At 35.4% G+C, this 141,783-nt stretch overlaps 3 protein-coding genes, 2 non-coding genes and 1 pseudogene across 16 annotated transcripts; 4 read left to right on the forward strand and 2 right to left on the reverse strand.

The window, feature by feature from the left end:
* Positions 1–9,829: 9,829 nt before the first annotated feature.
* On the reverse strand, positions 9,830–27,660 carry XRCC2 (homolog of X-ray repair cross complementing 2 (XRCC2)). Of its 12 annotated transcripts, none has more exons than XM_089726782.1 (10): positions 27,298–27,657; positions 27,120–27,217; positions 24,441–24,511; positions 23,718–23,780; positions 23,017–23,154; positions 22,205–22,304; positions 17,832–17,868; positions 17,626–17,726; positions 12,345–12,416; positions 9,830–10,245 (listed from the first exon to the last, which is right to left on the reverse strand). In XM_089726782.1, the coding sequence occupies exons 1-9, from the start codon at positions 27,605–27,607 to the stop codon at positions 12,393–12,395; spliced, it is 942 nt and encodes a 313-aa protein (XP_089582908.1). In that variant the 5' UTR covers positions 27,608–27,657; the 3' UTR covers positions 9,830–10,245; positions 12,345–12,392. The 12 variants fall into 12 exon arrangements, 9 of the variants coding, with proteins under 9 accessions (XP_089582908.1, XP_089582914.1, XP_089582912.1 ...); XM_089726784.1 differs by lacking the exon at positions 9,830–10,245 and adding an exon at positions 11,506–11,801; XM_089726783.1 differs by lacking the exon at positions 9,830–10,245 and adding an exon at positions 11,506–11,868.
* A 7,828-nt stretch (positions 27,661–35,488) lies between these two features.
* LOC149493346 (zinc finger BED domain-containing protein RICESLEEPER 2-like) lies at positions 35,489–54,944 on the forward strand (annotated as a pseudogene).
* On the forward strand, positions 46,452–46,559 carry LOC149493347 (small nucleolar RNA R71). Its single transcript, XR_016318608.1, has one exon. It is a non-coding gene; the product is annotated as a small nucleolar RNA R71 (small nucleolar RNA).
* Positions 54,945–58,889: 3,945 nt separating the features above from the next.
* On the reverse strand, positions 58,890–63,358 carry LOC105637269 (D-3-phosphoglycerate dehydrogenase 2, chloroplastic). The gene is made up of 3 exons (XM_012220695.4): positions 62,644–63,358; positions 60,584–60,960; positions 58,890–59,907 (listed from the first exon to the last, which is right to left on the reverse strand). Exons 1-3 carry the CDS (start codon positions 63,260–63,262, stop codon positions 59,026–59,028), a joined length of 1,878 nt encoding a protein of 625 aa, XP_012076085.1. The 5' UTR covers positions 63,263–63,358; the 3' UTR covers positions 58,890–59,025.
* Positions 63,359–71,625: 8,267 nt separating this feature from the next.
* Positions 71,626–71,742, forward strand: LOC119370942 (U5 spliceosomal RNA). Its single transcript, XR_005178497.1, has one exon. It is a non-coding gene; the product is annotated as a U5 spliceosomal RNA (small nuclear RNA).
* A 17,714-nt stretch (positions 71,743–89,456) lies between these two features.
* Positions 89,457–98,847, forward strand: LOC105637280 (uncharacterized). The gene is made up of 3 exons (XM_089726562.1): positions 89,457–89,625; positions 95,463–98,291; positions 98,374–98,847. Exons 1-3 carry the CDS (start codon positions 89,496–89,498, stop codon positions 98,751–98,753), a joined length of 3,339 nt encoding a protein of 1,112 aa, XP_089582688.1. The 5' UTR covers positions 89,457–89,495; the 3' UTR covers positions 98,754–98,847.
* The last annotated feature ends 42,936 nt before the right edge of the window (positions 98,848–141,783 follow it).

Consider the following 141,783-nt stretch of genomic DNA (forward strand, 5'->3'; position numbering starts at 1 on the left):
CATTATAAACTTATTATATCCAACCTCCACAACACAATATTTATATACATGCCAAAAATCACCATTTACAAAATATCCTACCCAAAATGTGATATCTACTCTGATGCTCCTCCTCTGGTCTTGAAGAACACCCTCCGCTCCTAACCTGCGCGTGATAAAAATCAACGCGCTGAGTGTAAGACTCAGTGGTGCTAAATAACCAACAATTAAATTAACAAGAATAACCAAGGCTAATCTTAAATTACTCAACTATATAAATACCGAAATCGCATTCATTTAATTCAAAGAATTTGAAAACAATGAGAAGATTATAAATACAAATATGTCTTCATTCTTTTATAGCAACAATAAAATTTCATTTTTTCGTTAAGGCTCATACTTATGCAGAATGAACATAAGCAGATTTGATCGTGGCCTATGAAAGCACCACCCCCATCACACAATTGTGGCCTATGAAAGCACCACCCCATCACACAAATAAGCGCGTCCGCCTATTTATAAGGGCTGATAACCCTAGCATATGATCATAGCTTCACAATAACAAAATCAATCTCATCATACCACGTTTCAATCATGCATAGTAGAGCCCAAATAAAAATCATTCTTTCATAACAGCAATGATTTTTAATCAAAACCTCATCATGTCTTAATACTCATCAGTTCAAAATTTTTACTCAAAACACTATAGATATATATATACTTAATATAGTATAAAAGTACATAAATCAAGAACTTTTCAGCATTTTCATAAACTTGACCTTTGCTGGGTTTTTAACACATAATTTGAGTTATGGGTCTCCAAATTGAATGAAATCAAATTCATTAGAAAGCTAAGAAAAAATGATACAAATGTTCAGAAGGGACTACAGCCCAGATCAATGGGTAAAATAGCAAACAAAAGCTAGGAACACAGACCAACACAGCAGACCTGATTCAGTAGTACCAAGTCCAAAGTTTATTGAATTCCTCCTTAACTAAAAACTCAAATGAAACCAATCTAGAACGAGAGAAGTCTCAAGACACAGGGAAACAACTTTTATGAATAACTCAAAGCCTAATCTTGTCATTATAGGGGTCAAAATGGGCACTCAATTTAGTGATGCATGTAGCCCGTCACAACAGAGTCAGTTTGGGTGTTTCAGCCATAAGTTGAGCTATGTATCTCTAATTTGGACACCAGAGGATGGGTTGGAAAGAAAAGAAGTAAAGCTACAACTTTTATGAAGAACATAAGACGTTATTTCACCATTTGAGTGGTCAAAATGGACAATCATTTCGGATATACAGGTAAGACATCATAACAGAACCAGTTTTGGTATTTAAATCATTAGTTGAGCTAGAAGTATTGGAATTAGACATAAGAATATGTGTTGGAAAGCTGAGAAATAGAGCTATAAATTTCATGAAGAAGTCAGAAACAAATGGGAAGTATAAAGGGGTCGAAAATGAGTTCCAATCCCACTGTAGAACATAGCTAACATTAAAATTCATCAATTTAACCAAAACATATAAAGTTCCCAAAATATATTCAAAACCCTAACCATGTAAAAATAACTTAAACAAATGAAAGTATTATTGCACTAACCTTATTAACAAGCTTGAATAAGCTTGGAAAGCCTTACTCCTTGGCTTTCTCTTTACCCTTTGAGGATGGTTCTCCAACCTCTTCAAAGTATGAGAAATCAACATTAAAAGCAAAACTTGACAAAAGAAATAGTTAGAGCATGATTTAATGCATCAATAATATGTCTAAACCATGAATTCTACTTATTAATTCACAAAACTCAAAAACCACAACTTACTTGCTTCAATGGTAACTTCACTTCTCTTTGCTTTTAATCACCAATCTCAACTTCTACTTCTTAATTCTTAAGAATTAAGTACTAATCTATGGTTTAATTAGGTAGCTTTGTGGTAATTTGGAGGTAAGAAAATGAAGAAAATGAAAGAAGTGAAAGAAGAAGAAAATGGCGTGGAGAAGGAGAAGAGAAGAAAGAAAAAGTGTTGTGGTGATGAGGTGACAAAGTCAAATTTGACTTCCTAATTTCATGGCAAATGTGTGGCTAAGATCAAGTCCTAAGTAATCTCATCCAATGGCTCTAAATATTCCTCAAATAATTCTCTTCTACTTCTTATTTAACTCCACCAAGTAATTAAATTAACGCCACTAAAATAAGTCCTCATTTATTTCTTAATATACCACACTAGAAATATTATGCATTTAATACGTAAACTCTCTGTAACATCCTAGTGAGTTGAGTTGAGTCATTTCATAGAGGTAAGTTGAGTTGGGTTGAATCAAACCTTGTTGGGGTAGAATGAGAGTATAAGTGGACTTATGTGAATGTAAAGTTAGGACTTGCTTGCATTAAAACATACAGCTTGGGTATGAAGTTGTAGCCTTTGTACACTTGAGGTACCAATTAGATATGTTACACAGCCAACTCACTTCTTCTAGAGACTACCCGTTCTTATCAATTTACTTTCCTATTTTCATGTTTATCATTCTCTTCTTACTTGTCCCGCCCTTTTCCTTTCAATTTTCAACGTAGTTAAGCATTAAGTCAACTCCAAGTAAGTAGAATTCCTTGAAGTTTTATGTTATTCACTCTTTAATTCTGTTATATTGGAGATGAATTATGAGAATTCTTGTGTATAGGAGAAGAAAGTTCAAAAGTAGCAGAAAAGAGAAGCTAAAACAGAGTCCCAGCTTTTTGAAAACAAGGTTTGATATCTCTTGTTATTTCCCATGTTCTTTGCATGAAAAATTGTATGGAGTGTTGTTCATGAGATCATGAGTTGATTATTGTTGAATGAAAGAAGTGGGAAGGATGTGAAAACAGGGGATGAATATATGAAGTGGAAACAGAGTTTGCTGGAAATTTTACCAGCAACTTCATCTTGATTTTGACCTTATTAAATGATGGAATTAGGAAGTGTCATAGAAGAGTTATTTGTTCCTCTATGTGTTAGCTTTACGTGGGCTTTTGAATCACTCAATTTGGAGTTGTATATTGTGAGATATGGCCAAAAGAGTACAGACTGTGCAGGCTGGAAACCGCGCGCGCGCGAATTGCATGAATGAGGTCGCGACTTGTCACTGACTCTCATTTTGCACTCTACGTGGTCGCGACTTTCACATGCGCGGTCGCGACTTTGGCCAGAAGCTCTCTGACTCTCAGTTTGCGCATTTCGCGCTCGCGAACTCCACAAGCGCGCTCGCGACTTCATCTCGCGCTCGCGACTTGTGTTGCGCGGTCGCGACTTGAGCCAGAAACCTCTCTGACTCTCATTTGACATTCTCGCGCTCGCGACTTTCAAAAGCGTGCTCGCGACTTACCTCTTCAGTGTAACTCGCGCTCGCGACTTGGCATGTCGCGCTCGCGACTAATGCTTTGACATTCTTTTTGTCTTCATTTCCTATGCAATTAACTTCCTTTGCTCATCATGCATGCATCCAATCATTGTAAAGCAAAAATACAACATAAGAACATGGATTAAAACAACATGTAAGCATTTATATGGTGTGAAATCAAATCAACATGATGAACTATGAAGTTATGCAACCATTTATGTATTATGGTGTTATATTATTGACATGTACATAATAAGCTCCATTGAGGTTAGGGAGAAACCATGTAGATAAGGCTATGTCGCGACATAGAATAGCAGATCTGCGCCTCATACAGTTTGGAACTCCGGCTACAGGCCGTTGAGTGGATATGATTAAACCGTGCGGTGCAAATCCGGTTAGAGGCACCAAAGCGGACAGTATCTCACTAGATCATACAGTGGCATAGGCGAATCCGGTTCGGGGCCTATAGCCTACAGTATTCATACAGTTTATCTTATCACTTCGGTTTCACTATAACCTTATGGAGCCATACAGATATCTTGACATAACATTGCATGAATCATACAGTATACTATACAGCAAGAAAGATCATCAAGTGAAACATGACAGTATCATGATATGTGTGCTTACATTCCATATGCGAGTAAATGTGTATTTATTTCCACATATGTATGTGCTTATACGTTTCTTCATTCATTGTGATATTCACTGAGTTTAATCAAAGTTGCAGAGTTCATACAGCATAAAGAACATCAGGTAAGATCATGAAAGTATAATGTTATATATGCTCACAAGTTTATTTATTTAATTCTTAAGAAGCCATACAGTCATGAGTTGTTATTAATCATAACTTATATGATGTGACTAAAAGGGCATAAGTCATACAGCATAATGAATAGCAAGTAAGACAATGAACATATACTGTTATGTATTCTTACATATTTATTGATTTCATGCAGACAACACAATGAACAGCAGGTAAGACCATGATGGTACCATAATGTGTAATATAAGGTTCATGTAAAGGAGTTATGAGAGAAGTAGATTAATTATGTTTATGAGTTAGACGTTCATTCGTTGCTATAAAGAGACATTCATGTTAAAATTTACTGATTCTATGAGTATCAATGCTTTATGAAATTGGTATTTGAAGTTAGTTGCCATCGCACTTTGTTTAGTATGTGACGTATAAGAACCACTGAGTTTTATACTCAACGCGTTGATTTTTATCACGCGCAGGTTGAAGATCGTGGTTGTTACTTGAAGACTTGAGGAGTACTATCAAAGCAAAAGTGCTTAATTTGGTCATAGTAGATTGAGAGATGTAGAATGAAGATTTATGGCATGTATTAAGAGTTATGGCATGTATAATTCTTTTATTGTTAGAGCTTATGTGATTGTAAAGATAAGTGAAACATGTAATTATTTTGGTGTAAGTAGTTGGTGATAAGAATAATATTTATGAAATGATTGAAGACGAAATAGTTTACTATAGTTGGTATGATTAGGTCATGAAAACTTGATATAGATTCTGAATGAAATTAATTGTTAGATATTAAATACTTTTGAGGATTTATACAATTATGTAAAGATATTTATATAAAGGGTTATTGTGTTATGATGATTCTTGGAGATGTTGGAAGTTTAGAGTGTAATTGGGAGTGTTTATATTCATATTTTGCATACAGTATGCTATCAGCATGACAAGATATAAGTGCAACCAGATTGTAGCGTCTCGGCTCGGTTCATTCGGGTTAACGGGTGGACCGGGAAGGGGTGTTACACTCTCCAATAATATTCATGAAATATTTTCTACCAACCTAAATCATGCAAACATGCTCCAAAAATAGTAAATAAAATATTAAATATGCATAGTAATTTTTCCGGACTAAAATAATACCAAGTCCCGGACCGATGGTACTATTCACAGACCGGTAAATCACTATTACTGACACTAAAAGAAAATCAATCTGTTACAGTTCTCCCCCCTTAAAAGAAATTCGTCCTCGAATTTACCTGGTGTAAATAACTGAGGATACTGCTGTCTCATAATATCTTCACTTTCTCATGTAGCTTCCTCGGTCTTATGGTTTCTCCAAAGGACCTTTACCAAAGAAATTCTCGTATTCCTTAGTTTCTTGATTTCCTTAGCAAGTATCCTCACTGGTTCTTCCTCATAGTTAAATCTGGCTCTATAGTCACAGATTCCACTGATATCACATGTGATGGGTCGGACCGATACCTCCTCAACATAGACACATGGAAAACATTATGTATCCTATCCAGGTCTGGTGGTAAAGCTAGTCTATAGGCTAATGGACCCACACGCTCAATGATCTCATATGGACCAATGAACCTAGGACTAAGCTTACCCTTTCTTCCAAATCTCAATATCTTTTTCCACGGAGATACCTTAAGGAAAACCTTATCTCCCACTGCATACTCTATATCTTTCCTCTTCAAATTCGCATAAGATTTCTGACGATCTGAAGCTGCTTTCAATCTATCTCTGATAATTCTGACCTTATCCTCTGTGTCTCGAATCAAATCTGGATCCATAATCTTGCCCTCACTTAATTCTGACCAACATAATGGAGTCCTACATCTCCTGCCATATAGTGCTTCAAAAGGGGCCATCTGAATACTCGAATGTACTTCTCCCAACTGCCCTCAAAGCGATCCTAAGAGGGCGGGTAGAGCGAAGCTCCTGGCTGGCTTCTAGGATGGCAGGCTAGCTAGGGTAGTGTAATGCGGGACACAGAAATGAATCAAATCATATATCGAAAAGGGGGAAACTAATCATTAGAGGCGCCTTTTGGTGGAATGACTGGAGAGTTGGAAGAACTCTAGGGTTAAGCGTGCTCGCTTAATAGAAATCTCAGAATGGGTGACCTCCTGGGAAGTTTCCCATTTCACATGCGGGACAAAACCATAAGGTGTAGGTCTTGCAGGGACTACACTGTGGTGTAGGGCGTCCGTGGACTACACCAAAGCGGACAATTCCTCTGGTGATTAGAGTCGGGGCGTGACACGCACTATCTACATTGTCACCGTAATTGGCTTTAAAACGACTTGCACGTATTATACTTTCAACCTTTTCAATCAACTAATCGAATTAGGTGGTTAATACAAATTAATCCGTTGTTTGAATCCTCCATGCGACAAAGCGAGCATATATTTGTAAGCTCACATTATTTATTTTACTCAAAAAACCAATAAAATTTTAAATACTAACAACAGACTAATTTAAATTAATAATTTCGTCAAATTTAAAAAAAATGACACAAAGGAATTTATCCTAAGGCCAACCCTTCTAATCAATTGGGCAACCTGTGCATGTGTTATCGAAGCTAAGAGCCTTCATCCATTCATTTTGACCCAAACAACTAATTTATAACATTTGCTGTGGGTATTGATGAACCCTAATTGGAATAGCTCATTCGTATTATTTATCATACAAAATTGAAAGAAATATGACACCATATATATATATATATATATATATATATATATATATATATATATAATGAAAGGGAAACAATTAATAATAGTAAAACAAAAGCCTAGCATGTGCATTGAGGAATGTAACCTGCTTGCTACTTTGTTTAGGGTTATTAATAAAGAGAATACAGATTTAAAATCTATCTAAAATCTATCAATTTTCAGTTGGATATAAATTACATTTGCATGGTTATACGAGGATAAACTAGACATTTTATGTTCAATGATCCTAGATCAACTTAAGCCAACAACCATTACCCTAATAAAAATTGTACTTTCATGTTTTGTAAGATTCGGCAAACGGGAATGAAAATAATAAAAATTTTTTACTTTCATGCTTTGTATCAAGTAGATAAAGAGGATAAAAAATAATAAAAAAAATTGACTTTCATACTCTTTATTCAATACATGACAGAAAATGTTAGCAATATAAACAAAGTTACTACTTCATACTTTTGGATAACAATACGCTCGGTCAGTGTGCATAAAAAAAAAATTCTTTAACGAATGACAAAGGGTTCAATAAAGTGCGACAAAAAGTTGCTTCTTCACATTGTCTTTTAAGACATGCAAAGGTTCAGTAATCTCAAAAATAAAAAGAATAAAAAGCCATAAGATATTAGACAAGTTTGGTCATGCAAACAAAAAATGATAATTAAACTTCATCTGTCCAAAGAGTTCGGTCATATCAATTGTTTAACACATAAATAAGAAAAAGAAGGTAAAAGCAATGGGGCTTAGTTGGAGATTTGTAAATAAAGCTTGGGGTTAGGTCAATTAAAATATTTTACTATCTAAAAGTTTTAGCCATGTGACAAAATTATTTACTTTATAAAATCAATTCAGTCAAAATAATAACTAGAAAGCATAAACAGAATAAAGCATATTAAAAGAAAATGAAATACAAATGAAGAAAAGCTTTAGAGAGAGAAAATGCGATTACCTTAGAGAAAGAGAAGCCCTACCTTAAGAGGAGGATTATGGAAGCACAAATGGAATGGGGTGAAGCAATTTATAGCATTTTGAAAAAGGTTTTCCCTCTTCTTTTACTTTCTAAAATTGAAATTTGTTTTCTCTGCTTTTTACCTCCTCCTTTTGCACTCAAAATTGAAAATTGGATTTCGGCTTATATTATTGTGATTGAGATAATAATTTAAAGAGACTCACAGAATATTTAGTTTTTATAAATTAATTTCCTAATAAAATAAATTTTTTTGTAGATAACAGAACATAAATAACGTGTCTTGAAGGAACATATAATAGAATATAAATATTCACCAAAAATTTATATAGAATTTACTTATAAATCTCTTATAATTATAGTGACTAAATAGATATTTAACATATAAATCCTAAATAGGAATCGATACGCTTCGCTGCTTAGACGTTGATTTAAAGTCTAAGAAAAAAAGTCGTTTGTTTTGACTTTTTTATAAGTTGCTTATTTCAATGCCAAAGCTAAAAATTTGCTGAAAGAAAAAGCTTACTTTCTACAACTTATTCGCTCAGCTCGCTAGCTGATTTGAACAAAATGACAAAACTTCCCCCTTCAATTTAAAAAATTACAACTGTACCATTATTCCTAAACTCTCTCCCTCTGTCAGGTCTATCTTCTCTCTCCTCATGTTGCATTATAATTACTGACAAGATGAGGTATTTTCTATTCTTTATATTTATTATCTTTTAGTATAAAACTAATAAATTAATTAAAAATAATAAATTTAATTTTAAATTAATATAATAAATATAAAAAATTTTAATTAATTATAATTTAATAAATTATAATGAATTTAATTTTTAAATAATTAATTAATAAATATAATAATTAGTTTAACTAAATCAAATTTAAATAATAATTTTCTCTAGGTAGATTTTATCCTTCATTATTTAAAAGGTTAAAAATATAAAGATAAATATAGTAAGATATAGTAAGATAATCTTATTTACCAAACAATCTTAATCATTCAGCGTTCCTCGATAAAAATTCCAAATTCAGCCCAAACTTTATAATATACAAGACACGATTTTCAGCACAAATGCTTCTAACGAGAATTTTCTTCATTCACAAGAATCGAATACTCGACTTCTTACTTAAAGAATCTGAGTCATTTCTATTCATATCAACCCCTGTTAAATTTGAAAGCTTACACAGGGCACAGATTTGAAAGCTTAAACATGACAAAAATTTGAAAGTTTAAACAAGTTACTAATCCCCTCATATAAGCAGGATGACGATCCCAAAACCATCGAGTTTTACACATAAATATATTATCTTTTATTTTTTTTTTTTTAACTGAAAAAAAGAAAGCTACTAAATGTGTCAGTGACCACCCCAGTGATTCCAGACCACCAATAAAGTATTCACGTCCCAATTTAAAATACCCTCGTACAGCGCACGACCCCTCAAACACTAACGAAAAACGCTGTCCCTTCCTACAAAATCTTAGCGGCACAGCAGAGCAATAGCAAAGGCTATTAAATTATTATTATTATTTTTAATATGTAAGCTGAATGCGTCTGCACCAGACCAGACATATTCAGTGTGTGCTAAATCTTTTTGGCGACGCAAGCGGATCTGCTGTGAAATTTTTTGTTCGCTGCATAATTAGACCATACTTTTTCTGTCGATGAAGCTGCATCAAGTCCAAATAGATTTGATTTTTATGCAATAAATTAGATTACACTAAATCTACCAGGTATGTTAACAGACTTCCCACAATAACTTTCAAGCCAAAAAAAAAAAAAAAAAAATTGCATTATTCTTGTTGTTTGTACCCATGTCACATTATTTTATATTAGTCATAAACCCGAATATATGCATTTATAGCAAATAAAATATCACAATATCTTTGTAAGTATGACATTCTCTATTGAATTTCGTGAGTTTATAATTGATAAACAAGGTCTCTGTTAAGGAAAGTTAGACTCCTAGTTTGTATATAACATTCTCTTAGGGATTCTAAGATTCCTAAATAGCTTGAAATATCTTGTATATATATATATATATATTTGTCTCACTCAATGATGAAATACAACGAGATTTTTTCCTCAATCAATAACAGCCTCAAGCAAGTATAATTAAAGTCCCAAACAAAACATAACATGACAAAGTGTCAAAAAGAATTGAGCGTCACTTGACGCAGTAAGATAGATACGTGGGTAGGCCATCTCCCTCCATGCCTTCACGCGGCTAGGTCGTGTGCCTTCCCTCTCTTTCATCTAGATAGTTGCACTGTCTAACTGCGTAACTTCCTGATTCCAAACAGCCAGGTGGTGTTCTATCACTTTGCTGCCTTCCTTTAGTTTGTTTCGAGCTATACACTCCTTTATAACCAAAACAGTTCTCCCATTTGGCAAGATAAACTAGGAGTCAACAATTGTTTAAACTCCTGAAAAACACAATTTACATATCTCAAAACTCATTTCCAATTTGAAAGCTTTAACAAAGCACATACTTGTACAAATGCATATATATCACATCCAAGTCATCATAGTATCTTCAACTTCAAATAGGCTGAATATATAAATTCACCCTTTTACTTTTCACGAAAAACCTTATGGCATCCTCAACTTTTACTTTGATCTTAAATATTTTATTTAATCTATTAAACACTTCCATTTATAACATTAGATCGATTAAACATTTATTAGATAGTTAAAAAATATAAAAATTATTATTCTTAAAGTTATATTAATCACATACCAAATCAATATTTTTTCGTATAGAAGTCAAAAATTTTAAAAATTATTGTTTTTACGTTTTAGTGTAAGTAAGTGTAGAATCAGTACAAGAAATAAAGAAGTTAATGATGCTGCAAGGTCGATTTTAAAGCTCAAGGTGACATAAGATTTTATTGTCAAAATTTAGGGGTTAACTTATGAATTTAGTCATTTCAAATATAATCCTTTGCAAGGCTCCCATTTACTTAATTCACATTCTCACTTTCACATACACTTCCATTCATAGTTTCATATATATTTTTCACTTTTTTGGTTACCAAGTGAGTTAACATAGTTCAAGGCATTCCACTTAGTCACAAATAAGTATTAACATTTCACTAACACACTTTTGAATTAACATCACAATTTCATTGTATAAAATCACTTTTAATTATATCCACATTTTCACTTGTAATGGCCCACATGCATGAAACGTTTGAGATGCACAAATCACTCGGAGATGAACCCTGTAAAATAACATCCAGAGACAAGTCTGTGTGGTCACTCAGTGGCAAGCTACTGCCCCAATGATGGTTCCCCTGTTATTAAATCTTGTGGCTGGCCACGCCACCTCACTGTACTGTGGCATTAATTTGTAACAAAGCTATGTATCAGCTCATTTCACTGGTTCAAAGGCAAGCTCCTACACTTAACTAGCTCATGAACAGTCATCATAGGAGCACAATGTACTGAACTGACAAAGTCTTAGGCTTGACCTAGTCTAATTTTATTCTTAGGGCCACCAGTGAATTGCCTTTAAACTATTTGAGGAGTGTAAACAGTTAGCATGGGTAGAAGTAGGTTAAGGCTGAGGTACGGAGCTGTCATAAGGATATTGATAGAGTAAGGAACAGTTCCAATATCTGTAAATTAGATGGCTGAAACAGAACAGAAAAAAAAAAAGAAAAGAAAAGAAGATAAAGAGAGTGTAAAGAAGAAGAGAGAAATTGTATTAGATCAATAGGACTGAATCAATAATAGTGGATTGTCAATACAATAATCTCAGGAGTCTAAAATGGAGAAAAGAAATACAAGAGCTAACAGAAATCTTGATTCCAAAGAAACCAAGCCAAGAGCTACAGCTCTCCAACAGAATAATCTGTCCAAAAACTATTTGCCCCAAAGATGCTCAGCCCTCTCCTCACTTGCCTTCTTGTACTGGCGTGATACCCTCATCATAACTGATTGTGACAGGTGTTACATTCTCATTCCTTGAATTATTCCCCTGTTTTCTTGGATCACTCACCAAATTAGCAGCAGCCTTTGGCCTTCTTGAGTAAACCTTAAAGGGCCTGGGCTCATTTCTATCAGATATCCTTTTGTACTTAATCATGTGTGAACTCTCAGGCATATGAGAATTAGATTAATCAGTAAGATAGTTCTCTGAAAGTTAATATTTCCAAAACCATTTTTGTTGTGTTTGTGAGTGTTCGTACCTATTCGAAGGTTCATTTTCCAGAAACCTGTTTCTTTGTGTCGTGTTAGTTTTATCTTTGCTCGACCATTTCTCAATAGTTTCCAACTCAGATCACATTATAAATTAATTAGCCAAATTGATGCCTGTGGTGTTACTGTTAGAATCATTCTAAATTATAAATTAAAAACATAAATTATCAGATAAATATAAAATAATTTTAGAGCACGCATTTGATTTTCTTTTGGGTAAAGTATGAAATATTAGAGAAAGAAAGCGAAAATAAATAGCAGATGAAACATGATGCAACTTCAACAAACAAGGTAGTCTGCATTCATAAGAACTAACTCTCACCTGACATCATGAGGATAACACATTGCTTTAATTTTGCACAACCGCACATCATGAAACACGGAAGACACCAGCCTGCATACATTGTGAATGATAACTGTTGAAAGCTTTGTAATTAAAATCAATATTGTCTTTCCTAGTTTAGGTTTATTGTCTTTCCTAATTTAGGTTTATTCCTATTTAGATCTCTTCCTATATTGGAACAATCTTGTGTATATATATATAGTGATGTAGAGATTGAAAATATAACACACAATAAAAAAGAAATTCGAAATATTCTTTCAACATGGTATCAGAGCCATTGCCGTGAATTTTTTCGGCGACAGTTTCGATTTGAAACAGGGCTGAGATATACACAGTGCCGCCGGAGTTAGGAGTTGGCCGTCACCGCCCAGCTCAGAAGGAAGAGGGACTGCCGATCGGCCCTCCATCCAAGCCGCGTCGCTGTCCGACCACGCGCGTGTGCACACGCGCCGCCAGAAGTTTTCGGCCGTTCTTCACGCGCCGGCGCATGCGGCTGTTTCCGGCGAGATCCGTCGACGTTTTTTGTTCCGACGACCTCAATTTGTTGTGGCGTTCTTCCCTTGCTGGTTCTTCAGCACCAGTTTTGCTTTTTGCAATTTTTTCTTTTTTTTTGGTTGATTTCTGCTGTTGCCAGTTCTTCGCCATTGCCGCTTAAAAATTTTTTTCTGACAATATGGCTGACGGAAAAAAGGTAGATATGGGTTTTCACTCAGAGAGCCCCTCTCTTCAGATTAGTCTGGTGAAGTTAGATGGAACAAACTGCCTGGCTTGGTCTCGATCTTGCTTATTATTCATTGAAGCAAGAGGTTTGCAGGGATACCTTGATGGTGGCGCAACTAAACCAGGTTCGACAGATCCAGGCTTTAACAAATGGAAATCCGAGAATTCTCTTATTATGTCTTGGTTAATAAATTCCATGCAGCCAACTGTTTCCCGAGGCTATTTGCTTCATGATACAGCTAAGAAGATATGGAATGCCGCTTCACAGACGTATTCGCAAACTGGAAACTATGCTCAGAGGTATGAATTGCGACAGAAAGTTCATGAAACCAAACAGGGAGATCTGACTATCGCTCAGTATTTTGCTGAACTTAGTGGGTTATGGCAAGAACTGGATTATTACCAAGATTTTCAAGCCAAATGTACTGATGATGCGACTCAAGTTCAGAAGTTGATTGAAGTAGAACGTGTGTATGATTTTCTAGCTGGCCTAAACAACGAGTATGATCAAATTCGAGTCCAAGTTCTTGGACGAGATCCTTTTCCATCCTTGCGACAAGCATATTCTTTTGTACAGCAAGAGGAGACTCGGAGGAATGCAATGGTTCACAGATCTACAATTGATAAAGCAGGGTTGATTGCTAATTCTGCAAGTGAACATATATAGGCTGCCAAGAACGGTTCTTCAAACAGAGATCAATTATTTTGTGACTATTGTGGTAAGAACAGGCACACGAAGGAGTTCTGCTGGAAATTACATGGACGCCCAACTAAAGGGCGTGGAGGAAAGCGGGTCAGTTCTTCTAGACTGCAGGCACACATATCTGATGGTGGAGCTTTATGTGAGGAAACATCTACTACTGGTAGCTTTTCTGATAAGGAAATTCAGTCCCTGAAACGATTGTTGTCACAGCTTGATTCTTCCTCAACTCAGACTGCAGCTTCTAATTTTGTTAATTCAGGTAATGCTTTTCTTACCTTTCTTGCAAAAATTGCAAAACCCTCTTGGGTTATAGATTCAGGAGCAAATAAACATACAACAGGCTCTATAAAACATTTCCTTACATATTCTAAGTATCAAGGCACAGAAAAAATTCGCATTGCGGATGGCTCCTTAGTACCCATTGCTAGCACAGGTTCTATTAACTGTACTTCCAATATTAAACTCTCCTCTGTTCTTCATGTCCCTAGATTCCCTATTAATCTATTATCTGTTAGCTTAATCACAAAAGCGCTTAATTGCAAAGTAACCTTTTACCCTACTCATTGTATATTTCAGGAACTGAACACGGGGAGAACGATTGGCAGTGGTAGCTTGCGCGATGGACTGTATCTGTTGGATGACGTTTGTCGTTTTTCAAAGTCGGGTACCGGTCAAGCTTTGTTAGGAACTTCTAGAAATCCTTCCCATGAAGTTATTCAATGGCATAGGAGATTAGGACATCCCTCTTTTTCTGTTTTAGGACGTTTATTTCCCACTTTATTTGCTAAGTGTGATTTCGATTCATTAGTATGTGATGCTTGTGAACTTGCCAAACACACCAGGCATTCTTATTCTCAAATTAATAATAAAAGCTTGATTCCTTTTGCTACTATTCATTCTGATGTATGGGGTCCTACTAAAACTGTCTCTCTTTCTGGTTATAGGTGGTTTGTGACCTTTATTGATTGTTGTACTAGATTAACTTGGGTTTATTTGATGAAAACAAAAAATGAAGTTTTTTTGTGTTTTCAGAATTTCCATAGAATGATTTGTACTCAGTTTGATGCGCATGTTAAAATCCTAAGAACTGATAATGGTACTGAATACATGAATGCAGTTTTTCGTACCTATTTAGATTCTAATGGTATTATACATCAAACTAGTTGTGTCAATACTAGTGCTCAAAATGGAGTTGCGGAAAGAAAAAATAGGCATTTACTGGAAGTAGCTAGGTCTCTTATGTTCACTATGAATCTTCCCAAACCATATTGGGGGGATGCTATTTTGACTGCTGCTTACCTTATCAATCGTATGCCTCTTCGTACTTTAAATTTTAAAACTCCATTAGAGGTTCTTCAAGGAAAAAACTCTTATATTGTACCTCCTAAAGTCTTTGGTTGTGTTTGTTTTGTTCATCAGAATGGTCTAAGCAAATTAGATCCTAGAGCCTTGAAGTGTGTGTTTGTTGGTTACTCTGCTACTCAAAAAGGATACAAGTGTTATCATCCTCCTTCTAGAAAATATTTTGTGAGTATGGATGTTACCTTTCGGGAATTTGAGTCTTATTTTCCTTCCCAATCACCTCTTCAGGGGGAGAAATATCAGATGGAAGAGGTGATGAATGACGTTCCTTTCCAGGGGAGTTTCCTGTAGACATAGATAGTAGGAGAGAACAACCCAAACCTCTAGAAAGATTGGATAGACCTAATTTGAAAACCTACACACGACGGACTAATACAGATACAACCATGGAGCATGAGACCTCTGATCAACCGTCTTCTCCAATTTCAGGCTCTGAAAATACAGCCGAACAAGAACTTGGTGAGTCTTCTTTAATTCCTGATGATTCTGATCCTAATCTTGATTCCAGCCCTTCTGACAATGACCTTGATATTCCTATTGCTCTTAGAAAAGGAGTTAGAACATGCACTAAACATCCTATCTCCCATTTCATCTCTTATAATGCTCTGTCCCCTTCCTATAGAGCCTTTGTTTTGTCTATTTCTTCTGTTTCTATACCGCAGGATTGGCAAGAGGCATTACAGGACTCAAAATGGAAGGCTGCAATGGTTGAGGAGATGAGAGCTTTGGCAAAAAACGAGACATGGGATCTTGTAACTCCTCCATCAGGAAAGAAGCCAGTTGGATGTAAATGGGTGTTCACGGTTAAACATAAGGCAGATGGTTCCATTGAGAGGTACAAGGCCAGATTGGTAGCTAGAGGGTTCAGTCAGACCTATGGAGTTGATTACCAGGAAACTTTTGCCCCTGTAGCCAAAATGAAAACAATTAGAATTTTGCTATCTTGTGCAGCCAATCTTGACTGGGAATTACATCAGTTTGATGTTAAAAACGCTTTTCTACATGGTGATTTGAAAGAAGAGGTGTATATGGAGATTCCTCCTGGATTTGATGATGACAAGACCAGAGGAAAAGTTTGCAAGCTGAAGAAGTCATTATATGGGCTGAAGCAATCACCAAGGGCATGGTTTGAAAGGTTTAGTAAAGCTATGCTTTCTTTTGGGTACATGCAGAGCGATGCTGATCATACTTTGTTCATCAAACATCATAAAGGTAAGATCACCTTGCTTATTGTTTATGTTGATGATATAGTGATGACTAGAAATAATGAAGAAGAAATGACTCACTTGAGAAATTTGTTAGCTAGGGAGTTTGAGATTAAGGATTTGGGAAAGTTGAGATATTTCCTTGGGATAGAAGTTGCTAGATCAGAAAAAGGGATTTTTATTTCTCAAAGAAAGTACATCCTTGATCTCCTTAAAGAAACTGGTATGTTGGGATGTAAACCCGCAGAATCACCTATTGAAGCCAATCATAAGCTTCAAGCTGGAGTGGGAAGTTCAGTTGATGTTGGCAGGTATCAGAGATTGGTCGGGAGGTTGATTTACCTTGCCCATACTAGACCAGATATTGCCTATGCTGTAAGTTTAGTGAGTCAGTATATGCATGACCCTCGGGAGTCTCACTTAGAAGCTGTGCATCGGATTCTAAGATATTTAAAATCAGCTCCTGGTAGAGGACTTTTATTTTCTAAACATGGCCATTTGACAATAACAGGCTATACAGATGCGGATTGGGCTGGTTCTCTTGATGATAGGAGATCAACCTCAGGATATTGTGTTTTTGTTGGAGGAAACCTTGTCACATGGAGAAACAAGAAGCAGGCTGTTGTTGCAAGGTCCAGTGCAGAAGCAGAATATAGAGCTATGGCACAAGGAATATGTGAACTCCTATGGTTGCGCAGATTAATGGAAGAGTTAAAGTTGGTTGAAACAACAAATATATCCTTGTTTTGTGATAGTAAAGCAACCATCAGTATTATGAATAATCCAGTCCAGCATGATCGAACTAAGCACATAGAGATTGATCGTCACTTTATAAAAGAGAAGATAGTTGAAGGCCTTATAAAGGTCTCCTATATAGCTTCAAAAGAGCAACTAGTCGATGTTTTCACGAAGGGTTTGAATAGCAAACTGTTTCATCCTTTGGTTTGCAAGTTGGGCATGAGTAATATCTATGCACCAACTTGAGGGGGAGTGTTGAAAGCTTTGTAATTAAAATCAATATTGTCTTTCCTAGTTTAGGTTTATTGTCTTTCCTAATTTAGGTTTATTCCTATTTAGATCTCTTCCTATATTGGAACAATCTTGTGTATATATATAGTGATGTAGAGATTGAAAATATAACACACAATAAAAAAGAAATTCGAAATATTCTTTCAACAATAACAAAAATGACTTAGCACTGCATGAAAATAAAAACTTAGCTCTCTTGCAATTAAATTCTTTCAAACACGAGCATCATGGATTTTCTTACATCTTTCACAGTAAATTTATCCACAAAACTCAATGGTGGCATCATCCATTTTGACAAGTAGACAGACTTAATACCATTTTTATCCACAGAAACATGATCATCTGGAAAACAATAAATTGGACTTTAGAATAATGGATAAAATATGAAAAGTTTTACAATAAAAATGATAAAGAGAAATAATTTTTAGCATAAACAAAGTTATGAACCTGTGGCTTGTATAATTATTCTGAGTGTGACAAAGGACTGCATCAAATACAACATTATCAAAAGCACATAATAGATAATTTAAAAACTCAATCACCTAGTGACCTAAATTTGAAACTAACAAATCATTACATCTGGATTATTTTTCAAATTGTAATTGTCTACATTAGTCTAGACAATTAAGGATAATTACTATCTAGACCATATAGGGTAGTCAATACCTCTATTTTCAAAAATTAATTAAATGGTCCCGATATTTAATGCCTAATCAATTTAGTGTTTTTGTTAATTTTTCAATTAAATTACAATGAAATATCGACCTTACGCTCAACCCAACATCTAATTTCCCTTTTTACAACAAAATAAACTAATTTCATTTTACCCTTAAGCTATATAAAATTTTAAACATTTTAAGACAGGATTTTATCCAGCTGCCTCTAATTCAATATTCTTCAAGTTTCGATCTTCAGTTTACGCTTGCTAAAAGCACACAACGGATTCCAGTTTGTGTTAATTTTTTTAGCAAAATACCAATTGAAAAAATCAGTTACTCACATGGTGCAAATTGTAATCCCAAGTGCACTTAAGCGTGTTTGAAATCAACTTAAACCCTGTTATTACTATTCACATGCTGAAATTCTTTTCTCCCTATATCCAAGCTCCCATCATGTTAGAACCCAAACCTCCCACCAAATTCAACATATGAGAACCCAAATTTGATTTTGATAACGAATAATGAAGCTTTTGCTCCTAACAAACAAAACATGTAGGAACAAGATATTTTTGGATATCAAACAAAATACTGAAGAGAAATTTAGTTTATGAACGTAGCACCATATGTTCCTCTCCCCCACCCCCCCCCCCCCCCTTCCCCGAATTCTTGATTGGGGAAAAGTTTTTCTTGCATATAGAAGAAAAACCCAACTTTGGAGAGGTGTTTTCAGGGAAAACCCGAAAGTAGTAACCTTATCTTAATATAAGCTGTCATCTTGCAAAAGAATGATGGGTAATTTTGGGATTTTGGGTAATTTTGGAACTAAAAATCACTTTATTTCTTTTGTTGACAATTTCAGCTGACTAACGAGAAAATGTATAAAATTGGAATGGAAAGATCTTTTTAAGTAGAGCCATAAAAAAATGTAGGGATTGTATAGATAACTGTTGAAAATACAAGGCATGACTGGTGTATTTCACTATATTAGAGCGATTAAATAGTTTTCACCACAAAAAATTAAGCCAACTTAACATCCCGTTTATTTATGTTCACCAACAATAGGACTATTAATTAGGTGAATATCGTATTGGTCTTTAGGACTTCAAGTTTTTAGAGTTCACTCAGTATAAAAAAGAAATTTAGTGAAATAACTCATGTACTCACTTAAGAAACAAAAAGCAGGCATAAGAAAAAAAAGGAAAGGACACATAAGCCACCAAAAAAAAATTGTAACAAAGCTTTTGTTTGAGAAAAATAAATTAAGAAGTAAAAGAAAATTAAAAAAATTGAAAATTGATTGAGAAATAGTGGCAAACCCACATTGTATAGGAAGTGTGGAGAAAAATGAAAAGTAAAAAATGAAAATGCTTTTTTTATTAATCCAAATTACTACAGTGTTCTTTAATTTTTTATCTATGGATGAATTAATTACAAAGGTAAAATTTCACTGATTTTAACCCCCCTAAAGAATGTGGTAAGCTCAAGAGAAGAAAGTTCCCCTAAACTTTCTCCTCCTACTTTCAGTCATACTCCAAACAAGGGAGAATGAGAACATTCCCCAATTTTTCTTCAACCCCTCCTTCTCCGCTACACTTTTCAAGGTGTCATACATGTTGGTCATTCAATCTATCTACCCAACAGGTGACATATACTGACGTAAACCTCAGAACTTAACATGATATATGAATGAAGATATTTGAAATTTGGAGATCCGAATTCAATAATATTCAGTTGATTAGATAAAAAAAATATTCAGTTTTTCTTTTACACAATGGATTCATAATTTTGTGTGATATTCATGAACTTAAATAAAAATATTATTTGGGGGTGGATTTTAAACACCTACAAAATGCATCATTTCAAATCTACATAAATAATGCTTTCATCCACAGAATGAATCTATTTTTTCAATCACAAGTCTATTAATAAAGAATGTAGTTCCATTCAAACTTCGTTAAAATCTCCCATTTGAAATTCTTCAATTGAAACATAGGATAACATCAAGTTCCTTCACAAGGTACATAACGGAAAAAAATTTGTGCATAAGTGGAACTTATGAATCTATTCTATAGAAGCTAAAAGAAGTCCACTTTTGCATGCAACTACCATGAATTTTTATAATGAGATATAGCTTTTGAGATGATTGGATTTGTTTATGTGTAACTCACATGAACTTTTACTGATTTATACCATTTTCAGACTATTGGATTTTTTATTAGTGAACAATTGGATTTAATAATCTATTATTAATGTATATCATGCATATCAAATTTCAAATTGATCACAGGCATGCCTATACTTTTTCATCTAGATAACTATTTTAAACTGACATTTTATTTGATAGTAGCTCTTTTGTTAGTGCTGTTGCACCCGATCTATATAATTTTTGAATAAATGCTTTTATTTATATATGAAGTAATTAAATATGATTGATTTTCACATATCTAAGATGTAGTTTGATGGTGAAAATATAAATCAAAAGTAATTCAGTATAATAGAACAAAAGTGTTATTAATATGATATAATAACAAAGATGTTTGGTTTGTAATATATTTTTTAAAATTTTCATACCACCGCATCACTAGAATTCCGCGTCTATATTTAATTTAATTTCATAGTGAGTGGTCACTAGTTAATAGAAAGTAAAATTAAAAAAAAAAAAAAAAAAAAAAAAAAAAAAAAAAGAAAGGCCATAGAAAAACTATAATTCTACTTATGAAAAAAGTGTTACCACATATTGCTCAAAAAAATATATGATTTATAGAAAAAGAATTCAAGAATAAAATGCACAATAATGGTAAAGAAAAATTAGTTGGCTAATAGGATTTAGAATTTTTTTTTTTTAAAAAAATTTATAATCCAGATTCTATTCAAAAGTTTTACCCCTTTATAGATGATTCAATTTATCAATATGTTATCAAGTTGAATTTCAGTATATACAAGATAGGCATGGCCACCGGTTCAATTTGAACCGGAACCGTCGTTTCAGAATTTTGAACCGGAAACGGCGATTCAAGAGCCAGTTAAGGCTCATATGAATGTTAAAATCTGAACCCAATTCCGGACCGGTACGAACCGAAAATTTTTTGTTTTTAATTTTAAAATTATAATCACTTAGCATATTATACACTTCTAAAAATCTAAATAATCTTTTATTACATGATACATCGAAGATTTTTTTTTTTTTTTTTTTTTTTTGAAATACACTTTACTTAAAGGTTAAAAATCAAAAAAATAAAATGGTAAAAAAAAGTGAAATATTTAGGCTAAGATTATATTGTTTGATACAAATGGGAGTTTAACATTTTTTTTTTCCTTTAAATTGTTTACTTAGTTCAAAATTACATTGTTTGAAGCATTTTTCTAACAATTTATTTAATTAATAACATTTAGACAAAATAAAATGATAATTTATTTGATTATTTTATAAAATTAATTAATTTCATTTCTTATATGTGAATATGAGCATTCTAAAAGTTATTTAAAATAAAATTCACCAATATTTTTTAAACTCATATTAATTTTTTTGAAAGAAATATATAATCTTAGAACCAAATTATTATTTAAAAAAAATACACGTATCGCCGAAAAACATGATCGAAACCAGCCGGAACCGTAACTGGACCAGAACCGTCGGTTCAAGGGCCGGTTCAGGTTCAACATCTTAAAAATTTTGAACCGGCGGTTCAATGAACCGGCCATGCCTCAATCTTTAAATCCAACAGTCGCTTGTCAAATCATACAAAACAAATTGCACTATATGAAATACATGAAGGTTAAGCGTATGGATCCCTTCTACTAGGGTGACCATATATTGCAATAAATGACAGTCCTATAAGTTTTAGGAAAGAGTATCTTCTTCAAAAAAAACTTCTAGCCAGAGAAATGAACTTGCTGTTTCCTGTTTTATAAGATTTTTTTTCTCACAGTTATTCTCCCACCATTGACTCCAGATAGATTAATGATTACTTTTAACCAAGGAGTTGTTTTCATTTTTAATGACAATTATGCATTATAATAACAGTCAGTAAAACTTCTAACAAACAGACCATTGAACAGATGAAAACAAAAAGTTTATCAGAAGAAGAGAACACAGCTTAATTTCTCAATAAAAAACAGCATAAAACAATTCTGAACACGAAAATAATCAAGGCATATTACCTGCCAAATAGAAGGCATATACTCACGATACAGAAGTTGTTGTGTGTTATTTGTTACACTTGAAACAGCTGAATCCAGTGACCATGGCCTTTTCCGATTCCTTTCCCAATAATATTATCGTGCATCAACAAATTAAATTACATAAGCAACACTGAACAGAATACTAAAACACTACTTTATAATGCAAATTGCCAAATGAACTAAGATAACTCCTGAATTTTTATTTGAAATTGAATAAACCTAAAACATGCCATTCAAAGACTGCACATGGTATGTATTCTGGACAAGGAATCGGATATGACAATAGGCATGCAGAATCTAACAATCAGATATTTTCTGATAATGACTTTCTAACAATTATTTTACACACAATACATTGGACTACGGGTCCTAAACTGAACAAAGATTGTCAAACAAAGGAAGAGACGAGCGAGGGGGAAAAGGTTTGGTATCATAAGTTGTGCTCGTACTCATAGTTTGTAATTTGGAAAAGGAATCAAACATGACTATATGCATGCAAAAATTGACAATCAGATATTATCTGATAATGACTGACAAGTGTGGTATGAAGTACTTGGACATTGCATCATAAACTGAAAAAAAGATTGTCAAACCAAGGAAGAGATGAGCAAGGGAAAAAAATAAATTTTGGTATCATGAGTTGTGCTTGCCAGTCCACAGAAATTAATGTACTCAAGTTGATAATAGTAGCAGATACATTTTGTCCACAAACGAAAAAAATGAGTGATGCTCTCCCTGTCTTAAAACAGAATGGAACTGTGAAGCGCAACAACCTTTTCTCAGAAACTCACCATTTCACCTCATTTGATGCACATGTATTGCCGAGAATGGCTGCTTTCGAAGCTATAACAAGCATAGGATGTAGCAACAAAAGCTTTTTAATCTCCTGAACTATAGTTATTGACACATTTTGGAGAGAGAGACCTTTCCTACATGTCAAACATAATATGACTTTATTACATTGACTGAACGTGAAAGTGAATCATGAATCACAGGGTAGCTGTAGATATTACACCAAAAGAAACAAGTAAAAGACATTGAAAAGGTATAAAAATGTCAAATCCACACAAAATCATCAGCAGCTTTAGTGCTGGTGTTAAATACCAATAGTTCACAACCTAAATAATATTGAGATGGTACAGACAGAGCCAACAGGGAGATGAATAGGAAATTTAGATTATAGATAAAAAAATTTTTATTGATATTAATTAACATAACTTTAAAGTGTTAAGTTTAGGACATCTAGTGGCTCCAAATTTGCTAATTTCACAGAAACTATCAAAAAAATAAATAAATAAATAAATAAACAACAAACAAACACGAAGACTTGATTTAAATATTAAAAATTGTGTAATTAGAACTTCATTTTGAGACTTCAGGAGCTACTGTTGTTCAACCAATTTGAGGATTAATTTGATTTGTTCCTTAGAATTTGAGAAAACTGCAGAATTGAATGATAGACATTTTTATTTACAAATAAACAATATATCACCTGTTATCACCCCCAAGGGGGAACGATGTTGAAGCTCGATCTACCCAATGGAAAGCTCCAATACTGAAGAGAACAAAAGGGGGGAAAATGGAAAACTACATCATATCAGTTCTAAACTGTTTATATGATAGGAAAGTGTAAGCTGTTTCTAAAACAAGTTATTCGTAAAGTGACGACATTTTGTACATAAGTATTCCCACCGGCAAACATTGGATGTTTCAAGCACAGGCACCACTCTGAACTGTGAACATCCATTGATTATTGGAATAGCAGAAGTTCTATCCCCAAAAAGTACTTTTCTTGTGTTTCATTTGAACTTGACATATTCATAGTTTATTCTATTTACTCACATGCATGCGCAAACAGTAAAACCATCAACAAACTATCACTCAAGAGTCAAGACTAAACAACTATGATGAGAATTCTACCTTCAATTTCTATACATATGATTTGTCATAAATTCAAAGTTAACAAAAAAAAAAGAGTTTTTAAGTAGCCCATGTACTTAAAGAAACATGGTGCACACATGGACATCCAAGCAAAATAAACGTGTGTTTGCATCATATAATGACAGTATCAACCATTACCAGAGTACATGAAAGAAAACAAAGAGTGAAGAAAATGAGCATATTGAGTCAAAACAACAATAAGAGAAAAGGCAACAAATAGACAAAAGACAGGAAGAATGATGAATACATGATATTCATTATTCAAAGGGCACACCTGTCAATCATCATGAGACTAAAACTAATTCCTTGAGCCTCCTTTTCCTTTTGAAGTTTGTAATGCAATGTCTATAAACCAATATAGTAAGAGATAAAAGTCCAAAAACCATGTCAGATATAAATAACATCTAAAAAGAAATCAATTGTAAAATGTAAACAAAACATAATACTGTAATTTGAGAGGGCATAAAAAGAATAAGCATTTGCAAGATATTTTGTCTGCATTAATTTGATTCTTGTTACCTCAATTGCAAAGTTGGCTATCAAAATTATTACAGAAAAGTCAAACTAGCCAGTTTGTACCAATGATCAAGACTTTTAGCATGGACATTAGGTAGGGGCATAGTAATTAAAGGCGCAAGGCGCATTAAGGCGCAAAGGGCTGCTGGAGCCTAGGCGCTAGCCTCCAGGTGAAGGCGCGCGCCTGAGTGAAGTGAGGCGCAGAAGAAAAAAAATAAAAGAATGAAATACATAAATCTGAAAAATATATTTTAAGATATCAATCAAAAAAAAAAAAAGAAAAAAGTAGAAAACATGGAAAGAAACACACATAAATCAGAAAAAAATGGCAACATGACAAGTTATATTTTAATACATTAAAGTTGAGACAAAAAAGAGTATAATAAAAGAAATGAAAAAAAGAAAAGAAATAGAAAGCAAATATAGGAAGAAAATTGAAAGAGTTATATCTGGATGGAATGGGGCTAAAGACTAGATTGCAAGAGGTGAGTGCTAGATGAAGGAGTGGAGGTTGGATCACAAAGCACATCACCGGTTTTTGTGTTGCATTTTATTTCTTTTATATTTATTTATTTATTTTGTGTAAGCTGATGTTGGCTAGATAGCTTTAGATTGAAAAAAAACCCTAGCTGACTTGTTCTGGAATACAAAAAATAGAAGGGCGCGCCTTTCTCCAGCCTTAGACGCAAAAATGTGCAAAAAGGCACACGCCTCTACCCAAAGGCAATAGCCTGAGTGAAGTCACCCGCCTCAGGACAGTTGAGGCACAAGCCCTTGAGCCTTAAGTAAGGCATGCCTGAGGCGTGCCTTTAATAACTATGGGTAGGGGGTCAAACAAAAAGCTTCAACCTACTTCCAACTATGAGGTTCATCTTGTATAATTTATTCAAGCTCAAAATCAATCATAATGAAGTTCTGCTTATGATTTTGTGAGCTTGTAGATTCATTATTTTCTATTTCTAAACAAATAACATATTCACTTTATTATACACGTTTAACACACTCATACTGCACATAGATGGATCTGTGGATATGACTAATTACAAATATCTAACAGAAATTAGTCACCAGAAATTGAAAATTTTCAATCAGGAAAAAGGTTTCTCTAAAAACACAAAATAAGCATTGAACTAGATTGATAGAATAAGAGCACACAATCCAATCAGAAAAATCACCAATTTGAGCCCATTGAAGAAGGCTTTCTTAATTTCAAACTGAACCCAGCTTAAGTGTGTGGCTAGACCAACTGAATTAAAACTCAAGCGGGAAAGGTGGTATTCACAAAGTACAACTTAGAAAGGTCTAGTGTTCAGCAAAATCACTTGTGTCCAGTGTAACTCGTGTCATGAAGTAGCCAACTCAAAACTTAGAAGCCCCAGATGGTAAACCCATTTATATTTGCCACTTATTATTTGAACAGAAAAGCCTCAAGTGAACTGATGTTCAGGAGCCTAAGTACAGTGAGATTAGATATGATTTGCATAAAAAGAAATCTATCTGGTACAGATCCTAGTCTACTCATTGACAAATTCTGTATATGGCATATGATTATCCAGTTCATGATTTTTCAAAACATTCTCTAGCTTAGTTTAATGAGTATTTTTTTTTTTTTTTACCAAAAGCTGTCAAGCTTTTTGAGGTGCTATTTACACATTGCCATGTTGGATCATGAAGATTCCAAAAACACTGGAAAAGAAACTTTCTGATACCTTTAGAACTTAGATAACTTTTTAGGTAACAGGACAAATTTCAACACAGACTCTAACTACTAACCACTGTAGTGAGAAGCTTCACAGGTCATATGAAGAAGAATAAAAAGATGAATTCCCAGTTCAGGAGATCTACTTGATGAGCTGGTGTCAGTTGACAGTGACACAGCAGTTACCGTCCCATGTGGTTTTCTTTTCAAGTACACCTTTAATCAGACTGAATAGGATATAAGAGAAACAGCTTCTCAGAGATGAACCGGCATTCAATTTCAATAGCCAGGAAGGGTTGCAGCCTTGCAGGCGTGCTAACAGGGAAGTCTAGCTAATTTTGATAGAGGTCCTGAACTTTAAGCACAGAGAAGGGAGTTTTTCTAAACCAAAGCTAGTAGCAATTCCAACAAACAAAACCCAAAAATAATGCACTTTCAATATAAATGAAAAAAAAATTGCAACTCTTTCAAATCATTGATCAAATTAGAGAGGTAATGGTCCAACTTCCAAGTTAAATATTGTTGAGGCCATGGGGAAGAAGAAGTCAGCGGACTAGCAAAACAACAATGAATTTCTCTAGCAAATAACAAAAGCACACAGCAAACAATGATACAACTCAATATTATTGAATTGAACCAGCACACAACAGATACAAAACCCTAATCAATTGCTCCAATTCTCCCTCCTCATAAAGAACAAATGAAGAGCTCCATTGATGAAACCAATCCATAACTCACCTTGAGAGCGGCAAGAAATTCAAGAGTATCATAACAGCGAATATAGAGGAATCGTCTCATACATGCCTCAAATAACTTCTCGTCATAAGTAACATTTGCTGCAATAAATTTGCAGAAAGTGAAACTTTTTTTATAATTTATATAAAAACAAAAGAAAAGAGAAGGAATAGAGGCTTACGAGTTACTTGGATAATTCGATTTTTGAGCATTTGGGATAGTCGTAATATATCAAAACGACAATCCAAGTCAATAAACAAAACTAAACGCCCACATCCTCCGTAGTCTTTTGGAAGAATGCAATCAATTGCAGCCTGCATGAGTAAGTGGGTTTTGGCACAAGGAGAAGGGCCTATTAGCTCCACCACATTACCCACCCGTAAAGGAACTTTGTCAAAAGAAGAAAGGTGCAAGTATGGTGTCTCTGTCAGAACCCTACGCAGCATCTCTCTCCCGCTCTCGTCTCCATCAATCCACCCTCTTACTCCCATCTCCCCAAATTTGATTGCGGGAACCGCCAATGAAGTATTTTGGAGGGGAACCCATTGTTTTTCTGCTTGGCTAAATTACTATCTAGTCCATAAAATTTCATCCAATCAATAATTCGGTTCTTTTTTTTTTTTTTTTTTTTTACTGGAATAATTCGGTTCTTGTACTTGTAAAAATGAATTAAAAAAATAATAATCTCATAAACTTTATCATAATGTACTTTTTACTCATTATTGAGTTTAGAGTTTAGAGGTGGCCGACGGCAACGGTCATCCCTTAATTTTAAATTTCTTTTTGAAATTTATCTTATAAAACATAAAATAAAAAAAAATTTTACCTATAAAATATTGATTTTTTTCATATCGCTCTTTTTAAATTTAAAAAAAAAAATTTTTGCCCCTTTACTTACTTTTTTTCTTGTTTCACAACTATTTCAAGCTGAAGATAAGTTCGATTTTTTTTTTTTTAACTAGAACAAATATGTTAATCGATCACTAATTAAAAATGGATAATATTTTTCAAATAAAAAAAACTAGGTACTATTTTTTGTTATTATTTGAAATAATTTAAATTTTTAAAATTTTGTTAGTTGTGGTTGAATTAAAATCTTTCCAAATAAAACAAAGCAAACTGTCTCCTAAGTTACAATAAGTTACAATATTAAAGGGATTCTAAATTCGTCTTCATTAAAACCAAATTATTATACATTAAGATATAATCTAGTGGTAACTGTATTACGATTTGCAATAAATCTAATTTGAATCTTCTTCCTTTAATACTTAAAAAAAATTAAATGGAAGAATATTTTAAACTACTCTTTCAATATAAAATTTTCCTCTCAAAAACATTAAGGCTTATCAATTTCTCTACGGAGTTGGATATCAAATAGTACAATTAATTTGTATTTAAGAAACAGGACACAATACGTATCTAAAAGTGCCCAAATGCTCATTTTTTGACTATAAATATTTTAAATTTTTATAGTCAAATTTTAATTTTCCTCCATAATTTTTTACCATCTATTTTATTTAAATAGGCACGCTAAGTGTTTAAATACTAATTTGGGTCGATATATGGGATAGCAACTCTTCATATAATTAGCTATGATGTATAAAACTTGGTTTAGCATCTATATGCCAAATCTTAGTATTACTATGTTATGGCCTTATTAAGTGAGGTTCATAATATAGTAGTTTTTGCCATTTTATACTTAAGGCAAGTTGAAATCCTCATGCATTATGTATGTATACTCTTTTGTTGCATTCAAAAAAAAAAAAAAAAAAAAAAAAAATATATATATATATATATATATATATATATATATATATATATATATATATTTTGCTGAAAAATATTTTCTACAGAAAATACTTTTCTTAAAAATATTTTCCAAATGATTTATTTTACTTTGTTTGGTTGTAATATTAAAAATTAGTTTAAAATATTAAAGTTTTTATCTCATAAAATCATAAAAAAATATTAATAAAAATAGAAATTTAAAAATTTTATTGTTAAATATGAGAAGAATGCAAAAAACATGTAAATTATGAAAGCCGCCAGCGGTGGTAGCCGGTGATGGTGGAAGGTAGTAAATGGTGACCGGTGGTAGTGACTATAATGATTAATATTTTAAAAAAATATAGATTTATAAGATCTGTCAATGTCCAGAAAATGTTTTACTCTCTCCACAATGGGAATTATTTTTTTATATTTATAAAAAAATATAATTATTTATTATTTTATTATTTTAATCAATTCATATAAAATGATTTAAAAATGATATTTTAATTATAAAAATACTAGAGTATTATGTTTATATATACACCACGTATATATTTGTCACGACCCGTTTATATGGGCTAGACCGGTACTAGGGCCCAAGTAAGTCTAAGGTCCCCGAGGCCCGTAGTATGCCTAAACTACAAAATTCAACTATATCCATTTGAGTTTCAAATTATCAGCCCATATTGCTATACATAATAAATCACATAATTATATAATACTTTGTCCCAAATCTAGCAACTTAAACATTTTATAGCTCGGGTCCAATTATAATACGAATAATTCATAATATGGACTAATTGGTTCGTATATTCTCATAAATAAATAACTAGACATCCATCTATGTTTATCGGATACAATCCTACAACTGCGGAGTACACTAGCAGATAGATATAAACAATATCTTGTACATTTAGCTATATAGCAAAATAATTGCTGAAACTAGGAAATTTTTTTTCTAGCTATGTAGTGAAGGAAAACAGAGCTTTAACTGGGACGAAGAGGAATCTACTTCCTGGAAAAATTAAACGAAAGTAATGTGAGTTTAACAATGAATAGTAGCTATTGCATAACACAAGCATTCACACGAAATGCTCCTAAAGTACTAAAATGAACACACAATTAGTCAAGCATATGGCACAACATCTTCATCTACGAATAATTACACCTTCAAGTAATCAAACAAGTGGAAATTAGTTGCTAGCGTTACCGAAACCCCTGACCAGCCGTCCTCTCACATGGCCCGCCCTCTCATACTTGTGCACTAGGGAACCGATCCCCTATACCTGGCCTACCGGTCTAATCCATGTGTATGCATTATGGATTATTTATTATGCATTATTTATTATTCGGCTAAAGCTCCGCATTCTTCTCTGCAGGGCTGTAGAAGTAAATCTCTAATTTCAGTAATTACTTAAAACATGTAATTTTATGAAGACTTTTATTGTTTTTAATTTTTATTGACTCCGCCGTTGTAGGATTTATGTATATCTAATCTTGTATTAAAATAAGTATGCTAATCTATGAACATCCTAATTATTTATCTAAGACATATATGAACCAACAGCCCCATATTATAAATGAGGTGTATTATAAATAGGCCCGAACTATATTTTATTCGAGGTGTTTTAGATTGTGTCAAGAATGTGTGATTATTTGATATATAAAAAATAATATGGGCTTACTATTCCTAGAAGTTCGTTTGACATGTATGAATGTTTGATCTAGACTTACTATGGGTCTCAAAAACTTTAAGTTTAACTGGACCCTAGTGCCGGTCAGACCCACGATTTCGGGTCGTGACATAAGTCATATGGATAATTATCACATACACATATGTTTTATACTGCTCATGTATAAGTTCTAAGTGGTAAATGGACAAATTTATTTTGTAAAATTAAGGTATGTATGATTACAAAATATTAAATATTATTCAAATTATAAAGAGCAACCATATCTTATTAAGTTTATAAAAAAAGTTTCTAGAATTTGAAGAAATTATTTCTATGAATTAAGAGAAATTTTGCAAGAAAGTTTTTGATTATTTTCTTATAATTTGAGATTTCTATTTTAAAGATAAATTATAAGCCTTTTGAAATAAAAAATTATATAGGCACAGATGATGGAACTTATAACCATTCATGAGTAAAAAGCTTGTCAATCAATCAAAACTTGTTTGTAATTTGTTTTGTAGCTGTATTTTAATAACCTTCTTAATAACTATTAAAAAAAAAAAAAACAACAGTTAACAAAACAACTTAAATAAAATAATCTTAAAAAAAAAAAAAGAAAACTTATTTTTTTATGTTACTCAATGCAATCAATCTGGCGGCAGCAGTGAAAAATAAAATAAAAGGGACGAGGAGCAGTGACCAATTCAGGTCACCTCTTCTTCATGGACAACCACTTTGAATAGTTAAGGGACTGCTTGTTAATGAAGATGATAGAAAAAAAAAAGTTTTTTTTTTAAAAAAATTATTTATAGATTAGAGACATAAATTTATAGATGCAATAAATTATTATATATGATAATAGAGGGATGGTTGTAGAAGAGAGAGAAAAAGTTGTATAAATTAAAATGCATTGAATATTAATAATACATTGAATTTTTAAATACCATTAATTCTTTCATCTATCAAGAGAAAATTAATGGAGTATAAAATCGTCCAATTAACTAATTAATTTTTTATTGAAATATTAAAAAATTGAAATTACTATTTTACCCCTATTTGAGCAAGCTCAAGCTGTGCTATATAGTATCGTGTTAATAAACATTACATTTGATAAAAGGAATAGCTCTAATTTAAGACAACAAATTGAAAGATCAAGAATAAAACTCAAATAGCAAAACCCAATAGAGGAGATAACTAAAAATAGAATTAAAAGTAAGCATGACTAGTTCAAAATTTTTAAAATGTTTGAATTTGAATCAGCCTTTGAACTGTCGATTTTGGTTCAGTTCTGATTTCGGCGGGTTCCGTTGCGGTTCCGATCACTGTTTTCAGTGATATATTTTTATTTTTTTTAAAAAAATCGGTTATAATGTTACATCTATCTTTCGAAAATATTAGTATGAATTTAAAAAATATTGGTAAATTTTATTTTAAATAAATTTTAAAATGCTCATACTCATAAGAATAAAGTAATTAATTTTACAAAATAATCACATAAATTATCACTTTATTTTGTCTAAATATTATTAATTAAATAAGTCATCAGAAAATTTTGAAAAATGCTTCAAAAGAATGTAATTTTGAACTTAGTAAACAATTTAAAAGGGAAAAAAAGAGAGTTAAAAACAATATAAGTTTAGCCTAAATATTTCTCTTTTTTTTTTTTTACCATTTTACTTTTTAGCTTTTTAACTTTTAAAGTAAAGTGTATTTTCAAAAAAAAAAATCTTAAGTAAAGTATATCATGTAATAAAATATTATTGAGACTTTTAGAGATGTATAAAATAGGCTAAGTAATTATCATTTTGAAAATAAAAATAGAAAATTTTCGGTTCTGGTCAGTTCAAGTTCAGATTTTAACATTCATATGAACTTTAGCTAACCCTTGAACCGCTAATTTTGATTAAAAACTTTAAACAGATAATTTCGATTTAATTTCAATTCATCTGTAGTACGGTTCGATTTCAGTTCAAAATGAACCGGTAGCGGCTATAGCTAATTAAAAGAACCAAAAGTACCAACTCTGACATGAAATCAGTATTTATCCTTTTCTTTCAAAACAAAACGCACAAGTTAAAAATCAACCCTTTAAAGATAGATATATTAGATTTTAGCTAAATACAAGAAGAGGTTAGCAAGATAAAGAAATTGTCAGCATGACGCAGGATGAAAAGGGATTAGTTGAGATATGGTACGCGTAAAAGTTGTGATTGTCTGTTGCTCTATAAAAGCCGAGCTCAAACGCAGAAGGAGACCGGAATAATCAACCTCAAAAATTAAACACAAGAACAATTTAATTATAATTTCAATTTCAAGCAATTTTATTTTTTCTTTATAATTTTCAAACTTTTTCAATACAATATTTTTACTTTCAAGCAATCTCTTGCTTTTATGAAGCTTTTTAAAATTTTTATTTTTTTGCACTATTAATTAATTCTAGCAATTGATAAAGCGTTTATCGTAAATTTGAACTCATTCATTCTTTTATAACACAATTATTTTTATAACATCAGACATACTCAAATGTTAGTCAATTTGGATTATTTCACGGTACAAACAGTAAGGAACAAAATATTCCCAAAACAAAATATTTTACAAAAGAATGGGAAAAAAAGGAAAATACCCACAAACAGATACAATGAAAACGTATGCAAAGAATTCTAATAGATAAAGACAAGAAAATATATTTAACAAAAAAAATAAAAAAAGGAAAAATATCTCAATGAAGAAGAAGAAAAGATTCAACAGTCATGTGCCATGTCATTGCATGTGACTTGTCTAACTCATCAATTTAAAGCAACTCAACATTTTCAATCCATTAACTCAAAGCCAACTCAACAGTTCCACAAAAGATGAGCTACTCATTTTTTCAGTCGAGTCATGTATGAAAGAAATACTTAATTAACAAATTTTAGTTGCTCATATATTTGATTGCAAAAAATTTTCATTCAAACACCAAAATAGAAATTTTAAAAAATTTAGATACTAAATTTATAAGTATTTGTAATATTAATAATTAATAATTAAACTAAAAAGAAGATATGATTGATTTTGAAGAAAAGCTTTTGTTTCTTTAACAGAGAGAGCTGTGTTAAATAAATAATTTAAACCAAGTTGACTTATTCTAGTGGTTAAAGTGGTGATTTCAAGATCGAGTTGTGAAATCTGTGTCTTAAAGAAAACTTTTAACATAATTGCTCTCTGGCCGAACAATGATTAATCTAATTTTTTGACTTTCCATAGATTGAATCAGCTATTAATATGCAATTAAATTGGTCTAAGCAATCAATTCGCTTTGATTTTAAAAGCATTCACAAATGAGAAAAATTAATCTGGAATGGGGTCAATGGCCTCACCTATAGATCCAATCAATGCAACCTAATTTTTATTGAAACAAAATTATTTATGACTATACATTTCAAAAAAAAAAAAAATGATAAAGTTGAAATACTTTTTAAAGAATTCTTAATTTCATTTATATTAGTGTTTCAAAGAATTCTTAATTTCATTTATCTAAGAATTCTTAGTCTTACCAATGTAAAATGAGTTTGCCATGCATGAGACAATGGAACATTCAAACATGACAAATTGATGCAATTCTAACTAAGACCACTTCTTGACCCCACTTACCCTTTCATATGCATATAAACACACATAGCTATAAATGAATCAAACCATTTGTGAACTATTTGAGGTTCAGCTCAATAAAAGTTCGGTTTGGTTCGAGTTCGGTTTCTAAATGAACCAAACTTGAACAAAATTTTAAGCTTGTTTAAATAAACGAACTGAACTTGAGCATGAGGTAATTCAGCTCAGTAAGGCTCGTGAACAAGCTCGTTGAACAAACTTGCAAACAAGCTCGTTTAATAGGCTCATGAACAGGCTTGATGAACAAACTGGCAAGCAAGCTCGTAATAAGCTCGTGAACATGTTCGTTTAATAAGCTTGTGAGCGAGCTCATTTAATAAGTTCATCAACAATCACGTTTACATTTTTCTATAAATTCATTAATTTTATAATAATTATTTCAAAAATTATTATATTAATAAATACGTTTAAATTATAATATAATTTTTGTAATTTGTAAAGTTATGATTAGTCATATATCATTATCACGTTCACATACAATCGATTTTAATTATTTATTTTTAATCATGCTTATTTCTATTTTAACTAATTTAATAAAATTGTATCATTTCATATAAAAAAACTTAACACTTGATTGTTTCTTAATTAATCATTTAATTTTAATATGAATATAATAATTTATTTTGGATAAATTAGTTATATTATAAATTAATATTTTTAAGTATATTAATTTTACAATAAATTATGATATTAATGATTAGATAGTATTTTCATATATAGTTATTTTTAATATAAATTATTTTCATATAATTTTTTTTTCATATATACTTTTATTTTTAATAAGCTTTTTGCATGGAGAGAAAGGCTATAATCATATAGTGTGACCAATATGATAAGGCACTAAGATTATCCCTTCCAATTATGAAATCAGCTAAATACGTACCTTTTTTTTTTTTTTTTTTTAATTTAGTTAGTGGATTCATATAATTTATGAATTTAAATGATAAAAAATTAATTACTTAGAAAAAATATAGTGAAACTAAGGTTCTGCTCTTCTCTTACTGCTTAAAGAAAATACAAATACTTAATTAATTACTTGAAAAATCAATTATTGATTTCTGTTTAGTAAGTGGCCAAGAAAATATAATGGTATTATTTTTAACACTATTTTATTTTTTCACTATTTTCATTTCTTAATTCTTACTATTAAAATAATTTCATTTTTCTAGACTCTAATCTATTAGAATTTCATTTTTGATATTGAACATGTCAAATTCACCTTTTGCACAAGTGCCTTCCACTAATTTTCTTTTTACTCAAAATTCATCTATAAGTCCAGTCATGGATGATGCTACAACAAGCGTTGATGAAGAGAATACAAACAAAGACAAAGATAGTGCTTTGACAGATGAGGAACTAGAAAATCCATTTGCTCCAAAGAAAAGGAAGCGAACTTCTAAAGTTTGGACTGAGTTCAAAGAAATTACACTTACCGATGGAACTATGAAGGTAGAATGTGACAGTGATTTTTTGCAAGTATATGAAATCGTATCAAGTAATATAAAGTAAGTAAAGTATCGTCTCCTCAGGGATTGTCTATCAAGTACCAAAATTGTGTTAACCTATTATTATTTAAACGACAATAAGAGAGATTTGTTATAAGAAAAGTAAATTCCAAAAATAAAAACGAAATAAATCAAGCAACAATATTCAGATGAGAAGAAATCAAGGATTTTAAAAACTACTAGGGATTTTGATTTCACTTAATTCTATCCAATTTATTTTATTAGTTTATTAATCAAATTTAATTGTTCAAGTAGGGGAAACAACCCTAAAATCACTAACAAGCTCTTCCGATGTATTGCTAGCTATTTCAATCCGGTTTAATTACCTATCTTCCAATAGCGCAATCAAACATGAATTAAATCATTAAGTTCTAAGGTTTGTTTATGAATTCATAACCTAAGGTCATTAACTTATGAAAACTCCCCATGAGTTAAACAATATAGCTTCTGTATCAAGTTATTATTCTCATGTAATTTATTACCCTATTCATATCAAAAACCCTTCTCCCGATAGTGATTAATGAAATAAATCAATCCAGGGGCAAAACTCTGCCCGGAAGCATTAAGTGCAATAATAAATAATACTTTGAACAAAGAAAAATAAATCTAATATTATAAATTGGAAAAGAAATTAAGCTATATCAAATCCCTAGTATGAGGATTTAGTTCGACATAGTAATTCAATAAAACTCAATAATACTTGAATCAAACTTCATAATCAATGTGAATAATGAAAAATAAAACAAGATTAAGAGTTTAGAAATAAAAACTAGACAACAGCTACGTGGATGGCTTCCTTGAATCTTAGCACAAAACTTGGATGCTTGAAGTCTTCGAGAGAGAGAACTATGTAGAAAACTAATAGAACCAGAGATATCTCTACAATAAATGGTTTCTCTCTTTATAGACCTCCTGGAAGAAAATCTGACTCCGTTTAGGAAATAGAATCCTTATTAAGTATGAAATCTTCTTTGGAGATCATAAGCTGTTTAGGCTTGGATTTCTTCTTAATTAGGACTCTTCTTTCTTCCTAAATAGGCTTAGATCTTGTTTTGCACGTCAGGAAAATATCTGAGGTGGGCCCATGTAAGTTATAGAGACTGGCTTGCGTTTTTAATTTAAGACAGCATTACATTCGTAGCACGGGCGTGCTCCATAACACGGCTTGGGCGTGATAGAGTCTGAGTCTATGAATGATTCAACACGGGCCGTGCTCTGCAACACGCTTAGAGAAGTATTTGTGGCACGGGCGTGCGCCAAAGCACGGGCAGGGCGTGCTAGGCTGTGACTTTCCAAGATAAAATGCATCACAGGCGTGCTTAGGCAAGCACGACCTGAGGTCCTTTTAGGCACGAGCTTGCCAGATAGCACGGGCTAGCCGTGCTAGAGTCTGAGTCTCCACTTGATTTCCCTTAAGTTTAGCACGGGCGTGCTGATGTGCATAGGTTGGGCGTGCTAGAGCCTGAGTGTTTTGCTTTATAATGCTCTTTTCTGTGCCAAAAACCTGTAAATTTCTTTAAGATCAAGTGGATTATGATTCAAGGAAGCTTTGAACAAAATTAAAGTTAAAACGAAGTAAAAATTAGTTAAAGTGATAAAATTTACTAAAATTCCAAATAAAAACTATATTAAAAATGCTGTAAAAATGACACCTGTCAGAATGCATTCATTACAAGATTAAGCTTAAAGTTAATTGCACTGGTGCCACAACACATCTTCTTAGACACATGAACAATTGTATGGCAATGAAAGGAAAAATGAAGGGAAATTACAATTTAATGTTGCCACAACTTTAGCTGAGACGGAAAGTGTGACCTCTGTTCAGAATTTCAAATATGACCGAGCAAAGATAAGAGAAACACTTGCACATATGATTCTTATTTGACAGTGATTTTCGCAAGTGTATGAAATCACAACAAGTAATAAAGTGTGAGATATCCACAGGGATTGTGTATCAAGTACCAAAATTTTGTTAACCTACTATTATTTAAACGACAATAAGAGAGAATTGTGGTAATGAAATTAATTTTGAAAATAAAAACAGAGAGAGATCAAGCAATAAAATTTAGGTGAAAAGAAATCAAGGATTTAAACTACTAAGGAATTTGATTTCACTTAATTCTATCCAATTTATTTAATTAGTTTGTTAATCAATTTTAATTATTCAAGTAGGAGAAACAATCCTGAAATCACTAATAAGCTCTCCCGATGTATTGTTAGCTATTCTAATCTAGTTTAATTACCTATCTTCTAATAGTGTAATCAAACATAAATTAATCATTGAGTTTTGTGATTGTTTTGTGAATTCATAACCTAAGGTAGTTAACTTATGAAAACCTCCCTTGAGTCAAACCATATAGCTTCCGCATCAAGTTATTATCCTCAAAGTAATTTATTATCTTTTTCATATCAAAAACCCTTCTCCCGATAGTGATTAATGAAATAGTTCAATCCAGGGGAAAAATTCTGCCCGGAAGCTTTAAGCTCAATAATAAATTATAACAAGAACAATGAAAAACAAATCTAATATTATAAATTGGAATCGAATTAAGTTACATCAAATCCCTAGTATAAGAGTTTAGCTAGACATAATAATTAAATAAAACTCAGCAATACTTGAATCAATCTTCATAATCAGTAATTAATAATGAAAAGAAAAACAAGATTAAGAGTTTAGAGATAAAAACTAGGTAACAGCTTATGTGGACGGCTTCCTTGAATCTTGACACAAATCTTGATGCTTGAGACCCTTGAGAGAGAGAGAATTATGCAAGATACAACTTAAAAATGAGATCCCTTGATAATGAAAAGTTCCCCTCTTTATATAAAGCTCGTGAAGGCAAATCTGACTCCGTTTAGGAAATAGAATCCTTATTTAGTATAAAATCTTCTATAGGAGATCATGACTGTTTAGGCCTTGGATTTCTTCTTAGTTAGGACTCCTTTCTCTTCCAAAATAGGTCTAGGTCTTGTTTAGTCGTTTAGGAAACTCTCCGAGGTGGGCCCATGTGAGAAAAAGATTGATTTGCATTTTTAGTTCACGCCAGTTCTGCCTTCGAAGCACGGGCGTGCTATGATGCATGGCTTGGGCGTGCTTAAGTCTGGAATTCTGGATGGTTGAGCACGGGGTGTGCTAGGCAGGCATACACTGATGAATCTTTGTGGCACGAGTGTGCCATATGGCACAGGCTAGGCGTGCTTGTCTTTGCCCTTCCCAACTAGAATTTGTCATGGGCGTGCTAGGCTGGCACGCCCTGATTTTCTTCTGGGCACGGTCGTGCCTTCTAGCATGCCTCAGGGCGTGCTCACTCCTGACTCCCCCTTGATTTCCTTAGTTTTTAGCACGGTTGTGCTTTTTAGCACGGGCTGTGTGTGCTGGAGGCTGAGTATTTTGCCTTGTAATGCCCTCTTCTGTGCCAAAACCCTACAAATTTCTCTCAGATCAAACGGGTTATGATTCAAGGAAGCTTTGAACAAAATTATACTAAAAATGAATTTAAAAACAAATCAAAGTGATAAAATTTACTAAAATTCTAATAAAAACTATACTAAAAAAATATTATAAAACTAACGCCTATCAAAATTTCCCAAACTTAAACCATTGCTTGTTCTCAAACAACAAAACTAAATTTTAAGAGAAAAATAATTTGACAAAATTAGCTTACCATGGTTGGAGACGATTAATCGTAAACCTATAAGATATCATGATTAGTAAATAAGTGAATAAATCAATTGTTCTCTATGCTACTCATATTTAAGCTTGATTTCAATTTTTAAATAAAGCACATTCATTGAATTAAATATAAGTTTAAAGAGATTGTCAACGCTAATACTTATTCAATTTACGATAAATAGGATATGAATCATCCAAAGAATTTTCAACCTTTCAAAATAAGATAATTGATAGTACAAATTTGGCATTCCCATATGCAAAATTAGTCATCCCTTCTCCACAATTTAAAAGCATACGATTAAAAGGTCTTTATCTTGGGTTATAATGGGGCTTCCGAGGTGTAAATTTTGCTTAATCAAAGAAAAAGGATAAAAGGTCGATAAAGAGTACAAAAGAATGCATAATATCCAGAATTCTATTTTAATAAAAAATTTTACTGGTTCCAGGGAGTTTCTGTTTTGAAATTCTTTACTAGCTAGAGACATTTTGGTAAGGTCTTTCCATAATATTTTGGTATTTTCTTCCTTGCTTTTTGAATTCTTCAAACTTGAATCCTTTTGATTGCTTTTTATGTGTCTCATTTTGATTTTTCTTATTTGGTAAACTTGCTAGTATCATTGAAAACTTCTCCCTTTTTGTTGCTATGTTCTAATTAAAAGTCGAATTTTTCAATCATACAATTTTTTGTACTTAGGGTAGGAATTTGAAATTGGTTTAAAGGCTCAGTTTAATGAGGGTGAACAAGAAAATTTTACGGTTTATAGGCTTCAAAATTGGTTGCAAAGGTCATATTTTTAACTTAGGTGGTCGAGGCTAAATATGAGTTTCAACAAAAAATGCCTAAATCATTTCTTTTAAAAATGTAAGCATTTAAAATTTTTGCCTCAAAGGGAATTCTAATTTGTTCTAGGAATGCCAAGGTTTAAATAACTTTAGATTAAAACACGCCTATATATCATAAATTTCACAAAAATCAGTGTTTAGGATCTTAGAAACAGATAGTTTAAATCAATGAACATGTTTAAGTCAAAAATTCCAAATTCAGAGCTTAAGTATACTAGAATAGAGAATCAACTAAATTTATCACCTATTACTAGATCATGACAATCTTCAAGCTTGCTTGTGATCATTCCAACAATGTTAAGCAAAAACAAAATTTTAGCAAAAATTTCCTTCCCCCAATTCAATCAAACACATTGTCCCCAATGTGTACAAAATAAACCGATTCCCCAAACTTATTGCATTGACAAAAGAAAAGCATTAAGAGAGCAGAAGAAACTTTACCAACATTGTATTGAAAAATACAATAGAACGGGTGCTGGAACATGTCATAGCTAAAAGAGTAAAACAAACATTAAGAGAAAAGAAACTACTAAAAGTTATAATAGTTAAATAACAGACAAACTAAAAACACAAACAGATCAATGTATTAGAACCAAATCAACATAAGAAATAAGTGATAAGCCAAAAATCCATCAATGCTCCGGTGGTGGGGGTGGCTGTAAAAGCTGGAGCATAGTCTGAAGCTGGCCCTGCATTGTATCCATCCTAGAATCAAGGCTTCTGTGCATAATTTCGATGGACTGGAAATGGTCTGCAATCATCGTCTCCATCCCGTTAAGGCGTGTGACAAATATGTCCATTCGAGACATCATCCTTGCAAGGACTTCATCGTTGGACATGTTTGACGTACCTTGAAAGGATGGACCAGCACCGGATGTACCTTTCTTGTTGCTCGGGTGAAGCAAACTCAAATGGAGGCGCAGGCGTTGAAGGAGGTGGAGGAGCAGTGGAGGATCTTGCGATTGGCCGTTTTCTAGCGGCAATTGAGGATGCGGGTCGGCTATGTTTGTATCTAGGAGGCATGGTTGAGGCTGATGGTATGAAAATTTGATGTGGAAGGTGTTTGATTTGAGAGAAAAGGAAGAAAAAGAGAGAAAATTTGGGAGAGGAGGAGTTAACGGCTAGGGCGTGCGAGAGAGGAATGAGGCGGTTAAGGCGTGCTCTTTAAATAGAGGCGCCATTTAATGCGCATGTCTGATCGTGGCACGGCTGTGCCTAAATGCCATTTAGGCACGGCTAGGGCGTGCTTTCTTATGACCTGCAAGACAAAAGATTGGGGCGTACGTAACACGACCGTGCTGAATGGCACGCCTGGGGCGTGCTTGTCCCTGACTCTCCATGAGTTTTCTCCTTTCCTGACGCACGGGCGTGCGGATACGCACGGTGAGTGCGTGCTCTCCTCTGCCTCCTCTCAAGGCAATCTTATCTTCTGAAGCACACGGGCGTGTTGAGGGTACGCCTGGGCGTGCTGATTTCTCACTTCATGGCACGGTCGTGCTAAGTGGCACGGCCAGGGCATGCTGATCTCTGGATTTTCACTTGTTCCTAAAAATCAAGGTTTTAACTAAAACAAAAGAACAATTATGGAGAAAATTGGGAAATTTTGATATAAAAATAAAAGAAATAAATGAAACAAAATTGTAAAAAAAATAACATGGGTTGTCTCCCACAAGCGCTTTTGTTTAACGTCGTTAAGCTCAACGCACTCAACCTAGTTCAGGTTAAATAAGACTGATGGTACTCTTGATGGTATCAAAGTTGTCATTTTGATAAACCTTCAAACGTTGAGCGTTAACTTTGAAACTTCGGTTCGACTTACCATCCACTATTTCAATGGCTCCATGAGGAAAGATTTCCTTGATTGTGAATGGACCGGACCATCTAGAGTGCAACTTACCAGGGAATAGGCGGAGTCTAGAGTTATAGAGCAATACCTGCTGGCCTACCTTTAAATTCCTCATGATAATATGCTTATCGTGCCATTGTTTGGTGCGATCTTTATATATCTTGGCACTCTCATAAGCATGCAAGCTCATTTCATCCATCATATTCAGTTGAAGTAACCGTTTTTGACCAACTTCCTTTGCATTGAAGTTAAGAAATTGAATTGCCCAAAATGCCTTATGTTCTAACTCAACAGGAAGATGACAAGCCTTACCGTAAACCATGCGATATGGAGATATACCTATAGGTGTTTTGAACGCAGTTCTGTAGGCCCATAGAGCATCGTCTAGTTTTTTGGACCAACCCTTCCTTGATTGTCCAACAGTGGTTTCCAGGATCTTTTTGATTTCTCTGTTCGTGACCTCTACTTGTCCACTTGTTTGAGGATGATATGGAGTACCTACACGATGAGTAACACCATATTTTGCAAGAAGGGAATCTAGATATCTATTGCAAAAATGCTTACCTCCGTCCGTGATTATTTCCCTGGGAGTGCCATGACGTGTAAATATATTTTTCTTGATAAAGTGCATTACACTTTTGGCATCATTACTTGGAAGAGCAACAGCCTCCGCCCACTTTGACACATAGTCCACCGCCACTAGAATATATTGGTTGGAGTATGATGGTGGAAAAGGTCTTATGAAGTCCAGACCCCAAACATCGAAGATTTCGACTTCAAGGATGCTATTTAAGGGCATCTCATGTCTCTTCGAAATGTTACCTAATCTTTGACAACGATCACAAAGACGAACATAGTTAAAAGCATCTTTAAAGAGATTAGGCCAATACAAACCACTTTCTAATATACGCGCTGCTGTCTTGTTTGCTCCAAAGTGACCTCCACATTCCATTGAGTGACAGAATTTAAAGACACTCTCCATTTCACTTTCCGGTATACATCGCCGGAATAGTTGATCACTACAATATTTTAACAAAAAGGGCTCCTCCCAATAGTAGTATTTGATATCATGGAAAAACTTTTTCTTTTGTTGATAAGAAAAGTTGGGAGGAGGTATTTTACAAACAAGGTAGTTAACTATATCAGCATACCAGGGGGCTTGTGTATTTGCTAACAGTAGAAGTTGCTCATGGGGAAAGTTTTCATTAATTTGTAACTCTGTTGTATCTTCTTCCCCCAATTCTAGCCTGGAAAGGTGGTCAGCCACAAGATTTTCGGTTCCCTTTTTGTCACGAATTTCCAGATCAAAAATTCCTGCAATAAAAGAACCCAACGAATTAATCTCGGTTTTGCATCTTTCTTTTCTAGCAAATATTTGATGGCTGAGTGATCTGTGTAAACTATTGTTTTGGCTCCAATTAAATAAGCCCTGAATTTGTCAAAAGCAAAAACAATAGCTAACAATTCTTTTTCAGTAGTTGCATAATTTAATTGCGCATCATTCAATGTGCGACTAGCATAATAGATAACATGCAACTTCTTATCCTTTCTTTGCCCAAGAACTGCTCCAACAGCATGATCACTAGCATCGCACATAAGTTCAAAGGGAAGAGTCCAATCTGGTGTAGTGATGATAGGTGTTGAGATTAACTCCTTCTTTAACCTGTCAAAAGCATCTAAACACTCTTTGTCAAAATTAAAAGGAACATCTTTAACTAACAAATTACAAAGAGGTTTTGTGATTTTCGAAAAATCCTTGATAAACCTTCTGTAGAACCCTGCGTGACCAAGGAAACTCCTTATTCCTCTTACTGAATTGGGAGGAGGTAGTTTTTCAATTACCTCGATTTTGGCTTTGTCTACTTCAATCCCCTTTTGAGAGATCTTATGCCCTAAGACAATACCTTCACTAACCATGAAGTGACACTTTTCCTAATTTAAAACAAGGTTAGTGTCTTCACATCGTTGCATTACTAAGGATAAATTATGAAGACATGCATCGAAAGAAGAACCAAATACAGAAAAGTCATCCATGAATATTTCAATAAATTTTTCTACCATATCAGAAAAGGTGGACATCATGCATCTTTGGAAGGTTGCAGGGGCATTGCATAATCCAAAAGGCATTCTCCTATAGGCAAAAGTGCAATAAGGACAAGTGAAAGTAGTTTTCTCTTGATCTTCAGGGGCTATAGGTATTTGAAAATATCCTGAATAACCATCTAAGAAACAATAGAATGGATAAGCTGCAAGTCTTTCAAGCATTTGATCAATAAAAGGTAAAGGGAAATGGTCCTTACGTGTTGCTTTGTTCAATTTTCGATAATCTATGCACACACGCCAACCTGTGACTGTTCTAGTGGGAATTAATTCATTGTTTTCATTAGAGATAACAGTCATACCTCCCTTCTTTGGCACAACTTGGACAGGACTTACCCAACTACTGTCAGAAATTGGATAAATGATACCTGCATCCAGGAGTTTTATGATTTCAGCCTTGACTACCTCCTTCATGTTTGGATTCAATCGCCTTTGATGCTCGATTGAAGGTTTGTAATCTTCTTCCATCAGGATTTTATGCATACATATACTCGGGCTTATTCCTTGTAGATCTGAAATTGACCATCCTAGTGCCTTCTTATGCTTTCGAAGAACCTGCAACAACCTTTCCTCTTGATCAAGCGTTAAGTGAGAAGAAATAATAACAGGAAAAGAATGATTCTCACCTAAGAATGCATGTTTTAAATGAGGTGGGAGTTGTTTTAGTTCTTGCTTAGGAGGCTCACTTTCTTTCTCATTCATAATGTTTGATTCATTAATGTCATCTTTAGTATGCAAAGTGTTTTCCACACATTCATCAACACCATCAATTCGAAAACAATCACCATAGTCCATAGGAAGTTTACAAGATTTAAGAACGTCAAAGACAATTTCTTCCTATCCAACCCTTAGAGTTAACTTGCCTTCATAAACATCGATTAATGCTCTTGCAGTTGCAAGAAAAGGTCTTCCAAGGATTAAAGAACCTTCCCTGTCTTCATCAATGTCAAGAATAACAAAATCAACAAGAAAGATGAATGTACCTACCTTTACAAGCATGTCTTCTACAATGCCTCTTGGTATTTTATCGATCGATCCACTAATTGTAAAGACATCCTTGTTGGTTTGAGCTCTCCCATGCCTAGCATCTTGAAAACTTCATAAGACATAAGATTAATGCTAGCACCTAAATCTGCCAAAGCCTTTTCAAAATCAAGATTACCAATATTGCAAGGGATAGAAAAACTTCCTGGATCCTTTAACTTTGGAGGCAATTTGTTTTGAATAATTGCACTGCACTCCTCAGTTAACATTACCGTTCCTTGATCGTCGATTCTTCGTTTCTTGCTCAGGATTTCTTTTAGGAATTTTGCATAGCTAGGCATTTGAGCAAGAGCTTCAGCAAAAGGAATATTGATTTGAAGCTTTTTAAATACGTCCAGAAACTTGAGGAAGCTCTTGTCATCTTGTGCTTTCTTTAATCTTTGTGGAAAGGGAACAGGTGGAACATAGGGTTTTACCTTTTCTTGTTCTTCTAAGTCAATGATGGGCACCTTTGGCTGCTCTTTTTCTTCCTTTTCTTTCCTTGGTGGTTCTTCTAATTGTTTGCCACTTCTCAAGGTGATAGCCTGCACTTGTTCTTTAGGATTCTTTTCAGTATTGCTAGGTAACGTACCTTGAGGTCGAGATGCCATCATGTTTGCAAATTGTCCTAGCTGAATCTCCAAATTTCTTATTGCAGCTTGCTAGAATTTATGATTTTCTCTAGTTTCGTTCATGAAATCCATATGTGATTTAGAAAAGGCAGTGAGGAGGTCATCATGAGATTTCTTTTCCTAAGGAAGAAAACCTGGTGGTGCGTTCAAGGCATTGTTAGGATTACCATATGATAGATTAGGATGGTTCCTCAATCTATTATCATATGAGTTGGAGTAAGGGTAATTCTTCCTTCATTGATTCATCACATAATTTACTTGCTCCAAGGTTTGTGGATTCAAAGAGTCCATCATGCATTCTCCAATTCCATGTTGTCCATTGCACCTATCACAAACTTGCATAATAGAATTCACAGGGTTAGTAGTTAACATGTCCAGTTTTCTTACCATGTTATCTACCTTGGCATTAAGTGCTGTAATGGCGTCTATTTCATAGACTCCTGCAGTTCTCTTTCTTTCAGAATTGTTTTGGTAATGGCTGTTGCTTTCCATCTCCTCTATTAACTCATATGCTTCATCAATACCCTTTTTATCAAAGGATCCACCTGCAGCTGCATCTAAAGTGATTTTGGTATTAGGAGATAATGCATTATAAAAAGTTTGTACCTGTAACCACTTATGTAAACTGTGATGTGGGCACTTTCTCAACAAGTCCTTGAATCTTTCCCATGCTTCCTACAAGCTCTCTTGATCATGATGAGCAAATGTCATTATCTCATTGCGCAACTTTGTGGTTTTTGAGGATGGAAAGAGTTTTGCTAAGAACTTTTGAGCCAATTCGTCCCATGTTGTGAAACTTCCAACGGGACATGACTGTAACCATGATCTTGCTTTATCCCTAAGAGTGAAAGGGAAAAGTCTCAGTTTGATTGCGTCTTCAGAAACACCATTCTATTTGAAAGTATCACAAATTTTCAGGAAATTTGTGATATGGGCATTAGGATCTTCACTAGGCAAACCCCCATATTGGATCGAGGTGGAGAGCATTTGGAAAATTACGGGTTTAATCTCAAAATTATTAGCTTCCACCCTAGGTCTTGTAATGCTTGAGGTTTTCCCATTCAGATTAGGTGTTGTGTAATCTCGCAAGGTACGGACCGGATGTTGAAGTGGAGGTCCGATTACATTTTTGTTTAAGTTTTCGTTTTCATTAGCCATGTCTGCTTTTTGTTCGAGTTTTATTTCTCGTGCTCTTCTTGCAGCGTTGTGCCTACGACAAGTTCTTTCAATTTCTGGATCAAAGACTAGAGGTTCAGTCCTTCTCGATCTTCTTTGCATAAAACACCTGAAATAATTCTTAAGAGAAAATTAAGTAAAAATAAAAGAATGTTTAAATAAACAATAGGGTAATTATTATTGATATTGATAACGCCAATCCGAGGCAACAGCGCCAAAAACTTGACAGTGATTTCGCAAGTGTACGAAATCGTAACAAGTAATAAAGTGTGAGAAGTATCGTATCCACAGGGATTGTGTATCAAGTACCAAAATTTTGTTAACCTACTATTATTTAAACGACAATAAGAGAGAATTGTGGTAAGGAAATTAATTTTGAAAATAAAAACAGAGAGAGATCAAGCAATAAAATTTAGGTGAAAAGAAATCAAGGATTTAAACTACTAGGGAATTTGATTTCACTTAATTCTATCCAATTTATTTAATTAGTTTGTTAATCAATTTTAATTATTCAAGTAGGAGAAACAATCCTGAAATCACTAACAAGCTCTCCCGATGTATTGTTAGCTATTCTAATATAGTTTAATTACCTATCTTCTAATAGTGTAATCAAACATAAATTAATCATTGAGTTTTGTGATTGTTTTGTGAATTCATAACCTAAGGTAGTTAACTTATGAAAACCTCCCTTGAGTCAAACCATATAGCTTTCGCATCAAGTTATTATCCTCAAATAATTTATTATCTTTTTCATATCAAAAACCCTTCTCCCGATAGTGATTAATGAAATAGTTCAATCCAGGGGAAAAATTCAGCCTAGAAGCTTTAAGCTCAATAATAAATTATAACAAGCACAATGAAAAACAAATCTAATATTATAAACTGGAATCGAATTAAGTTACATCAAATCCCTAGTATAAGAGTTTAGCTAGACATAGTAATTAAATAAAACTCAGTAATACTTGAATCAATCTTCATAATCAGTAATTAATAATGAAAAGAAAAACAAGATTAAGAGTTTAGAGATAAAAACTAGGTAACAGCTTATGTGGACGGCTTCCTTGAATCTTGACACAAATCTTGATGCTTGAGACCCTTGAGAGAGAGAGAGAGAATTATGCAGGATACAACTTAAAAACGAGATCCCTTGATAATGAAAAGTTCCCCTCTTTATATAAAGCTCCTGAAGGCAAATCTGACTCCGTTTAGGAAATAGAATCCTTATTTGGTACAAAATCTTCTATAAGAGATCATGACTGTTTAGGCCTTGGATTTCTTCTTAGTTAGGACTCCTTTCTCTTCCAAAATAGGTCTAGGTCTTGTTTAGTACGTTTAGGAAACTCTCCGAGGCGGGCCCATGTGAGAAAAAGATTGATTTGTGTTTTTAGTTCACGCCAATTCTGCCTTCGAAGCACGGACGTGCTATGATGCACGGCTTGGGCATGCTTAAGTCTGGAATTCTGGATGGTTGAGCACGGGGTGTGCTAGGCAGGCACACCCTGATGAACCTTTGTGGCACGGGCGTGCCATATGGCACAGGCTAGGCGTGCTAGGCTGGCACGCCTTGAGTTTCTTCTGGGCACGGCCGTGCCTTCTAGCACTCCTCAAGGCGTGCTCACTCCTGACTCTCCCTTGATTTCCTTAGTTTTTAGCATAGTTGTGCCTTTTAGCATGGGCTGGGTGTGCTGGAGGCTGAGTATTTTGCCTTGTAATGCCCTCTTCTGTGCCAAAACCCTGTAAATTTCTCTCAGATCAAGCGGGTTATGATTCAAGGAAGTTTTGAACAAAATTATACTAAAAATGAATTTAAAAACAAATCAAAGTGATAAAATTTACTAAAATTTTAATAAAAACTATACTAAAAAAATACTATAAAACTAACGCCTATCATTATTCACGAGTTGCCATTTGCTTTTGCTGAGTATGAGATGTTTAATCTATTGATGAGAATTGCAACTCCATATTATCAGAAGATAAGTCATGCAATTGCAAAGAAAGATTGTTTCTCTGCTTATGAAATTGAGAAAGAAGAAAGTGAAGGATTTGTTAAAGGATGTTGAAAAAGTCAGTGTGACCATAGATTTATAGAAGTCAGGGCAACATATCTTGTACATGGTGGTTACCTGTCACTTTGTTGACTCAAACTTGCAATTACAAAAGCGAATCTTGAGTTTTGTTGATGTCCCACCATCTCATACTGGAGTTGCTATTTGTGATGCACTACACAAATGCTTAGTTGAATGGGGAATCGAGGATAAGGTATGTGACATGTAACGCCCCCTTTTTCCTACCAAGTCGAGTCATTTCATAGAGTCGAGTTGAGTCGGGCTGAACCAAAACCCAATTCAAGTCATTAGAATCCAGAGTGTGGTAGTATTGGATTTACTATAATCATGATAAGAAGTGGATTTATTTGCATAAAACAAAAGATCAAAGTATAAGGATTAGGACTTACTTGCACTAAAATATAAAGCTTGGGTATTAAGTTGTAACCTTTTGACAATTGAGGTACCATTTGGTAATTTTTCACACAATCAATGATATTTTGGGAGCCTACCCGTGATTTCCATGTCACTTTCCCATTTTCATCTTTATCTTCATCTTCTTCATCTCCTTCCTTTACCTTACTTTCCTTTCCTTTCTCCATCCATTTTAATGGTAGTTAAGCATTAAGTCAACCTCTATTTTCTCCAAGTAAGTAGAATTTCTTGAAGCTCTATGTTATTCAACCTTTAATTTAGTTATATTGTAGATGATTCATAAGAATTCTTATGTATAGGAGAAGTAAGCTCAAAGGTAGCAGAAAAAGGAAGCTAAGAAGAGCTCAAGCTTTTTTGGAGTGAAGGTTTGATATCTCTTTTAAGTTACGACTTTCCTTGCATGAGAACTTGTGTGGTGTGTTGATAATGAGAAAATATGTTGCTTAATGTTGAGTGAGAGGACTGGAAATGGTGAGAAAGCATGGGATGAAATGAATAAGTGAAGTAGATAGTGAGTTTATACTGAAACATGTTTTGCTGGAAAATTTACCAGTAACTTCACCTTGATTTTGACCCTATTTAACGATGGAATTAGGAAGTGGTGTAGAAGAGTTATTTGTTCCTCTATGTGTTAGCTTTCCATGGGTTTTTGAATCATCCAAATCGGAGTTATAAATTGAGAGATATGACCAAAATAGTACACACTGCGCAGGCCCGAAAACACGACGCGAGCTTGCAAATTGTGCCTGTAACCTCTCTGACTCGCGAGGGTGCTTCTCGCACTCGTGAATTTCATGGCGCACTCATGAATCTTGCCTGTAAACTCACTGACCCTCATGTGTGCTTCTCGCACTCGCGAATTTTCATGGCGCGCTGGCGACTTGTGTTTTGATGCTCTTTTGGACCTCTTTTTCTATGCAATTGTATTCCTTTGCTCAACTTGTATGCCTCCAATCATTTTAAAACAAAAAGACAACATGAGAACATGTATCAAAACAACATGCAAGCATGCAAATGATGTGAAACCAAGTAAACAATATGGTTTATAAAGTTATGAAGACGTTAATATGCTTTTGTTTTATACTATTGACATACGGACATTATGCTCCATTGAGGTTAGGTAGAAACCACATAGATAAGGCTATGTCGCGACATAGGATAGCAGATCTGCACCCCATACAGTTTGGTACTCTGGCTACAGGCCGTTGAGTGGATATGATTATATATGGGCCATAACAGCGAAGTCATACAGTATTCATCCAGTTTCATACAGTTTTTCTTATCACTTTGGTTTCATTATAACCTTATGGAGCCATACAGTTATATTGACTAAACATTGCATAAGTCATACAGCATAATAAACAGCAAGAACGATAATCAAAGTATAATGAAAGTATCATGATATGTGTGCTTACATGTTTAGTTATCCATATGTGTTTACATGTTTTTTTTTTCTACATATGTATGTGCTTACTTGTTTCTTTATAAGTTGAGATATCCACTGAGCTTTATTTGCTCAGCGAGTTACTTGTTTAACTCGTAGGTTTCGGGACTGGACCATAGAGAGTCAGCTTACAACTGCTACAGTTCATCTTTGTAAGACCCAGTCTTTAGGGTAGCTACTCATTTTGATGTTTTGGTTCTGTATATACTTATCATGGCATGTACAGGGCACATAGTTGGGCCCATTTCATTTTAGAAACTAGTGTAATGTCTTGTAAACATTAAGTACATATCTATATATTATTTATGTAGAAAGCAACAACATGATATTATATTCAGCATACAGGATGATATCAGCATGACAGGACATAGGTTCAACCAATTTGTAGCGTCTCGATTCGGTTCATTCGGGTTAACGGGTGGAACGGGAATGGATGTTACAAGGTATGGACTGTTATTGTTGATAATGCCACCTATAATGATAAGAGGTTCTAAATGGTTTGGACTTGAGTAGGTTGAAAAAAGACATACAACCTTGGCAAGAACGCCGTTCCGCAGAATATATGACCCATGCACCTTTAGGTTCGTTGAATTCTGTAGGTGGCGTAGCTACCGAGATCAATGTAGTCAATTATTAGATTGTTGAAAGTGTGACATCCTACTCTGAGTCGAGTCTTAGCATAGAGTTGAGTAGTCGAGTTGAGTCGAGTTGAACCAAACCCGGTTGGGGTAGAATGAGATTATAAGTGGACTTATTTGAGTGAGATAAAAAGATCAAGCACATGGGTGAGGAGTGATTTGCATTAAAAGATCAAGCTTGGGTATTAAGTTGTAGCCTATTAACAATTGAGGTACCATTTAGGAAGTTTTCCATAAAATCCTTTGATTTTTGATGGCCTACCCGTAATACACATTTTCACTTTCCCATTTTCATGTTTATCTTCATCTTCTTCCTTTCCTCTTCCACCTTCTTTTCAATTTTCATGGTAGTTAAGCCTTAACTTCAACTTCTCTTTTATCCAAGTAAGTAAACCTTTTTGAAGTTCATAATTGAATCATTTGGTGCTATTATTTTAGAATTCATAAGAATTCTTATTGATAGGTGAAGGGAGTTCTAAGAGTGTAGAGAAAAGAAGTTAAAGAGGAGCTCAAGCTTTTGGAGTAAAGGTTTGATATCTTTTGTTATTCTTCCTTTTCTTTGCATGAGAATTGTGTGGTGTGTTGCTATTGAGACAATATTGCTTCATGTTGAGTGGAAGGACTGGTAATGGTGAGAAAACAGGGGAAAACAGGGGAAGTATTGAATAAATGAAGTGAATATTGAGTTTTTGTTGAAACAGGTTTTGCTGGAAATTTTTCCAAGACATTCATCTTGATTTTGACCCCATTTAATGATGGAATTAGGAAGTGTCATAGAAGAGTTATTTGTTCCTCTATGTGTTAGCTTTACATGGGTTTTTGAATCATCCAAATTGGAGTTGTATATTGAGAGATATGACCAAAAGAGTACAGACAGTGCAGGCCGGAAGCGCGCGCGCGAATTGCATGATGAGTTCGCGTTGCCTTCTCGCGCTCGCGAATTTGACCTACGCGCTCGCGACTTTCACCTGAAACTCTCTGTCTCTCATTTGGCACATCTCGTGCTCGCGACTGTGAAGTGCGCGCTCGCGTACTTGGCTCTTGGCCTGTAAGCGCTCGCGACCTTCATAGCGCGCTCGCGAGTTTGGCCTGGGAACTCACTGTCTCTCATTTGGCACTTCTCGCGCTCGCGACTTTCAAGTACGCGCTTGTGACTTGTGCCCGATAACTCACTGTCTCTCATCTGGTGCATTACGCGCTCGCGACTTTGCAAGGCGTGCTCGCGACTTGTGTTTTCATGCATTTTTGGACTTCTTTTTCAATGCAATTGTATTCCTTTGCTTCACTTGTGTGCCTCCAATCATTTTAACATCAAATATAACATTTGAACATGTATCAAAACAACATTCAAGCATGCAAATGATGTGAAATCAAATCTACATTATGAATTATGAAGTTATGAACTATTAATGTGATGTTGTGTTATATTATTGACATACCAACATTTTGCTCCATTGAGGTTAGGTAGAAACCATGTAGATAAGGCTATGTAGCGAGATAGGATAGCAGATCTGCACCTCATACAGTTGGATACTCCGGCTACAGGCCGTTGAGTGGATATGATTATACAGGCCATAGCAGCCAAGCATACAGTATTCATCCAGTTTCATACAGTTTTTCTTATCACTTCGGTTTCACTATAACCTTATGGAGCCATACAGATATCTTGACATAACATTTCATGAGTTATACAGTATTATAAACAGTACAAAAGATAATTAAAGTATCATGATGTGTGTGCTTATGTGTGCCATATGTGTTTACATGGTTCTTTCTATACATGTATGTGTTTATTTGTTTCTTTATCTGTTGAGATATCCACTGAGCTTTCTTTGCTCAGCGAGTTACCTGTTTAACTCGCAGGTTTTGAGATTGGACAGTAGAGAGTCAGCTTACAACTGCTGCAGTTCATCTATAGAAGACTCAGTCTTCAGGGTAGCTACTCATACGGATGTGTATTTTTGTTTATCCTTTTTATGGCATGTACAGGGCACACAGTTGGGCCCATTTCATTTTGTAAACTAGTATCATGTTTTGTAAATATAAAGTACATTATTTTTGTATACAGTATCAGCATGCTATTATATTCAACATACATTATGATTTCAGTATGTCAGGCCATACAGTCAACCAGTTTGTAGCGTCTCGGTCCGGTTCATTCGGGTTTACGGGTGGACCGAGAAGGGGTGTTACAGAAAGATAACCTTACTTATAAGAATTCTCTTGCACTTAATGGTAAATTATTTCATATGAGGTGTTGTGCACATATCTTGAATTTAGTAGTACAAGATGGGTTATCTGAGATAAATGATATAGTTCATAATGTGCGTGAAAGTTTAAAGCATATTACAAAAGCTGAGAGTCTTCGTTTGATTTTTGGTGAAATTGCAAAACAATCAAAATTGCCTTCAAAGAAGCTTATTTTGGATTGTGGCAGAAGATGGAATGTAACATATTTCATGTTATCTACTTCATTAGAATTTAAGGATGTTTTTCCTCGATATGCTGAAAGAGATCCAAGTTACATTTACTTGCCTAGTGTGAAAGATTGGAGAAAGTTAAAGAAGTTTGCTCTTTTCTGCAAGAACTTAATGAGGTAACCAATATCATTTCAGGTACTGAATACCCAACTTCAAATTTATTTCTTCTTGAGTTTTACAATATTAAGAAATTATTGAATGAAGCACATGCAAATAGAAATATTTACATGAAAGGCATGGTTGACAAGATGAATGATAAATTTGAGAAGTACTGGGATAATTGTAATTTGTTGATATTTATAGCGGCTATATTGGATCCAAGAGCTAAAATCAAAGCGATGTGATACTATCGAGTATAAGATTACAATTCGAGAGACTTTAAATATGCTTAACAATGAGTATGTTGAAGCATATAAAGAAAAAAATATTGGGATTGATCAAGATATTGATAGTGAAAATCAAAGAGAATGATTTGGTTCCAATGCTGGGAAAGGGAAGGTTAATGGGGGAGCAAAGAGATTCTATAGTCAAACTAGAACTGTTGATACTATTGTAGATCAGGTAAAGTCTGAATTAGATGTGTAGTTGGAAGGAGTTCATGTTTGTGAAGATGATGAAACATTTGATGCATTAGAATGATGGAAGGTGAACAACATAAAATTTAGAATTTTATCAAAGGTAGCACATGACATACTTTCAATACTCATCACAATTGTAGTTAGTGAATCAGCTTTTAGCGCTGGAGGTAGAGTTGTTCATCCATATAGATCATCTTTGGCAGTAAATGCTATTCACGTTTTAACTTGTGGGTCTGATTGGTTGCAAGCGTTAAAGGGAAGGTTAATGGGGGAGCAAAGAGGTTCTATAGTCAAACTAGAACTATTGATACTATTGTAGATCAGGTAAAGTCTGAATTAGATGTGTATTTGGAAGGAGTTCATATTTGTGAAGATGATGAAACATTTGATGCATTAGAATGATTGAAGGTGAGCAACATAAAATTCAGAATTTTATCAAAGGTAGCACATGACATACTTTCAATACCCATCACAACTGTAGCTAGTAAATCAGCTTTTAGTGTTGGAGGTAGAGTTGTTGATCCATATAGATCATCTTTGACAGTAAATACTGTTCACATTTTAACTTGTGAGTCTGACTAGTTGCGAGCGTTATATGGAATAAAGAGCAAAAAAAAAAGTAAGTACACTAACCATTATATTTCAATGTTGAATATGAATTATTAATATCGTAGCATTAATTAATTAATTTTTAATTGTGTGTTACTAAAGTAGGACAATGAGGATATTCAAGAGATTTCATTACTATAGTAATATAGTTTGCAAATCCATTTTTCAGGTATAATCTTCATCAAAGATTAATATGGTTTTGTAACATCCCTTCCCGATCCACTCGTGAATCCGAATAAACCGAGCCGAGACGCTACAATCTGGTTGAACCTATATCCTGTCGTGCTAATATCATCCTGTATGCTAAATATTATGTCATGTTGTTGCTTTACACATCATTTATATACAAACATTTATTTAATATATACAAGGCATTACACTATTTTCCAAAATGAAATGGGCCCAACTATGTGCCGTGTACATGCCACAGAACCAAAATATCAAAATGAGTAGTTACCCTGAAGACTGGGTCTTCAAAAGATGAACTGCAGCAGTTGTAAAGATGACTCTCTACGGTCCAGACCCAAAACCTGTGAGTTAAAACATGTAATTCGCTGAGCAAATAAAGCTCAGTGGATATCTCAACTTAATAAGAATTAAATAAATAAGCATGTAAGCACAAATATCACTATACTTTCATGGTCTTACCTGCTGTTCATTATGCTGTATGAATTATGCAATTTTTATTAAATATCGTATAATTTATAAATAACGCAATTTCATAACTGTATGGCTCCATAAGGTTATAGTGAAACCGAAGTGATAAGAAGGACTGTATGAAACTGGATGATATTGTATGGCTGGGCTGCTATGACCCGTATATAAATCATATCCACTCAATGGCCTGTAGCCGAAGTACCAAACTATATGGGACGCAAATCTGCTATCCTATGTCGCGACATAGCCTTATCTACATGGTTTCTACCTAACCTCAGTGGAACATATATAAAATGCATAAACCATACTGTTTACTTATATGCTGTCTCATTCTATACGTTGCTAACCTATTTCATGCTTTAAAAGGATTTCATAGACAACTACAAGTAATAGAGAATGAGTAATAATGCAAACAATTGATAACTTGTAAAGTAACTTGCATAAAATTAATCTAACTGTTGCACCCGCAACGCAACTCTTACTAATCTTTATGTAACTTAATTTAGAACATTCAGATTAAGGAAATTTTTTATTTTAATTTAAGTATTAATCTTAGGCTGAATGAATCTACATATGCATTGCAACAGCACTTCTAATGTAGCCTTAAAATATGCCAGGGCAGCCTGTACATGTTTCACAAATTCTAGCATAACTCTTTCTTCTTAACTCCAATTTAGGTCATTCTAAAGTCTATGGTTAGCTAACACATTAGGATACAAATATGTCTTTTGTCACCTCTCTGAAATATATTGGTAAAGTAGTCAAATATTGAATTAAAGTAGCAACTTCTAGTCTGCCCAACTGTTGGTTTCTATCCTGCACAGTTTGTACCATTTTGATCATATCTCTCAATTTATAATGCAAAATTAGGTGATTATAAATTCTATGGTTAGCTAACACATTAGGGTACAAATATGTCTTCTACCACCTCTCTGAAATATGTTGGTAAAATAGTGAAATATTGAATTAAAGTAGCAACTTCCAGTCTGCCCAGCTGTTGGTTTTTAGCCTACACAGTTTTTACCATTTTGGTCATATCTCTCACTTTATAAGGCCAATTTAGGTGATTCTAAATTCTATGATTAGCTAACACATTAGAGTACAAATATGTCTTATATTACATCTTTGAAATATGTTGGTAAAGTAGTCAAATATTAAGCTAAAGTAGCACCTTCCAGTCCGCCCAGATTTTGATTTCCAACCTGCACAGTTTGTACTATTTTGGGCATATCTTTCAATTTATAAGTCCAATTTAGGTGATTCCAAAGCTCATAGACAGTTAAAACATAAGGGAACAAATAACTCTTCTATACCACTTCCTATTTCCATTGTAAAAAAGTTCAAATTCAGGTTGAAGTTACTGGTCAGTTTTCCAATAAACCTGTTTCAGCATGAAATCAATATCCAATTCATTTATTCAATGCATCCTATGCTTAATCAACATTCTCAGACCTATTACTCAACATTCAACAACATATCTTATCACTATCATCACACTACACATAGTCTCATGCAAGAAAATTTGTTAAACTAAAAGAGATATCAAACCTTCAACCAGAAAGCTTTAAACCTTCTTCTTAGCTTCCTTTTTCTTCTCACTTTGAGCTCACCTCTCCTATACATAATAACATCTTATTAATCATCCAAAATCTCACTAAATTATGAAATTCAAGAAATTCAACTTACTTGGATAGAGTTATAGGTTGAATTTAATGCTTGAAAGGTTGAATATTAAGGTAGAAAATGGAGGAAGATTTAGGAGAAGATGGAGAAGGTAAAGTGAATGAAATTTTCGGGTAACCTCCAAATATATCTTCTAGTATGTTAAAAATTTACTAAATAGTACCTAAATTTTCAATATTTTACCATTTAATACCTAAACTTTATACTTTATTTCAATTAGGTCCTTATCCTTATACTTTTATTTCAATTGAGTCTACATCTTTATGTTTCATTCAATTAAGTCCAATTCTTTTATTTATTTAATTTGTATGGCTCGAACCGGGTTCTGGTTCATTCCGACTCGACTCGACTCACTAAATGCAATAACTCGATTCAGTAGGATGTCACAGGTTTAATTTTATGCATCAAAGAAATAATGTGTGCAATTGCAAACTAAATTAAATTATATGTTTACAATCTTATATGTAATTAATTGATAAAAATTCAATATCTACTATGATAGAAGTTAATAAATTAATTGATTGCATTCTCTAATTATATGTTGATTTGATCTTTTTGTAGATGGGAAAGTGTGGCTATGTTCTCCGCTTTTTGTGATGGAGAGGAAGCATATATTTCATGGTTTCAGTGATAAATTAGCAATTTAAGATTATGTATAAACTAGAACTATTTAATTTAATTTGATATGTATCATTGTAACATATTATTTGGCATAGATTTATATTTTATTTAAGTTGTAGAATTATTGGATTGTTGAGCATTTGAAAATAGGGACTGAGTGTAGAAATTAACAAGCTCTGAACGAGCTCAAACTCGAGCTTGTACTCGATCTTTTACCAAGCTTGAATTCGAGCTCGAACTCGAGCTAATGTACATCAGCTACTAAATGAGCTGAGCTCATTTGTTACATAAATGAAATTCAAACGAATCGAGCTCAAGCCGAGCTTGATCTATAAATTTTCAAAATGAGCCGAACTCGAGCTTCAATATAAAAGCTCAAATCGAGCTCAAGCCAAACTCGAGCTCACATTAGAATTTCGCAAACCAAATCTGAACGACTCAAAGTTCGGCTTGACTCGATTCCTTTACAGCCCTACACACACACAAACACACACACACACACACACACACACACACACACACACACACACACATATATATATCGACAAGCTCATTAAAAAAATTGGATTTATTCAATTTAATCCTTAAGATTCTTATAACATTAATTTAGTATTGAACAACCAGATTTTTTAGTCCCATTAATCTACAAGTAAGAATCTAGATGCTAACTAATTAAAATGGTTTGGCTTCCTAATGAACACAAACACACTTAACATAACATTAATATAATATTAGGTGAACTTATTACAAACTAATTAATGTCTTTTGTTGCTAAGCATATCCTTAATTTATTCTTTAATTAATCTCATCCCAAGAAAGAGTGAGATTAACTACAACTTAAGAAACACAAACTCTTGAATAGCAGACACCTCTCCTATTTTATGCAGAGCATCTTTATTAGGTTCTTCATCAACCCCAATTGCCATAATAGCCTCTTTCCTCTTAAAGGTTCTTCCAACACTCATAAAGCTTACATTAACATTATGTCCACCCAAAATGTGTCCAACTTCACCAATCATGCCTGGTTGATCTACTTGTTTGCACAAAATCAGATTCCCTTCAAGACTCACATCCACAGCAAATGAACCCACTCTAGTTAAATGGGGAATCCCATATTTCACTCTTCCTTCAATGCTTATTTGACCACTCTCACAAATTGCACTTGCAAATTTTGAGTCCACATTTGCTATCTGTACTTGAATTGAGTGAATTGGAAACTCAAGAGATGTTTCAACAACTACCCGTTCTTCGCTAATTCGTAGACCTTTCTCCTTCGCAATGAAATCTGCATTGACAAGATTTATATATGCATCTGATATAGGTTCAATTATGCCTTTAGTGATCATTGCTCTAAGAAGTCTCGTGTCCAAGTCATCTGGGTTTCGAGCTGTTTTGTAAGCAACTTTAACTGACTGGATTCCATTGTTGCCTCCACCTACCAATTGTACAGCTAGTCTGCCAAGCTTCTCAGCAAGAAGTACGTAAGGGGATAGTTCTGATAAAACTTCAGAAGGAACCATCGGTGCATTTACAGCAGTAGCAGAAAGTTCACCATTCAAAGCTCCCATAACAGCCTCAGCTATTTCAATTGCTACACCTTCTTGTGCTTCTTTAGTGCTAGCTCCAAGATGAGGTGTGGCAATAACATTCTCATGTTGCACTAATTTGCTATCTTTTGATGGTGGTTCCTCTACGAACACGTCCAAAGCTGCCTGTTAAATGAGTTTAATAAATTAATATATTTAACACAATATGAAATATTTTTAAAAATAATGCTCAAATTAGACTATGAGCTTGATCCTACGGTACAGTTTACAAAAAGCTAAGCTTTTAGATGAAATCTAACAGGTTTTTAATAATCAATTAGGCCCATTAAGCAAGTGTGGTCTGTTTAAGCTTTCGAATGAAACTTAACAGGCGTTGACCAAGTCGCTTAATGAAAATAAATAAGATATTTACATTTATAGATAGTTGAAAAATGTAAAAATTATTATTCTAAAGATTATACTAACCACACAGTAAGTGAATATCTTATATATAAATATCAAAAACAAAAAAAAAAAAATATATTATTGCTTGCTTGGAGAGGGATATAATGTTAGTAAAATCCTTAACTTCAAAAATATAATAGGTCAATCACAAAATTTGGAGTGCCACACAGTTTTTTCTGTAAAGCACATGAGTATATTTATGTATTTGGCCTGCTTTTCCTAGTATCTGTCTCTTATATGCTTTGTTTAGCCAGAAATGAGTCAAATTGATCTTCTAATTGAAATTCAAAAGTTTAGTTTTAAATGAATTATATGTTGCGAACAAATTGGAAGCATTATTTCAATATTTGAAACCTAAGAATAAAGAAAATTAAGTAAAATAAATATATAAATATACCTGAGCAACTTTACCAGAATCAAGGGCTCTAAGCAAAGCATCTTCATCAATAACACCACCTCTAGCAACATTAATGATGCGAACTCCATTCTTCATCTTCTGAAAAGCATCATCACTGAATATATTTTGAGTGGTGGGAGTGAGAGGCATGTGGAGAGAAATGAAATCAGCAGAGGAAATGGCTTCCTCGAAAGAGACTAACTCAACTCCAGTGGCACGAGCTCTATCAGCCGCAGCATATGGGTCATGAGCTATCACATTCATTCCTAATCCTTTTGCACGTCTTGCCACTTCTGTTCCCACTTTCCCAAATCCCATTACTGCTAGTGTCTTTCCAACTAAAGATACACCCACGTACTTGCTTCTCTGCCATTTCCCTGTTCAAATTTAACTTACCCATTCTTAATCCAACATGGATTGATTAATTGGTATTTTGTTCCTTATTTTTAATTTAATTCACAGATTAATTAAAATTTTTTAATATATATATAAATCAACTCAATTAATTCATGGAAGTATGAAGATTAAATAAAAAAAAGAATTTTAATTGTGAACCATTTATACCAAATACATTCAAATTGTAATTTTCCAGGAAATAAACCATTTTGAACCAAATGAGTTGATTTAAAAATTTTACGAATTAAATTAAAAATTACATAAAATATTAATTTCAGATATTCTATTATAAAATATATTAGTGACAGAGACAGAAAGGACCACATGAATCATGTGAAGGATGATTACTCGTCGGTGGAAAAAGGATCCAATCATTCAATTTTTTTTATTGAAACTGAAAAGCAACAAGACAACACAACAAACCTCAAAGTAGGAAGGAAGCGGGAAATCGACTAGATGAGTTCCCCATTTATTATATTATATTTATTATTATGGGACACCCTTCCAACTGCAATGGGTCCCACCATTTCTTAATCAACTTTTATGATTCAGACTTTTTTTTTAAACGAGTTTTAATTATTTGAAAATGACTTAACATAGTTTTAATTATTTAATTATTTTTTCTTTTTCAATACCAAGACGTATTGTGTGTAGTGTAGGGACAACGAAGGTAGAAAAAAAGGATACCCCAGTCCCCAAGTAACTCATCCACACCTAACCATGTCCTTCATGGACCTCCTTCATACTATTCTGAATATGACTTGTCTCTCAGATTTTTACAGGTTATTTTCAGTCTCTACCAAACAAAATAAAACTTATCTCTTTACCAAACCCAACGCTTCAAAGAAAATCTATCACTCTGGATTTTTTTTTTTCTAATATATTTTAACTTTAACGCTCAGATTTTTAAAATGATTTTCTATATATAATTTGATAAAAAAGATTTTTTTTTTTTTTTTTTTTGTAGATGCATTATTAAATCTCTCTCCTTTTCTTTTTCTTTTTCTTTTTCTTTTTCTTTTTCAATTTGACCAAGTTTAATGAGATTCTTTTAAATTGTTGATATGAACTGCTAACTCATCCATGTAAATGGCTTATAAAAAACATGTGGGTTCGAAAAACGTACGTGGACTTCATGTTCTTTTTACTCGAATCATATGAGTGATATAGTTATTTATGTTAGAACTTCCAGTGACTTTTTTGCTCCAGAATCTTAAAAATGATCAGATTGAAGAAGAAAAAAGTTTTGTCTCTCAAACTAATGTTTCAAAGTTTCTTCTTTTAGTTTTAACAATTTATATAAAAAATTTACTAGTTTGACTAATTAGGGTAAAATGCTCTCTTCTAAATATTTAAAGGAATTTTATATCTAGTGTTCGAATTTAAAAACTCTATTTAAGAACTCTTGTCATCTCATCTCTCTTTTTATGAGCAAATGATGTTTCAAATTTTAATAATTGTGCGCCATTCATCTAATAACTTTACCTTTAAATGTTAATAATTGACCCAAAAATTATCATTTTTATTCTTTCAAATGTGTAATATATATGCAATTCTATAATTCCTACCGTGAGTTTTGATAAGAACATGGTTGATCAATCCAAAAACTAAAAGTAATAATAATAATAATAATAAAGATAAAAAGAGTACGTAATTTTCCATACCAGCTTTCATGGAGGCATCTGCCTGTGCAACATTTCGAGCCATGGCAGTAAGCAAGGCGATCCCATGCTCTGCAGCTGCAATAGTATTGGCAGTAGGAGCATTAACCACTAAACAACCTAATTCAGTAGCAGCTCTCAGATCCACATTATCTATCCCAACACCTGCTCTTCCCACCACCTTCAACCTCCCTTTCCCCGCCTCAAACACCTCCTTACTCACCTTCGTCCCGCTCCTCACAATCAAGGCATCACATTCTTTGATCTTCTTGCAAAGATCTTCGCTCGAAAGATCATAGCAACACTCCACATTCCCAATACTACGTAGAAGCTCCAAACCAGCTTCTCCCAGTTTCTCGGAAACTAAGATAGTGGGTTTTTCTTCGCCGAGAACTGTCGTCTGTAGTTTTCTAGATGCTTCAGAAATTGATTCGACTATTGCGTTGTTAGTTAATAAAGAATAGCAGCGCGACTCAGAACGCGATGCTTTAAGGGAGATATTGGGAATGGAAGTGGTGTGATTGTGGAGAAACAATGTTGAAGATGATCGAGAAGAGTTTGAAGAGGAGATGGCAAAAGATGGACTGAAAATTGATTTGGTAGAAGAAGAAGAAGAAGCCATGGCAAATGATTTCTTTTCACTGGTTCCTTTGATCTGTGTGTGTATTTAGAGATCTTAGACACGTATATATAGGAGGTGTTTGAAACCCATTTTGGAAAAATTATTTTCTTGCAATAAAGAAGAGCCTGTAACTAAGAATAGATAATTTAACAGTAAGCAAGTAATTTTACTTGGATGGAATTGAATTCAATGGATGGTCAAAATGAAGAACAATTGTCAAATGGAAGTTTGGTAGAATACTTTTCAACTAGCTTTCTCACTATTTACCTTTGGGGAAATAGTTGGCTATTGTGAATTTAGGTATCTTAGCAAATTTATATTTGTAAGGTCTCCCCAAAATTATGGTTTTAGAAAGCCAAATAGTTTCAAAACCAAAAATGATTTACTATTTAGGTTATGGCCTAATTTAGGGGAATGTGAATTCTTGATTAAAACTTTCGTGATGAAATTATAAATTCTTAATTTATCTAGAAAGCTTACTCGTTTTAACTCGTGAATAAAATTATAAATACGAAAAAAAAAACATTTAAGAAAAGGAAACACAAAAAAAAATAGAAAGAAAAAAAAAGGAAATATTGAAAAAAGGAAACATTGAGAAAAAAAGAAACAATGAAATATTCTATTTTGTAGCACCCTAAAAAAAATAGAAAGGCACAAGAGAGAAACGGCAACGGCGACGGGCAACAACAATGGTAAATACAGTATATACATATATATGGTATATATGAGGTATATACAATATATAAGACATGTACGGTATACATACATGTATATGGTATATACATAATATATATGGTATATATAAAATATATATATATATATATATATATATATATATATACACACACACATAGGTAAAACCAATTAAATACAATATACACACACACTGTATCAGTATTAATTCAAATAAAATCGAGACTACTACATTGTCTCTTTAAAATATAAACAATATCCATCACAGTAACAGTTTTCTGGTAAGCATTAAGCCATTGATATTTTTATAAAAAAATGAAATCGCAAAATAAAAAATGAAAACAATTATTTACAATAAGAAACGGCATCTAAAAAACATAATCAAAAAATGAAATCAATAAACCTTGTGAATGAAAAAACGCAACCGTGGAAGAGCAGAAAGAATAAGAAAGTATAATGACAGCCGAATAAGTTTCAAAGACTTAAAAAACAATTCTATTAATGAAACACAAAAAGAAAGGAATTGAAGAAAAGGAAACATTGAAAAAAATGAAACACTGAAATATTCTATTTTATAGCGCCTAACAAAAAAAAGGACACAATAGTAAATGCATATTGTAAATAACAATAATTTAAATCTCAAAGTCAATCTGACTTTTTTTTAGAAACTGACATTTCGAACAATATCCCTTATAATACCCTAACTTTCAATTAAGGATAGAATTGTAAATAAAAAAAATATTTTCATTATTTTTCTAAAATTAATATTAAAAATGAAATTCTAAATATCCTTTAAATATTCAATTACATTCACATCTAGTGGGCGACACGTGTATAGATTTTAAAAATATGATATTTGAAACGTGCAATTAAAATAATTAAGAAGTTATTTATTTATTTTTTATTAGATGAATATAATTTGTCTATACTATCATTTAGAACAAGTAGGCATTTTTTTCATCCTAAAAATATAAATAATATATTTTTAGGATGAAAACATACGTAATTTAAAAGCTATATTTCACTAGATTATATAATTTTTATGCCATGTTTCGGGATTTTTTAGTAACATAAATTTATATCATTAAATATTGAATCATTAATTAGCACATTTATTTCAAGAATTAAAATTTAATCTATGCAACATCAATTGAATAGATTAATCAAAATTTTTAAAATTTTTATTTTGAAAATTTTTATAATTGTCATATGGTGATTTAAGAAATGATGAAAATATATATTTTTTATTTATGACTCCATCCTTAATTGAACTTGATGGTACTATTACTACAAAAGGTTGAAATTAGAGTAAAATTGGCAAAAAAATTAAAATAAGTTGAAATTACAAAAACCTACAAAAGGAATGGCAACGACAACAACAGCAACGATAAATACAGTCTATACATATATATGGTATATTCAAGGTATATATAGTATATAAGATGTATACGGTATACATACATATATACGATATATACATAGTATATATGGTCTATATAAGATATATACAGTATATATATACATATGTAAAACCAATTTTATATATATATATATATATATATATATATATATATATATATATATATATATATATATATATATATATATATATAACACTAAATAGAATCGAGAGTACTACCTTGTCTCCTTAAAACATAAACAACATCCATGGCGGTGACAGTTTTCCGGCTAGCATTAAGCCGCTGATACATTTATACAAAAATGAAATCGCAGAACAAAAATGACAAAATGAAAAATGAAAATAATTATTTACAATAAGAAACGGCAACTGAAAAACATAATCAAAAAATGAAATCAATAAACCTTGTGAATAAAAAAAATGCAACCGTGGAAGAGCATAAAGAATAAGAAAATATAATTGTCACGCCCGACTCTAATCACCAGAGGAATTGTCTGCTTTGGATCAAAGCCAAATCCTCCATACAGGACTGACAAGACTCGCACGATTTTATCCCACAGGTAAAATAGGAAACTTCCTAGGAGATCACCCATCTTAGGATTTCTGTTAAGCAAGCACGCTTAACCTTGGAGTTCTTCCAACTCTCCAGCCATGCCACCAAAAGGCGCCTCTAATGATTAGCTCCTCTCTTTTCGATATATGATTTGATTCATTCCTATGTCCTGCATTGCACTACCGTAGCTAGCCTGCTATCCTAGTAGCTAGCCTGCTATCCTAGAAGCTAGCCAGGAGCTTTGCTCTACCCGCCTTCTTAAGATCGTTTTGCCGGGTTGGAATGTCACACTTTTATCATTTCTTTGGGTGGTGGAGACAACTTTCTAAATGCAATCTTTGCAAGTAGTGTGTGTGATGTGGACCAATGGAAGCTGAGCAAAGAACCTATATAAGGAGCAAAGAAAGGAGTTGTAAAGGTGACTCTCTTAGGGCACTTGTTACCATGTATGAGAACAAGGAGCAGCCAGTCAAAAGAATTCAGCAAAAAAAAAAATATAGGAGAGAGAGTCAGTAGCTTTTAGCACTAATGTTACTACATCACAAAAGGAGAGAAGGATTTTTTGAAGAGCTCGGGACGTGGGCACCGCGGTCAACCAACGACATAAACCTAAAGTTTGTTATTTATGCCTTTTATCCCTTTTGGGTATTTTATTTTGATTAATATATTTGTAATAATGCTAGGCTAAATATTCAAATCTAGTTATGTGATTTATCTATTAATTTAAAATGCAACTTTGAATAGTTTGATTTGTGTTTAAATGCTTAAATTCCTGATTAATATGTTTAAACTTAATGCTTGTGAATATGTGGGTACCTATATTTGCATGATTTTAGATCTGTTTGAATAGATTGAGAGATTGATAAATTAGATTGGATCCCACATATTAAACCTAGAATTTTAAACCTAGAGATATGCTAAGTTCTCTGAGGGTAAAAAGAATTTAACACCGGCTTAATGAGTTTTAATTGTGTTAAGCTATGAGAGTAGATGTCGCATGACTTTAACATCCCACTTAAACTCGAGTGAGGAATATGGATACCCTAGGGTAGTTCTCCTTCAGGCTACAAGAGTAGATGTCGTGTGGTTTTAACAGTCCATTTAAACTCGAGAGAGAAATTTGGACTCTATAAATCAACTATTCATGGTTTGCACTGAGAATTAATAAAGATCCCATAGCTAGACTATCTCAACAATTATTTGCTTGAATTTACTTTTGATTGTCTCCATTTGCTAATTTTAATTTGAATTTGTTTAATTTAACTGCAACTTAGTGTAAATCAATTACACTTTTTTCGGTCTTCCTAATAATTATCAAGCATAGAAAATTAATAGCATATTCCCCAATCTCTGTGGAATGATAATCTTTTTACTACTTGTATGATTCGTATACTTGCGGAGCGAATATTAATTTCTCAAATTACTCGAACAGCGGCTGAATAAGTTTCAAAGACTTAAAAAAAAAAAAAATGATTCTATTAAGGGCATCACAAAAAGAGAGGAAAAGAAGAAAAGAAAACATTGAAAAAAAATAAACACTGAACTATTCTATTTTGTAGCGCCCTAAAAAAAAGACATATACCATAAATAACAATAATTTAAATCTCAAAATCAAACTGACATTTTTTTTTTTTTAAAACTGACATTTAGTACAATATCCCTTATAATAACCTAACTTTCAATTAAGGATAGAATTACAAATAAAAAAATATTTTCATTATTTTTTAAATTAATATTAAAAATGAAATTCTAAATGCCTTTTAAGTATTAAATTACATTCATATCTAGTGGGCGATACATTCATAGATTTTAAAAATATGATATTTGAAACGTGCAATTAAAACAATCAAGAGGTTATTTATTTGTTTTTTATTAGATGAATATAATTTTTCTATATTATCATTTAGAACAATTAGGCATTTGTTCATCCAAAAAATATAAATAATATGAAAAAATACGTAATTTAAAAGCTATATTTCATTAGATTATATAATTTTTATGCCATTTTTCGGGAATTTTTAGTAACAAAAATTTATATCATTAAATATTAATTATTAATTAGCACATATATTTCAAAAATTAAAATTTAATCTATGCAACATCAATTGAATATTTTTAAAATTTTTATAAATGTCACATGATGATTTAAGAAATGACGAAAATATGTTTTTTTTTTAATTTACAATTCTATCCTTAATTGAACTTGATGGTATTATTACTATAAAAGGTTGAAAAAATTTGCAAAAAGATCAAAATAAGTTAAAATTATAGAAACCTACAAAATTTAGAGTATTCTAATATATTAATCCTACTTTTTCCATACCCTTAAATGAATAACTAGTTTGTTATGTAATTTATTACCGTAATTTATTGCCATGGATTAGAGCATATTGGTAACACCACCCTAAAAGTAAGCTGTATTTTTTTGCCGTGGATGCTGTTAGGAGCTGTATTAGGCTCCGTTTGCTATAAATTAATTCAGAAATAAATTTTATATAAAAACCATTTGTAATGAATTTTCTATTTTTGAAATAAATTTAAAATTTAAAATTTATTAATTTTAGAAGAATATAAAGGTGAATAGTGTTGTTGTAAAGTTTTAAAAAAATATTAAACTTAAGAATATTACCAAAAAAAAAAATAGAATATTCATTAACAAAATATTTTTTAGTGCAAAGTTAATTAGAATATTATTAAATTTATTTTTTTTCTTTCTCATCCTATTTTCTTTCTTCAAATTCATGCTGGATTTGAGTTATTCCCAAACTAAATCAATCTAATCTCTCTATTGTGGTGGCTGGAGTTGATGAGAGCGGTGGCGGTTGAAGTTATTAGGGACGCCGGGAGGGTGTAATCGGCCGACCCTTGACTAGTCCCGCCAGCTTGTGGCCGATCTTGCTAGAGAAGCAGAGAGTAATGTTGAAGGGGAAAAGCAAGACTTTGACTCGCTTCTTTCTACACTCGCTGGAAGAGAAAGAGAGAGACTGGAGATGGAGTGAGCGGCGGAGGAATTACGATAAGAAGCTCTGGTAGGCCGATTACTGATTAGGTCACCGGAAACGCCAAAAGAAAGGAGAAAGGGGGTTATCTCAATCGACAAGCCCCTCTGTCTCTCTCGTTAGGCTGCTCTGAACAAGAACGAAGGCAGAAAGCGGTGGCCAGAGGTGTTGCTGGTGTTTTGAGGTGGTCAGATTAGCAAAGCTGTGAGCTTCGGTGAACGAAAAACGAACGGGATAGAAGAGGGGGCTGTGGTGCAATCAGGAAGGGGGAGAAGGGATTTTGGGTTAGTTGTTGATTTGGTTCAATTTAGATTTGATTTGCTCAATTTAGATTTGATTTGGCTCAATTCGTGAATTTTTTTATTGCATATTCAACGTGGCAAAATTGATTGTAACTTGGAATTGTAATTTTTCACATCATCTGGCGTGTTGTGCACAACAGTTTACTACTCTTGACTAGGTGTGCAATTGTTATATAAAGTAAAATAGAGTGCCATAAGGTTACTTTGAAAGCACGGAAGGCAAAAGACTTTTTCGTGCAAGTTCACGGGGCAAATAACTCATTGGGCTCAAAACTTTAGTAGGAGAATTCCCATATGATAATCCTATGTGGGCAAAATTGATTGTAACTTGGAATTGTAATTTTTCACATCATCTGGCGTGTTGTGCACAACAGTTTACTACTCTTGACTAGGTGTGCAATTGTTATAAAAAGTAAAATAGAGTGCCATAAGATTACTTTGAATGCACGGAAGGCAAAAGACTTTTTTGTGTAAGTTCACGGGGCAAATAACGCATTGGGCTCAAAACTTTAGTAGGAGAATTCCCATATGATAATCCTATGTGGGAAAAATTGATTGTAACTTGGAATTGTAATTTTTCACATCATCTGGCGTGTTGTGCACAACAGTTTACTACTCTTGACTAGGTGTGCAATTGTTATAAAAAGTAAAATAGAGTGCCATAAGGTTACTTTGAAAGCATGGAAGGCAAAAGACTTTTTCGTGCAAGTTCACGGGGCAAATAACGCATTGGGCTCAAAACTTTAGTAGGAGAATTCCCATATGATAATTCTATGTGGTCAAAATACATGTCATCAAATAGCATCAGAAAGTTGCAGCAGAGAAAATAAAATACAGCGGTAATTCTCTGGATTTTCAAGCAATTCGTTAGTTTCCAAGCATAGAATTCATTTGCAACCAGATTATTCAGCCACCTCAATCTGATTTATGGTAATTCTCTGCGTCCCGCCAATCTGACATCCATCTTTCATTAATCCAACAAACAAGTCCCCATTAAAACTAGAATTATGAGACTGCAATTTATCGGAAACCTACCAGTTCACAAAGCAATTAGGTTGGATCTATGCATGTAAGGGTTAAATTGCATGATAACCCATATAGAACTAAGTCTTATTCTGTTGATTAAATGATATAGGTAAAGCTAAGCCTAAAAAATGTGGAACAAAGTGAGACTAATCATCAAAGAACTTTAAAAAGATTTGGAAACAAATAGCCAAAGAGAAAAGCAGAAGCCCAATCTTTGATTGATCTCTTTAGTCAAATTCTCCACCCCAACAAACAGAAATATCCATGTCTAGCATGTATTCTACTTCAAACATAAAGTTACCATCTATATCACAACATCGAAGTATACTTTTCTATGACAAGAAATGCAATGGCATCAAATTACCTTCTTCGATTTACTCCAGTCAGAGTCTATTCTCTTTTTAATCCAATATTAATAGGAAGAATGTAGCGGAAATAGTGTTTTTTTGGGAAATTTTGCATTACATGGTATCAGAGTTCCCTCCTCATCATCATCTTTTTTTTGCTAAATGTTACTCAATATCTCTCTGTCAAACTCACTTCTTCGAATTATCTCTTATGGAAAGCTCAAACCTTACCATATTGCTTAATGGCTACAATCTTACTCATCCTATCTCTTCTACAGCTCAGTCGTCTTCCTAAATCTTGGGTGAGTGTAACAGGAATCTTGATTATTTGTTGTGATTTCAATAGGATTAACTTGTTTTCAGTTGGTTATTTTGTTCCATCTTGGAGTCTTTTCTAAATTCATCAAATCATTGGCTCCACCATAGCCAAAGAGGCTTGGACCAAACTGAAGACAATTTTCTTATCCAGCCCTCTTATTTTATCAAGTATTATAAAGTTGGATATATTTTTCTTAAGTCTCTTCATTTGGTGGAGCATTAACATTTCTCTGCCACTTAAAAGTTTCCAAGCATATTAGGATTTGGAATTTCAGGCCTTAACAAAACACCTTCAAGAAAAAAGGAACTACGCAACAAATTTCTTAACCTACACTCTTGATATGTAACTCTTAACTAATAAAATATCTATGATGAACTTGAAAGCCAAAATCCAGCAACTATAAAGGAATTCACTCCATTCCTTTATAACAATGCCAATGCAAAGGTAAACAAAAATTTGAGTTTTTACTTTCCCTTGGTAACAAATAGTAAAGCCTTATATCCACAAATAACATGCAACCCGCCCAAAAAGCGTTCAAGCCCAAACCCGACGCGGAAACATTTCCTCCCTCCTATATAGACATATAATAAACCTTTTCATAGTGAACTTCGGTGCCTAAACAAATCCCATATCTCAAAAGCAAGAAATAACAAGTCAACAAACGATATGTAAAAACTCAAGTTAATGGCACCATCAAATCACGCAGTCGCGCTGTGAGCACATAGCGAACTATTCTTTCGCCTTTTACTAAAGAATACCGTGTGCTTGCTGCAAATAGCGGCATACGCAAATTTTTGAACGGTTCCTTCTTTTTAGGGTGGCCCAACACTAATTTAGTTTAAGTCTCTAATTTTGGAGGGCACAAACCTGTCATTTTGTTAATCTAAGCGGGATGCCAAAGTCCCTAGATTATTTATCTATCTTGACATCTCATTATCAAAATTGGGAGGTCTGATAATGTATCAGGCCTGCGACTCTCCATCTCTTGATTGTCACTTTCTTTAAGAGTTTGCAGGCAAAGGAGTTAATTGTTAGTCATGTTTCAAGTAAACACCAGCTACTTAATTTATGTCTATACAAGCCTCCGGCAAAAATTGGTCTACAAGCTATATGATCCAAAATCAGTGTCTCCAATGGAAGAACTATATTACAGAGGCATATATTGTAAATTATGTGTATATATTGTACATCAAACTTATTTTAATCTTAGTTAACCTTGTTGTTACTATAAAGTTATCCTGTTGAGAGAGGCCGAACACATCCACTCTCCGAAATTTGAAAAAAAGAAAAAAATCTTATGGCGTAAATTTTAAAATCAATTGTATGACTCTTGAAAATTGAAAATCCACCTCATGGAACCTTAAACTTCACTTTTTACAATAATCTCACACATTGTCATGCTAGCAACAATGATTTTAAGATTTTTAAATTTTATTAGTAAAATAGTGATTTTATATATGACTAGTATAACTATTGATAAAATAATAGAGAAATAAATAATTCTCTATCAATAGAGAACTCCTAATTTTCCTCAAAAAAAAAAAAAAAAAAAAAAAAAAAAAGGAGAACTCCTAATTGACTTTGACATAGTAAACTTTTTACAACAGTTTTGCTAAATTAAATAATTTATGAATAAATCTTACATAAATAAAATTATAAAATATTTATAAGACATATTTATTTGCATAAAAATTTATTTTTTATATTAATATTGAAATATTTAAGCTAATTTGTATATTCAAGCAATCACCTTCTTAAACTCAATTCAAGAACACATAGTAACTCGGAATTTGATTGTGTTTGTTAAAGTCATTTTTGAACTTTCTATTTGATTTCCAGTTTTGGAATTTAGAATTTTTGCCTATTCTAACAACTCCTTGGTCGTTATTCGCTACAAGACAAAGGTCAGACTTGTTTGAAGTCAATTCAAACATGTTTCTTCTCTAAGCATCCATTATGGGAAAAAGAATAGATAAGCTCCACTATGACACAAACTAAAAATAAAAAGGAAAAATTATGCATAATATAGAAATGCTGCCATACCATTTTAGTTCAAGACTCAGTAAAGAATTTGGATTGGGATAGAACAGAAGGATGCAAGGGAACTCATGCAACATGACCCACTTATATTCTGAAAAGGTTTTGATTGAAAGTTATAATTTTTGGAAATGGATCAAATGCTCTTTGCTTACCCAGAACAAACTCGAGATTTTTTTTCTTTTGGCCCATAAACTAATATCCTTCCGTCTGTGACACGGAAAATCTTGCCAAATTATCTTTATGAGAGGCAAAAAAATGACAAAAATTTTAAAAAAGAAAGAAAAACTACAGTGCAGGCAGAGATTTTCTTAAAGGTCGCCTATTTTTTATTAATACAAGCTGAAAGAGTAAACAGCTTTGAAAATGACCAAAAACTAAATAAATAAAAAATAAAAACCCATGAACCTCGTGATAAGCCAGGAATCTTAACTTGTTTTTTTTAGCTTGACATGAAGAATTCCAATACCATACAAACTGACATTTAGTCAGATCAAATACCAGTTTCAGCTAACACAAAAAAGATACAAATATATAGCAAAATTAGAAAAATCTTAAATCCCAAAAAGAAAAAAATGTAGAGAAAAGATACAGAAAGTACCAAGAGGCAAGAAAGCCTAGAAACATATACAATCTGTTGCTTTTCCTTTACAATCCTAGAAGAAAGAGGAAAAGGGAATTAAAGCATAGGCAAGCTGAACCGGAATCGAACCATACTGTAGATGAACTAGAATTGATGGTCCAAAATTTTGAACCGGAATCGGCAGTTCAAGGGCTGATTAAGATTTATGTGAATGTTAAAAAATGAACCTGAATCGGCCCGAAATCGGCGGTACCAATCTGGTTCGAACCGGACGCCTAAACAAAATTATTTGTAGCTTAAAATTTTTTATAAAAAAATTCATATCGCTCGATTTGATTGTAGTTGATTTGATTTATGGTGAAGAGAAGTACACAATGGTACATAATTTATAAAAAGTGGTGAAAAAAAAATACACATGATTTGATTTAATTTGTACAAAAAATATTACATGAATAGTTGATTTGTAAAAAAAATGTTACATGAATAGTTGATACTTTCATGTGTACAAAAAAAATGGTACAAATGGCTAGTTGATAGGTGACGTTTAATTTTTTTTTATTTTTAGTAAATAAATTTTATTCATTTTTAATCAATTATTTGTTTATTTATTATAATTTACTAAATTATCCAAAATATATAGTTGTTATTTTTCTATTATAAGGGACAATTGGGGAAACTAAAAAATGAAAACTATGTATAAATATGATGAGTTGATGATTTTTTTTCCACAACCAATTATATCCTAACTCTCCTCTTATTCTCAATCAAAATTCTCTCAAATTTCCATAGTTCATTATTTTTTCTATTGCTTTATTTTTCTTAATATTGGAATTATCTATTGTTTATTTTTTATTTTCATACATCCAATTCTAAATTCCTTCTAATCTCAATTTTTCCATTCATAAATTTACTTCATTTGATTTTTTTAAATAACTTTCTTAGTATTTGGAAATAATAATTTCCAACTCATTCCATTAATTTCATATTCCATTTATTCATTTTTTTTCCATAATTCCATTTAAAAACATGGCACATAATTCACAAAGCTGCAAGGGAAAACGAGTTGCTCAAAGCGTGGAAGAAATTGATTCAATCGATCCATTGATTGATTTTTCACCACAATTTAATGATGAAGTTTAATATCAAACTCTAATTGAGGAACGTTATATTCGTCGTCATCCACCACAAGAAGCAATATCTCCTAATATTTCAATAGGTAAACCACCAAAATTAGATATTTTCAAGAAGCACTATGCAAAAATTGTTCAAGATAACGGAGAAATCAATGTGGTTCGATGTAATTATTGCAAAAAAGAATATGCATTCAAGCTTGGAGGAGGCTATGACACTCTCAATAGGCATTTAAAATCACATCATCCAAGTGAGGTAGGAATGGATGTAACTCAAACTCAATTATCGTCGTCAAAGTATAGTGATCCTAACACTCCTCTATTTAAATATAGTGATGAAACTAATAAAATTGAAATGGGTCAAATAGTTTGCATGGAATGATTATCTTTTCCATTTGGTGAAAAAATTGGATTTAATAACTGTGACATCCTACCGAGTCGAGTCTTTGCATAGAGTCGAGTAGTCGAGTTGAGTCGAGTTGAACCAAACCTGATTGGGGTAGAATGGGTTTATTAGTGGACTTACTTGAGTGAGAGAAAAAGATCAAAGCATATGGGTGAGGATTTAGTTGCATTAAAAGATCAAGCTTGGGTATTAAGTTATAGCCTTTTGCCACTTGAGGTACCATGTAGTAAGTTTCACATAACTTTCTTGACTTTTGATGGCTTACCCGTGATAATCATTTCACTTTCCCATTTTCATCTTTATCTTCATCTTCTTCATCTCCTTCCTTTCTCCATCCATTTTCATGGTAGTTAAGCCTTAACTTCACCTTCTCTTTTATCCAAGTAAGTAAACCTTCTTGAAGTTCATAATTGAATCATTTGGTGTTATTTTTAGAATATTCATAAGAATTCTTATTTATAGGTGAAGTGAGTTCAAAGGTAGTAGAAAAAGGAAGCTAAAGAAAAACTCAAGCTTTTTGGAGTGAAGGTTTGATATCTCCTTTCATTTACCATTTTCTTTGCTTGCGAAATTGTGTGGTGTGTTGCTAATGAGACAATATATTGCTGCATGTTGAGTGGGAGGACTGGTAATGGTGAGAAAACAGGGGAGGAATTGAATAAATGAAGTAAATAGTGAGTTTATGCTGAAACAGGTTTTGCTGGAAATTTTACCAGTGACTTCATCTTGATTTTAACCCCATTTAATGATGGAATTAGGAAGTTTCATAGAAGAGTTATTTGTTCCTCTATGTGTTAGCTTTACATGGGTTTTTGAATCATCCAAATCGGAGTTGTATATTGAGAGATATGACCAAAAGAGTACAGACTGTGCAGGCTGGAAAACGCGACGCGCGCGCGCGAATTGCATGACGAGCTCGCGAATTTCACCTGAAACTCTCTGACTCTCATTTTGCACATCTCGCGCTCGCGACTTTGCACTGCGTGCGCGCGACTTGTGCTCGATAACTCTCTGACTCTCATTTTGCACATCTCGCGCTCGCGACTTTGCACTGCGCGCTCGCGACTTGTGCTCGATAACTCACTGACTCTCATTTTGCACTGTACGCGCTCGCGACTTTGCACATCTCGCGCTCGCGACTTGTATTTTCATGCACTTTTGGACTTCTTTTTCAATGCAATTGTATTCCTTTGCTTAACTTATATGCCTCCAATCATTTTAACACCAAAATACAACATGAGAACATGTATTAAAACAACATGCAAGCATGCAAATGATGTGAAATCAAATAAACATTATGATTTATGAAGTTATGAACTATCCTATGCTTGGCTGCTATGGCCCATATATAATCATATCCACTCAACGGCCTGTAGCCGGAGTATCAAACTGTATGGGGTGCAGATCTGCTATCCTATGTCGCGACATAGCCTTATCTACATGGTTTCTACCTAACCTCAATGGAGCATAATAAACAGCAAGTATCATGCTATATGTGCTTATATGTTTAATTATCCATATGCGTTTACATGCTTATTTCTATATATGTATGTGCTGATTTGTTTCTTTATAAGTTGAGATATCCATTGAGCTTTATTTGCTCAGCGAGTTACCTGTTTAACTCGCAGGTTTTGAGGCTGGACCGTAGAGAGTCGGCTTACAACTGCTGCAGTTCATCTGTAGAAGACTCAGTCTTCAGGGTAGCTACTCATTTTAATGTGTATCTTTTGTCTATCCTTTTCATGGCATGTATAGGGCACACAGTTGGGCCCATTTCATTTTGTAAACCAGTATAATGTCTTGTAAATATTATATACATTCTTAATGTCAACAGCATTAGCATGATATTATATTCCATATACATTATAATAGCAGCATGACAGGACATAAGTGAACCAGTTTGTAGCGTCTCGGTTCGGTTCATTCGGGTTTACGGGTGGACCGGGAAGGGATGTTACAAATTTTGGTATCAGAGCCCTAGGTTTAGTTTCCCCGGGCTTGCATGCATAAGTCAGTATAGTGTACATGCCATGACTACCCTGATGAACTAAGCAGTTGTTCTTTTAGGAGGATGTCACAGGAAGGTGAGAGCGAGTCACACGCCTCTAGAGCAGTGGAGGGTGAGGCTCCAGTAGCACCAGGTCAAGAGGTGTTGTTAAAGCAACTGGCAGATACATTTCGACAGATTGCAGGGGTGATACCGCAAGCACCAATAGTAGTAGAAAGAGAAAGAAAGCCCCCACTGGAGAAGCTTCGAAAATATGGGGCGAAGGAATTCAGTGCTAACAAGGATGATAGTCCAGAAATAGCTGAGTATTGGTTAGATGGGACATCGAGAGTTCTGGAACAATTACAGTGTACAGCAGAGGACAAGTTGATTTGTGCCACATCATTGCTAATAGATGAAGCATACATATGGTGGAATACTGTTCAGCAGAGAGTATCAACAGAGCAGCGTACTTGGCAATTCTTTTTGGATGAATTCTAGAAAAAGTTCATCACCGAGACTTACCTTGATGCTAGAAGGAAGGAATTCTTATATCTTAGACAGAACAGAATGTCAGTTTCAGAATATGAAAGAGAATTTACCAGGCTCAGTAGGTATGGTAAGGGGATAGTGGCTACAAAAGCCGAGAGGTGTAAAAAGTTTCAGGAAGGCCTGAACGATGAGATTCAGATGGGAGTGGTAGCTTCCAGATTCAGAGAGTTCTCAGCTTTGGTAGAGGCAGCTCAGGAGATAGAGTGAATTCAGGCCAGTCAGCGTACCAGACGCCAGCGGTCTCAACAGAGGAGAGACCAAACTCAGAGTGCACCCAGTACATATCAGTCAGAAAGCAAGAGATTCAGAGGTGCTAGTAGTTCAGCTGGTTCTAGACCTTCCTTTAGCCAAGGCACAGCTAGGGGTGCTAACATGCCAGCGGTATCAGTTGTGGCTAGTTCTGCCGGTGGTAGGCGAGGTTCAGGCAGAGGAACTGGTAGAGGCACCAGTAGAGGTGCAGAGTCAGCCGGTTATACTTTTCCACCTTGTGCGCATTGTGGCAGACGGCATGGTGGAGATTGTTGGTTGGTGACTGGAAAATGTTGGATATGCGGAGCATCAGACCATCAGAAGAAGGATTGTCCGAAGAGGGCAAAAGTTCCTACACAGTTCATAGCAGGCAGAGGTAGAGGTGAGACCTCCGGAGGGCAGAGACAACAATCAGAGACTGTGGACAGACCCGATACTAGAGGTCCAGCCAGGGTTTATGCTATGCGAGCCAGGGAAGAGGAGGAAGCTCCAGATGTCCTAGTTGGTGAGTTTTCTTTATGTGATCATACAGTTTCTGCTTTAATTGATCCTGGATCATCTCATTCATACATTAGCGTACCTAACCTTGGGTTAAAGGGTTAGAAGTTGCATATGTGAGTCAGGGTATGGTAGTTACTAATCCACTAGGCGATGTAGTAAAAACCCATACAGTGGTTGAAGGATGTCCAATTGTTATTCATGGAAAAGAGTTTCCAGGAGATCTGATGGAGTTGCCATTTAGAGAATTTGATGTGATTCTGGGTATGGATTGGCTATCCAGACATCAGGCTATAGTTGATTGTGCAAAGAAAAGGGTGACATTATATACAACAGCAGGGGAAGAGATTATAGTAGTTGGGAAGCGGCGAGATTTTCTGGGTAATGTGATATCAGCCATGGCAGCAAAGAGATTTATTCAGAAGGGTTGTGAAGCATACTTGGTATGTGCATTACAAGCAGAGAAAGAATAGTTAAAAGTGCAAGATATACCAACAGTGTGTGGTTATCCAGATGTATTTCCAGAAGAGTTACCAGGGTTACCACCAAGGAGGGAAGTGGAGTTTACCATAGATGTCTATCCTGGAGCAGCACCAGTATCAATTGCACCTTACAGAATGGCACCAGCAGAGCTAAAAGAGTTAAAGGTTCAGCTGCAGGAGTTATTGGATAAAGGCTTTATCAAACCCAGTGTATCACCTTGGGGAGCACCGGTATTATTTGTAAAGAAGAAAGATGGATCATTCAGATTGTGCATTGACTACAGACAACTGAACAAACTGACAATCAAGAATAAGTATCCATTGCCTCGAATCGATGATTTGTTTGATCAGTTAAAGGGTGCAGGCATGTTTTCTAAGATAGATCTCAGGTCGGGATATTATCAGTTGCGTATAAAGGAAGAAGATATCGCTAAAACTGCATTTAGGACCCGATATGGTCACTATGAATTTTTAGTCATGCCATTCGGTCTCACAAATGCACCGGCGGTTTTCATGGATCTCATGAACCGCGTGTTTCATTCATATCTAGATCAGTTTGTGGTGGTGTTTATAGATGACATTTTGATCTACTCCAAAGATAAGGTTGAACATGATAAACATTTGCGGATTGTACTTCAGACACTGAGGGATAAACAGTTGTATGCCAAGCTCAGTAAGTGTGAGTTTTGGCTGGAAGAAGTTTCTTTCTTAGGACATGTGGTGTCATCGGAGGGTATCAGAGTGGATCCTCAGAAGATTGAAGCTATTGTTGATTGGAGACCACCCAGAAATGTCACAGAAGTTCGAAGTTTTCTGGGTTTAGCCGGCTATTACAGACGGTTTGTAAAGGGATTCTCCATCATTGCATCACCTTTAACAAGATTATTGAAGAAAGCAGTTGTATTCCAATGGGATGATAGATGTCAGCAAAGTTTTGACACTTTGAAGAAAAAGTTGACTGAAGCACCCGTGTTGACCCAGCCAGTGTCAGGTAAAGACTTTGAGATTTACAGTGATGCCTCTCATACTGGGTTAGGATGTGTACTCATGCAAGACAGGAAAGTGGTAGCTTATGTTTCCAGATAGTTAAAGCCACATGAATTGAATTATCCAACCCATGATTTAGAACTGACAGCCATTGTTCTAGCATTCAAAGTATGGCGACATTATCTGTACGGTGAAAAGTGTTACATTTACACAGATCATTAGAGTTTAAAGTATTTACCGACACAAAAGGACTTGAATTCAAGACAACGGAAGTGGATGCAGCTTCTGGCTAATTATGATTATGTCATTAATTACCATCCGGGCAAAGCTAATGTGGTAGCTGATGCCCTTAGCCGGAAATCATTATTTGCCTTGAGAGCAATGAGAATTAGCATGGAGTTGCAACAGCAGGGAGTTATTCTAGCACAGATGCAAGTACAGCCATCTTGGGTTCAAGAGGTTGCAGAAGCACAGAAGAAAGATGCACAAACAGCACTATGGGTGAAACAAGTACATGAAGATCATGGTGGGAAATTCAGATTGGATAACAGTGGAGTATTGTTTTATGAAGATAGAGTCGTTGTACCACAGATAGGGGAGCTTAGACAAAATATTCTGCATGAAGCTCATAACAGTCCATACACAATGCATCCAGGTAGTACCAAGATGTATCAAGATTTGAAGAAAGGCTATTGGTGGCCGGGCATGAAGAAAGATATCGGAAATGTTGTAACAAGATGTTTAATATGTCAACAAGTAAAAGCAGAACATCAATTGCCAGCTGGGTTGCTTCATCCAATAACAGTGCCAACATGGAAATGGGATTAGATCACGATGGATTTTGTTACTGGATTACCTCAGACGCAGCGGAAGCATGATGCAGTATGGGTGATTGTGGACAGATTAACTAAGTCCGCACACTTTCTACCAGTTAGGATGGATTATTCTCTGGACAAGTTAGCAGAAATGTATGTTAGAGAAATAGTTCGACTACATGGAGTTCCATCATCCATTATATCTGATCGTGATCCAAGGTTTACATCGAAGTTCTGGGGTAAACTGCAGGAAGCATTAGGAACGAAATTACATTTCAGCACTGCATTTCATCCTCAAACAGATGGACAATCAGAGAGAGTCATTCAGATTCTGGAAGACATGATGAGATCATGTGTCATAGAATTTGAAGGCAGTTGGGACAAATATGTACCTCTCATGGAATTTGCCTACAACAACAGCTACCAATCAAGCATTAAGATGGCACCATATGAAGCATTGTATGGTAGACAATATAGGACACATGTGTGTTGGACAGAACTGAGTGAGAAGAAGATTTTGGGTCCGGATTTGGTTAGAGAAACAGAAGAGAAAGTGGAAAGCATCAGAAAACGGCTGAAAGAAGCAAGTGATCGACAAAAGTCTTATGCGGATTTAAAGAGAAAGGATATTGAGTACTCGGTTGGTGATAAAGTATTTCTGAAAGTTTCACCATGGAAAAAGATCCTAAGGTTTGGACGAAAGGGTAAGCTTAGCCCTAGGTTCATTGGTCCATACGAGATTGTTGAACGTGTAGGACCATTAGCCTATCGCTTAGCGTTACCTTCAACCTTAGATCGGATTCATAATGTCTTTCACGTATCAATGTTAAGGAGATACAGATCAGACCCATCACACGTGTTATCACCAGAAGAGATTGAATTTCAGTCGGATCTCACTTATGAAGAAGAACCAGTTCAAATCTTAGCCAGAGAAATTAAAGAATTACGGAACAAGAAAATAGCATTGGTAAAAGTTCTTTGGAGGAATCATAAGACGGAAGAAGCAACTTGGGAATCTGAAGAAACCATGCGACGACAGTATCCGCAATTGTTCACAACAGGTAAACTTCGGGATGAAGTTTTTATTTAGGAGGGGAGAATTGTGACATCCTACCGAGTCGAGTCTTTGCATAGAGTGGAGTAGTCGAGTTGAGTCGAGTTGAACCAAACCTGGTTGGGGTAGAATGGGTTTATTAGTGGACTTACTTGAGTGAGAGAAAAAGATCAAAGCATATGGGTGAGGATTTAGTTGCATTAAAAGATCAAGCTTGGGTATTAAGTTATAGCCTTTTGCCACTTGAGGTACCATGTAGTAAGTTTCACATAACTTTCTTGACTTTTGATGGCCTACCCGTGATAATCGTTTCACTTTCCCATTTTCATCTTTATCTTCATCTTCTTCATCTCCTTCCTTTCTCCATCCATTTTCATGGTAGTTAAGCCTTAACTTCACCTTCTCTTCTATCCAAGTAAGTAAACCTTCTTGAAGTTCATAATTGAATCATTTGGTGTTATTTTTAGAATATTCATAAGAATTCTTATTTATAGGTGAAGTGAGTTCAAAGGTAGTAGAAAAAGGAAGCTAAAGAAAAACTCAAGCTTTTTGGAGTGAAGGTTTGATATCTCCTTTCATTTACCATTTTCTTTGCTTGCGAAATTGTGTGGTGTGTTGCTAATGAGACAATATATTGCTGCATGTTGAGTGGGAGGACTGGTAATGGTGAGAAAACAGGGGAGGAATTGAATAAATGAAGTAAATAGTGAGTTTATGCTGAAACAGGTTTTGCTGGAAATTTTACCAGTGACTTCATCTTGATTTTAACCCCATTTAATGATGGAATTAGGAAGTGTCATAGAAGAGTTATTTGTTCCTCTATGTGTTAGCTTTACATGGGTTTTTGAATCATCCAAATCGGAGTTGTATATTGAGAGATATGACCAAAAGAGTACAGACTGTGCAGGCTGGAAAACGCGACGCGCGCGCGCGAATTGCATGACGAGCTTGCGAATTTCACCTGAAACTCTCTGACTCTCATTTTGCACATCTCGCGCTCGCGACTTTGCACTACGCGCTCGCGACTTGTGCTCGATAACTCTCTGACTCTCATTTTGCACATCTCGCGCTCGCGACTTTGCACTGCGCGCTCGCGACTTGTGCTCGATAACTCACTGACTCGCATTTTGCACTGTACGCGCTCGCGACTTTGCAAGGCGCGCTCGCGACTTGTATTTTCATGCACTTTTGGACTTCTTTTTTAATGCAATTGTATTCCTTTGCTTAACTTATATGCCTCCAATCATTTGAACACCAAAATACAACATGAGAACATGTATTAAAACAACATGCAAGCATGCAAATGATGTGAAATCAAATAAACATTATGATTTATGAAGTTATGAACTATTAAGATGATGTTGTGCTATACTTTTGACATACCAACATTATGCTCCATTGAGGTTAGGTAGAAACCATGTAGATAAGGCTATGTCGCGATATAGGATAGCAGATCTGCACCCCATACAGTTTGATACTCCGGCTACAGGCCGTTGAGTGGATATGATTATATATGGGCCATAGCAGCCAAGCATAAAGTATTCATCCAGTTTCATATAGTTTTTCTTATCACTTCGGTTTCACTATAACCTTATGGAGCCATACCGATATCTTGACATAACATTGCATGAATCATACAGCATAATAAACAGCAAGTATCATGCTATATGTGCTTATATGTTTAATTATCCATATGCGTTTACATGCTTATTTCTATATATGTATGTGCTGATTTGTTTCTTTATAAGTTGAGATATCCACTGAGCTTTATTTGCTCAGCGAGTTACCTATTTAACTCGCAGGTTTTGAGGCTGGACCGTAGAGAGTCGGCTTACAACTGCTGCAGTTCATCTGTAGAAGACTCAGTCTTCAGGGTAGCTACTCATTTTAATGTGTATCTTTTGTCTATCCTTTTCATGGCATGTATAGGGCACACAGTTGGGCCCATTTCATTTTGTAAACCAGTATAATGTCTTGTAAATATTATATACATTCTTAATGTCAACAGCATCAGCATGATATTATATTCCATATACATTATAATAGCAGCATGACAGGACATAAGTGAACCAGTTTGTAGCGTATCGGTTCGGTTCATTCGGGTTTACGGGTGGACCGGGAAGGGATGTTACAATAACTATTGTAAAAAAGCATTAAATCCTTTAGCAAAATAGATACCTAGGAATACATTTAAAAGGACTATCTTATCTATTTATTTAAAAGAAAAAGAAATTTTAAAAAATGTATTAGCAAATTTTGATGGTAAAATTGCTATTTGTTATAATATCTGGTGTGATGCATGGCAAAATCATTTTTATATGTGTGTTACTTCCCATTAGATTGACAATGAATGGAAAATTCAAAAAAGAATTATTGTACTTAGAATTTTTAATGACTTTCACACCGCCCATAATATTTTTACCATGTTAAATATTATTTTAGAAGAATATGTTTTGACTAAAAAAATTTTCACAATTGGTTTTGATAATGCTAGTACAAATACGACATCAATAAATGAATTAAAAACTCTGTCAATCCAAATTTGGTGGACAATTTTATCACACTAGATATGCCTGTCATATTTTAAATTTATGTATTCAAGATGTATTAATAACATTAAATGTATTTTTATGTTCAATAAAAAATGTTTTAAATCGTTTATGGACACATGGATATCTTAAAAAAGAATTTAAAAATTTTTGTCACTCTATGGGAAAAAAATATAAAAAATTTCAAGAAATATTCCCACAAGGTAGAATTTAACTTATAAAATGTTAAATGAGTTTTATGAATATAAAGATATTCTTTTTTTTTTCATTTATGCAATTGCATGCATTATATTTTGAACTTTATCCAACCAATTGGACTATTTATAAAAAAAATATTAGATATTTTGCATGTTTTTGAAAATTGTACAAGAATTTTAGTAGTGTTTATTATCTTACTTGCTATTTATTTCCATTTCATTGTTTGGCCATAAGTAGTGCCATAATTGAAAATGAAAATGATGATGATTTACAAAAATGTATATTCATGATGAAAACTAAACGGTTAAAATATTATACTGAAATTTCTGATTTAAATTCAGTTGCATTTTTTCTTTGTCCTAGATTTAAGTTAGTTGCATTACAAGAATTTTTTCATCTTTATTATGGATCTTTTAATATTGAAGTAGATTATTTTTCTCTTACTAATAATGTTTTAAGGTATGTCCGTCAATTATATGATGAGTGTTCTAAATTAGTATCTCCCCTTCCTCAAGTATCACATCTACAGAGTACACAATCCACTAAATTTCATTCTACACAATTTACTTTCATGTAAAATGTTTCAAAGAAACCAAGGGAGGGTCCACATTCATACACAGAAATTGAGACATATATTAGCACATATTTTAAGTTTTTAGGCGATGATGCGAATGAAGACCTAACAAAATTTAACATTTCGGGTTGGTGGAAAAAACATGCAAATCGCTTTTTAGTCTTAGCTTCAATTGCAAAAAATATTCTTGCTTGTCCAATTTTTACTGTTGCAGTGGAACAAGCTTTTAGTGCGAAAGGACAAATTTTAGATCCAATACGGTCAAGATTATCGCCAAATAATGTGGAAATGCAAGAATGTATTGACGATTGGACTAAAGCGACGTTGAGAACTCAAAACCAACAAAATTCAAGCGATGATGATGATTCCGGCTCATTAACGGAGACTAGTAGCACTGACGACTAAAATTAATTATTATAATTAGGAGGTTATTTTCCATTGTAATAATAAAAAAAAAGAACTATATGAGCTTTAATTTCCTCTAATTCCCAAGAGGATACATAGGCAATTAAATTAAAAATTTTAAATTTTAATTTAATTCAAGCGCAAAATAAAAAACTTATAATTTTCTATATTAGTGAATTAGCAAAATTTGTAAATTTAATGTAATAATAGTTCTAAGTTAATAGAAAATTTTCTTTTAAAATTTTATAATAATTTATTTAGTTAATAAAATCTAAACATTTTAAAATTATTATTTATTTATGAATTGGGAATCAAAATTTTATTTATTTTTTAAAAATTTGTGTAATATCAGAACCGAATCGGAACCGTAATTCGAACCGTCGATTCATTAAAACCGTGTTGAAACCGGAACTAGAGGTTCAAGGGTCGATTCAAAATTTTAAACATCTCGAACCGCGGTTCAATGAGGGAGACATATAATGATGAAGTTATAAGAATATGATGAATTAGTAGATGAACAAGTAGCAAGAAGTTCAAAAACAATTTGAGATCCAAATAAGTGAAATTGAAATATTCATAAATCATAGACATACCTCAATTTTTTATTTAACATCACCATCAACCCATTTAATTGGGTCCATATATGGCTATCATAGAAGTATTCATGTGCAGTAATGGGTAAACATTTGTTTCCCATCTTGGGGTGGAGTTCAACGGTTAGTTGTTCTTCTTCCCGGTTGTCATATTTGTCACCAAAGGCAATGAACGGTGATTAATGTTCAGGGCAAAGGAGATTAGATCAAGTTCTTTTATCAGTCATTTTCTTCAAAACGAGGGTAATAAAATTTTGAAGTGGATTTAAGAGGAAAATCACACAAACAATATTTGAGGAGTGAACAATAACATATTTCTAGTTGATTTTGACCACTTAGTAAAATGGATTCCAAAATAAATCCAACAATAACCAATGACTTGTTTGCAATGAACTAAGATTAGAAAAAACTATTTAAACAATAACGAAAAAGCTCATAAACAACCACGTTGAGTAGGTGGAACACTCGCAGGCAGCATCAACCATAAAGTAAGAATTGCCAGCCAATTAATGTTCGAGATACAAAAAATCAAAAAACCAAGATTGTGAGACAAAGTTTTGCAAGCTGCTTTATGCACCATATAGAAATTTATTTTTGTCCTGTGCTAGGAAAGCACTGATTAGAACTACTCACCTACTTAAGACATGAAGGAAAGCATCCTCTCTAAGTTCTAAGTGCATTATTTGTTATTTCTAGCAATAATGTCCTAATTAGGCAGGTATGCAACCAATTTTTAGTTTTCATTTCTCATTTTGCTATGTTACCTTTAAGCCTCTTATTTGTTGACCGGTAAGTGACAATGAGAAAAACATGGAAAATGCATAAGGTTGATGATAACACCTCCTATACCCTCTGAAAATAATTATCAAAGAATAGCAAAATCGGCAAGAAATTCACAAATGAGGATAACATACCAGAGGCTTGATTAAGCACATTTAAAGCCATCGAGTCCCAAAGATCCACAAGTTCCTGTCCGTCAATATTAAATTTACTCTGCAATCGCAATGCACGGAGAACCCCCTCAGCAGATTCAAATTCAAAAAACCCAAAGCCTCTAGGAGTCCCATCGGTGGGGTCTTGAGCGTACCATAGCTGGGTATGGAGATGGATAACATTGAATTCCATTTGGCATAGGCGAGTTATGTCTAAAGGCCGGATTTGGAGGCTGAGCTGGTGGAATCTGATAAGGCATCATAGGAGGTGGAGCTACTACTACTCTAGGAGTACTAGAAGCCATAACTGGCTGAGCACTCACTACAAGCGGTTGAACGCCAATGGTAGGGTTTTGATAATTCGGCAACGTAGAGAATTGAGGAACTAGATGGAAAGATTGAGCAATGGGAGGCACAGATGCCCCAGCGACTTGAGGCAGCGGCACGTGTGATGGAAACACATGTACTGGTGGAGATACTAAAGTTGGGTTCGGATTTAGGCTAAGGTTAGGGTTAGCGTTTGGTGGGGGGAGGAGTTGCGGATTATTGTTGTGGCGGTGCCGATGCTGTTGAGGAATCAAATGTTGGATTGGGTAGAATGTTTAGAATTTGATTCTATGGTAATGGCGGTAGTAGGAGAAGAGAGAGGGTTCACCATTAACACATATTACAAGGATTTATTCTCCTTTTTTTTATTACTTTTATTATTATTGTGGTGTAAGGTGTGTTCCACACTCAACGTATCATTTATTAATTATCAGAATTTATAAATTTAGGATATATATATTGAAGATAAAGTATATGTGGATAAAAATTATAGAAATCCAATTGAAGTGTTAATTAAAATCTATTTTCTTCCTATCAATCGAATAATTCTTTTCATACTAAGTGAATTTCTTTTGGTAGGTAACACTTGCACGTATTTATTTGCATGTATCTGTTTCTCCTACCGCGTGAGATGACACGCATATGTTAAAGGAACATCTCTAGCCACCTTCATTTTTGACAACTGCAATGCCTCGTGTCTTTCTGGCTCTCCATCGTCACATACGTATGAGAATCATCAGAGTTTACAATGACGATCCTGTTCATTTCTTTATATATATTTCATATTCTAAGGCTTGGGTTGGCGTGGGAGCAGACTGCTTCAAACGTGACCATTGGATGTATTATCATACATATAATAATAAGATCTAATTTTCTTCTAAAAAGATTGGGTTTTTTTTTTTTTTTTCCTAAAAAGTGAAGATTTAGAGTACATATAATATATAATGCAAAACTACAATTCTATAATATAATTTTTTTTTTTACAGAGACTGCAAAAATAAATTTTCCAAGAAAATAGATTCAATTAAAACTAAAATATCACAAATTTATTAATCATCATAAGTTATATTTTTCATCATAAGTTATATATATATATATATATATATATATATATATATATATATATAGTTTTATGCCCATCCAAATCCTACTTTGCTTTCTTTCCTTTTAAAAAAAAAAAGAAAAAAAGACTAGGTTTGAATTAATATAAAATAAGACTTTATTAATAATAAAAATGGAGTAATTACATAGTTGTTAGATTTTGATCAAATGAAGTAATAAGGATTCTAATTTTTGAAATTAAACCATCCATGCATTATCGTTCTATTATACTAGTAAGTCCTTACCTACAAAATTCTTGCTTTTTTTCTTTTAGTCAATATAATAATAATAATAAAAAAATATATAATGATTAATATTTGATAAAGTTCTTATTCATGTATTTGATAAAGTTCTAGAGACTATATGGTAATTTATCTCTTAAAAGCATTTTTGACGTTAATGATTATAACACACAGATCAGATAATTTAAATTTTGAAAATTAAAATTTTTTAGTACTATCTCTATTTCATAATATTTGTTATATTTAAAAAATAATTTGTTCTAAAATATTTTTAATGAGTAATAAATTTATTTTTTTCATATTTACAATTTGTATATGACTAATAATTATTATTTTATTTAATAGTTTTCTTAAACAATTAGTATTAAATTAAAAATAATATAATAAATTTGCTTAATAATTTATTATAATTTAGACAAATTTAATATATTTTTTAAAGAGATTGAAATTTTAGATGTGACAAGTATTATGGAATAAAGATATTAATATAATTCATCAAATTTGAGGGACTAAATAGTAATTATACTTTGGGGGGTATAATTACCACGCAGGTACGGAAACGGAAAGAGCTGCATCTTGTAAAGAGGACAGGTGGTCCCCCCAAGTCCACCGCTTTTCTCAAGTCAAAGTCCAAAAAATAAGTGGGAACTCTGAAACTCGAATTCTTGAACCGATCGTTGGAATTTCTTGATTTTGTTACAACTATTCTGGTTTCACACTTACCATTCTATATTAATGAAACAATTCTCATTTTCTTCAACACTCAACCAATTCTTGATTACTATTTACTGCTGTTTGTCATCTCTCATTTCAGCCTTTCTTCTTTCTTCTTCCTCCCCATTCCAACCAACTTAAAAGGTCCTCAGTTAAGGTATGTCTCTCGTTTTTAACCATTTCTTGCTTCTATGTCTGTCGTCTTTATCTGCTGTTTTTGCTCTCAACTCTGATGGGTCTACTCTATTGTCACTCTTAAGGCACTGGACTCATGTGCCTTCTTCCATACATTCTGTTGGGTTTGGGTTCCCTTCCTATGTGGTAAAAGCCCATATTTTGAAGTCCACTAACTAATTATTGTTTTACAATTATGCCCCTCAACTAACAGCCATATTCCTAATATTTTTTGGCTCTCATTTGATCGACACACAACCAGAAATCGTGTGAGAAAAACAGAGGAGAGGAGAGGGTTTTTCTGCACAGCCCCATCCAGCACCAGCCACCGTGTTCTGGAGATTCCTGGAGTTTCAACCGTTGGATCGTTGTGATTTTGGATATGTTGTTCTTTGCTCTCTGTTCTTGATTCTCACCGTAGGGATTTTCATTTGGAGGTTCAGAGATTGAGTTCTGGGTCTGAATCCGAAGCTATCCTGTTCTGCTTCTAGCTCTGCATAGCTTCATCTTCTTCAGCGTTTTCGGCAGTCATCCTTTGTCGGATTGAGCTGATTTTTGGTGAGCTTGTTCCTAACATCCAACTCTTGATTCTGACTGATCAGTTTAATTTTTGGATGAGTAGAACTTTTTAAATGTATTGAGAACAACAGCTGTGTTTTGTGATCACTCTATTGTGTTCCCACACATTTATTTGTGGTTGTTTGTGGTATAGCTACATATTTTGATGGTTGTAGCTTGCTGTAAGTTGTAAGACAATATTTGTGATAGTGAACTTTATTTCCTTGGACCGGAGGAGAGGTCCCGTGGTTTTTATCCTTCACACCGGAGGAGTTTTCCACGTAAAAAGATTTGTGTTCATGTGGTGAATGTTATTTTTGATTGTGTATGATTTGGGTCAGCTTGTGTTGCTTGAATTTGTTGCTCATTGTTACTCCTAATAGATTCATTCAAGTGGGGAAGTTTTTGTTGTGAGGTCAGATTCTGTGTTACTTCCCATCATAGTGGTATCAGAGCTGCAGTTATTTTGTTGATTGAGCATTTTTTGCTTGTTTGAATTATGGAGGTAAATATGAGTAAAATGATTTGTTTGGATGGCACAAACTATCACACTTGGAAAGGAAAGATGAAAGACCTTTTGTTTTTAAAGAAACTACATTTGCCTGTATTTGCTACTAGTAAGCCTGAGTCTAAGTCTGATGAAGAATGGGAGTTTGAGCATCAGCAAGTATGTGGTTTTCTTAGGCAATGGGTTGAGGATAATGTATATAATCATATTGTTAATGATACAAATGCCAAAACTTCGTGGGAAAAGCTAGAATCTTTGTATGCTTCTAAAACTGGTAACAACAAGTTGTTCTTACTTAAGCAAGCCATACGCCTGCAGTACAAAGAAGGGAGCTCAGTACTTGACCATGTAAATGAATTTCAGGGTATCTTTGATCAGTTATCCAATATGGGTGTCAAGTTTGATGAGGACATTATGAGACTTTGGTTGTTGAATACACTTCCTGACTCTTGGGAAAACTTTAGGGTATCTTTGACAAATTCTGCTCCTGATGGTGTTGTAACTATGCAGTATGTGAAGAGTGGTGTTCTGAATGAAGAAGTAAGAAGGAGAACTCAGGGCGCTTCCACATCACAGTCAGATATTTTGGTTACTGAAAGCAGGGGGAGAAGCAAGAGTAGAAGTCATGATCACAATAGTAGAAGCAAGAGTAGGAGTAAATCAAAGTCAAGGTATAAGAGCCTTGAATGTCATTATTGTGGTAAATCTGGGCATATCAAACGGTACTGTTACAAGTGGAAAAAGGATAACAAAACCAATAAAGGCAAGCAAGAAAAGAATGGCAATGATGAAAATGGTGATCGTGTCAGTGTTGCTACTTCAGTTGATTTGGCTGTTGTTCATGATGGAAGTATGATTAATGTTGCCAGCAATGAGGTTCTTTGGGTAGTTGATAGTGGAGCTGCACACCATGTTGCTACAAAGAAAGAATTCTTCACATCTTACACTCCTGGTGATTTTGGAACTTTACGGATGGGAAATGGATCTGTATCCGAAGTAGTGGGCATTGGCAATGTAACTGTGGTGACCAACCTTGGTATGAAGTTGATACTTAAGAATGTTAAACATGCGCCAGATGTGAGGTTGAATTTGATATCCTGTGACGCTTTATATAATGATGGATATGGCACCAATTTGTTTAATCATGGCATTGTTTATAAAGGCTCTTTGGTTGTGGCTAAAGGGTTTAGAGGTTCAGGTTTGTATTGGCTACTGACTACTATCCCTACAGATCTTGTGAATGCAGTTGAAAATGATAGTTCAACAGAATTATGGCACAAGAGATTGAGTCACATCAGTGAAAAGGGTCTGAATATTCTAGCTAAGAAGAATTTGCTTTCTGGTTTGCAAGGTGGAGAGTTAGACACTTGTGAGCATTGTTTGGCTGGAAAACAGAAACGGGTCTCCTTTAAACATCATCCTCCTTCTAGAAAAGAAGAGTTGTTAGAGCTAGTACACTCAGATGTATGTGGTCCTTTGAAGGATAAGTCATTTGGTGGTGCACAGTACTTTGTGACTTTTATTGATGATCACTCAAGAAAGCTTTGGGTTCGTGTGTTAAAGTCAAAGGATCAAGTACTCGGTGCATTTAGAGAATTTCACACTTATGCTGAGAGAGAAACAGGTAAAAAGTTGAAATGTGTTCGTACTGATAATGGAGGTGAATATTGTGGGCCATTTGATTCTTATTGTCGAGAGCATGGTATCAGACATCAGAAGACACCTCCTAAGACTCCACAGTTGAATGGCTTGGCAGAAAGGATGAACAGAACCTTGATGGAGAGAGTTAGATGTACGCTTTCAGATGCAAAACTACCTAATTCTTTTTGGGGTGAGGCATTGTATGCAGTTGCACATGTCATCAATCTTACTCCTACCGTTCCTTTGAATAATGATGTTCCTGATAGTTTTTGGTATGGTAAGAAGCCTTCATATGATCATCTACGGGTATTTGGGTGCAAATGTTTTGTTCATGTTCCTAAAGATGAAAGGTCCAAGCTAGATGCCAAGACAAGACAGTGTATCTTCATTGGCTACGGTCAAGATGAGTTTGGCTATAGGTGTTATGATCCTATTGAGAAGAAAGTTTATAGAAGCCGTGATGTGGTCTTTATTGAAAATCAGACTATTGAAGATATTGGCAAAATGGAGAAACCAAAACCTCAAAATAATAGCTTGGTTGATGTAGATCCAGTTCCGTCAGCTTCAACACCTGCTGCAGTTGATGTTAGAAATCAGGTTGATCTTCAGGATAATACTGAAGAGGCAGATGAGGTTGATATTCCTATAGATGATGCAACTGATGATCAGTATGAGACACTTGAGGGACAACAAGAGGCTCCAGTCAGAAGGTCTACCAGAAATCATATTCCATCTACAAGGTATTCTCCTAGTGAGTATGTATTGTTGACAGATGCAGATGAGCCAGAATGCTACCAAGAAGCTGTTGAGAGTGAGGAAAAGACAAAATAGATTATTGCTATGAAAGATGAAATGCAATCCTTATATGACAATGATACTTTTGAACTGGTGAAGCTTCCTAAAGATAGAAAAGCCTTGAAGAATAGGTGGATCTATAAGGTGAAGCATGAAGAGAATTCATCATCCCCTCGGTATAAAGCGAGATTAGTTGTCAAGGGCTTTAGTCAGAGAAAGGGGATTGATTTTGAAGAAATTTTCTCACCAGTGGTTAAGATGTCTTCCATCAGGGTTATCTTGGGTTTAGCTGCTACACTTGATTTAGAGATTGAGCAGATGGATGTGAAAACTGCATTTCTTCATGGTGACTTAGAAGAGGAAATTTATATGGAGCAGCCTGAAGGTTTTGTGGTGAAGGGCAAAGAAAATTATGTTTGCAAGTTGAAAAAGAGCTTGTATGGTTTAAAACAAGCACCAAGGCAGTGGTATAAGAAGTTTGAGTCTGTTATGGTTCAGCAAGGCTACAAAAAGACTACTTCTGATCATTGTGTTTTTGTGCAAAGTTTTTCTGACAATGACTTTATCATTTTGCTGTTGTATGTTGATGATATGCTTATTGTAGGTCCTAACTCCTCCAGAATTATGAATTTGAAGAAAGACTTGAGCAAGTCTTTTTCTATGAAGGATTTAGGCCCGGCAAAGCAAATTCTTGGCATAAAGGTCATTCGTGACAGAAGATGCAAGAAATTATGGCTTTCACAAGAGAAGTATATTGAGAAGGTACTACAACGGTTCAATATGGCTAAGGCTAAGGCTGTAAGTACACCTCTCCCTACATCTATTAGATTGAGTGTGAAGCAGTCTCCTTCCAATGAGCAAGAGAAAGAATTCATGCAAAAGGTTCCTTATGCATCTGCAGTAGGAAGTTTGATGTATGCTATGGTTTGTACTAGACCAGATATAGCTCATGCAGTTGGTACAGTTAGTAGATTTCTTTCTAATCCAGGTAAGGAGCATTGGAATGCAGTTAAATGGATATTGAGATATCTCCGTGGTACTTCAGGTTTGAAGTTGTGTTTTGGGTCTGAAAAGCTTATGCTTTGTGGTTACACTGATTCTGATATGGCTGGGGATATTGATTCTAGAAAGTCTACTTCTGGGTACTTGATTACATTTGCAGGGGGAGCTGTGGCATGGCAATCCAGGTTGCAAAAATGTATTGCTTTATCTACTACAGAGGCTGAGTTCATTGCAGCTACTGAAGCATGCAAGGAGTTGCTATGGATGAAAAAATTTGTGAATGAGCTTGGCTTTACTCAGGAAAGGTATGTTTTATTTTGCGATAGCCAGAGTGCTATTCATCTTGGTAAGAATCCAACTTTTCATGGTAGATCTAAACATATTGATGTGAGATATCATTGGATCCGTGATGTTTTGGATTCTAAGTCAATTGAGCTTGAGAAGATTCATACGGATGATAATGGTGCTGATATGTGCACAAAGTCTCTACCAAGAATGAAGTTTGAAATATGCCGTTTGAGTGCCGGTTTGGGCACCTCTTCCACATAGTCGGGAAGGGGGAGAATTGTTGGGTTTGGGTTCCCTTCCTATGTGGTAAAAGCCCATATTTTGAAGTCCACTAACTAATTATTGTTTTACAATTATGCCCCTCAACTAACAGCCATATTCCTAATATTTTTTGGCTCTCATTTGATCGACACACAACCAGAAATCGTGTGAGAAAAACAGAGGAGAGGAGAGGGTTTTTCTGCACAGCCCCATCCAGCACCAGCCACCGTGTTCTGGAGATTCCTGGAGTTTCAACCGTTGGATCGTTGTGATTTTTGGATATGTTGTTCTTTGCTCTCTGTTCTTGATTCTCACCGTAGGGATTTTTATTTGGAGGTTCAGAGATTGAGTTCTGGGTCTGAATCCGAAGCTGTCCTGTTCTGCTTCTAGCTCTGCATAGCTTCATCTTCTTCAGCGTTTTCGGCAGTCATCCTTTGTCGGATTGAGCTGATTTTTGGTGAGCTTGTTCCTAACATCCAACTCTTGATTCTGGCTGATCAGTTTAATTTTTGGATGAGTAGAACTTTTTAAATGTATTGAGAACAACAGCTGTGTTTTGTGATCACTCTATTGTGTTCCCACACATTTATTTGTGGTTGTTTGTGGTATAGCTACATATTTTGATGGTTGTAGCTTGCTGTAAGTTGTAAGACAATATTTGTGATAGTGAACTTTATTTCCTTGGACCGGAGGAGAGGTCCCGTGGTTTTTATCCTTCACACCGGAGGAGTTTTCCACGTAAAAAGATTTGTGTTCATGTGGTGAATGTTATTTTTGATTGTGTATGATTTGGGTCAGCTTGTGTTGCTTGAATTTGTTGCTCATTGTTACTCCTAATAGATTCATTCAAGTGGGGAAGTTTTTGTTGTGAGGTCAGATTCTGTGTTACTTCCCATCACATTCAACTTGGGATTCTTCACACTCTACTCCTTGTTCATGGTCAGGCATACAATGTCACCCTACTTCTTTCACTATACTCACTGTGAACCTTTCCGGTTATGGAATTTCTGGCCAACTGGGTCCGGAAATAGGAAATTTATCTACTTTGCAAACCTTGGACTTGAGTAATAACAATTTCTCTGGTCAAATACCCTTTCAATTAGCTAGTTGTAGTTTACTCGAGTACTTGGATTTGTCCTCCAATGGCTTTACTGGACAAGTACCTGATAATTTTAACTACCTGCAACATTTACGTTTCTTGGTTTTGTACTCTAATTCACTGTCTGGCAAGGTACCTGAATCATTGTTTCTTATTTCGAGTTTGGAATCTGTGTATTTGAATAATAACAATTTCACTGGTTCAATCCCTACTAGTGTGGGTAACTTGACTCATGTTCAAGAACTATGGCTATATGGCAATAAGTTATCTGGTACTGTTCCAGAGACAATTGGAAATTGTAGTAAATTGCAAGGGCTGTATTTGGGTGAGAACCAGTTGGTTGGTTCTTTGCCAAAGACTCTCACTAATCTAAAAAGCCTTGTTTATTTATTTCTAGCTCATAATAGTTTTCAAGGTAGCATTCCTTTAGGTTTTGGCAATTGCAAGAATTTGAGTGTTTTAGACCTTTCATTCAATTGCTTCAGTGGGGGCCTCCCATCTGATTTGGGAAATTCAACTAGCTTAACAATCTTAGCCATTGTTCATAGCAACTTAACAGGCAGCATTCCCTCTTCCCTTGGCCTGCTAGACAAGCTCTTTGCTCTAGACCTTTCTGAAAACCGATTGTCTGGGAAAATTCCCCATGAACTTGCAAATTGCAAGTCCTTGACAAGCTTAAAGTTATATAAAAACCAGCTTGAGGGAGCGATTCCTGCTGAATTGGGAAAGCTGACTCAGTTGCAGGACCTTGAATTGTTTACTAATAATTTGAGTGGGGAGATTCCAATAAGCATTTGGAGAATACAAAGTCTCGAGTACTTCCTTGTGTACAATAACAGCCTTTCTGGTGAACTGCCTGTTGAGATGACTAAGCTGAAGCATCTAAAGAACATTTCTTTATATGATAATAACTTTTTTGGAGTCATACCCCAAAGTTTGGGAATCAACAGCAGCTTATTGCAGCTGGATTTCACTAATAATAAGTTTACCGGTGAAATTCCACCAAATCTTTGCTTTGGAAAGCAACTACGGGTTCTAAATTTGGGTCATAATCAACTTCAAGGCAGCATTCCTTCTGATGTTGGACGCTGTTCGTCACTCTGGAGATTGATCCTTAAAAATAATAACATTTCCGGAACCCTTCCTGAATTTGCAGAAAATCCAACCCTTTCTCACATGGACATCAGTAACAATATAATATCAGGCCCAATTTCTCCAAGCCAGGGCAACTGTTCTGGTCTTACATCTATTGACTTCTCCAGGAACAAGTTGACAGGGCTTATACCACCTGAGCTTGGCAATCTTGTAAAGCTTGAGGAGGTAAATCTTTCATATAATCAACTTTTTGGTTCTTTACCATCTCAGTTATCACATTGTCACAAATTATACAAGTTTGATGTGGGCGTCAATTCATTGAATGGTCCAATTCCCTCGAGTCTGAGGAATTGGACTAACTTATCCACTTTGATTCTGAGGGAGAATCAGTTTACCGGAGGCATTCCGCATTTTCTGTCAGAACTGGAAAGGCTTACAGAACTACAAATTGGTGGAAATTTATTGGGAGGTGAAATTCCTTCTTCGATTGGATCATTGAAAGGTTTACAATATGCATTGAATCTCAGTAGTAATGGATTGACTGGTGCAATACCTTCAGAGCTGGGAGATTTAATCAAGCTAGAACAACTCGATATATCTAACAACAATCTTGCAGGAACATTGAATGTTCTTGGTGACATCCATACATTGGTCCGAGTAAATGTCTCATACAATCTCTTCACAGGTCCAATACCAGACACCTTGATGGCCTTTCTTAACTCATCTCCCTCATCATTTGTGGGCAATACTGGCCTATGTGTCAATTGTGCTCCGTCAGGTAGCTTCACATGTGCTGGGAATGGAAATTTGAGATCATGTGCAAGTCGATTAAGCAATAAAAAAGGCCTTACTAAAGTTGAAATTGCAATGATAGGCTGTGGTGTGGCTTCTGCCTTTGTTCTTGTTGGACTGGCATGTACATTTGTCCTGCATAGAGGGCATAAGCAGGACGCGGAGATTGCTGCAGAAGAGGGGCCAGCTTCACTATTCAGCAAAGTGATGGAAGCAACTGAGAATCTAAATGATCGATACATTATTGGAAGGGGAGCCCATGGCACTGTTTATAAAGCTTCATTAGGCAAGGACAAAGTTTTTGCTGCAAAGAAAATTGCTTTTAGTAATAACGGAGGAAACAAAAGTATGGTTAGAGAAATTCAAACCATAGGGAAAATCAGGCACCGGAATCTGATCAGGTTGGAGGAGTTTTGGTTAAGAAAAGATTATGGGTTCATTCTCTATAGACAAATGGAAAATGGGAGCCTTCGTGATATTTTGCATGGAAAAAATGCTCCATCAACTCTCGAGTGGAATGTGCGCTTCAGAATAGCCATTGGAACTGCCCATGCATTGGCATATCTACATTATGATTGCGATCCTCCAGTGTTGAATCGAGATGTCAAGCCAGAAAACATTCTCTTCGACTCTGATATGGAGACTCATATCTCAGATTTTGGTATTGCTAAGCTTCTGGATCAATCTCCTGCATCGGCATCCTCCAGCTTGGTTATCGGTACGCCAGGATACATTGCACCAGGTAACTTCTTTTGCAAACATTCTCTAGAATCTGCTAGGAAAGGTACTTCATTTGGTACTCATATTTGTGTTGATTTTGACAGAAAATGCATTTATAGAGACGAAGAGTAAGGAATCAGATGTTTATAGCTATGGAATTGTTTTGCTTGAACTAATAACAAGAAAGAAGGCATTGGATCCATCATTCGGGGAGCAAACAGATATTGTGGAATGGAGTAGGTGTGTATGGAGAGATACAGAGGATATCAGAAGGATTGCAGATTCAGGCCTTGCGGAGGAATTCTATGATTCAGATATAGTGGAACAAGTAACTGATGTGTATTTGTTGGCCTTGAGATGTACTGAAATTGAACCAAGAAGAAGACCTTCAATGAGAGATGTTGTCAAGAAATTACAAGAAGCAAATGCCCAAAATGGGTCATTGCACATTTGCTCTATTCAAGATGCAGAGATGTGTATTTGAGCACAAGGAATTAGTTAGCAGATCAGTCATAATTGCTTGTATTTCCTTTCTGTTTTAATAATATCATACTAATACTAGGCTTTCAATTCTACAATAGTTGCTCTTGTTGATAACTAAAATATAATTTTGTTATTGGAAAATTACGATCTAATTTTGTTATTTTTTCAATTAGATTCAGAAAATGAGAAATTTATTGGAAAATCAATGCACTTTATTTAATCAAGCAAGTTAGCATTAATGTACAGTTTCAAATGAAAAATCAGAACCACGTCTTAACTGAAAATCAGCATTGCACTTGGAAGAATGAAAGGGGTTGCGAAGGAACAGAGACTAGTGGGCTGTTGAGCTCGTGACCCCATCAACAGCTTTTTGTTTTTCCACTTAAGCTTTGCTCGGCAATAACTTTTTAAGTAGTTTTTAACGATTAATTAAAATGCTAAATATTCTTTTTTATAGTGTTTCATAACATAACGTTTGAATTAGCTTTTATAGGTTAAAGTAATGTTTTATAAAAAGTTAACTCATATAAACAGACCCTTAATCTTTCCAATGCTTCCTGACAAATCTCATTAAGTCAGACATTTTCTATCTTCTGACAACACAGTGCAATATTAATGTCTATTATGCAAACTATTGCCAACTAAATTTGGAAATTAGAAATTTGGATATGTTCAACAAAATTAACTGTTTTAGTAGCGTTTAGCAGTTTAAGTAGCTTTTCATAAAACGAAAGTTAAACGAGCTGTTTGAGTAACTTTTCATAAAATACTAAGAGTTAAACGTTACATGAGTTAACTTTTCACAAAACCCTACCTTAATTTCGAAAAGTTAATCCAAAATTTATGTTATATTACCGAATACCGTAAAAAGTTGCTTTGCAAACCTTAAACCACTTTTCAATTAGGTAGTTGTAGATTACTTCAGTAGTTGGATTTCCTTCAGTGTCGGGTATAATTAAAATTTTGAGGTATTTGTCCAGTGAAGTTACGGATGTGTTTTTGTGGGTCTTGACATGAACTGAAAGGGAACCAAGGAAAAGATCCTCAGTTATAGATGATGTTAAGCAATTACAAAACGCAAAACTTTCTTCTGTTCAAGTATTTTTAACTGATAGATAATTGATTTTATTATAAGTAAAAATAATATTAGACTTTCTATAATAATTATCTTAATTTGATAAAAAATTATTAAATATAATTAACATTTAACATTCAATATGATAAGAGTTCCTGCAAAATCTTCCTATTTTGTTAGCTTTTTCAAATTAGGTTAGGACTAATGTAGAATGTAAAATGAAAAACTAGAACCACAGTTCAACTAAAAATCAGAGTATCAGGTGCATTGAACTTGAAAGAATAGCTTAGTCAAAGAATAGATACATAATCGAATTCAGGATCGAATAAAATATTCAGCATTTACAGACTCAAACTGAACTCAACCATGAAGAGATTCCCAGACTTCACAAAAATTGAGAAGATGAAAAAAATTAGATCAAACCATAAGCTAATCTGCTTAGTGCTTACAAATCCTTCAAGGAATATATTCAACGAGCCAAATATACACAAGGGTTTAGAACTTTGTCTTAGGAACTCCCATGAGATCTGACAGATGAAATGGATTGTGCAGAAACAGAGGCTGTTGGGCTGTTGAGTTCACGGTCCCCATCAACAGCTTTTGGTTTTCCACTTAATCTTTCCAATGCTTCTTGACAAATCTCATTAAACCAGTCATCCTCTGGCAATACACTGCATTAAAAGTGGAAAACGAATCAGGTTTTGTAAATGCAATCCATTTAATGTCTGGTAAGCATATTGAAGAAAGCACATGAATGTAGAATTTGAAATAAGAAGGATAATAATGTAAAGAACCAGAAGGAGAATTAAGGATGGATAGTTGACAATGGGTCTTATTTCCATGGATCATCTTCACATATAATTTGCTTCCACTTAATTACCGTAAAGCTTAAACTGCACATACACATTGCAATATAAATTTCAATTATTACGACTCGTTCTCACACTAGTTCTGGGTCCACTATATACATATTATATAACGAAATTGTCCGCAACCAGCCCCATCACTTGATCCCCATGCAGTGCCCAACAAGCAGAAACATCTATGCAGCATCAGGGGGGCAATTGCCTTCTATAATTCTCTAACGGAGGGAGAAAATATTTAACTCCGTAGATGTATAACCTTGTTGTTACTATAAAGTTATCCTGTTGAGAGAGGCCCAACACATCCACTCTCCCAAATTTGAAAAAAAGAAAAAAATATTGTGGTGCCTACTGAAATTTGAAAATCCACTTTGTCTTAAAATATTTGAAAGTTAACTTAAATTTCTCTTTTTACAATAATATCACACGTTGTCGGGCTAGTAACAATGATTTTAAGATTTTTAAATTTTATAAGTAAAATAGTGATTTTATATATGACTAGTATAACTATTGATAAAATAATAGAGAAATAAATAATTCTCTATCAATAGAGAACTCGTAATTTTCCTTAAAAAAAACAAAAAAAAAAAAGAAAAAAGAAAAGAGAGATTTCCTAATTGACTTTGACATAGTAAACTTTTTACAACAGTTTTGCTAAATTAAATAATTTATGATTAAATCTTACATAAATAAAATTATAAAATATTTATAAGACATATTTATTTGCATAAAAATTTATTTTTTATATTAATATTTAAATATTTAAGCTAATTTGTATATTCAAGCAATCACCTTCTTAAACTCAATTCAAGAACACACAGTAGCAATCACCTTCCAATGTTTCAATTTGATTTCTAGTGTTTTTCATTTTTTAACGTCAAAGATTTGCTCTACATTTTATCTATTCCAAGAAACCTTAATTTTATTGAGCACTCCATTGATATACACAAAATCTGCTAAGAGCTAAGGGGAAAGTAAGATAAAGCTGTGTATAGTAGAGAAGATGGAGCAAGAAGAAGGGAGGGAAAGAAAAAATGTTGGGTTAATTTAGGCTTTAACACGTTTTTTGGGATCTTGGGTTAACTGAACCAAAGATTTTGACGTGGTTCTGATTATATTAATTTTTTATTCACAACCTTAAATTTAATATTGATTTGAGGTGTTAATATATTCATGTTTCAAAATGAGGATGTCCGAGTGTTTTTTGCAGCAAATCGAATAATTGAGGGTATTTTTATACGAATATATTGCAGGTTCATGAGTCATTAGCTGCTGATTTATGGTTAGTTCAAAGAGAGAAAGAAAAGAAATTGAGTTTCACAGGGATAGGCATGGCCATATTACGGTTCAGGGAACCGGAACCGTCGGTTCGAACCGGCCCAGAACCGTAATCGGGACGAACCGGAACCGGAATCGGAAAAATCTGGTTCGGTTCTGGTTCCAGGAAATGAGGAACCAGAACCGGCGGTTCCAGAGAACCGGTCGGAACCGGACTGGAACCGCAGGTTCTCCGGCCGGTTAGAACCGGCGGTTCTAGCCTTTGTAACTGTCAGATTTTTGCAGTTTTTTTTTTAAAATTTGTTGTGAAATGTCTTAATTACCCCTCCCAACAGCCATAAACGGCTATATAACGGCTAGTTTCAATGGTATTTTTGGAAAAATAAATTTTTGGATTTATTATAAATACCTCATTTTATTTACAAATTCATTACAAAAAAATCTCAACTCTCTCTACCTACTCTCTCTACAATATACTACACTCTCTACTTACTCTCTCTATAATATACTACACTTTACTCTATATTATTCATTTATTCTTCTCTACTCTACAATCTCTCTTATTAAGTAATTATTCTCACTAATTTTTTTTATTCAATTTTCCAAATTATATTTTATTATCATATAATGGCAAGTGGAGGAAACTCAAATTCGGGTAAGGGCAAGGGAAAAATTGGAGAATCATCTATCCCTACAAACGACATCTATAATATGATTCTCGACCAATTTAATTTTGAAGGTTTTCCAAATGAAAATTTGGATATTCCAACTCAAGAATCCGAATTTAATGAGCAATTTCAAGAAGATGAAGAGCAAGAGCAAAAGCAACGAGCAAAAATTGTTACAAGAGCAAGACAAAGTTCCGACATATTCTCCATTCATTTCACAAAAAAATTCAAAGGTGAGAAAATGTACGATGTAATTTGCAATTATTGTGAAAAATCTTATAAATTTAAACAAGCGGGCAGCTATGGATCATTTTGGAAGCATTTGGAGGCAAAACATCTAACAAAAATAGGAGTTGATCGGTCTCAACAACAAATTTCCGGGTACGCTTCTAACCTTTCTTTATTTAAATATTCTGATAAAATACAAAAAGAAGAATTAGCAAAAATGATTTCTATGGAACATTTATCTTTTAGTTTTGGTGAAAAAGTAGGTTTTAATAATTATTGTCAAAAAGCTTTAAATCCTTGTGTTAAAAGAGTACCAAGAAATACTGTAAAACGAACAATTATTTCTTTATATAATAAAGGAAAAAAAGAGTTAGAGCTTTTATTTTCTCAATTGAAAATTCGTGTTTCAATTTGTTGTGATGTTTGGAGTGATCATTGGCAAATGCATTCTTATATGGGTATTACATGTCATTGGATTGATGATGATTGGAAAATTCAAAAAAAAATTATTGGTTTTCGTGTTTTTGATGATAAACATACTGCAACTAATATTTATAGAGTAATTGTTTCAATTTTAGATGAATATAAGTTGACAAAAAAATTTTTTTCAATTTCATTTGATAATGCTTCTGCAAATACTAGATCAATTATTGAACTTAAAAAAAATTTGTGAACCAAATATTGGTGGTAAACTTTTTCATATAAGATGTGCATGCCATGTTTTAAATTTATGTGTACAAGATGGTTTAAAAATTCTTGATTCTTTTATTTCTCCAATTAAAAAAGCTATTTCATATTTATGGACACATCCCCAAGTGATGAAAAGTTGGGCTAAACGTTTTCCAAGGGATGTCCCAACTCATTGGAATTCAACATATGAATTACTAAACGAGTCTTTTTCTTATAAAGAATTATTATGCTTTTTTGTTACTAATAATATTGAGGATATTAATTTATATCCATAAAATTGGGAGATTTGTGCAAAAATTTTAGATATTTTAAAAATTTTTAATGATGCTACCTATAAATTTAGTGGGGTTTATTATCCTACATCTAATTTATTTTTACCTATGTGTATTAATATTGTTACTGCACTCCAAGAATTTGAAAATGATGATTTATTAAAAGATTGTATTTTTTCAATGAAAAAAAAATGGTTATCTTATTTTAAAAATATACCACCTCTTTATCTTGTTGCTATTGTATTTGATCCTAGATGTAGAATAGATATTTTATGTGATTATTTGACTATTTATTATGATGTATTAAATCTTAATTTAGAAGATAATGTTAATATAAATGTAGTAATGCATGAAGTTAAACAAAATATTATGCAATTATATAATGAATTTGTTCAAGTTTCTAGTTCATCTACTTCTATTTCTACTTCTTCTCAATCTAATATTCCACAATTTTCAACATAAAGGGTAAGTGGTGTTGGTGTTGCTCAATAAGTTTCATTGCAAAGACAAAAAAGAACAAGGGAATCCAGTTCTATTTCTGAATTTGATAATTATCTAACAACTTCTTTTGAGTTTGGTGATGATTATGCTGATGCAGATTTTCCAATTTTAGATTGGTGGAGTCGTCACGCAAATACTTTTTCAATTCTTTCTTTACTTGCAAAACAAATTTTAGTAGCTCCGGTCTCCACTGTTGCGGTTGAACAAGCTTTTAGTCAAGGAGGTAACATACTTGATGAAATACGATCTCGTATGACACCCGATTCATTAGAAGCACAAGCGTGTGTGGATGATTGGACCAAAGCCGAACTAAGAGCCCAAGAAAATCCAAAAGAAAATGAAGATTTATTTGATTTATACGATGGGTCCTCAACGGGAACATCAACCGGTGGTGCAAATAGCGATTAAGGTAAAAGGGGTGAAATTGATATAAGGTAAGTAAGAACTACGTGAGCTTTTATTCCTCTAAACTCCAAGAGGATACGTAGGCAACTTAATTTTTTTTTTTAAACAAAAAAAAATTAAGTTCAAGCCCATTTTTTTTTTTTAAATTATGTTCACACTTAAAAAAAAAAAAATTCAGTTCAAATTTTTTTTTTAAAAAAATCATTATGTTCAACACTCAACAATTCAAGTCTTTAAAAAAATAAATTTAATTGAAGTATTTTTTAATTTTTTAGGTGTATTTTTTAATTTTTTATGTTCAAAAAATTTTTTTTTAACCGGTCTTCATATTTTAAAAATTTTTAATTGTATTTTTTAAGTTTTTATGTTCACATAATTTTTTTTTAAACCGGTATTCAAAATTTAAAATTTAAAATTATGCGATTCGCCGGAAAACCAATCGGAACCGTCGGTTTTGTAATCGGATCAGAACCGGAACCGGAACCGAAACCGGACGGTTCCAAACCGAAACCGGAACCGGACCATTTCAATTCAGTTTCGGTTCTAGCTTTTCTGGAACCGGAACCGCCGGTTCCGGAACCGTGGCCATGCTTACAGGGATAATTAATGGCGATTTGAATAAAAAAATGAAAATTTTAAGAAAAATTGGCTTTTAGCGGCAAGAGAGGAACTGCCTCTATTTTTAGCACTCCTAGTTCGAATTCATCTTTTCAACAACAATCAATTGTTATTATTATTATTGTTTTGTTTTTGCCATTTTTCTTTAGTAAATTCATGGGTTTGAGATTACTTTTTATTAAATAAATTAAAATTTTGACACCAAAAATCTGTATTGTTTTCTTAAGAAATTATTTACCTAACACATATAAATATTGAATACATAAGATCTTATCTCTGGTATCCTTCTATTTTTTTTTTTTTCATAAAAATTAACTTTGTTATTCTTAAATTATAGACTTAATTAACTTAATTAACACGATCTCCTTAATTATGGCTTATGAAATGCCACGTATTATGCTATTAGGTTACCTAACTCACTCCATCGCGTGTGTTTTTTTGTTTCTATTTTTTGGCGTGTCCAGGTGTGTATAGATTACAAAATGTAGAATTTAGGGCAGCACAAGGTCACTTTAAAAATACAGGAGGTTATAAGACTTTTTGGTGAAAGTTCAGAAGACAATTTATGTATTTTGGTCCACAATTAAATTTGAATTTTTGTTTTTATTCATTGGGTATAATTAAAATTCCTTAGTTTTAGGAGTGTGCAAAGAGAGGTATTGTGGGATTATATTTTTGTTTTTTAGATTTTAATTTATAAATGAATTTAGATTTTCAAAATGAGTTAACATATTAAGCATCAATTTAATATTCAGGGTAATTGTTGAATCTATTTTATGATTTTTTAGATTTAGGCTTTGTGTTTTGGATTTGGGTGTACTTGATGTCTGATTGTTTACGTCCCAACTAATATTATTTTATGTAATTAATTAATTAATTAAAAAGAAAGGCATAACGAAGAAGTGGATTGTGGTTGAGAAAAAAAAGAGCACTCATTAAGTGTTGTTCACGGACAAAGGCGGGAGACAAAAAAAGACCGATTTTCTTTTTCAAGCATTGTCTATTTATTTTTAGGTAATTACAAGCTCTTTTTTCAATACAAACAATCGAGCTCTTTTTTCAATATAAACAATCAAAATTTCTTTTACTTTTCAAGTAAATCAAAGCTTTCTTTACAATTTCATTTACCAAATTTATTTTAATTGCATAGTCGGTAAAATATACTTAGTGGATCCAAACCCACATTTTAGAAGTCAAATCAAGTCCACTTTATTTTTAATTGGTATGCTTCAGACACTTGGCATATCCGCAATTAATTTTCCAATGTCAACAAGTGAATTCATTGTTTTTTTTCCGGGAAAGAACCAACACTAATAATTCTAAAAACTTTTGAAAAGATAATTTTAAAATGATAATCAACAACCCAAAAAAAAAAGGTCTACCATTGACTCGGAAATGAAAGACCTAAAAAGGAAGAAAAGAGTAATTTCCAAGTCCCAAGTCCTAGTCCACAGCCTTTCTCAAGTCAAGCGGAAAAAGCAAAATTACATGATATAACAATTTATTTCAATACCAAGTGACGGTATTTTTTCTTGTTTGTGTATTTTTTTAATATTTTCGTTTAGAAACCTCTTCCGGCTGGTATACTTATTGTTAATTATCAGAATTTAGAATTGGGAGTATTTGAGAATTCGTTCACACTTGGAGTAACTTTAGGATATATATATTGGAGTCAAGATAAATTATATTAGGATAAGCATTACATGAATCCTATATGACTTGTTAGTTAAAGTTTATTTAAGAGTCTAATGTTTATTTATATATTGTTCTTTTATGTATTTTATTGTTGTATATTATCATTCCGGAAAAATATTGGTCATTTTATGTCCAACAAATGTTTAAATTTGAATGGGTGAATTGCTTAAATATGAGCTGTTGGATTGCTTAAGTCCGAATTGATGGACTGTTTATATCCGAACTGATGGACTATTTATGGACAGCTTAAGGCTGAACTGGAGAATTGGTTATGTCCGAACTGTTGGATTGTTTATGGACTGCTTGAGTCCGAACTTTATAATTGGAAGACTGCCTAAATCAGAATTTGTTAAGAACTACTTAAGTCTGAATTTGTCGATCTCCATTTGGTTGTACTACCTGCGCTTTTATCATGATATAGAGAATAAAAGTTCTAGACAACAAACTAATTAATAAAATTACTCAGTGTTAATTGAAATGGAGAAAATAAATAAATATCATTGTCTTACAATTTCAATTTAAATTTTCATTGGTAATCAGTGGTAACTTACCATCCTCTCATCCACAGAGAGATGATAAAACATGTAGCTCGATACTAAAAGCAATGATATATTCAGCTAAATAATAATGAAATTGTAATGTAATGTTACAAAGCAATATTGCATGTTGTAAAACTACATTTTTTTTTTTTGAGATATCAAATTAATTCTATAATCTTTTGTAATTTTCAATTCATTAAAACACCAACAATGGTATACTCTTCCATTCTAGGTTGCTTAGGAAAGCATAATACCCATGCTTAGTGAAATTTGAAGAAACTAATGTAATTCATGTTTTTTTTTTTTTTTTTATTAAAAAGTGCCGGCTTATGTTATGCAGGGGATAACTGGATGCTGATATACTACTCGATAAGCATCTTCTTTCTCCTTTTATCCACATGTCCAAGTTAAGGACATTATAATGTGTAATTATTCCTTTTTATGGCTCTACTGTTCGTTGTCTAACTCCAGTAGCCAAACAAGATCATGTAATGTAAGAATCTTAAAAATTTGCTCAAATTCTTAAGTCAGCAATAAAGAATACCTCATAATATATGCGATAGTCAAGCTAATTTATGCAATTCAACATGTAAATATATAATGAGGGCAATCCTTACAACTACTCAAATCAAATCCGGTAAGCTTGATCAGCATTTATTGAGGAGATAAATAATAAATTGTCTAAAAAAGAAAACAGCAGAAACAGCAAGGAATAGAGAGACCAGAATTTGTCTTGCTATGAAAAGCAAAGAGAGGTATGGAATATTTCATTTGTAATATAATCATTTGTTTAGCAAAAAAATCTAGAGCATAAATTACAATTTTTAACAGCAATAAAGGTTCTAAAAACCTAAACCCGCAAACAAACAAACGCAAACATCTAGAAGTTCAACTATGAACTTTCTATTTTAACATTTTCCTCCTCTTTCTTTTGTTTGGGCCAGAATTTTCAGTACTGCTTTAAAAATTGAAGGATAAAAGTACAACTTCTTAACTATGTTAGTGCATAAGCACAACCAGCCATGTGCGGTTTACCAACCATTTAACGCATTTAATTAACCAACATAAATATAAAATGAAATAATTATTCACCAAAAAAGCAAAGCCAGGGAAGCTATTTATACATAGAATTCAATTTCAAATGCAGGAGCATTCTTAGGGGTTTAGCCAAACAAGTTGTATTTTCACTATAGTGTGAAAAGGCATGGTTTGGTTCCTCTAATGGGTGCTGCCTTTTATCAATTCCAATAGTACCCTGCTATAGTGTGAAAAGGCATGGTTTGGTTCCACTATAAGCATTATTTTTGCCTATTCTAACAACTCCTTGGTCGTTATTCGCTACAGGACAAAGGTCAGACTTGTTTGAAGTCAATTCAAACATGTTTCTTCTCTAAGCATCCATTAGGGGAAAAAGAGCAAGTCAAGCAAAATCCAAGCATGGCTATAAAAAGAATATATAAGCTCCACTATGACACAAACTTAAAATAAAAAGGAAAAATTATGCATAATATAGAAATGCTGCCATACCATTTTAGTTCAAGACTCAGTAAAGAATTTGGATTGGGATAGAACAGAAGGATGCAAGGGAACTCATGCAACATGACCCACTTATATTCTGAAAAGGTTTTGATTGAAAGTTAGAATTTTTGGAAATAGATCAAATGCTCTTTGCTTACCCAGAACAAACTCGAGATTTTTTTTTTCTTTTGGCCCATAAACTAATATCCTTCTGTCTATGAGACGGAAAATCTTTCCAAATTATCTTTATAAGAGGCTAAAAATTTTAAAAAAGAAAAAAAAACTACAGTGCAGGCAAAGATTTTCTTAAAGGTCAATTATTTTTTATTAATACAAGCTAAAAGAGTAAACAGCTTTGAAAATGACCAAAAAATAAATAAATAAAAAATAAAAAACCCATGAACCTCGTGATAAGTGAGGAATCTTAACTTGTTTTCTTTAGCTTGACATGAAGAATTCCAATACTATACAAACTGACATTTAGTCAGATCAAATACCAGTTTCAGCTAACACAAAAAAGATACAAATACATAGCAAAATTAGAAAAATCTTAAATCCCAAAAAGAAAAAATGTAGAGAAAAGATACAGAAAGTACCAAGAGACAAGAAAGCCTAGAAACATATACAATCTGTTGCTTTTTCTTTACAACCCCAAAAGAAAGAGGAAAAGGAAATTAAATCATAGGCAGAGGAAAAGGAAATTAAAGCATAGGCAAGCTGAACTAGAATCGAACCATACTGTAGATGAACCAGAATCGATGGTCCAAAATTTTGAATTGGAATCGGTAGTTCAAGGGGCCGATTAAGGTTCATGTGCATGTTAAAAAATGAATTTGAATCGACGGTTCCAGTCTAGTTCGAACCGGATGCCCATACAAAATTATTTGCAGCTTAAAATTTTTTATAAAAAAATTTATATCACTTGATTTGAGATTGTAGTGTAGAACAATCTTTAATATAGTCTAGATCTATTGTTCATAGAATTTGTTTGACAGGAATATACAATAATCGGAAGCGTACCTTGATCCATAACAGTAGATCTATGTTATGGATTACCTTGTTGCGACAATTCGATTCTCACCGTATCAACAGATCTATATTTCTTCCTCTAGCCTTTTGTCCTTAAGTTTTCTCTCAACGGTCAGAGAATTATCAATAGCTACAGGAGTTTCTTTTCACGCTCTCTCAAACAAGCTATCACCGTATGTGTTTAAGGCAGCCGTCATACTCTCTATTTTGTTTTCTTTTCTGTGTTAACCCTAAGCTGTTGATTCCTTTATCTTTTATAAGGCAGAGGAAGTGTATTAAAACCCTAACTGGCCCTTATCCATTAAGCCCAATAACCATTATGTTGGGCCACCTTAATTAGAACCAGCCCTTTAATCACATGGGCCAGATATAGATTATTAAATAATCTAACAATCTCCCACTTGGCCAACATTTCTTGAGTCTATCATGTTTACCTTTGAATTAAGATGATCGAATTATGGCGGTCACAAATCATTTATCGACATGATTCCTTCCATATATCACAGACCAATTCAATTCATAAAACTTTAATGGAGAAACTATTCAATAAACAATACATTGTCACAATCAAATGTTATTGTTATCTCACTCAAACCATTATTGTATACATCTATAATGTGGATAACACATGAATAAGCAAAAACACATCTTTAATTGAATTCCCAAGTGTCACAATAATATGAGCAAAACAACCATATGTATATATATATATATATATACAAGTTTAAAAATCATGCTAACAAGGACTTATCTATAATGTCCATCCTATCAACATGGACAATGAAGATTTTGGGCGGTAAGCCTTTAGTTAGCGAATCCGCTATCATCAGATCAGCACTGATATGCTCAATTGACACTTTGTATTTTTGCATTTCTTCTTTCGTAGATAGGTACTTTAAATTCATGTGTTTTGCACCCTTAGAGTACCTATCATTTTTAGAGAAGAAGACAGTTGCGAAATTATCACAGTAAATTCTCAATGGTCTAGCTATACTGTCGACAATGCCTAGACTTGAGATAAAATTCCGCAACCACAATGCATGAACAATGGCCTCAAAACATGTCACAAATTCAACCTCCATTGTGGAAGTAGCAATGACAGACTGCTTTTCACTTTTCCATGATACTGCTCCTCTAGCTAGGAGAAACAAGTAGCCAAATGTAGATTTTTTTTCAATCTACACAACCGGCATAGTCTGAATCTGAGTATCCCACCACTTCTAGATGGCTGGACTTTCTATAAGTGAGTATATGAACCTTAGTGCCTTGTAAATACCTAAGTACTTTCTTTGCAGCTTTCCAATGGTCCATCCTAGGATTACTTTGATATCGCCCTAACATTCCTACGGCGAAACTAATATCCGGTCGAGTACATGTTTGAACATACATTAAGCTCCAACCACTGATGCATATGAAATAGACTCCATCTTTTTACGTTCCAAATCATTCTTAGGACATTGCATTTCACTGAACCTATCTCCTTTTTGAATTGGAACTATTCCTGCGGAGCATTTTTCCATTCTGAATCTCTCTAATACCTTATCAATGTAAGCTCTTTGAGACAATCCTAACAATCCTTGTGACCTATCACGGAATATTTCTATTCAAATCACAAAGGATGCCTCTCCCATATCTTTCATTTCAAAGTTCTTAGAGAGAAAACCCTTTACATCATGCAACAACCCAACATCATTCACAGCAAGAAGAATGTCATCAACATATAGGACTAACATGATGAGCTTGCTCCCTGTGAACCCCTCCCCCGAACTTCAAATGCATGGTGATGCATGTGACTAAAGGGCAGAAATGCACGTGAGTGTGTGAGTCGCCACCTTGTTTAATTATTTTAGGGTAAACTAACAAAAAACCCTAAGTGACTCCAATTTTAATTAACCTAATTACTAGATTAATTATCCCAATGTTTAAGGCACAATCTACGAACCCGAGGTGGATCCCGAGATCATGTCATGCTGATGAACTAACCAAAATGAATGAATGCTTTGCAGAGTTATTAATGTAATCTGGACCAATTTTAATGATTTCGATTTGCCGCTCGGGGTTAAATCTCGAACGTGCCTATGTACTTCCGTTTGAATGGAAGATCAAAGTCAACGTAGTTCGATAGGCCTTTTTTAAAGGGCTTTGAATGGGTATGCTTTATGCATGAGTGTGTGTATGCTTCGTGCATTTTGTTTAGGCATTTTGCCAAAGAATTGATTGATTTGATATTTAGGCATTTGTTGCCGAAAATGTTGATTTTAATGGCTTTTAGCCAAAAAGATCGATTTAGGCAATTTTTGCCGAAAATGTTGATTTTGAGGCTTTTAGCCAAAAAGATTTGATTTAGGCAATTTTTGCCTAAAATTGATTGATTGGGCGTTTGTCGCCAAAATGATTGATTTAAGGCTTTAAAGCCAAAAGATTGATTAATTCTAAGGCATTTTGCCAAAGCTTTTAAGCGATTTGTCGCTAAAAAGTGGTTAATCTAATTTATAGGCAATTTGTTTGCCAAAAATTGATTGAACCGTGGGCAATTTGTTGCCAAAATGTGATTGGTTCAAATGTAGGCAATTTGTTGCCAAAACATGGTTGATTAAGGCTTTTTAGCCGCAATTATTGATTAATCGGACTTAAGCCGGACTGTTCCAATAAAGGCAATTAACCGTAGTTATTAATTAACTAGGTCTTTTTAGCCGATATTGTCGGATTTTGGCATGAATACCACGATTATTGATTAACCGGGTATCTTAACCTGAACTTAATTAATTGAGGCACGATGATGTGAATGCATTTATGTAGTTGTAGAATTTAGGAGTAGAAGTGAAGTATGCATGAAGTGCTAAAATTAAATAGACAGGGTTTAATTATTACCTGGGTCAGTCGTCGGCCACTTCTTAGCTCCAGATTAAGCTCCTCGTTAGGGGAATATTAATTAGTTCAAATTTAGTGACCAATTAACAAAGCAAGAAAGCAATAAAGCTAAATTTAAAAAATGCAGAAAAGCAGTAAAGAATCGCAAGGAGCGTAGGGGAGAACGAGCGTCCGTCAACACAGACTGAGTGAGTCAAAATGAAGACCCGGAGGCTGCTTTTATAGGCAGAATTGGGCTGGAGGGCGGCAGCTGCCGTCGGGCTCGGCGGCCGGCGCCGCCGTGGTGCTAGTCTTCTGTTCCGGGGGCTTTTTCGAGAGTTTTGGACCTCCGAAAAATATTCCGGGACCAGTTCCGCGATCCTCGCGACGTCCTGGACGTTTCAAGTACCATATTGGTATACTTTCGATAAATTTCCAAAATGGCCTCCGGTCCGGCCGGCTGTTTGCAGTCCGAAAAAATAGGCTTTTTGAGCCTCAAAATTTGAGTATTCACAGTTGCCCCCCACCGGCGACCATAAAAATGATTTATGGGAGCGGTGGTTGTCTGAAATACAAATTTTGAAGGCGAAAATCAGACGCATCCAGAAGACCCGCCTTTTGATTGGGAATTTTGGGCCTCTGTGGCCAAATTGTGAATTTTGGGCCTCTGTGGCCAAATTGGGAATTTTTGGGCCTTAGGGGGCCAAAATGTGAACTTTTGGGCCTCTATGGCCAAACTGGGCATTTTTGGGCCTCTGTGGCCAAATTGTGAACTTTTGGGCCTCTGTGGCCAAATTGTGAAAATTCTTGGGCCTCTGTGTCCAAATTGTGAATTTTTGGGCCTATGGGGCCAAATTGGGAATTTTTGGGCCTCTGGGGCCGAATTCGAATTTTTTGGGCCTCTGTGGCCAAATGCGAATTTTTGGGCCTCTGTGGCCAAAATGTGAATTTTTGGACCTTTGTGGCCAAAATGTGAATCTTTGGGCCTTTGGGGCCAAATTAGGAATTTTTGGGCCTTTGGCCAAATTGTGAATTTTTTGGGCCTTAGGGGCCAAGATGTGAATTTTTGGGCATCTGCGGCAAAAAAGTGAATTTTTGGGCCTTTGGGGCCAAATTGTGAATTTTCGGGCCTTAGGCCAAATTGTGAACTTTTGGGCCTTTGTGGCCAAATTGGAAATTTTTTTTCCTTCGAAATGAAATGATCAAATGCATGGATTTATGTTTGCAACTTAAAGATGTTTTTGCCTCTTTGAGGACTTAAAAAGAAATTTTGCCTCTTAGAGGACTTGAAAAAGAGGTTTTTCCCCTTAATGAGTGCTTGAAAAGAGATTTTACCTCTTAGAGGACTTGAAAAGGGATTTTGCCTCTTAGAGGACTTGAAAAGAGATTTTGCCTCTTAGAGGACTTGAAAAGATGTTTTGCCTCTTAATGAGGGCTTGAAAAGAGATTTGTTTTATTTTTGTTTTTTTTTCTTTGAGAACCAAGGGTCCACCTAAAGTCGAAATAATCAAATGGCTTGGTTTTGGATGAAAAATGGTTGGTTATTGGTTAGGGTTTCACCCTAGGTTTTATGTAAAAAAAGGTTAACCATTAACCGGGTTCTACCCTGGGTTTGTGTAAAAGAGACTAACGATGGTTGGGTTTCACCCTGGGTTGTGTATGTTTTTTTTTTATAACACTTGCCCCTGAATCCGACTTGGAGGATTTTGCCCCCTGCTTGAGAGAATTGATGCCCTTATTAGCTGAAATAGAATTTCTTCTTAATGAAAGACTAAAAATTCCGTGATTACTTCTGTGATGGGAGAATGGTGAAGGTTCTTATCACTTCTTGCCCCCAGAATGGTGCTGACCATGGAACACTTCAAAACATTGGTGTTGTACTTGTCCAATCGATTGAGGAATCAAAAAGAACAAAGCCACTTATATGACTCAAGGAAACGGACAACGTGGATGACATCGCTCGTCTGAAAGGATCAAAGAAACGATGGTCCGAGTGGAGATGAGGTATTAAAGAATTACCTCTCAACGATTATGTTTGACATTTTTTTAGGGTTGTTTTGGAAACCCCGGGGATCGAATTGACATTTTCTTCTCTCTCTTTTTTTTTTCGAGGAATGACTCAAAGAGTGATGCTTTCAAAACGAACTTTTGAGAATGACTCGATTTTTGTGACTCGTTGTGGAATGACCACTGGTGATGGAGACTTGATTTTAGAGACTCATTGGAGACTCGATTTAGAGACTCAAAATTTTCTTGTAGTGAATTTTGACTCGAAGGAACTCAGCGATTCCTGGAAAAAATGATTTATATACTCCCAAGGAGACCTTTGAAAGGGATTTTTTTTTTTTAACTTTTGCCTAGTAGCCGCCCTTTCGGGTTTTCGACTCTAGCAGGCTCTTTGTCCTAACTTTTGCCTAGACCGCCCTTTCGGGTTTTCAACTCCAGCTTTTATTTTTCTTTTCTTCTCTTTTTTTTATTATTTTTTATTATTTTTTTTATATTGGCAAAGAGAAAATGTTATTTATGATGCAAACTTATGTTTGTGACCGCGCCTTTGCGGCTGCCTACGTATCTCCAAGAACTCTTTGGGGGATGGGGAGAATCAGGTCTTTCGTAGTTCCTTCCGGGATGCGAACTTCGTGCTCGGCTGGTGCGGAATTCATCTCCGACTTGATGTTAGTGCGGAATTCCTTTCCGTCTTGGTGCGAAATTTATTTCCGACTTGCTGTTGGGGCAAAATTCAATTCTGACTTAATGCTGATTGTGGAATTCATTTCCGATTTGATTTCTTCGGGATTCCTTCCCGACTTGATATTAATACAGAATTCATTTCTGACTTGATTTCTTCGCGGGATTTCTTCCCGGCTTGATGTCTTTGCGGGATTCCTTCCCGACTTGATGTTAATGCAGAATTCATTTCTGACTTGATTTCTTCGCGGGATTCCTTCCCGGCTTGATGTCTTTGCGGGATTCCTTCCCGACTTGATGTCTTTATGGGATTCATTCCCGATTTTGATGATGTTGAATCAACTTATTGACTCGAGCTCGTATGATAGTGATGACCCTAGGCGAATCTGACTTTGTTGTTGTAGTGGTTTTACCACTGGTTGACTGAAATATGACTTGTATTCATCACAAAGAGTTTTGAATACCCACATTGTGGTGGTAACTTGAGTGGCTTGAGTGTTGAAGAAGCTTTTATGCTTTGAGTTTGTGGCTTCGCCATGTTTGAATTCTTGAGGTTAATTTGATTCCTTTTCTTGAACTTTATCTTCCTCTGAATTTGAAACTTATTTCCTCAATGGTTCTCCTCTCCATAAGGAATTTTGAGGAGACTCTTCCTTTTCCTTGTTTTGAGAAATGATCCTTGTTTATAAGGACACTTGTACTTGTGCCATGCTTGGCGCTTGATTTTCAAGGTGTTTGTTGTCATCCAATTTGTGGAAATGACTGCTTCTTTTAACTTGCTTTTTCAAAATGTGAGCAGCCGCTTGGTCTTTGTCCTTATGGCTGAAATGATTTGTCCTCTACCCTTGATGGGCTTGAATTTAACGGAGAGCTTGCAGTTGACCCATTTTTGACAACTTGATTTCCTGTAGCTTTGTCCTTGATTTCTTTCTTTTGTGCAGAGGTTCCTTTTGACCCATTTTTTTTCTTTTGCTTGTTTGCTTCCTTTTGGCCAGGGGTTCCTTTTGCCCCGTTTTTCCTTTTTGCTTGCTTAGAAGCAGCCTCTCCATGAAGAATTTCGAGGCAACTTGATTCTGAGATGACTTGAGTAGTGTATGGATAGCATTGCGACTTCGTGCAGACCCAACCCAATTCCAAACATAACTTCTTTATTCTGTCGCTTTCAAGCTCAAAATTCAGACACCTCTCTATCGGAGCATCTTCCATTCCTGGATTTTCGGAGAAACCATTCTGGCCCTAACCCCTTCAATTGGCTTTGCCTCGGTACTGTTTAAAGTCTTGCGTACCCTTTGCTGGATCCTTTCCATGATTACCCTTCAAAACTTCCCCTTTGATGGTGCTTCTTAGGATGCCCCCAGCTTTGATTGATGCAGAGCAAATGAATGCATTTTTCTTTGCCAATTTTTATTATTTTTTTATCATCATTTTTTTTAATTTTTTATTATTATTTTTTTTCGATTTTTTTTTGTGCTATCACAGGAAAGGATAGGGAAAGAGTATAAACATGATTGGAACGTAAACTGATCCCTTTTTATTGATAAGACAAAATTTGTGTACAAAAGACACTTAGATTTACAAATTTGAATTGAACGAAAACTTGAATGGAAATGAAAATGAAAAGAAAAAACTATACCCTAAAAGATAGACTCCAGGTGGATTGTGATGGACTAGGATTAGATTGACTGTGGTGACTTTGTTCTTCTCGATGCTTAAATCAATCAGACAGGTTGTTGTTGGTCTTGAACAATTCCTTTATTCTTTTTGGAGGTTTGATCTCAACCTTCTCAGACACAAACTTTATTCATTTCTAAGAAAAGTTCGTAAGGATCGAACAATTCTTGTTCAGCAAATTTTTTTTACATTAATCCCATGGTTAGGCAAGGGATTGGTTGATGTTCAGCTTGCTCTTGGGGATGATGGACCCATTGTCAACCAGGTCTTGTAGACGGTCTTTTAAAGTCCAGCATGATTCGGTCTTATGCCCATGTCCTTGATGGTACTCACAGTATTCATTGGCTTTGAAATTCCGGGGCAAGTGGTTTGGTAATGGCCTCGCTTCTAAGGGCTTCAGTAAATTTGCTTTCATTGCTTCTCGGAACACCAAAAGGATTGGCATGCCGAGATCAGTATATTGCCTCCTTAGCTGATTGTTTCCCAAATTCCCAACACGTAAAGGATTCGTGGGGATTATGCTGGCTATTTCATTTGTCTCACTGGACCCAGCATGATTCTGCTTCTTGTATGAGTCTTCTTGAGTTGACCCAACTGGATTAAGTCTTCCACCTTAGTTGCAGTTGCAATGAGCGATTGGAACGTAGGCAAGTACTGTGTTTGAAGCTGTGACTGGTAGACAAGGAGTAAATTCTTGATTATTATGTCAACTTGTTCCTGTTCAAAGGGTCGGTTGATCATTTGAGCAGCTTTGGCTCTCCACCTCGAAAGGAACGAGGAGAAGGGCTCATTGTTCTTTTGTTTAGTGGTTTCCAGCTCCCTCCGGGTAACATCCACTTCGATATTATAATGGTACTGTGTGTTGAAAGCATTACATATGTCCTCCCAATTCTTCATTTTGGAACAATCCAAGCTTACAAACCATCTTAATGCAGCACCAGTCAAAGATTGCTGAAACAACTGAGCAAGGAGCTCACTGTTCAGGCCAAACGGGTTGAGGGCACCCACATACATTTTCAGGTGTGTTTTGGGACAAGTGGTTCCGTCAAACTTGTCCATGTTAGGCATCTTGAATTTTGTAGGTAATCTTGCTTCGGGGAACAAGGACAAGGAGTCCATGTCCACCACTTCCTTGTGTGTCTTGAGGGCAGTAATAGACCTTTCCAACAATTCCAGCTTCTCTCTCATTTTCTGAGCTTCCAGCTCAGAAGCAGTTCCAGAGGGCATGTCATCCAGGGCAGGGTTTGAGGACGTCGGTGCAGCACCGGGTCCCTGATTGGAGGCAGCAGGATCATTTCCCCCAGCTGAAGCCCCATTTCCATTACCACTACCTAGTTCAGCTATTAGGGCAGTTCTCTGGGCAGCTAATGCCTCATTCATTCTAGTCTCTATTCTGGCTTCGAGTTGTTCCATGAGATTTTGGATGTCAGACAGTGATGCCATTGGTGCAGTCGGGGTTGTTGGACTTGTGGGTGAGAGCTCAGTTGGTGTTTCGGGTACAAGTGGTCTTTGGAGGGGTACCTGTGAAAGGACATAGTCAAAACGATTAGACTATCCTATATAAGGTATTTTCATAGGGTATGTGAGACAGTGTGAGGTAGGGTAGTGTATGGGTAAGGTATTTGGACTTGACCCTTGTGATGTGGGGTGGTATGACCAAACAATGTAGGGTAATGTTGGTATGCTAGGACACCTAGGATAGGACCCAATGGGATGTGATATGTAAGGTAGAGTGCTTAGGGCTGGACACCTCGACTTTTCGAAAGGCCCTAAGTTCTCAAAGAAATTTTTTTTTTGGGCCTTAGGGGCCAAAATGTGAATTTTTGGGCCTAAGGACCAAAATGTAATTTTCCAGGTCTCAAGGACCAAAATATAATTTTTCAGATCTCAGGGACCAAAATGTAATTTTTCAGGTCTCAGGGACCAAAATGTGATTTTTCAGCTTTGAAATGGAATGTTTTTTTTTTTTAAGATTCTCTTTTTTATCATTTTCCAGATCCCCTTTTTTTTGTGAAGTATGGGATGAATGCGTGAATGCGCACAACATCACGACATAATTCATTTTTAATGGAATGATTCAGCATCATTGGGTGCATACAGCCCTAAAGGATAGGTTCTATAGGCTATGACACAAATAGAGGATTGGCTTATTAAGGGACCCTTGAACCTTGAGCATGGATATACCTAACCACATGTGAAACAAGGAGTTTCGCGTGGGTCCAACAGTACGCATACTCATGGGCCACCCCCAAAAGGATTAGGGATGGTTTGCGGTAATAGGGAGGACGCTTTGGCTGTCCGTCGACATAATCAAAGAGACCTGCCGATCAGCGCTACTTGCTATCTAGACTCAGAAGTTTGAACAGAGAGAGAAGAAATTCATTTGAAATTCATTTTTGTATGCAATGGAGAAAAGGATTCTCAATCATGCAAATAAATCAACATATTTAAAATGTTTTAATTCAATTGTACAAATTGAGTCCAAATTTCCTCATCTCGTATTCTTAAAGAAAGAATACTCGATTCATGTCAAGGTACCCTGCAAAACAAAGCATAGTAAAATAATGCCCTAAAGAAGAGTGGGTTAGTTTACACAACAATCGTAGTCCACTTCATGCAAAATGATTACATGAGTCCCCAGCAGAGTCGCCAAACTGTGAACCCCTCCCCCGAACATCAAATGCATGGTGATGCACGTGACTAAAGGGCAGAAATGCACGTGAGTGTGTGAGTCGCCACCTTGTTTAATTATTTTAGGGTAAACTAGGAAAAAACCCTAAGTGACTCCAATTTTAATTAACCTAATTACTAGATTAATTATCCCAATGTTTAAGGCACAATCTACGAACCCGAGGTGGATCCCGAGACCATGTAATGCTGATGAACTAACCAAAATGAATGAATGCTTTGCAGAGTTATTAATGTAATCTGGACCAATTTTAATGATTTTGACTTGCCGCTCGAGGTTAAATCCCGAACGTGCCTATGTACTTCCGTTTGAATGGAAGATCAAAATCAACGTAGTTCGATAGGCCTTTTTTAAAGGGCTTTGAATGGGTATGCTTTATGCATGAGTGTGTGTATGCTTCGTGCATTTTGTTTAGGCATTTTGCCAAAGAATTGATTGATTTGATATTTAGGCATTTGTTGTCGAAAATGTTGATTTTAATGGCTTTTAGACAAAAAGATCGATTTAGGCAATTTTTGCCGAAAATGTTGATTTTGAGGCTTTTAACCAAAAAGATTTGATTTAGGCAATTTTTGCCTAAAATTGATTGATTGGGCGTTTGTCGCCAAAATGATTGATTTAAGGCTTTAAAGCCAAAAGATTGATTAATTCTAAGGCATTTTGCCAAAGCTTTTAAGCGATTTGTCGCTAAAAAGTGGTTAATCTAATTTATAGGCAATTTGTTTGCCAAAACTTGATTGAATCGTGGGCAATTTGTTGCCAAAATGTGATTGGTTCAAATGTAGGCAATTTGTTGCCAAAACATGGTTGATTAAGGCTTTTTAGCCGCAATTATTGATTAATCGGACTTAAGCTGGACTGTTCGAAATAAAGGCAATTAACCGTAGTTATTAATTAACTAGGTCTTTTTAGCTGATATTGTCGGATTTTGGCATGAATACCACGATTATTGATTAACCGGGTATCTTAGCCTGAACTTAATTAATTGAGGCACGATGATGTGAATGCATTTATGCAGTTGTAGAATTTAGGAGTAGAAGAGAAGTATGCATGAAGTGCTAAAATTAAATAGACAGGGTTTAATTATTACCTGGGTCAGTTGTCGGCCACTTCTTAGCTCCAGATTAAGCTCCTCGTTAGGGGAATATTAATTAGTTCAAATTTAATGACCAATTAACAAAGCAAGAAAGCAATAAAGCTAAATTTAAAAAATGCAGAAAAGCAGTAAAGAATCGCAAGGAGCGTAGGGGGAGAAGGAGCGTCCGTCAACACAGAATGAGTGAGTCAAAATGAAGACCCAGAGGCTGCTTTTATAGGCAGAATCGGGCTGGATGGCGGCAGCTGCCGCCGGGGCCGGCGGCTGACGCCGCAGTGGTGCTAGTCTTCCGTTCAGGGGGCTTTTTCGGGAGTTTCGGACCTCCAAAAAATATTCCAGGACCAATTCCGCGATCCTCGCGACATCCCGGACGTTTCAAGTACCATATTGGCATACTTTCAGTAAATTTCCAAAATGGCTTCCGGTCTGGCCGGACTGTTTGCAGTCCGAAAAAATAGGCTTTTTGAGCCTCAAAATTTGAGTATTCACACTCCCACTGACCTTCATATAAATACACTGATCAACAGTGTTTTCTATAAAACCTTATGAAGTGATGGTATTATTGAACTTAAGATACCATTGACGGGAAGCTTGCTTCAGTCCATATATTGACTTCTTTAACTTACACACCAAATTTTCCTTTCCTGTGACCACAAACCCCTCTGGTTGGTCCATATATACTTCCTCCTCTAAGTCACCATTAAGAAAGGTTGTCTTTACATCCATTTGATGAAGCTCTAGATCATAATGAGCCACCAAAACCATAATAATTCTTAAAGAGTCCTTTTTAGAAACTGGAGAAAAGGTCTCTTTATAATCAATGCCATCCTTCTGAATGTAACCTTTAACAACAAGTCTAGCCTTATATCTTTTAATGTTGCCCTTAGAGTCCCGTTTGGTCTTGAAAACCCATTTACAACCAACTTGTTTTGACCCCTCAGACAACTGAACTAAATCCCAGACTTGATTATCACTCATTGATTGCATTTCTTCCTTCATGGCATTAAACCACTTTTCAGATTTATCACATTCCATGGCTTTCTGGAAAGAGACTGGATCCGTATCAATGCTCAATTCACATTCATGCTCAAGTGAGTAAACCACATAATCACTAGAAATAGTTGGCCTTCTTTGCCTTTGTGAGCTCCATAATGCTATTTCTTGTGAAACCACTTGATCATTCGTGAATTGTTCATTATTTACTAGTTCATCATTTATATGGTCATTTTGTGGGTTCGGAATATTGTTTTGTTGTTCAACCATGTTGTTAAATTGTGATACAACAAGTGGAACAACAACCGAAGAAGAGACATTAGGAAAATCCACTCGAGTTGGATTTTCAATCTGAATCTCTTGCACATTCAATTTATGTGGTTCACTACTCCTACTAATTTGGCCATTTTTAATAAACCGAGTATTACCAGACTCTACAATTCTCGTACTATGGTTAGGACAATAAAATCTATACCCTTTTGACTTTTCAGGATATCCTACGAAAAATTCACTAATTGTTCTAGCATCGAGCTTCTTTTCATGTGGATTATTTATCCTGACTTCTGCTGGGCAACCCCAAACATGAAGATGTCTTAAACTAGGTTTCCTTCCCGTCCACAGTTCATAAGGGGTTTTAGGAACTGCTTTGCTAGGAACCCTATTAAGTAAGTATGCAGCAGTCTTTAATGCATGCATCCATAATGATAAAGGTACAGTACAATTATTCAGCATAGTCCTAACCATTTCCATAAGAGTACAATTCTGCCTTTCAGCTACACCATTCTATTGAGGTGTACCCGGCATTGTGTATTGTGCACAAATGCCATGACTTTCAAGGAACTTTGCAAATGGACTTGGACATTGTCCATTTTCATTAAATTACCATAATATTCACCACCTCTATCAGATCTCACCACTTTAACTTTTCTATTTAACTACCTCTCTACCTCATTGATGAATATCTCAAGGATATCCACTAATTGAAACTTTTCATGCGGTAAATATATATAACCGTACCGTGAGAAATCATCAATAAATGTAATAAAATATTTTCCACCACCCCCAGAGGGAACATCAAAAGGACCACATATATCAATGTGTATAAGTTCAAGCAATTCACTACTTCTTGTGGCTGGATTCTTTAATGAGTGCTTAGTTTGCTTATCTTTAATGCAATCTATACACACGTCTCAGTCAGTGAAGTCTAATTGAGGTAAGATTTCACCTTTTACTAACCTCAAAATCCTTTCTTTGGATATGTGACCTAACATTTGATGCCACAAGAAAGCAGAACATTCATTATGTGCACTACGTTTATTTCAAGAAAGCAGAACATTCAACATTAAACAGGGATTCAATAATTCAATAAATTTTTTATTTAACATCACCATTTACCCATTTAATTGGGTCCATATATGGCTATCATAGAAGTAGTCATGTGCAGTAATGGGTAAACATTTGATTCCCATCTTGGGATGGAGTTCAACGGTTAGTTGTTCTTCTTACCGATTGTCATATTTGTCACCAAAGGCGGTGATTAATGTTCAGGGCAGAGGAGATTAGATCAAGTTCTTTTATTAGTCATTTTCTTGAAAACGAGGGTAATAAAATTTTGAAGTGGATTTAAGAGGGAAATTCACACAAACAATATTTGAGGAGCGAACAATAACATATTTCTAGTTGATTTTGACCACTTAGTAAAATGGATTCCAAAATAAATCCACTAATAACCAATGAATTATTTGCAATGAACTAATATTAGAAAAAGCTATTTAAACAATAACGAAATAGCTCATAAACAACCACGTTGAGCAGGTGGAACACTCGCAGGCAACATCAACCATAAAGTAAGAATTGCCAGCCAATTAATGTTCAAGATACAAAAAATCAAAACACCAAGATTGTTATACAAAGTTTTGCAAGCTGCTTTATGCACCATATAGAAATTTATATTTTCCCTGTGCTAAGGAAGCACTGATTAGAATTACTCACCTACTTAAGACATGAAGGAAAGCATCCTCTCTAAGTTCTAAGTGCATTATTTGTTATTTCTAGCAATAATGTCCTAATTAGGCAGGTATGCAACCAATTTTTAGTTTTCATTTCTCATTTTGCTATGTTACCTTTAAGCCTCTTATTTGTTGACCGGTAAGTGACAATGAGAAAAACATGGAAAATGCTTAAGGTTGATGATAAAACCTCCTATACCCTCGGAAAATAATTATCAAAGAATAGCAAAATCGGCAAGAAATTCACAAATGAGGATAACATACCAAGAGGCTTGATTAAGCACATTTAAAGCCATCGAGTCCCAAAGATCCACAAGTTCCTGTCCGTCAATATTAAATTTACTCTACAATCGCAATGCACGGAGAACCCCCTCAACAGATTCAAATTCAAAAAATCCAAAGGCTCTAGAAGTCCCATCGGTGGGGTCTTGAGCGTACCATAGCTAGGTATGGAGAGGGATAACGTTGAATTCCATTTTGGCATAGGCGAGTAATGTCTCAAGGCCAGATTTGGAGGCTGAGCTGGTGGAATCTGATAAGGCATCATAGGAGGTGGAGCTACTACTACTCTAAGAGCACCAGAAACCATAACTGGTTGAGCACTCACTACAGGCGGCTGCACGCCAACGGTAGGGTTTTGATAATTCGCAACGTAGAGAATTGAGGAATTGGATGGAAAGATTGAGCAATGGGAGGCACAGATGCCTCGACGACTTAAGGCGACGGCATGTGTGATGGAAACACATGTATTGGTGGAGATACTAAAGTTGGGTTCGGATTCAGGCTACGGTTAGGGTTAGCATTTGGCGGGGGGGGGGGGAGGAGTTGCGAATTATTGTTGTGGCGGTGCTGATGCTGTTGAGGAATCAAATGTTAGATTGGGTAGAATGTTTAGAATTTGATTCTATGGTAATGCCAGTAGTAGGAGAAAAGGGAGGGTTCGCCATTAAGACATTTTACTAGGATTTATTCTCTTTTTTTATTTTTTTTATTATTATTGTCGTGAAATGTGTGTTCTATGCTCACCGTACCATTTGTTAACTATTAGAATTTAAAATTGGAGTTTGGAGTAAATTTAGAATATATATATATTGAAATCAAGATAAAATATGCGAGGATAAAGATTATAGAAATCCTATTGACTTGTTAATTAAAATCTATTTGAGAGTCTAATATATATTTAATATAGATTCTTCCTATCAATTAGATAATTCTTTTCATACTAAGTGAATTTCTTTTGATAGTGTTACACGTATTTATTTGCATGTATCTATTTATTCTATCGCGTGAGATGACACGCATATTAAAGGACCATCCCTAGCCACCTTCATTTTTTACAACTGCAATGCCTCGTGTCTTTCTGGCTCTCCATCGTCACATATGTATGAGAATCATCAGAGTTTACAATGACGATCCTTTTCATTTCCTTATATATATATTTCATATTCTAAGGCTTGGGTTGGCGTGGGAGCAGACTGCTTCAAACTTGACCGTTGGATGTATTATCATACATATAATAATAAGATCTAATTTTGTCACGACCCATTTTCGTGGGCCGGATCGGCACTAGGGCCCAGGTAAGCATAAGGCCCCCGAGGCCCGTAGTAAGCCTAATTACTCAACTTATACATTCCATACCATTTATAAAATAAAGCATACGGCAAGGCCCAATTTAAATGCACAACCCTATAACTGCGGAGTTTAATAATATTCTGATAATAGAATAATTTATACATTCAAAATTAAATAACAGAAATATAAAGTTTACATTTATAACTCTGCGGAGAAGATTGCAGAGCTTCCGTTGAATCGGCTGCTTCCTAGTACCTGAGAGGTTTATTGGGGGGGGGTGACTTTTGCAACTCAGTGAATAATAATAAATAATACACACCACATACAATCAAGAAAATGCACCCTAGTATACTGAATGAACACTCATCAGTCAATCATATGACATCACATCAGCACCCACAAACAATATCACCTTCAAATAATCATATCACGTGGAAATTAGTCAGTGGAGTCACCGAACCCCCAATGAGCCGTCCTCCCACATGGCTCATCCTCTCACATGTGCACCAGGGAGCCGATCCCCCATACTGGCCGACCGGTCTAATCCTCACTTGGCCAGCCCTCTCATTGTTTTTTTATCCTCTCTTTTCTTTTTCATACCAACAGGAGGCAACCCGGTGGTCTCCATCCAATCTAGATCATCAAGAGCTCACAACAGGAGGCCACCCTGCGGGTGCGATCAAATCTAGACTGTTCGGTGCGCAACGACGAGAAGCCAACCCGTGGTTAACGGTAACGGTAACGATAGGTGCACACGGGGGCGCCGATCTCCCATTTACCCGGCTAACGGTAATCATATTGGATCCATATAACGATACGGTCTCACAGTCCCATGGTGACCCACTTCATCCCAATTCCACACAAACAAATCACAATCTATGCACAGCACAATTATTCAAACAATTCTTTCAACGTATTACACCAAATCCATCCAAATATACAATTATGCAACAAAATAAATATGAGCTTTAATATAAAAAAATATATATATATAAGGTTTGTAAAAAAAAAAATGCTATACAAATGCATGTTGATATGCATTATTTATTATTACTCATAGTGGTGGAGAACGAGGCTCTAGCTTTGGTTCTGTCCGGGAGGAGCACTAGATGGATTCGAGCGATCTAAAGAATTTAAGAATAGCATACGAAAAAAAATGACTACATCAGACAATAGGAAATACAAGAATCGCTCTAATAAATTATCTACATATTTGATTCCTATAAATAATTTAATTTCTGCCGAAATTTCGGCAGCACCTCCCCTAAAAATTGGACTATCCACCTGCTAAAATATCAACAATTTATCAAATATTTCCAAAACACACAGCCCATCCGTCGGGCAATCAATCCAGTAAATTAGTCCCATCCTCCACATTTTCCATATCAACATTAATTCATAAATTTTTCTTTAATTCCATAAACCATAATTTCCTAACATTTTATTTATTACTAGAATTAAATTCTTTAATTAACCAAGTGTTTTCGCCCCGGGAAAAATAATTTTTTTTATTTGTATTTATTGAAAATGATGTTTAAAACCTTTTTGGGATCGCGATGCCGATAAATTGGTCTTATAAAGCCTTTTTAATCGCCACACATTATTTCGGCAATGGGACCGTTTCCAATTTATTTTATAAAAAGTGACTCCATTTAACCCATTTTATTTAAGGCCAAGTTATTTAGAAAGACTGGTCAAGCGTACCAAGTACGATTCTAGGCAAGGGAATTAGGTACGTCGGCCCGTTGGAAGCCAACGCCCAGAAAACCGGCCTCTTTTTAACCTACGATTTCTAATTGATTTTATTTCAGAAAAAGCCAAATCACTTAAACCCAACCCGAATAAGTCGAACCGAGTTCCTATGTGGAAAATTAATTAACCGTCCCAAATAAATTCATTCATTGCATTCATTCATAAATTAATCATCACATCCATCATTCATCCACAATATATATCAAATAAAATTAAAAGACCCGCTCTTGCCTTATGGTTAAAGGCGGGCCACAAACCGAGTTTAATAACATAATTAAAAGGAAATAACCAATATTAAATCTCAAAATACCATAATCACAACAAATTAATTGACTTGGTTTGATTAAAACTCAATTTGCCCATTATTGATCATTTTCCGAATTAAGATTAGAAATCTATTTAATGAAATAAAATTAAGAAAAAGTGATAAAATAAAAATCTGGGACTGGAAGACAGTCGCGTCACACGGCTGTTCTATGGAAGAACAGTCGCGTGGCGCAGCTTTTATTTTTTATTCTGGGGCTTATAATAGTTACGTCACGCAACTGTTCTATGAAGAACAGTCGCGTGACGGAACTCCTAGTTACGTGACGGCACTGTTCGTGACATGATTGTGATACTCAGACATGTTGATTATTCACTTGAAGCGAAATATTAAACGCAAATATAAAAACAAAAATGAAGACTGAGCACACGGGCAGATGCGTCACGCAGGTGGTCCAGTCCAGACTAAGGGCTTTTGGACATGAATAGTCGCGTCACGCAGGTAATAGCTGCGTGACGCGGCTGCTCTGGTCCGCAACTACCTTTCAAACTACTCTTTTTTACGTGTCTTTTTTGTTAAAAGTGATTAAAATCAACCCAGAAGAGTTCAACAGTGGGCAAACTTACGTTTTATCAACAACAGGTCAACTAAAACACTATGAAAATGAGATTTTTAAGAGATAAAATACTAGAAATGAAAGATAAAGTTTAGATTAGTTACCTAGCCCTCAGATTTTAGGATTGCATGCGCTGAGATTAACTCAGAGACGTTGTATCACGATTCCAGAAGTGTTTGCCAAATCCTTTCACAAAATAAATCGTTTTCCCTTTGTTTCTTTTTTCCTCTTCTTATCTTTTTGTATATTTTTTTTATTTTAAATCTAAAATATCTATGACTTGATATTCCTCAAGTTTACTCAGTTGAGTTCTTGAGAAAAAGCTCTAGTCGTTAATCTAAAAACTTAAACTCAGAAAGCTATATTTCTTAGAGAAAAATGAGAGCCAAGTCAAAAAGTCCCGTTTTTGGTGTAGAATGTGGTATTTATATGGCTAGGGCAACAGAGCATAGTCGCGTCACGCAGGTAATAGCTGCGTGGCGCGCCCGTAAGCTGCGTGACGCGACTTACTTTTTGTACAGTTGCCGCGTATCCATACAAACAGTGCAGGCCGTTGCACGGGCACGCGCCAGAGGTGTCAGCCCTATTAGAGCTGCGTGACGCAGGTAATAGTACCGTCACACAGGTAATAGCTGCGTGACGCAACCCTAACGCGGGTCAGACTCCTTTGGGCCGGTTTGATTCAAAATTTGGTTTAAACACTTCTGGTTGATCGTGATGCCTTATCCCTTATCCTCATATCATCATCGGGTCAGGTGGGGGCATATAATTACGCGTCAACAGTTTGCCCCCCCACTTTATCACTAATTGTATAAACAATTCGTGTTAAAGTGGTTCCTTGACGCGCCTTCTGTCTGGCACTCCCGAAGCTCGGTTTGATCGGCTTGGAAAGATGTTGAATTAATCATCTGGTCACCTCTTAAGCTCGGTTTGATCAGCTTTGTCGGTTTCCACCCAATATGTGAATGACCTCGAAGCTCGGTTTGATCAGCTTGGAAGACACCTCCGAGGGTCGGTTTGATCGGCCCGAAGGACTTGAATGTTTGGGCACCTTCTTAGCTCGGTTTGATCGGCTTCGTCGGCTCCCATCGGTTTGAAGAGACATCCTCAAGGCTCGGTTTGATTGGCTCGAAAGATGTTGATTTGATGACAAAGTCTTCAAAGCTCGGTTTGGTCAGCTTGAAGGGCTTTGATCTGGCCACCTACTCAGCTCGGTTTGATCGGCTTTGTTGATTCCAGTCGGTTTAGAAAAGGCATCTTCGAGGCTCGATTTGATCGGCCCGAAAGATGTCGGTTTTACCCTGGTCAACTTCGTAACTCAACATCATTGACTGGGGAAGAACTTTCAAACAGCTTTGCAATACATCATCACTGTTTTGAAATTGTTCTGACTAGCTTCGCAATGCACCATCACTAATTAGTAAGACCTATCGGCTTCGAAAAACCATCACCGGTTGGCCTGAAAAATTGTTCACAAGAAAAAGAGCAATATCCGTGTACAAACAGACTTTGCCTTCCGTTAGAAAAATATTGGAACATCACATGTTCCCATGCGTTAATTATGAAAAAGGATTCACATCAAGGCAAAAGGTTATATTTTTGCCCCCGGTCCGGAATTCCGGCTTAGGACCAAAAAATATCCACTTTTGTAGGCATATTTTAATCATTTTGCAAAAATTTTAGCAAAAATTTCGGCATAAAAGATTTAACAAAAATTTGTTGTCTTCATTTTCAAGTATACCTTTTATGATACAGTGGTTGAAAGAAAGCTTACCTGAGGGTAATCTGGGCAATTTGATGTTTCTGCCCCCTGTGCGGTGAGTAGACAAAAATCACTGAAGTATACGGGCCCCATATCGGCGTCAAATTGCCGAAGTGGACCGTTGTGGGGCTTTTAAACGGGCCGCACGGGCTTATTGGGCGTTGAAAGAAAGTAATGGGCCCATCGGTCCTTTGGGCTCAGAAGAATGGGCTTGGGCCCGTTGCTTGAAGAAATGGGCTTGGGCCCAGATATTTACTATAAGTAATTTCCTTCATAACCAATTCAGTTTCACTTATTCATAAACCCTAAGCAATTGAAAATTCTCTGAACTGTTCAACTGAAAGGATGTCTCAGATCTCAGAAATCCCCGCCTCTGCCTACACTCTGGAGATGGAGACCCTCGGGGCCCTTCCAGATATTCCTACCTTTGACGGCGAGCCGGTGTCGGTGAGCTGGAACCCACTGACGCTAGGGACGCGGCCGTTGCAGCTGCTTCCGTTGCCGGGTACGGAGTTCCCGGTCAGATATGAGACGAGCTGGATGCGCGGTTTCCAGTTCGAGGTAAGTACAAAAAAAAAATTCCTTTAATTTTACTGCTTTTGATCCGTAGCTGTAGCAATAGGACTGTTTTTTAAGTTTATGCCTGCGTCAACAGTTGCGTCATGCAGGTAGAAGCTGCGTGGCGCGGTTGTTCTTCCATGAACAGTTGCATGACGCAGCTGTTCTTGTGTGAACAGTTGCGTGACGCAACTGTTCGAGGTGCCAGAAACCCTAGCTTGCCTTTGAACTTTTAGAATTGACCCTTTTCATTGTGTTAGAACTTCATTTGTTGATATTTGATTGTTAGTAGCTCTAGGCGACTCGATTTTGCCCTGAAAATTGCATGAGAATAACACAAACATAGTGAATTTAGGTATAAATTGAATTACTGCATACCTTCGACAGTTGCGTCACGCAGCTGTTCTTCACGCAGCTGTTCTTTGGAAGAACAGTTGCGTGACGCGACTGTTCGTCAGCGAGGCAATGTCTCGAACAGTTGCGTGACGCAACTGTAGAGATGCGTGGCGCAGCTTTTGAGTTGCACGACGCATCTGTTCTTAGGACCCTAAACTCCGAACAGTTGCGTGACGCAGCTGTAGAGTGGCGTGGCGCGAGTGCTGAGATGCGCGACGCAGCTGTTCTTCAAGGTGCACGACTGGGATCAAGCTGCGTGACGCAACTGTGTGGAGGCATGACGCGGCTGTGCAGTTGCGTGACGCGGCTGTGGTTCAAACCAAAATTTGGTTTTTTCATTTTTCCTGCCATAGAAGAGATAAATAATTGTTAGTATTATATTTATTGAAATTGGAAATTTTTTCTTACAGGTTAATCTGGCAAGGCCCGCTCGGGTGGATCGGCCACTGATGCTTCCGCTTTTTGGGACTTGTTGGTCCCTCCTATGCGAGCCCGGGTCGTCGCTGCTGGCTTCGGGGATTATGCCGCAGGATTACGCCGCACCCAGCCTCGTTTCCCGCCCGCTATGTGATATGCATTGATGGAGCGGTGGAACGATTGCACGCACACCTTTGTATTCGGATTCGACGAGATGACGCTCACGCCCGTAGACTATGCTGCGATCACCGGCCTTCGCTTCACTGGTCCAGTTCCCCCGTTGGATGCTCGGTACCAGACGGCCACTCTTGGAGCTCAGCTGGTCCGCTCTCTGGATGGTGTCACCACACAGACTCGGTACACAGTGCAGGGATGCGTGTCTTACGAGATGGTCTTCCGGTTCTGGGCCGAGAGGATCAGGACCCGTCTGGAGGCTTGGAGGGAGATGCCGGAGGAGGCCCGACCTGCTGCTCCTGCGTATACTCAGGAGGAGAGGGACCAGGCTGCTCGGTCCTTCTTGTTTTACATCATCTCGTCCTAGCTATTATGCAGCTCCCAGAATAAGGGAGATCCGGCGGTGCTGGCATGCCTGAGGGACTTGAGTCAGGTCGGGTCCTTTGACTGGGCCACACTGGGTTTGGCTCATCTCTACCACGGTCTGGATGTCTGGACCCGCGGTAGTGGTGAGTCAAACTGGCTGTTCATCCGGCCTCTAGAGGTAACATTCTTTCAGCCTTCAGCTCTTTCTCTGTCATTCTTAACTGTTCAACTAGCTTATGTCATTTCTGTTTCTATTGTAGGTATGGTCGTACGAGTACTATATTTATCCAGGGGGTTCGAGCGGTGACTCTCCTGCCGAGTCTAGGAGGATCCCTCGCTACTTCGCTCATTGCCATCACACTTATGCCAGTGGTGAGGATCCAGAGTACTGGCGGAGCTTCCTTAATGACCGGGAGCTATTCGATGTAAGTACAAACGGAACCTCTGTACATTTAGCTTAATTGTCTCTCCACTTATTTTAATGCACAACAATTACTGATCTTTTATTCTTTTGCAGCTGTTCCTAACTCCATGGGACTGCGAGGCCTGGGGGACCTACCCGGGTCGGGAGGTGGCTGAGTTGCACACCCGGTCTAGGCTGCTGATGCGAGGGTACTGGGCTGATCGGTACTTCCTCAAGGAGAGGGTTTTCGACACCCCGGTGGCCCCAACACGGTGGTGGGTGCCTCACGCCCCTCCTCGTCACATGTGCCTTCTGGAGGGCTTGACTCGGGAGGATCTAGAGGTGGAGTACAGGGGCTTCTCGGTGAACGATTTTCCGTCCGTCGGTGATTTCCCTGCTTACTTCGCCTCTCGGATGCAGGCGCAGCTTCCCGAGATCCTCGAGTACACTCAGGTGATTTTCTTGATCTTCAGTCTTATTTACTTTCATTATTATTTGCACTGTTTCAGACCACTGGTATCCTTACTTTCTGTAACTCAATGCAGGAGTGGAAGACGCACAAGACCGCGGCTCACTACAGGGCGGAGGCAGCGGCTGAGGCGGGTACTATGACTGCTCCAGCTGGGTCGGCTGGTCTAGTGCTGGGTGACGTCCCGTTCCCGCCGGGCATGGAGGTGGTGTTGGATCCCGGTCTAGGCTTGGGATCGGGCATCATCATTCCTGTTGATTTTCGGCAGGCTCCTCCTCCGGTGCAGCTGGACCCTGAGCACACTACACATGTAAGTTTTAAACGGAATTTACAGAGTTAGAAGCACTTTACCTGAATAGCTTTTTAATGGATTTTATTGTTTGCAGGTGCCGGCCCAGAGGTACCAGGAGATCTACCAGCGGTTCGGGTTTGCTCGATCCTACATCGGTCGGCTCTACTCCGAGCGGCATGAGCTGGTATGAATTTTACACACCTTTACCATTTTGCCTCTCATTTTTCGTAAACCTTTTTACACATCTTTGCTTTTACAGGACTTAGAGAATGGCAGGCTGCGGAGGCATCAGTCTCGCTAGTCCAGTGCTGTGAGCCGGCTCCAGGCGGAGGTAGACCGGCTTCGGACGAGGCTGGAGGTAGAGGGGATTCCCCTAGACTCTTCCGAGGAGGATGAGGACAGCTCTGCTTCCGATGGTGCTCCACCGTCTCCACCCCATCCGGCTGTTGCTGGTCCGAGCCGCAGGCGGCGGTAGTCCTGCTCCGTGCCTCGGCCATTTTTGACATTTTGGAACATTTTGGAACATTTTGTAATTTTTAGGATTATTGTAAAGTTATATTATTTTTATGATATTATTGATATTTCTTACAGTATTATTATTATTATTATCATGTATGTTTATATTTTACAATTGTGAGATCTTATTCCTGTAAAAATAAAACACAAATACAAAAATACGAAACAACGGTGTCCCATTTATTTACAAAAGCGGTCCACCTTGTTAATGGTCCATGGACCGATTTATTATATATGAAATCAATGAAATGAAATGAAATAAAGAAAGAATAAAATAATGGACTTTAAACAAAACACTACAAAAATCAATTATTAAATAACAGTGGATCGTATCACTTACCTGACAGGGCGATTAACGCGGTCATAAAGATTCAACCTCCCCATTGTACAAACCGTCCCTTTTGTTAATGCAAGCGTAAATATCCAGCAACCAGCACAATCTACGCATAAATGCTTCTCATTGACTATGGACAGTATGACGTCATGTCGAGTAATGATGGTGGTTCATTCACCAGATCCTTTACGTCTTTATAAATGAAGGTCTCCTTTTACGGTTTCTTCACATCCAGCATTCGAAACAAATTTGTTCCTTAAATAACCCTTTTCATGGCTTTCAGAAACCAAGTTTCATCCTTCGTCCAATCCATCCCTGATGACTTATGGCAGATTCCCCCTATGGACCAACTCGCCTGGTTGAAATATTTCAAAGACCTAAAACCTAACCATGGCTTCTTATATTGGCTCGTTGCACACTTCAATCCTAACACCATGGTTTTCCGGTTTGAAGACGCTGAAATAACTCCGACTTATGAGGAACTATGTGTTGTGATGGACCATCATCCTGAACAAAATGAAACTCCGGCCCTACCCCCAGGACCCAGATACGATCTGGCTGAGATTGGGGCTCTATGTCCGGTTTACCTCCCTAATGGCATAAACACGGATCAAGGTCTTCCTTTAGAGCCTTTTCTTAACGAGGTTCTATCCATGGATCTGGATCCTTCTTGGATTCGAGCTTGTTGCTTCTTGTTGCTGAATGTGTATGTCATGAAGAACCGTGAACCGGAATTGGAGATTTTCGACTTTTGACAGTTGTTCGTGACATGCAATTGTACCATCGTACCATTTTCATGATGATCATGGGAGAAACGATGTGCTGGGTAAGGGATATTGCCCTTCACATCACCAACTTCAATGTTCATCATCGCGGTTGTCCAATGTTGCTGCAGGCCTGGGCTCTAGACAAGTTAAGTCTACTTCTTCCAGTCCCTAATCGTTTGATTCCAACCTATGGTCCTGCCAACTTTCGATCCCGAACTCGAGGACATTTCAATTTTGGGGATAACCCGACAGTTTGGTGGACTTGTCCTTGGTGGAGGATTAGGCTGGTCACTATTGGGAGCATGAATCTCAACTATGTATTGTATGCCAGTCTGGACCGTTCCATGGCCTATTTCCCAGACAGGATCAGCCATCAATATGGGATGATACAGCGTGTGCCTAGAATTCATAACTTCGAGAGTGGTCTGATAACACCGCATCTGCTGACCAATTTGGCTGACCGTTGGCGAAATCGAAATACCAGGTATTTAGATGAAGGAACGATGCAGGTCACCGTGACACCCGCATATGCCAACTGGTTCTTTACCCCATGATGATGTCATGCTCTGTGAAGATTAGTGTCTGATAGTAGCCCTTACTGAAATAGATGTTGTTATTGCTTTCTATGTCTTCTTTTGAGCTCGAGCTTTGAGCTCCTATTTAATGTATCTGCTTTCTTTGAATTAATGGATTTGCTGATTCTGCCTTTATTAATTCCTGCACACATGGACAACACCAGACAATAAAACTTTTCTTTCGAAATTATTTGTTGCGTTAGTTATTTGGGCCTCCTGCCCCTAGGTTAATAAATGAAAGCTCCTAAAGAGAAATTATTATGCAAAGACAAAAGCTTACACTTGGAAACAACAAAGAATGGGGTGACTATTTTATTACCTGCACAAATCAAAACAAAAATAACAAATGTAACTTCTTTATGTATGCATGAACCTACATGAGTACTAAGGTTTTATTCATGGTCTTATATTGATCTTTCCAGGGAAATCACTGAGAAAATGGTGTTCATCCCTCTGATCAATCTTTTAAAAGAATTCGTTGCTTAGGCAGGACCAACAGCCAGAACATTTTAAACTAAGCGGGTCGACCTTCATTCAAATAAGCAGAGAGGAAAGGTCTTGTATTCTTTGTCCGTAACTCCAGAGCAAGAACAAAAATTTTAAAACACAAATCCTTTATTAATCTTACTTCTTTTCAACATTATACAGAAGTAGAGGAAATTTATTCTAATACAATGGTCATTCGCTCTAACTATTTGATTTCCTATTCTCCTTCGAGTCAAGTTGATGGCATTGAGTCACCCCTCACAAATCTGTCACGAACACAAGGCATAGATTTCGCTTTTAAACGAAGCACCACGCGTTGATCCCAAAATTTTGTCTTTTATTATGATTTTTTTTCATGCTCTAACTTTTGCCTAGGCCGCCCTTTCGGGTTTTCAACCTAGCGAGCTTAATTTTTGCCTTAGCATTTTTTTTTTAATCGAAATCATCATTTCAGACATAGAATCTTTTCATTTGGTCTTGATTGACAATTCGGTTTATAGGCTCCCCTTCCATGGTGACTAATTCAGTGGCTCCTTTAGCTAGCAATTTCTGAATTCTGAACGGTCCATGCCAGTTGGGCTTGAATTTCCCGCCGGGATGATGTTGGGCTTCATGGTCCAATAACCTGATCAACACCAAATCTCCATTCTTTAAAGCCCTTGGATGTACTCGCTTGTTGTAGAAACGAGCAATCCTCCTTTTTCTTATCTGATCCTAGATCGAGCATTCAGTCTTCTTCCGTCTACTAGCGCCAAATCTTCATACCTCTTTTTGACCCATTCTTCCTCGGTCAGACCAGCTTCTACCAAAACCCTGAGAGACTTCTTTTCAAGCTCTATCGGTAACACTGCCTCCATTCCATATACAAGTTCGAAAGGAGAGGCTCCATTTACTGATTTGAAGGTAGTGCGATGCCCCCAGAGCGCGAAAGGAAGTTTCTCAGCCCAGCTTCTGTACCTTTCACACATCTTTGACAGGATTCTTTTGATCTCCTTATTCGCAGCTTCTACTGCACCATTAGCCTGAGGGCGATAAGGAGAAGAATGGTGATGCTCAACCTTATATCTATAAAGTAATTGACCAACGTCAGCTTGAAAATGAGAACCATTATCTGTAACTATGTGATGGGGAACACCATAGCAACAGAAGATGTTCTGTTCAATGAATCTAGCCACATGTTTGGCGATTAAAATTTTATAAGATTGAGCCTCAATCCATCTAGAGAAGTAGTCAACTGCAACCAATATATACTGATGGTCATTCGATGCTGCAGGTGAGATTTTGCCGATGACATCTATACCCCACGCAGAAAAAGGCCAAGAAGGAGTTGTCGGATGAAGTTCAACAACAGGTAAGTGGCTTTTATTGTCATGATATTGACAAGCTTTGCAATGACGCACATACTGAACACAGTCACCTTCCATCTGCATCCAGATATAACCCTGCCTCATGATTTTTCTAGCTAGGCTCATGCCACTTAGAAAAGTACCGCAAACTCCTTCATGCACCTTCCTCATTATGTCTTCTCCCTTTTCTGTCACTTTCTTCTTTGTTCCTTCAACATCAATCTCTTTCCCCTTAGCCTGCACACTGCTCTCGGGATTGTATACTTGCCCACTGCGGGTTAAGCTCTGGACGCCTACCTCATTCACGTCCTCTTCACTGCCGTAATACCATTGTTCCTCTTGGTCGGTTAAGCTCTTTTGAATTACAAGCTGGAGCTGCTCGTCTTCATCTTCCGGCACATCACCCACCTGCACCGTGATGCTCTTCTCGATTTCAATCTTTACAGGCATATTCTCTTCCTCATCGCTACTGCAGTCATCCCATATATTCAACATTGCGCACATCCGTTCTTCCCATTCTGATTCTACCAATACCACTTCTTCTGGTAATCCACTCCCGATCGCGTTGACTGATCCACCCGACTGAGTCTTTCGGGATGGATAGTTGTACTGATATTGGGGAAGCGAGTTGTTCTTAGTGCTAGGTTTGTTCCTTTTTGAAGGCTTGGTGATTTTCCTGCTGTCAATAAAATCTTGGATATCGTGCCTTAATTTGAAACAATCGTCAGTCGAATGTCCCTTGCATTGATGATAATCACAATTTCGGTCCACATACCTCCCACGCACGGGCTTTGTCGGATCAACTGGCAGCTTCGAAAGTACTCTATTTTTAATACATGACCTCAACACTGTGCTCAATGGCCTTCCCAAATCGGTGAACTCCCTTCTGGCTCTTTCATTAACCGCCCCTACGGTGTTACTGTTCCCTAATTGGTTCTGATTGCTACTTCCGACATTCCGGTCACCATAAGAAGTCTGGTAATTGCCAAACCCTCTGTTCTTCTTCTTTTCTTCCTTGTACAGCTCTTCAATGTTCAAACCAGCGCTTTGAACCAAAGCAAAATCAGTGAGAGGCTGGGTCAACATCCTTTCCTTAAAGAAGGGCAACAAGCTCCTACTGAAGATTCTAATCAACTCCTTGTCTTTTGGCCTTGTCTGAACTCTATACAGCTTGGTTCTCTATCTCCTGTAATAATCAGAAAAGCTTTCATCCTTCCCTTGTCTCAAACCCTCCAGATCACGCAAACTGAACTCATCACTCTCATCGGTTTTGAAATGTTTGAGAAAAGCGGTCTGCAGTTTGATCCAATTCTTCTGAACCTCCTCATCTAGACCATCATACCACCTCCGATAGTCCTTGTGTAATGTTTGCGGAAATGCTCGCAAAACATCTTCCTCATTGTACCGATTCATCTGAGAGACTCGGAGAAATTCGGACAGGTGGGAATGGGGATCATTGTCTCCTTCGAATATAGTATGCTTGAATGTCTTAAATGAGGCAGAACTAGTTAGGTGCAAAACATACTCGGTTATGTGAAAGTTGGTGACCGGGTCTTTTTCCTTTACTGCAGCCATTTTGTCAAATCTTTCTTTCAGCTCGGCAAGTTGCTTGAGCACATCATTCTCGACAGGGGTAGTGTTTCCCACAGAAGTCTGATTATCTGACACAGGTTCTGGAACCTGCCTCTCTTCAACCACAGGTTGGCTGCTCGAAGGAGGAGTAGTTTGGTTTTGGGCCCTATCTTGGGCGAGAGCAGCGGCTACAATCTGAGCAATGGTCCTTATCTGAGCTTGCGAAAATCCGGGCTCACCTCCTATATCATCTGCCATTTCCGCTGGATCTGAATCAGGCTCTGAATCTGATGGACTTGAATAGCTCACTAGACAGACCGGAATGAACTCGGGGATTGGGGATGTTCTAACTAATCGCTGACCAGGGCGTCGGTTCCAAGCTCTCGAAGTAGTTTCCCGAGAAGGATCAATTCTGACAAAAAATTTCGAGTTAAAGAGGGTCCTGCATGTATGCATGCAAAAATGAAAGCACATAGGATGAGAAATGCATTTCTAATGTGCTAAGGCCAGCATGGAAATAAGATCTCGATTTCGACGACTGGACCAAAAATTCGATATGAATAATACGTCAACAGCTTATTTTATGTTTGAACATTTCGGGCATTATCTGTCGTCGACCGTTCCTTTCGGATTTACGATCAACTATTTTCTCTCAAATCCCTAACTTTTGCCTCGGAATGAAAGAATTTTCGAGCGGGACTTTACTTTTGTTATTATTTATTTTGTTGCATCCTTACTTATTGCCTTGGAACATATGGCCCCAAGTAGGATGTCATTTGGTTACAAAATTTTGTAATCCCTCACTTATTTTCAGATAATGCGAGAAATGTAAAAAGACAAAGGAATCGCAACCCCCTTATATCTCCCTTTTCTTTTGGGTATTGATTCACTATAAGTGATTGCATAATATTATTCAAAACGAATTTGAGGTCCAATCTCAAAATCAAGGTCAAATGTCCATACCGAACATTAACTCTTATTAATGCATGGCTGAAAAAGAAACTGTTACATGATGCATGAATGTCACAACATATGTACGGTTTATATCACACAGGGGAACGGGAGTAGGGAAATGCATGCCTCCCAACCTTATTTCTCCCACACACGGATTCCATTGGTATAAATTTCGACATCTGTTTCCTAGGAATTGGTCTAATCTCGACAACCAACAGGGGGTTTTGAGATTGACGATACAAACTCTCGGAAATGAATGCGGCATAACAACAGCAAACAGAATCGGGTGCACCTTAGGGGAAGTAACTAAGATTTTAACTATGTGCATTGGCTTTAGTCTTATTGGGCTAAACAAAGTCTGGGTTCCGCAAACAGGATTCGGGCTTTGTTGGGCCTACTCCTTTTGACGCACCTTTAAGGTACTAGGCTTGCGGTTGGTAGTAATGTTAATTCTCGAATGGATGCACCTAAAACGCGAGGTTTAGGCTAGATCCACCGTCAAACTTAACACCAGTACCGAAGGGTGATACGGGTAGAATGAGGTGAGAAGCAAGGAAATGCTTTATGAATGCAAAAACCCTAAAAAGAAAATAAAGCAATTACGCACATACGGACGATCAACAATTTTCCATCGGCTTTTCTAACCAATTTTATTTAGAAATAGTAGGCTTTTTAGAGTCAATTCCTAATTGCAACCATTAATTTATTAAAAATAACCAGGGATTAATGGGTGCAAAATCCCCAGTGAAGTCGCCAATCTGTTTTTGCCCCGGGAAAAATAATTTTTTTTTATTTGTATTTATTGAAAATGGTGTTTAAAACCTTTTTGGGATCGCGATGCCGATAAATCGGTCTTATAAAGCCGTTTTAGTCGCCACCCATTATTTCGGCAATGGGACCGTTTCCAATTTATTTTATAAAAAGTGACTCCATTTAACCCATTTTATTTAAGGCCAAGTTATTTAGAAAGACTGGTCAAGCGTACCAAGTACGATTCTAGGCAAGGGAATTAGGTACGTCGGCCCGTTGGAAGTCGACGCCCGGAAAATCGGCCTCTTTTTAACCTACGATTTCTAATTGATTTTATTTTAGAAAAAGCCAAATCACTTAAACCAAACCCGAATAAGTCGAACCGATTTCCTATGTGGAAAATTAATTAACCGTCCCAAATAAATTCATTCATTGCATTCATTCATAAATTAATCATCACATCCATCATTCATCCACAATATATATCAAATAAAAGTAAAAGACCCGCTCTTGCCTTATGGTTAACGGCGGGCCACAAACCGAGTTTAATAACATAATTAAAAGGAAATAACCAATATTAAATCTCAAAATACCATAATCACAACAAATTAATTGACTTGGTTTGATTAAAACTCAATTTGCCCATTATTGATCATTTTCCGAATTAAGATTAGAAATCTATTTAATGAAATAAAATTAAGAAAAAGTGATAAAATAAAAATCTGGGATTGGAAGACAGTCGCGTCACGCGGCTGTTCTATGGAAGAACAGTCGCGTGGCGCAGCTTTTATTTTTTATTCTGGGGCTTATAATAGTTGCGTCACGCAGCTGTTCTATGAAGAACAGTCGCATGACGGAACTCCTAGTTACGTGACGGCACTGTTCGTGACATGATTGTGATACTCAGACATGTTGATTATTCACTTGAAGCGAAATATTAAACGCAAATATAAAAACAAAAATGAAGACTGAGCACACGGGCAGATGCGTCACGCAGGTGGTCCAGTCCAGACTAAGGGCTTTTGGACATGAACAGTCGCGTCACGCAGGTAATAGCTGCGTGACGCGGTTGCTCTGGTCCGCAACTACCTTTCAAACTACTTTTTTTTACGTGTCTTTTTTGTTAAAAGTGATTAAAATCAACCTAGAAGAGTTCAACAGTTGGCAAACTTACGTTTTATCAACAATAGGTCAACTAAAACACTATGAAAATGAGATTTTTAAGAGATAAAATACTAGAAATGAAAGATAAAGTTTAGATTAGTTACCTAGCCCTCAGATTTGAGGATCGCATGCGCTGAGATTAACTCAGAG

Source organism: Jatropha curcas, chromosome 10 (assembly GCF_041381405.1).
Source record: "Jatropha curcas cultivar XTBG-Jc1 chromosome 10, XTBG_Jcur_1.0, whole genome shotgun sequence".
In the NCBI taxonomy this organism is placed as follows: Eukaryota; Viridiplantae; Streptophyta; class Magnoliopsida; order Malpighiales; family Euphorbiaceae; genus Jatropha; species Jatropha curcas.

Bases quoted from the DNA above. Each gene is read 5' to 3' on its own strand.
- XRCC2 (XM_089726782.1), bottom strand. From the start codon at position 27,607: ATGGGAGTAAGAGGGTGGATTGATGGAGACGAGAGCGGGAGAGAGATG. The intron at 22,305-23,016 runs GTGAGTTTCTGA...TTATTGGGAAAG, and splicing joins GCATCAAATGAGGTGAAATG to GAATCGGAAAAGGCCATGGT. The intron at 17,869-22,204 runs GTAATATGCCTT...TATTTGATGCAG, and splicing joins ATATGCCTTCTATTTGGCAG to TCCTTTGTCACACTCAGAAT.
- LOC105637269 (XM_012220695.4), bottom strand. From the start codon at position 63,262: ATGGCTTCTTCTTCTTCTTCTACCAAATCAATTTTCAGTCCATCTTTT. The intron at 60,961-62,643 runs GTATGGAAAATT...AAATTTGAACAG, and splicing joins AGATGCCTCCATGAAAGCTG to GGAAATGGCAGAGAAGCAAG. The intron at 59,908-60,583 runs GTATATTTATAT...CTCATTTAACAG, and splicing joins ATTCTGGTAAAGTTGCTCAG to GCAGCTTTGGACGTGTTCGT.
- LOC105637280 (XM_089726562.1), top strand. From the start codon at position 89,496: ATGTCTCTCGTTTTTAACCATTTCTTGCTTCTATGTCTGTCGTCTTTA. The intron at 89,626-95,462 runs ATTCTGTTGGGT...ACTTCCCATCAC, and splicing joins TCATGTGCCTTCTTCCATAC to ATTCAACTTGGGATTCTTCA. The intron at 98,292-98,373 runs GTAACTTCTTTT...TGATTTTGACAG, and splicing joins GCCAGGATACATTGCACCAG to AAAATGCATTTATAGAGACG.